Source organism: Balaenoptera ricei, chromosome 5 (genome assembly GCF_028023285.1).
Source record: "Balaenoptera ricei isolate mBalRic1 chromosome 5, mBalRic1.hap2, whole genome shotgun sequence".
Taxonomy (NCBI): domain Eukaryota; kingdom Metazoa; phylum Chordata; class Mammalia; order Artiodactyla; family Balaenopteridae; genus Balaenoptera; species Balaenoptera ricei.
In genome coordinates this window covers 123,412,151-123,534,046 of record NC_082643.1, presented here as the reverse complement: position 1 = coordinate 123,534,046, position 121,896 = coordinate 123,412,151, and the positions used below count along the sequence as shown (strand labels likewise).

The window sequence follows — 121,896 nt, the reverse complement described above, 5'->3', positions numbered from 1 at the left end:
CAAATCACTTAACTTCTCTGGTCTCATACATTGTCCAGTCAAACAGGGTTATGCTACACCAGGGGTTCCTGGTCTCTGGGCATTGTAGAGGTGTTTCAGAAGGTTAATATCATCTTCCAAGGTGGTAATGATCTCTGTTTCCATATCTTGCTTTTATTTAAAGTCAGTCTAAAAGGGCTATTTATTATTTTTCTTTTTCAATTGTCTTTTTTTTTTTTTCTTTTAAAACAAGAGTTTGAGAGTTTCCAAATTGGTACCACATATTGGTGGAGAGCAATATGTATACTCATGACTCAGTCACTCAGCCAACCACCTCTAGCTGTGTTGATGGTTTTAACGCAATTAATGAATAACGAATTTAATGCTTCTATTCTTAGTAATGAGTTGTTTAATTTATGCTTACAGTGATTGCTTTAAGACCACAACATAAGGTTATAAGTTACTGAAGTGCATGGTAATTCAGTAAATTTGTCTCATGGCAGTTTTTATCACATCTGAGATGCAATCATCTGCGGTTTTGTTTTGTTGTGTTGTGTTGTGTTTTGGGGTTTTTTTTGCTTTGTTTTGTTTTGGCTTTTGGTTTTTTTTAATGTAGCCCCCCAAGATGTCGCTACTACCTTAAGACATGTTTAAAAAGAGAAAATATAGTGGCAATTTTGTCTAACTTTGCATTTCATTTATTGTGAATAAAAACTCCCCACCCTGCTAATTATTTGAGAAGTGCTTAAAATTAGTAGTTTGAAACCTTTGCTCATTATTTTGAAACAGAACACAGTACCTTTTCTAGATGCAGAATGAAAGAATTCCAAGTAGCATATCATACAAGCTCTTTTTATTTATTTTTGATAATATGTCATAGCCTCATTTCTATGTTTTAAAAGTTGATCTTCAAAAGAAAACCTCTCATCTTTTACACAATTAACTGAAAGTGAAATAAATAGTGGGCATCACTTGTTAAATGGAAAATAAGCATTGCCAGCCTATGTTTTTATTACAAATATTATAAATATTGTATAAAGATGAATTCTATAATGCCACCTTAATTAAATAGCAATCTAAATACCTTTTCTTTAAAGTTACATTTCTATGCAAAAATTATACAAAATTAATTGCAAAACCACACAGTGAAAAAATTAAGTTATTATTAAAATTCCTAAGGGCTTTGAAGGATTATATACTACTATGAAAATAGTTTGTGAATGCAAAAGGGAAAACATTGAATTAATGTTTTCTAAGATTTCACCCAGTCCTGGAATACTATTAACACTTCCCAAGCATCATTTTTAAAAAGATAATGTCTGTCCACTTCACCAGGTTTTTGACATTTTGATGGTTTGTTTGTTATAATACAAAAACATAACAATATTGATATCGGTACCATTTTCCTTAAATTGTTAACATGAACTGCCAGGACCTAAAAAGGGAAACAAGAAAATAGACGGTGGGAAGATTCGGTACTCACCATCTTAGAATACCCTTTATCAGAAACTTGCAATCACTGGGACAGTGGATTGTGTACTTTGGAAACTATGCAGAGTTAAACAGATGACTCTTATAAACACTTTATGGAAAACAAAAAAACAGGAGGAGAAGCTCATAATTCTTCAATTTATAACCGACTGAAGTTTTTTTGGTATATTTCTTAACAGTCTTTTCCTATAATTGAAGTCATAGTATACACACAATTTGATATTCTTTTAAAATTATCATCCTGAGCACTTTCCACATTGCTATACAGCCTTCATTATTTTCACTTTCAATGGCTGAATAGTAGCCTGGAAAGTGGAGGGATGCAATACTCCCCTATTATTGGACAGTTAGGGTCCTACTTTAAATAATGCCTCGATCATGGCTTCTAACCTATTTTGTGTTGTTTTCATAGACTAAATATCCAGAATGGGGGTTATAGGTTAAAAATGTCACCCCATAATTTATAGATTTGGAGATACATTACTAAGTTGCTTTTGAAAAGGGTTTTATTACTAGTTTGAAGCATCATGGATGATGAGAACACGCTCTCTCTACAGCATATAGTGGTATCATTTAAATTTATTTTCCAATTTGAAAGGCAAAAAAAGGTATCTTGCTTTAATATTATTGATTACAAGTGAAGGTAACAAATTTCTATATGTTTGTTCAGCAGCCACCTTCTTTGTGTATGGTCTGTTCATGTTTTTCTTATTAGAATAATTATATTTCTTTTTTTTAATATTTGTATGAATTGTTTATTAAGATACTAACTGCACATATTTATCCTAAATTTTTTTGTTTTTTGTTTATAAATTTATTTATTTATTTTTTGGCTTCATTGGGTCTTCGTTGCTGTGCGCGGGCTTTCTCTAGTTGCATTGAGCGGGGGCTACTCTTTGTTGCAGTGTGCTGGCTTTTCATTGCAGTGGCTTCTCTTGTTGTGGAGCACAGGCTCTAGGTGTGCAGGCTTCAGTAGTTGTGGCACGTGGGCTCAGTAGTTGTGGTGCACGGGCTTAGTTGCTCCGCGACATGTGCGATCTTCCCGGACCAGGGCTCAAACCCGTGTCCCCTGCATTGGCAGGCGGGTTCTTAACCACTGCGCCACCAGGGAAGTCCTAAATTTTTTTGTTTTAAAATTTTTGTGACATATTGAAATGTCTAATCTTTGTTTTTCATATCTGTTTCTTCTTTGTGGCTTCTTCTATTCTTTTTAAGATGAAACAAATTCCTTTCTGTTATGGGCTGAATTGTGCCTCCCCCCCACCCCCCGGCCCCCACCAAATTCATATGTTGAAATCCTAACCCCCAGTACCTCAGAATGTGACTGTATTTGGAGAAAGGACCTTTAAAGAGATAATTAAGTTAAAGTTAGGTCACTGGGGTGGGCCTTTATCCTGCATGACTGATGGCCTTATTAGAGGAGGAGATTAGGACACAGACAACACAGAAGGAAGACCATGTGAAGAAACAGGGAGAAGATGGCCATCTACATGCCCAGGAAAAATGCCTCAGAGGATTGGTTTGGTTCCCTGCTGACAACTTGATTTTGTAATCCTAGCCTGTGAGATCATATAAGAAAATAAATTTCTGTTGTCTAAGCCACTCAGTTTGTACTACTTTATTATGGTGGCCCTATCTAACTAATACACCTTCCAACCCCCTAAATTCCATAGAATTCTATAACAATTCTATTTTATCTCCTCTATGGCTTTATTTTTTCAATTTACTTCTAAAATTTATCTGTATTTTTGTTGAGTCTAAATTGATATTTTCTCCAAATTTCTACACATCTATACCATCTTCAGGCATTGTTGTCTATTTCAATACTGAGTTATTTTGGTCTCAGCAAAAGAATTGTCTGGAACATCCTGGGACCTAGGCAAAACCTTCTCAGATCTCTGTGTAGGAAATAATTTCTTTTCTTAAGAACCTCTTCTCAAGGGCTTAATTCTTGTTTCACAAACATTTGTGAACTCTCCCCTAGTAGACCACAGAAATCATTTGTGAACTCTCCCCAGTAGACCACAGAAACCACTTATTCATCTGTAGTATTTCTGTAGGCAGAGTGTGGTATGCACAAAGGAAGGACTGATGAAAGTGAGTCAAGGAAGGTCAGCTTTCAATCAGATCATGGGTCACTATAGGCCAGCAATAGTCAGAGGGTCCCTGAGGCCTTTTCGGGGGGGTCTGTGATTTTGAAGGTATTTTCATAACACTAAGATGCTACTTACCTTTTTCACTGTGTTGACATTTGTACTAAGGGTACAAAAGCAACATTGGTTAATACTGCTGGTACTTAAGCGTGGATCAAGGCCACACATTGATGGGAAACAAAGTTTCATGTAAAAATGTTCTTTATGAAAGCCTCTACTCTTAGTACATATCATTTTTATATTTTAATTCGGCCACACCACGTGGCATGTGGGATCTTAGTTCCTCCACCAGGGATCGAACCTGGGCTCCCTGAAGTGGAAGGGCGGAGTCTTAACCACTGGATCACCAAGGAAGTCCGAGTACATACTCTGTGGGGTGACATGGGAAGTATGCATGAAGCATTTCTACTGAATACGGAAGTACATTAGTTGTTTCAAGGAAATGCACTTGTATGATTATTTGAATTGCTAGCTGAACTCGCTGCTTTTTTCATGGAACACTTTTTTTGAAAGCACGACTGACAGACAAATTATGATTATTTAGACTTGGCATACACTTTCTTGTGAATTCAAGAAGGAAAACTATCATTTCAAGGAAAATAATTGACATTTGTTGCCAATGCTTCAAATTCAAGCTTTTAGACATAAATTAGAATTTTTCAAAAATTTGTATCCGCCATCTGAGGTTGACAACTTTCCAACACTTGAAAACTTTTCTGATGGAATCTGTGATGATATTAACAAATGGACTTTTGGGGATGTTGTATAATGAAGCCACATTCCACATTGCAACTAACTTTTCAAAAACTACCACTTGTTGAGTTTGGACCACATTTTCTTCATATACTTACAAAGAAACAAAAAACAACATATACCAATAGATTGTATGCAGAAGTAGATCTGGGACTCCCCTGTTCACTGTTCAGGTGAACAGTGAATAGATTTGCAAACAAAGCCAGTCTTTTTACTTTTCTTTATTTTGTAAAATAGTTATTTTTCATTAAAATATTTATATAATGAGTTCATTAGTTTTTTCAATATATTTTTTAGAAACTTAGTTCTAATTTCTAATATGGTAAATATCAATAGATAATTCATATAACCAAAAGGTCTTTGGGGTCCTCATATATGAGTTTTGTAAAGGGCTCCTAGGGCCAAAAGTTTGAGAACTCCTATGCTGCTGTAAGCTAACTCCTATGGCGGTGAAACCTAATTCTTTCAGGGATCCTTTCTAGTGGCGGTGAAACAGGTCAGAATCTACCAGGGCTTCAAGTCAAGGCTCTACACAGAAAAGACTTAAGACCTGGGGCTCAGGGCGGTGGCGGAGGCGTAGCCAAGACTGCGTCTCCGGTCTCCCTGGGAACCACCCTTCTCAGGTCTCCTGGACCTCGCCCTCCGTTCCTCTCCGCCTCTCATTGGAGCGTGTTAAGTCAGTGGGCGGTCTGTCGGGAGGGGGTGGGGCTTCATTTCCATCCGGGGCCCTCTCGCAGGAACGTACGGACGTCACGCAGGACGCCGCTGCCCTGACGCTCCGCCTTTGCATCCCCCACTGAGCCCTTAGTAGCTGGCGTTGGCCCTCAGGTGGGAAGCGAGCTTTTTCCCTTCGGAGGCCTGGGGTCCCGCAGCCTCTACCTCACCTGTCCTGGCCTGGCGCTGCCCAGCGCGTCCGTGCCTCCGTCATGGATCTGAATTTAAACCGAGCGGATTATTTACAGGTAAACCTGAGGGGTTGGGGCGGTCGCTGCGCGGGGTGAGCTGCGCTCCCTGAGAGGATTCGATCCTTCCACTGGCGTCTGTTGGGGTGTCTCGGCGCCGACGCGGCGGCACAGGAGCGGATCTGGGTGCCACCCTCCAGACACCACCTTGTTCACGGGCAACTCCGGCTTGTTGGTGACGGTCCACGGGGACTTGGAAAGAGGGAGCCCGCGCCCCCGCGGTGCTGGCGTCTGCCAGGTCCTGAAGATGCTCCGAATGTCCTGATGCGCTCCCGGATTCCTCCCCGGGGCCCTTCTCCTCCTCCCCGGCTGCAGCTTCTAACTCCCTGATCTCCATCTGTACCCAGTCCCTTCTGCGCAGCGCCAGACACCTGTTTCTTACTGTGAGCTGGACCCCACGAGCCAGATCATAATAAAAGCAGTGACAGCCGTTTTCGAGCGTCTAGTTTATTCTCAGATCTTAACACACGTACATATATTTAATCCTCATAAAAATTCCCAGAGTAGGTACATGAGGATCAAGGGGCTCAGAGAAAGTGATTTACACGATAGCGGAAAGGATGGAGTTTCTATTTGAAACAAAGTCTCTGACTCCAGAGCTTGTGTTCCTTCTGTTACACCACCCTGCCTCTCAGTATTTCAGCCCTAGACTTTCTCTCCTTCTCCATCTCCTTTTTCAGTAATCCTGTTTTGGCTAATGGTACAAATGTTTGTCCTGTCACTTTCCTTGAGAGTCACGCTAGGTACTTCCCATCTTAATATCTTCCATATCCATCTGGTCACCACATTTTGCTGCTTTTATCTCCTAAATATCTCATGAATCAGTCCCATTTGCTCCCTCCATCTCTGTTACCCCTAGTTCAGTCCTCATCTTCCCTTGCTTGGATAATTGAAATAGCTCCTAGCCTCCAGCTTACCTCCCTCCAAGCCATCCTTCACATCATTGCTAGATTGATGTTTCAAAAATACGAATCAGATTAAACTTTAATACTACTCCCTAGAATACAGAATTAAAGGATAGACCTATACTATATGTAAATTCTTTCGTGGTCTGTTGTCTCCTCCAGTTTCTCTCTCTTTGGTCCCATTCTCCTGCCCTAACCATGCACCACTAGTGACAGTGCCCTGCTGAGCAAACCGTGCTGTTTTCATCTTCTGTACCTTTTGTAAAATAATCTTCATCATCAGTTAGATTGGATGTCATTGTCATCAGCATGGTGGTATTTTAGCTAAAATCTTTTATGTTTCATTTTCAATAATAACGAATCTATTTCCAAAGATTTTAAATTACAAACACACTTTAACAACTGTATGAAGTTGTAAAAGAAGGCTTGTAGAAATATTTTTTTGGTGTGAAGTATCTTACCAGTAATGCCACGTTATTATTTTTGACTTGACAACTTTATAGCATAAATTTTACTATTTTTGATTGTTTCCTGTATTCTGACTTTTGTAGCATATTTCATTAGAAAGTAAGTTCATTGCTGATAATTATTTCATATCACTAATTAATTGCAATAAAAAAACTGAGGCTTACTATGATTAGAATCTGCTGGTCCTTTTAATCTCTGATTTAATAACTTCAAATTAGTGCATCAGAAATCACTCACCAGGCAGCTGATGTGTTTCCTTAGGTGGGAGTGACCTCTCAGAAGGCTATGAAGCTACTTCCTGCTTCAAGATATAGAGCCACACAAAAGGTAACGTAGAGATACTGATTTCTCCATATCTCTTCAGCTCTGACAGAGGAGAGGTTTATATTTCCTTCATTATTGATAAGTTTTTTTTTAAATTCCAAGGCTAAAATGGAAATGAATTTCTTTTCATTTGAACAGAGATTGGAATACCAAGGGACATTTATAGACAGTAAGTTTCTTGGACATTATAATTATTATGTACAATTAGTAAATAGTATAAGCAAACTAGTTGAAAACCATATTCCATTTTTCTGGTAATAACTTACCCTGTGTGTACTTGTGTGTACCAGATTGTGTATATGAAAAAAGAAATAAAAAATCACAATAGATTGTAGAGAAAATGCTTTTTAAAAACTTTATCATATTTTTAAGAGTAATTAAATATATTGATGTTAATCTTTACATTTAACTAACAATATTGATTATTTTTATAGAAATATTAATCCTGTGATTTCCATGAGACAATTATAATTTCTTGGTAGACTGGTAGGATATTTTAATAGCTGCAAAATAAATACAGTATTCCTATATATTAACATTTTATCAGGATAAATCAACAGATTTTTGATTGTCATTTATTGTATTCACTCAACTAGAGCAACACTTCTCAAACTTTTTGGTCTCAGGACTCTTCTACACTTTTTTTTTAAAAGGTCATTTTATTATTTTATTTCTTTTTCATTGAAATATAGTTGGTGTACAATATTATATGTTACAGGTGTACAATATAGTGATTCATAATTTTTCAAGGTTATATTCCATTTACAGTTATTATAAAATATTGGCTATATTCCCTGTGTTATACTGTATATCCTTGTAGCTTATTTTATACATAGTAGTTTGTATCTTTTAATCCCCTACTCCTGTGTTGCCCCTCCTCCTTCCCTCTCACCACTGGTAACCACTGGTAGTTTGTTTTCTATATCTGTGAGTCTGCTACTTTTTTTTTTTAATATTCACTAGTTTGTTGTATTTTTTAGATTCCACATACAAATGTTATCATACAGTTTGTCTTTCTCTGTCTGACTTATTTCACTTAGCATAATGCCCTCCAAGTCCATCCATGTTGTTGCAAAAGGCAAAATTTCATTCTTTTTTATGGCTGAGTAGTATTCTTTATCCATCATCTGTTGACGGACGCTTAGGTTCCTTCCATATCTTGGCAATTGTAAGTAATGCTGCTGTGAACATTAGGGTGCATGTATCTTTTGGAATTCATGGTTTTTTTTTTTTTTGATATAGACCCAGGAGTGGCATTGCTGGGTCATATGGTAGTTCTATTTTTAGTTGTTTGAGGAATCTCCTTACTGTTCTCCACTGTGGCTGCATCAATTTACATTCCCACCAACAGTGTATGAGGGTCTCCCTTTTCTGCACATCCTCGCCAACATTTGTTATTTGTGTTCTTTTTGATGATAGCCATTCTGACTGGTGTGAGGTGATATCTCATTGTGGTTTTGATTTGCATTTCCCTGATGATTAGCTTTCCCTGATGATTAGTGGTGTTGAGCATCTTTTCATGTGCCTGTTGGCCGTCTGCATTTCCTCTTTGGAAAAATGTCTGTTCAGGTCTTCTGCCCATTTTTTAATCAGGTTGTTTGTTATTTTTTATGTTAAGTTGTATGAGCTGCTTACATATTTTGGATATTAACCCCTTATTGGTCTTATTATTTGCAAATATTTTCTCCCATTCGATAGGTTGTCTTTTCATTTTTTTGATGGTTTCCTTTGCTTTGCAAAAGCTTTTAAGTTTAATTAGGTAAATCAACTATACGTCAATAAAAATAAAAAATAAAAAGTTTTAAAAATATCAACTAGGTCTGTCACAACCTCATTTTGATAATTTTTTTTTATATATAAATTTATTTATTTATTTCTGGCTACATTGGGTCTTTGTTGCTGCGTGCAGGCTTTCTCTAGTTGCGGTGAGTGGAGGCTACTCTTCGCTGTGATGTGTGGGCTTCTCATTGCGGTGGCTTCTCTTGTTGCAGAGCATGGGCTCTAGGGGCGCAGGCTTCCGTAGTTGTGGCACTCAGGCTCAGTAGTTGCGGCTTGCGGGCTCTAGAGCTCATGCTCAGTAGTTGTGGCGCATGGGCTTAGCTGCTCTGTGGCATGTGGGATCTTCCCGGACCAGGGCTCGAACCCGTGTCCCCTTCATTCGCAGGCGGACTCTTAACCACTGCGCCACCAGGGAAGTGCCTGATAATGTTTTAAAGGTTAATCTTAAAATGTTTTTATGCTCCAGTTAAGGGAAAAAACTAATTGCCTCCTTGCCATTTGTCTCGATTTTCTTGTTCTGTTTACCTTGTAGGAACAGAACAGAAAGCCAGCTACTTCCATAACGACTCTTCATAGCCTTCTCTTTGGCCCTTTCTTACAATTCTTTGGTGGATATTTTTTGTGGGGATGTCTTTACTAGATTTTCTGATCTCTACTTTTAAAATCATAATTTATATATTGAGAATCTTGTTTTCCCCATATAAGTTAGTAGGGCATAATAACAGTAATTTTAGATTCTCCTCAATCTGTTACAGGTGGTTGTTGGAGATCATGATGGAGTAGTTATGTGCTTTGGCATGAAGAAGGGAGAAGCAGTGGTATGTGTACCTTTTGAATACTCCTACATTAAAATTTTTTCTAAAGCATAATGAAAAACAGGTTGAGGGAAGTGGTCATATGAAGTATGAGGATACAGGCAGCATGAGAGTCATTTGCTAGCTGTTCGTAAAACATCTTTGACAGCCTAGGGTGATATACTAGTTTTTTATGCTGTGTAACAAGTTACCTCAAATTTAGGGGCTTAAAACGAAACACATTTATTATCTCATGGGACAGGAGTCCAAGCTCGAGGCCTCATGTGCCTGCAACACAGGTACAGCCGGGCTCTGTTTCTTTCTGGAGCTCAGGGTCCTGTTCCAAGCCCATGTAGTTGTTGGAAGAATCCAGTTCTTTACTGTTGTTGGACTGAGGTCCCCACTTTATTGCTGTCCATAAGCCAGGGCCTGCTTTCAGCATCCTGAGGCCCCCCACAGTTCCTTGCCATGCGCTCTCTTCTCACAGGCTCTCTCACAACATGGTGAACTGCTTCTTCAGGCCAACAGGGAAATCTGTCCAGTCTGCTAAGATGGAGTCTTATGTAACAGTGTAACATGGACGTGACCATCGCATCACCTTTGCCACTTAATATAGCCTAACCAAGGAAGTGAGTTTTACATCATCATGTTCCCAGATCATAGTTTACAAGTGATGAGTCTGAGATGTGAACTCTTATATTCATTCTACATTATATGAAATTTTCAAAAAGATGAAGAGGGTAAAAACTATCAGAAACTCAGTGTTTCCATTGTTCATATATCCTTCCAGATATTTTATTCTCTGTGTATAAGTCATTGACGGTGAAGGGAAGAAACTGATGCCGATAATAAAATAGAAAATAACGAGGAATAAAGTAAGGATGCAAATGTTTCCAATTCAATAGAGAGATATGAAGTTATATGCTCAGGTTTTCAGTAAATTCTACAGTCCTTTATTTATACTACTAAAATTTATAAAATTGTAAGGGAACCAGGAGAGACTAGTTTTAAAAAGATGATTAAGGTATAAAAACATGTCCACTGGAACCAGCTGAGGAATCTTGGTAAAATGCAGATTCTCATTCAGTAGCTCTGGGGTTGGGCCTGAGAGTCTGCATTTCTAATAAGGTAAGTGACGCTAATGCTGCTGCTTAGCGAACCCTGCTTGGAGTTGCAAGAGTTTAGATTTTAATGATGTCATTGAAATGCAGTGTGTGTGGGAATAAACGTTGCAAAGTTTGAAGATATTTAGCAAAAAACCCAGAAGACCACTGGATACATTTGTATCTAAAGGTGTTCCTATTTAGAACTATAATATTTTGTAAGTTTAAAATCACAGCATTTTTTATGGTAAAAGAAAATACTTGGAATAAATTTGTGTACTTAATTTTTTCCTCAATGATTTTTGCAGACAGTCTTCAAGACTTTACCTGGGCAGAAGATTGCAAGATTGGAACTAGGAGGGGTTCTTAACACGCCCCAGGAGAAAATTTTTATTGCTGCAGGATCTGAAATCAGAGGCTTCACAAAGAGAGGAAAACAGTTTCTCTCTTTTGAAACAAACCTCACTGAAAGCATTAAAGCTATGTATGTTTATTCTCTTTTTTATTTTTACATATCCATTTACAATATTTTGGATAGGTGACAGACATCAGATTAAGTATCACATCTTAGTAGGTTATCTGGGAAATAATTAAAGATACTTTATTAGTCGGAAATTAAATTTGACCTGGAGTCAATACAGAATCAATTGGGTGTTGAAATCTTATCTTTTTAAGACATTTATAGTATTTATAGCTTCATTTTTGACTAATTAGTTCAGTTACGATTCATCATCAAAGTATAAAAGAAGTGAAAGAAAATCTCCAGATATTTAGGTTCCTGTTGCTTTGCTGTCTCTGGTAGTTCTGATTTTGAGGTAGCATCATTTTGTTAAAAGGCTGGCCATCAAAGTTAATGACTACCAAAAAGGTATAATTTCAGGTGAGTCAGGTAAGACTCTTAAGAGAAAAATAACTTCCTTAATGGCTTCCTGTTATGTGAAATTTTGCAATTAAAATTTTAGTTTTTGAATCATGGAGAACTGGAAGAGGCTTTAAATTTATCTAATCCACTGTTCTTGAAACCTGCTACTTAGGAGAATCCCTTGGAAGCTTTAAACAATATATTCCTTGTCCTACCTCATACCTGCAGAATCAGAATTATTAGGAGTAGGTTAAAAGAACAGTTTTTCATTTGAATCCTATGCAGCCGTGTTATATAAGCAGCCAGACCTTGGTTTGGAAACTACTGATCCAGAGTTCTATTAATGTATAGCTGTCCTATGTAATTCTGTATAATGCACAGCACGTGTCCTGATGTCTGGGCTATAAAACTTAGGTTTGGTGAGATTAGATAAGAATTAAACAGTGGCAAATGGAAGTAATTTCAGTGGCTTAATAAGAATATCGTTCTTTTGAAATGCTTTTCTAGATAGACATGGCCAGTGATAATTGTGAAATACTAAAACAAAACTAGCTAATTATTAGCATACCTCCACATTCAGAAAGGTATATGGGTTGAGGTATGAGGAAGCTAAGGAGTTTCCCAGCCAATAGTCTCTTTAGCTAGTTTCTTAAATGTTTTTACTGGAGTGGCAGAGGTAGGATGGAAAGGTTCTTTACTCAGTTTTTGAAAATTTATTATCTGAATCTCCACATTGATAAGGTTGCGTGGGAAAACAAGATTATAACTTGACAATATTCAGTAAGAAAACTGACCACTTATAAAATTGATTACCACTCATTAATCCTTCCCTGCTTATAATGCAGATGGATTTGAAAATGAAATTTCAAATCTTATAAGAGATTTAGAATTTCACTAAGTTGATAAAAATTATATTAAGAGAACTTTTCATTTATTTATTTATTTATTTATTTTAAACAGCAGGTTCTTATTAGTTATCTATTTTATACATATTAGTGTATATACGTCAAACCCAATTCATCCCACCACCACCAGCCCCCCGCTACTTTTCCCCCTTGGTATCCATACGTTTGTTCCCTACATCTGTGTCTCTATTTCTGCCCTGCAAACTGGTTCATCTGTACCATTTTTCTAGGTTCCACATATATGCGTTAATATACGATATTTGTTTTTCTCTTTCTGACTTACTACACTCTGTATGACAGTCTCTAGATCCATCCACCTCTCTACAAATGACCCAATTTCGTTCCTTTTTATGGCTGAGTAATATTCCGTTGTATATATGTACCACATCTTCTTTATCCATTCATCTGCTGATGGGCATTTATGTTGCTTCCATGACCTGGCTATTGTAAATAGTGCTGCAATGAACATTGGGGTGCATGTGTCTCTTTGAATTATGGTTTTCTCTGGGTATATGCCCAGTAGTGGGATTGCTGGGTCATATGGTAATTCTATTTTTAGTTTTTTAAGGAACCTCCATACTGTTCTCCATAGTGGCTGTATCCATTTACATTCCCACCAACAGTGCAAGAGGGTTCCCTTTTCTCCACACCCTCTCCAGCATTTGTTTTTTGTAGATTTTCTGATGATGCCCATTCTAACTGGTGTGAGGTGATAGCTCATTGTAGTTTTGATTTGCATTTCTCTAATAATTAGTGATGTTGAGCAGCTTTTCATGTGCTTCTTGGCCATCTGTATGTCTTCTTTGGAGAAATGTCTACTTAGGTCTTCTGCCCATTTTTGGATTGGGTTGTTTGTTTTTTTAATATTGAGCTGCATGAGCTGTTTATATATTTTGGAGATTAATCCTTTGTCCATTGATTCATGTGCAAATATTTTCTCCCATTCTGAGGGTTGTCGTTTTGTCTTGTTTGTAGTTTCCTTTGCTTTGCAAAAGCTTTTAAGTTTTATTAGGTCCCATTTGTTTGTTTTCGTTTTTATTTCCATTACTCTAGGAGGTGGATCAAAAAAGATCTTGCTGTGATTTATGTCAAAGAGTGTTCTTCTTCTGTTTTCCTCTAAGAGTTTTTTTTTTTTTTTTAATTTAGGAGAATCTCTGCTTTCCGAGGCCTTTATTATTTATATTTATATTTTTGGGTGTGTTGGGTCTTTGTTTCTGTGCGAAGGCTTTCTCTAGTTGCGGCAAGTGGGGGCCACTCTTCATCGCAGTGCACGGGCCTCTCACTGTCACGGCCTCTCTTGTTGCGGAGCACAGGCTCCAGACGTGCAGGCTCAGTAATTGTGGCTCACGGGCCTAGTTGCTCCGCGGCATGTGGGATCTTCCCAGACCAGGGCTCGAACCCGTGTCCCCTGCATTGGCAGGCAGATTCTCAACCACTGCGCCACCAGGGAAGCCCTCCTCTAAGAGTTTTATAGCATCCGGTCTTACATTTAGGTCTCTAATCCATTTTGAGTTTATTTTTGTGTATGGCATTAGGGAGTGTTCTAATTTGATAATTTGATAAGGTAATTTGATAGGGATTACATTGAATCTGTAGTTTGCCCTGGGTAGTATAGTCATTTTCACAATATTGATTCTTCCAATCCATGAACATGGTGTATCTCTCCATCTGTTGGTATCATCTTTAATTTCTTTCATCAGTGTCTTATACTTCTCTGCATACAGGTCTTTTACCTCCTTAGGTAGCTTTATTCCTAGGTATTTTATTCTTTTTGTCGCAATGGTGAATGGGATTGTTTCCTTAACTTCTCTTTCTGATCTTTTGTTGTTAGTGTATAGGAATGCAAGAGATTTCTGTGCATCAATTTTGTATCCTGCAACTTTACCAAATTCATTGATTAGCTCTGGTAGTTTTCTGGTGGCATCTTTAGGATTCTCTATGTATAGTATCATGTCATCCGCAAACAGTGACAGTTTTACTTCTTCTTTTCCAATTTGTATTCCTTTTATTTCTTTTTCTTCTCTGATTGCCGTTGCTGGGACTGCCAAACTGTGTTGAATAATAGTGGCAAGAGTGGCCATCCTTGTCTTATTCCTGATCTTAGAGGAAATGCTTTCAGTTTTTCACCATTGAGAATGATGTTTGCTGTGGGTTTGTCATTTATGGCGTTTATTATGTTGAGGTAAGTTCCCTCTATGCCCACTTTCTGGAGAGTTTTTGTCATAAATGGATGTTGAATTTTGTCAAAAGCTTTTTCTGCATCTATTGAGATGATCATATGGTTTTTTTTTTTGATCATATGGTTTTTCTCCTTCAATTTGTTAATATGGTGTATCACATTGATTGATTTGCATATATTGAAGAATCCTTGCATCCCTGGGATAAATTCCACTTTATCATGGTGTATGATCCTTTTAATGTGTTGTTGGATTCTGTTTACTAGTAATTTGTTGAGGATTTTTGCACTATATTCATCACTAATATTGGTCTGTAATTTTCTTTTTTTGTAGTATCTTTGGTTTTGGTATCAGGGTGATGGTGGCCTCATAGAATGAATTTGGGAGTGTTCCTTCCTCTGCAATTTTTTGGAAGAGTTTGAGAAGGATGAGTGTTAGCTCTTCTCTAAATGTTTGATAGAATTCACCTGTGAAGCCATCTGGTCCTGGACTTTTGTTTGTTGGAAGATTTTTAATCACAGTTTCAATTTCATTACTTGTGATTGTTCTGTTCATATTTTCTATTTCTTCCTGGTTCAGTGTTGGAAGGTTATACCTTTCTAAGGATTTGTCCATTTCTTCCAAGTTGTCCATTTTATTGGCATAGAGTTGTTTATAGTAGTCTCTTATGATGCTTTGTATTTCTGTGGTGTCCATTGTAACTTCTCCTTTTTCATTTCTAATTTTATTGATTTGAGTCCTCTCCCTCTTCTTCTTGAGGAGTCTGGCTAAAGGTTTATCAATTTTGTTTATCTTCTCAAAGAACCAGCTTTTAGGTTTATTGATCTTTGCTATTGTTTTCTTTGTTTCTATTTCATTTATTTCTGCTCTGGTCTTTAAGATTTCTTTCCTTCCACTAACTTTGGGTTTTGTTTGTTCTTCTTTCTGTAGCTCCTTTGGGTGTAAAGTTAGGTTGTTTATTTGAGGTTTTTCTTGTTTCTTGAGGTAGGCTTCTATAGCTATAAACTTCCCTCTTAGAACTGTGTCTGCTGCATCCCATAGGTTTTGGGTCGTCGTGTTTTCATCGTCATTTGTCTCTAGGTATTTTTTGATTTCCTCTTTGATTTCTTCAGTGATCTCTTGGTTATTAAGTACTGTATTGTTTAGCCTCCATGTGTTTGTGTTTTTTACATTTTTTTTCCTGTAATTGACTTCTAATCTCATAGCGTTGTGGTTGGAAAAGATACTTGATATGATTTCAATTTTCTTAAATTTACTGAGGCTTGATTTGTGACCCAAGATGTGATCTATCCTGGAGAATGTTCCGCGTGCACTTGAGGAGAACGTGTAATCTGCTGTTTTTGGATGGAATGTCCTATAAAAATCAGTTAAATCTATCTGGTCTATTGTGTCAGTTAAAGCTTGTGTTTCCTTATTAATTTTCTGTGTGGATGATCTGTCTATTGGTGTAAGTGAGGTGTTAAAGTCCCCCACTATTATTGTGTTACTGTTGATTTTCTCTCTTATAGCTGTTAGCAGTTGCCTTATCTATTGAGGTGCTCCTATGTTGGGTGCATATATATTTATAATTGTTATATCTTCTTGGATTAATCCCTTCATCATTATGTAGTGTCCTTCCTTGTCTCTTGTAACATTCTTTATTTTAAAGTCTATTTTATCTCATATGAGTATTGCTACTCCAACTTTCCTTTGATTTCCATTTGCATGGAATATCTTTTTCCATCCCCTCACTTTGTCTGTATGTGTTCCTAGGTCTGAAGTGGGTCTCTTATAGGCAGTATATATGGGTCTTGTTTTTGTATCCATTCAGCGAGCCTGTGTCTTTTGGTTGGAGCATTTAATCCACTCACGTTTAAGGTAATTATCGATATGTATGTTCCTATGACCATTTTCTTAATTGTCATGGGTTTGTTTTTGTAGGTCCTTTTCTTCTCTTGTGCTTCCCACTTAGAGAAGTTCTTTTAGCATTTGTTGTAGAGCTGGTTTGGTGGTGCTGAATTCTCTTAGCTTTTGCTTGTCTGTAAAGCTTTTGATTTCTCCATCGAACCTGAATGGGATCCTTGCTGGGTAGAGTAATCTTGGTTGTAGGTTCTTCCCTTTCATCACTTTAAATATATCTTGCCACTCCGTTCTGGCCTGTAGAGCTTCTGCTGAGATATCAGCTGTTAACCTTATGGGAGTTCCCTTGTATGTTATTTGTCATTTTTTCCTTGTTGCTTTCAATAATTTTTCTTTTTCTTTAGTTTTTGCCAATTTGATTACTGTGTGTCTCAACGTATTTCTCCTTGGGTTTATCCTGCCTAGGACTCTCTGTGCTTCCTGGACTTGGGTGGCTATTTCCTTTTCCATGTTAGGGAAGTTTTCGACTATAATCTCTTCAAATATTTTCTCGGGTCCTTTCTCTCTCTCTTCTCCTTCTGGGACCCCTATAATGTGAATGTTGTTACATTTAGTGTTGTCCCAGAGGTCTCTTAGGCTGTCTTCATTTCTTTTCATTCTTTTTTCTTTGTTCTGTTCTGCAGCAGTGAATTCCACCATTCTGTCTTCCAGGTCACTTATCCGTTCTTCTGCCTCAGTTATTCTTCTATTGATTCCTTCTAGTGTAGTTTTCATTTCAGTTACTGTATTGTTCATCTCTGTTTGTTTGTTCTTTAATCCTTCTAGGTCTTTGTTAAACATTTCTTTCATCTTCTCGATCTTTGCCTCCATTCTTTTTCCGAGGTCCTGGATCATCTTCACTATTATTATTCTGAATTTGTTTTCTGGAAGGTTGCCTATCTCCACTCCATTTAGTTGTTTTTCTGGGGTTTTTCTTGTTCCTTCATCTGGTACATAGGTCTCTGCCTTTTCATCTTGTTTATCTTTCTATGAATGAGGTTTTCCTTCCACAGGCTGCAGAATTGTAGTTCTTCTTGCTTTTGCTGTCTGCCCTCTATTAAGAGAACTTCTGAAATCGTATGCAGAACCACAAAGTGAATCCATTTGAAGAATAATTGAAGAAGAGAAAATCAATGAGGATCATTATAGGATATGGAATAATTTTAGTATCAAAAAATTTTTTAAATAGACCTTAGAGGAGATGTGGAAAAATAGGTGAAACCGTCAAATAAATACCCTCTTTATGATCACGTGGTGATAGCTATCTAGAAGTGAAGATAATATACTAGTATATAGTTTTTGTCGAAAATGTTAGCTCCCCAGTGAAAGCTTGATTCATTCTAAGAATTATAACATAGTTGTGATTCTTTATCTAAATTTTGTTAAATATAATTTGAAATGAACTTATTATTTCTTTTCTCAAGTTAAAATTCTAATGAAGTCATTTTTTCCACTGTTTGTTATTTAGTTTCAAGTAGATTCAGTTCAAATAGCCTTATTCTATTCAGTGTGGTAGTAAGAAAGCTCACTGTAGAGTTAAAAACTGAGTTGCAGTCCAATCTACTGTCTACTAGTTCCGTGCCTTTATGCAAGTTACTTAACATATTATTACTCTCCTTAAGGGATGATAATGGTCCCTAGTTTATAGAGTTACGAGGATTGAACTAATACATGTAAGTCACTTAGGACAGTGTTTGGCACATAGTACACATTCAAAAAAGTTACTTTTTGATTTATTAATTGTCTTCAGATATAGACAATTAATATTACCATTATCTTGTCTTTGTTTTCAGTTTTTCTGAGCTCAATTTTTGAGAAGCCTGAGGCCTGTAGAACCTCATTTTCAGCTTTCAAAATCATTGCTTTACCAAAAGGCTAGAAATTAAGTGGGAGAAATGAAAACAAAAAGTGTCCTCTGAGTCTGTGATAAAATCATAGTAAACTGTATATAATAAACTTTTATTTTCATCTCTGAAAATAATTCAGGAGCTTCCTATGCTAATTTTTTAAAATGTTGATATCTTAAATTACTTCTTATATTCTCAGGCACATATCTGGCTCAGACCTTTTTCTCAGTGCAAGTTACATCTATAACCATTATTGTGACTGCAAAGACCAACATTATTACCTTTCTGGAGACAAAATCAATGACGTCATCTGCCTTCCAGTGGAAAGAGTACTTCGTGATGTACCAGTGTTGGCCTGCCAGGACAGAGTACTCAGAGTTTTACAGGTTGCTATTGTTTGCATTTTTATAGTTTTTCATACTTTAGGTAAAAAATTATTGCTGAACAGTGTATACTTGAGATAAATTACTTTAGTGACTACTACCACTTTAAGTATCTTAAAATTATATCTTGAAGAATTTTTTTAATATTTTAATTGACAAACTAATTTTTATTTTTTTTACTTGAGGCAAATGTGTAGAAATCTTTGACAAGTTTTTAGAGAGGCATATATGGAAGAAAGGACACTTTTCTCCCCACACATAATATCTGAGTTAGTACAGTAAGAATCTAATGCCTTTGCTACAGGGAACCCTTCCTAGCTTTTCCTTTTTTTTTTTTTTTATTTCCTCCATCACCCTCCCCTCTCCCAAAAAATCAAATTAAAGGAGAAATTGTGTTGGGGAGAGGGTGTTAGGCTTTAACAGGAGAGAGTTGAGATCAGGGTTGTATCATTTGAATTTACCCAGCATTTATGACAGTATGTTGAACAGAATAAGCACTCAGTAAATGTTTGAAAAAGCATCTACTATCTTTATATTTCTATTAAAAACCATGACTGGCTAAAACAACTACTTAAGGCCATTGTTATTAGTAGTACTAATTACAACTGTCTTTTTGAAAGTGACTTTTTTTTTTGGCCGCGCCACACGGCTTGCGGGATCTTAGTTCCCAGACCAGGGATTGAACCCAGACCCTTGGCAGTGAAAGCGCTGAGTCCTAACCACTGGACCAGCGGGGAATTCCAAAAGTGACTTTCAATAAAAAAGACGTACCCTCTCTCTCTTTCTCTTTCTCTGTCTCTGTCTCTCTGTCTCTCTGTCTCTCTCTCTCTCTCTCTCTCTCTCTCTCTCTCTCACACACATAAACACACACACACCCCAGGACCCATAAAACAAAGTTTAGATGTAAATAACATATAACAAGTGGATTAATTGGATCAAAATTTAGGATGATAGTGCAATTGAACAAAAAGTCTAGCTGTTTATTCTGTGCCACCAAAGGCTATCTCACTCTTTGGAATTTCATAGTTAGATGGCCTGTCTTGGCACCAGCCCTTTTATAGAAGATGAAATCCAGTGGTTCTATGAAGTTCTTTTTTTTTTTTTTCTCTATGGGGAATTAAAGTAATGTTCAAGGTTCACTCTAGGGGCATGAATGATTAATTTCTCCCCCAGCCTATGCTCCCAAATATGAGTTGTTTGAATAAGGCTTTTAACAAGTTGGCTCACACCCATTTAGAAATTGATCTGGCTGAATTCTAGGATTCTGCTTTGTTTAACAAGAGATCCATATGCTAATTGTAAAAAAAAAAAAATCACTAAGGTTTTGTGGAAAGTAAAAAGTTGAAGTCTTTCCTCTGCCCTGCACACTTTTCCCCTACTCCCCCTCTGCCTTTGTAGGCAATCCGTTACCCCAAAGGTAGCCTTTTTAGAGTTTTGTGTGTATTCTTTTGTGTTTCTATAGTTACATATAGATATCTGTGAATTTTTAATGTTTTTTTAAATAAAATATAAAGCATATGGCTCTTATATATTCTATATATATTTAAAATTTTTAAACAATAATGGTATACCAGATTTACTGTAATTTTGCCAATGTTTTTTCATTGAGTGATTTATCATATTTTTTCTATGTGAATTTAATACTTCTACCTCATTCTTTAACAGCTTCACAAATACTATTCACAAATACTATGCATTATAAGTGACAAAATTGAAAAAACGACAAATAAAAGGATTTAGCTGTTTTCTTATCTAAATAGCAGGTCATTCTGCCTCTTACTCGAGTGGGTTTCGGAAATATCCAAAGACAAGGCCAGAATTTTCCTTAGGAAGTAACTTTGAGTCTGTCTGAATGTGCTCTAAGTTAAAGCCCTTGAGTTAGACAGGACAGAAGAAACAACTTGTTCCTGGAAAGTTTTGACAGGGAAATTTACCAGTGTCAAGTTTTCAGGCAAACAAAGTACCTAAAGTGAAAAGTATTCAAAGTGGAGAATATTTGAAATATTTATTTCCTCACTCTTTATATTTTATATGTGTATATTTTTATTATAAAATGAGTCGACATGTGCAGAATTGCTAACAAATAGAAGTTAATATTCACAATCTAGTATTTTTCAGTAGTTTTATTCCAGGGTTCTTTATATGAATATTGATATTATCTATGAATACCTCTATTACTTTAAATTTGTCTTTTGTTTTAGTTTTAAAATACTTGTTCTCCTTCAGGGATCTGATGTGATGTATGAAATTGAAGTTCCTGGCCCACCTACTGTTTTAGCCCTACATAATGGAAATGGCGGTAATCAGAGTTTTATTTTTGACAATCAAATAAGGGAGTGAGTTACGTTATTTAAGTTTAGATATTTCAGGTTTTTTAATCATTTAACTATATATTAAGTGAAAATGGGAAATTGTAGGAAGAACATGAACTGGAATAGAGACAGTTGTCTTCTAACTTGCCAGTAGCTAACAGTAATGTGTTATTGAACTTTAATTTTTTAGTTTCCTCATCTTAAAATTAGTTGACGAGGAAAGGTCTTATCTCTTACGGTTATAAATTCTGTGAATGTATAACCATCCTTCTAAATTAAGTAAATTAATTAAAATCTGTCTTTTTTATAATATTTTATATGAGATTTTTACATGAAAGACAATGCATATGAAAATATTTCAATTTTAAAGAAATAGTGTGAGTTGTGGGGTAAATATAATATGTTGACTTTAAATATAACTAGGTGACTCTGGAGAAGACCTTTTGTATGGAACGTCAGATGGAAAACTTGGGCTTATTCAGATCACTACATCCAAACCAATACACAAGTGGGAAATTCGAAATGAGAAGAAGAGGGGAGGTATTTTTTTTTAATTAATTAATTAATTTATTTATTTATGGCTGCATTGGGTCTTCATTGCTGCACGTGGGCTTTCTCTAGTTGCGGCGAGCAGGGGCTATTCTTTGTTGCGGTGCGCGGGCTTCTCATTGTGGTACCTTCTCTTGTTGCGGAGTGCGGTCTCTAGGTGCGCGGGCTTCAGTAGTTGTGGCACGTGGGCTCAGTAATAGTGGCTCATGGGCTCTAGAGTGCAGGCTCAGTAGTTGTGGCACATGGGCTTAGTTGCTCCGTGGCATGTGGCATCTTCTCGGACCAGGGCTCAAACCCGTATCCCCTGCATTGGCAGGCGGATTCTTAACCACTGCACCACCAGGGAAGTCGGGGGGTATGTTTTTGATATAATTCAGATTCTGAATTTCAGTGATTATTAAATAAAATATACTGGGAATTCCCTGGTGATTCAGTGGTTAGGACTCTGTGCTTTCACTTCCAAGGGCGTGGGTTCGATAGATAGATAAATAGGTCAACCTACATTATATAGTTCATTCTGTTTTATTTATTCATAATATATAGCAGACTTAGCAATTTACAGAGCTGCCTCAGGTTTATTTACTGTTTGTTTATTTAGCAGGTCTATCATACTTTTTCCATAATTTTTAAAGTAAGATATGCTAATAGTAAATTGGGATGGATAGGCTTTTATGGACTAATGTCTATCTATGACATTAATCTATGCTCAAATCCATTTTTCATTTTTTTTTTTTAAAGGATGAAAGGTATTTATTTATTTATTTATTTATGGCTGTGTTGGGTCTTCATGTCTGTGGGAGGGCTTTCTCTAGTTGTGGCAAGCGGGGGCCACTCTTCATCGTGGTGCGCGGGCCCCTCACCATCGCGGCCTCTCTCGTTGCGAAGCACAGGCTCCAGATGCGCAGGCTCAGTAATTGTGGCTCACGGGCCCAGCTGCTCCGCGGCATGTAGGATCTTCCCAGACCAGGGCTTGAACCCGTGACCCCTGCATTGGCAGGCAGATCCCCAACCACTGCGCCACCAGGGAAGCCCCATTTTTCGTTTTTTGCTGTAGGGAATTAATTGGAATCTGGGAGTACTTGGTGTGAGGCAAAGAAGTGCAGTCGGGTCAGGGAATATTCCTTTTTTCTAAGGAATTTATACCTTTCTAAGGGGAATTTATATCTGACTTGGTAGGTTTGGATGGCTATTTATAAGTACAGCATGAGATCTGAATGACAAGAAAATGTGTTAACAATGTAAAAGATTTAAGGGAAAAGAATGTCCAGGAAGAGGAAAAAATAAAGGCAGAGGACTTGAGGCAGAGGTAAACTCGATTCATTTGAGGAGAAGAAGGAAGACCAATGTGGCTAAATATATTCATATGGCATGAGATGAAGTCACAGAGGTAGGGTAAGGCCAAATCACGTAGGTCCTCATGAGCCTTGGTAAAGGGGTTTGAATTTTAATCTAACTGTAGTGGGAAGTCATTGGAAAATTGTAAGTGGGGGTATGATGTGGTCTAATTTACCAAACTAAAACAAAAACACTCCGTGTAGAGTGGGTTTGCAGGGAAGCAGGTCAAAATTAGAGGCATGGAGTTCAATTGGGAAGTTATTGTTATAGTTCTTCTGTTTTGTTTTGTTTTTTTAATTTTTATTTATTTATTTATTTGTTTTTTTATATTTGCCTGTGTTGGGTCTTTGTTGCTGCACGCAGGCTTTCTCTAGTTGTGGCGAGCGGAGGCTACTCTTTGTTGTGGTGCGTGGGCTTCTCATTGTTGTGGTTTCTCTTGTGGAGCACGGGCTCTAGGCGCACAGGCTTCAGTAGTTGTAGCATGTGGGCTCCGTAGTTGTGGCACACGGGCTCTAGAGCGCAGGCTCAGTAGTCGTGGCGCCTGGGCTTAGTTGCTTCGCAGCACGTGGGATCTTCCTGGCCCAGGACTCAAACCCATGTCCCCTGCATCAGCAGGCGGATTCTTAACCACTGCGCCACCAGGGAAGCCCTATAGTTGTTTCAATTTACCCTGGTTTTTTTTTTCGTACTCTGATTTGATATATATATTTTTTCATTCATACTTGGTATATTTTTTACTATAATATCAATTTTATTGATAACTTATCACTTACCTTTTTAAAGGTATTTTGTGTATTGACAGCTTTGACATTGTGGGTGATGGGGTTAAAGATTTACTTGTTGGAAGAGATGATGGAATGGTGGAAGTGTATAGTTTTGATAATGCAAATGAGCCTGTTCTACGATTTGATCAGGTAAGTTCACTTTTATAAAGACTATATATGCTTATTATTCATCAAACAATTATAGAGATGACTGACAGTTTGTGTTTTATTAAAGGAAATATATTAAAATCTTGTGTTTGGCTTAAAATATCTCTGCTTTGATATTATCAAAATCTTCTCTAGACTACTCTTATGTTTGAATAAATGACTATTGCCCTCAAGTTGAACAATAAATTACTTATTTACTTGATTTCTAAATACTGTATATCCAAATTATTAAATGTATTACCTTAGTTTCTATAATGCATAATAGATTACAGGAGTAACATTTATATGTTTAGGTAGCATAAATGAGATTGTGTTGTTTTAAAGTAATAAGGTTTTAGGAATAAACTTCGTATTGTTAAGACAATATCAAAAATATCCTTAAGCAGAGAGGGAAAAGTAGCAATTTCACTTCTCGCCACCCAAGATCCACAGTATGAGAAGAAATACTAGATAAGAGTAATTTTTAGTTCACAAATTTTAAGTGTAATTAAGCTTGTTTATCCCAAGGTGCAGAGTCACATGGAGAAGCATTCTGGCATAAACTGAATCTTGCATTTTCATAAAGTGGTGTTCTCCTGTCCAGGGTTTCCCCATCCTGCCTCATGCATGATGTATTGAGGCTGTTTAACAACAGCAGCAAAAATCCACAATTCAGTATGAACTTTTCTTTCTTTGTCTAATTTCTCTAATAGTGGTAAAAGTTCTCCCAGTAACTACTTCAATTGCATATCAGTAAATAACAGATATTTTGATACATAGATAAAGTATATTATTATATAGATAATATGGGGATAAAAACATTATACAACTTATTTTCTGGATTTATTTTGTACTTGTTCATCTTTCTTTGGTGCAAAAAGTTACCTTGCTAATGATGCAAATAATAGTTTAGGCTTAAAAGTACATAATAATCCTGTGTTGGTGATCTCCCATTTTTTTCTCATCAACCCCTGAGAAACTTTCCCATTTAGACCCCACGTTTCCTCTTTGACTTCTATTCCGAACCCCAGTAATGACATAGCATGTCTCCCCTCTGCCACGTGTGGCACTAAGAATTCCTGTCTTCCCAATCTTTCTTCTGTTTGTCTGATGATAGAGGTACTGCTTCCATGTTGTGTTAAGGCTGCGAATATGCTGCCTCATCTTGATTCATGACATCACTCTCTTTATTGTTTTCCTAATCACGAGAAGTCCTCTTATCTGACATAGTCTGGACTGATGGTTGGTTAATCAAAAAAGTTAAGGAGCAGATCATAAAAAGACAATATGTACATAAACATCACATTTTAATTTTAAACATCACATTTTAATTTAAACTTATATATTTATTCACCAATATTTTGAGCAGTGACCAAGGTCTATTCTTGTGAGTTCCCCTAATTGGCATTCCATGTTGTTACTTACATAAAACATGTCTATACTATCATGTCTAGGATCTCCTGTGTTATGGTTCTATGACTGTTTTTTTTAAGGTGTAAGTTGAATTAACTAAATCTACAACTCCAAGACTTTTATAAAAAGGTACTTGAAGTACATAAGATAAATGAATTTCATTAAAATGTTGTATTGGCAAAAAACATGTAGAAATTAACAGTTTTTTAATTTTTGTAACTTTTTCTGAGTACATTAGGTTAAATAAGGTACTTCTAAGTGAGTGAAAGAGTAAGTTATAATTAATAGTCACTCAATAAACCACTCAGAAAGTGAGAATGTGTGTGACTCTATTGACTCAATAAAACATTCTTCTGTAGTCAGCTGGTTTCCAGTGTTTTGCTTTCAATAAATAGAAGGAGGACCTAATCAAGGTGTCAGATGATACATCATTAAACATTTTCAGTGGTAGATCAGATGATTTTAGATATGTAACTTGGAAGATATTTAAGCTCGATTAGTGCTTCTATCTATGAAAATGAAAAAAAGGAATAGGACTGATGTTGAACTCAGTCTCATTCTATCAATATATAAATAATACTCATTTGTGATACATGAATATTTAGAAGGAAAAAATGTCCCATTCATCTCATGAGATACATTTCCTATAGAATTTTGTTTTAGTGGTTAGTTATTATTTAAAAATATAAAACATATATTTGTCGATCAATTGTGAAATACTAATAATTAGGACAATAGAAATTTCTAATGCTTAGAGCTTTTTAATCACAGAAGATAAAAAAATTCTATTTCTTTTTTCTTGGTTGCAGAGAAGTATAAAAGAATTTCAAGCATATGAGTACATTACATTAAGATAAATACATGTGGGGGAAGTGGAGTGAAGATAGAAGTTCAGGGAACAATGTAAAATTTCCAGCTGTGAAAGAAGGATTTGTTTTTTCATTTTTAAGTCAATTGTGTATATAAATTTGTCTTGATATTTAGGTTCATTGAGTATGATTAGGATGTGATTATGTGACAGTTTTATTTTAAAATTAAAATCTCTAAAACTTCCAGACATTACATTCTTTGTAACTATTTAAAGTGGTGATGAAAATCTGAAAGTCTGAAAGTTTAAAAATGTACACAGGGATGGATGCAGTTTTGTTTGTTTGTTTTTTCAGAATTAACTTTAGCGAGAACATGAACAAAAAAGTTTGAAGAATTCTAGTGTATATGAAATCCACTGGGACACTTGTTAAAAATGCACCTATTGGGGAATTCCCTGGTGGTCCAGTGGTTAGGACTCTGCACTTCTCTTGCAGGGGGCACGGGTTCCATCCCTAGTCGGGGAGCTAAGATTCCTGCAAGATGTGCAGTGCGGTTAAAAAAAAAAATGCACCTATGAACCTAACTTCATGCAAACGTATAATCAAACCTTTGTTACTTGAATCTCTCAGGTAATTAGCTCAGGAACAGCTAAGATAGTCTGATTTGCAGAATAGCTCAGAGGTTTGCCTCCTACAGGGAGGATGAAGAGCACTATCATTTTTAATGCTGGTGTCCATTCCCTCTACCTTCTCCTTTAGGACAATGGTTCTGGGCCTTGCCTGGTAATAATTACCTGGCAGAGCTACTGGTCAAACCCATTAATGGGTTGCCAACACATTTTTTTTTAAATGAAAGAGAATAGATTAGAATATATCAGAATATAACAAAAACCTTTTAAGTTACATCTGTTGTTGTATATGTTCATGTGTGAATTATACCAGCTTGCAATATGAAACTTATTGCTTGCTTTCCAAATAGCCTGAAAGCCACTGACCTAGAGTGCTTGTTAAAAATACAGATTCCTAGTTGACTCACCCAAGTGATTATTGTCAGACAAGTTTGGGAAGTATTGCTTAAAAGAGATATAAACCCTGAACCATCTGAAAAACTTGGTTTCTCTCCATAGTAGCTAATTGTCTAAAGGTTCCATGTAAGCTAGCATCTTCTTTATTCTTCTAAAAAACTATTTGGAGAAAACACATGAGAGGTGGTCTGTGGAATTCAGATAATAAACTAAATGTATTGAGAGTTTTGCTTGTGTAATTTTTTTTTTTTGTCCACGTGGCTTGTGGGATCCTAGTTTCCCGACAAGGATTGGAACCTGGGCCCCCTGCAGTGGAAGCATGGAGTCCTAACCACTGGACTTCCAGGGAATTTCTGCTTATGTCATTTTTAAAAAAAAATATTTCTTTATATAAATAAATGATTTTGCTCATTAGATGACTACTGTAGCTGAGTGGTACCCACAAATATATGAATCATTTTCAATCTTCTTTCCCCAAATTAAAAAGCACTGGAATTTTCAGCCATTTGTGCAGGATTTTCACCTTTCCAATCTCGGTGTCTACACATAATAAGTATTCAATAAATATATGTTGAATGTTGGGAGACAGGAAAATAAGTTTTGTGGCTTATTATTTCACATATCTGTGAAATTTTATTGATGACATGCTTGATCTTAAATTTATTTTAGACATTGTCTGAGAGTGTCACATCTATCCAGGGTGGTTGTGTAGGGAAAGATGGCTATGATGAAATCGTGGTATCCACATATTCAGGTAAGGTAAATGGTAATACCTAGTTGAAGAAAGAATCAATAATAAAAAATATAAATTTAATAAATTGCTTTTGACGATTACTTTTTAAAATGTCTATTAGTAAGTCACTCTTACCTACAGCATTAAAAGCTTTAATGGTTAAAAAATAAGAAAGGAAGGAGTAGGTGTATTGATTTATAAAACAGTTAATATTTGGATAATACTTTTTAAAAGTACTTAGTATATCTCTAGCATCTTTGAAAATTAAATGCTATCCTTTGGTTTAAAAAGAATTATTTACTGAAATTTAGTTTGTTTTGTTACTGTGTACATTTCTTATAAAACTTGCTTTTGAGTAGGTCATTTTTGTATTCTCACAATAGTTATATGAGAGTTTAACTTCCCATGAAAATAATTTTTGAAAGACAACTTTTATTCATCAGCCAGTTTTTGCATTTACTAGAATGTGTTGACTTATTCCATACTTGAAAACTAAAACTTTAAATTAAGAAGTGAAAGATTTCCTTAATCATAATATTACAATATTTCAGGCAAAACAAAAATGGTATCCAAAGTAATTTCTTTATGGTTTGAATATCTTCTAGCTTGATTTCTTTTGCGTTTTGTTTTGTCTTGTTTTTTGAAAAGAAATAAGTCCAAGACTAAGTGAGGTTGATGTTGGTGGACACAGGGGTATGTATCTTGGGTTTCTTTTAACACTAGCAGCACTTACTGGTGCACGATTGTAATTCACCTCTGCAGGCTGGATTACAGGTCTGACAACAGAGCCTATTCATAAGGAAAGTGGTCCAGGAGAAGAACTAAAAATTAATCAGGAGATGCAGAATAAAATTTCTTCTTTACGGTAATTTTGGAATTTTATTTGCTTCTTTTTTTTTCATTTCATAAAGTGTGTGATTTTTTTTTCTTATTTATAAATGCAGTATATTTTATTGGAAGGAATTATACATTTAATTAGTTTATCACCTTTTTTAATGAAAGTTTATCGGTTTGAGAAAATTAGCAGTAAGTGCTGATTAATATTTTGGAGTTAGAAATACACTTTTTATATGTTTTATTCTATGCTGATTTTTTTCTTAGATCAAGAATTGTATTTTTTCATTCATTTATTATAAACAGTTACAGTGGTTTTTTTGTTTGTCTGTTTTCATAGACATTAGAAAGAAACTAACACAGATGGCTCTATTCCTCATTAATTCTAATGTTTCCTGCTCTTGTGGACCCTTCTGAGTCTGTAACTTTGGCTTATAAGTTTTCTTACTGGAAATGAGTAATGTTGACTCTCTTAGACACAGGGATTGCTTTCATGGCCTGTTCAGTTTGACAAGTCCTGTGAAAATGGCCTCAAGGAAAATTGCTGCATACAATGAAGAAGTGGGAGTCGCTGAAACTTGTAATGACTAGTCCCCTTACCCTAGCCCTTCAGCCCTCAGCCCTCAGGAGTGAGGCTGATCCTTCTTTGGTGGTAGTTGATGGCTACAGAAGTGTTTGAGGCAACAAAATGCCACAAGTACTAGTTCACTAAAGCCACACCACCAGTTCACCACAAACCAGTTCACCAAAGTCACCAAGAGAGAAAGCTCTAATGTTCATGCAGCAAGGACACCAAGGAGAGTTAATGAACTACTATCTCATGTCCTCAGTACAATACCTCATATTTATAACCAAGTCAACCCCCTCCTGATTCCACTGCAGTATATGTTCACGAGAAGCTTATGTCTATTTTGTTCATTCAGCACCCGGATCATAAGTACATAGAGTCACTCAGTAAATATTTCTTGGGCGAATGAATCTTTTCCTTTGTTTAGTGCACAGATCCCTTCCAAGCGCCTTCCCAGACTTTTCCCCCTAAATTGGGGCTAGTAGCTAAACCTCATGTTGTTCTACCCTAGTTACTATTTACTTCATTTCCTTTCCCTTTAACTGGAGCAGCTCTAAGCAATGCCTGCACTGTTCAATCTCCAACACTTGGTAGAACTTCAGCTGTACCTCTGGCTCGTGATTATCCTTGTGGTCTCCAAAATACTCATACTCAGCAGCCTTCTTATTTTGTCTATCACCCCTAATGTCTTACTGAAAGGTACATGTTTACTGATTTCACACGTTTTGTTTCTTCTTATTAAATCTAATATGTTCCTCTACCCCAGAACAATCAGTTTCTTTTCTGATTAGTGCTATATGTGACTGTAACCAGATTCATGTATTAGGATTGATTATTTGCAGCCTGCCTTGATTCTTACAACGCCTTATTAATATTGCTGGTGTGGGGCTGAGTAGATGTTTTAATTTTTAGATCAGAGATAAATAATGTGGAACCATTTGGTCAGTCATAGAAGTAAAAATTTTGTTCCTATTAGTGTTATAGTTCTAACTCAACCAATAAAAATGCATTTTGCAGCAGTAAATGTCTCAGACTTTTGTAATTCTAAGGATCTCAAATGTTTATACTTATAGGTGACAAAGTTGTATGTATTTTCCTCTAGGAGTGAGTTGGAACATCTGCAATATAAGGTACTACAGGAAAGAGAAAAATATCAACAGTCTTCTCAGTCAAGCAAAGCAAAATCAGCAGTACCTTCATTTAGTGTAAATGACAAGTTTACATTAAATAAAGATGATGCCAGCTACAGCCTTATCTTAGAGGTGCAGACAGCGATAGATAATGTCTTAATACAGGTAAGCAAAATGTCTAATTTCTTTGTTTCATGGCTGGATCTATTTTGCAAACTAGGCATATGCACTAATTATTATTGAACACTTTTAAACAGTGATTTTAAATGTTTATCTTAATCTTCCATTAGCTAATCAGTTGGCTCATAGATTATTTAAATTATGTCTTTACTTTTTATTTATCCCGTACATATTAAACAAAAGACCAATGGACTTAAGTTTCAGGAAGACCTAGAAAGGACATTAAAGATTTGTTCTCTGATTAGCCTTTAGGAGAATCTTAACAGAGATGTGACTTAGAAAACTCCAGTATTTTATATCCTTATTAGAATTTTTTAAGTTCCAACTACTAAACTAATACAGCCTGCTCACTCACCATCAGTTTCGAGGTAGATAATCTCAAAAGGTGAAAATATGTGCTGTGAGAATTCTTAGTTTTTCATCTGAACCTTTTTTTTTTTTAATATTGACTGCAGAGTGATGTTCCAATAGATTTACTAGATGTGGATAAAAATTCTGCTGTTGTCAGCTTTAGCAGCTGTGATTCTGAGGTGAGTAAAAATATAAAGAATTCTTCAAATGCTTTCTTTCCATTATGCCATTTTGTATAAAGCCTATAAATGCTACTAGTGTTTGATGTTTCTTCTGTATTTCCTTTCATAACCCTTCCCTCAAAATCTGCTTCTACTCTCTTTCCCTATCCTCAGAAAATCCAGAAGCTGGAGTGTTGTCTTAAATTCCTTCCTCTCTCTGATCTGTTAAATCCAGTTACAGTAGTTCCCCCTTTATCTGCTGGAGATACATTCCAAGACCCCCAGTGGATGCCTGAAATCACGAATAGTACGGAACCCCTGTATGATACGATGTTTCTTTCAGCATCACTATTTTTGCACTTTGGAGCTGCTATTAAGTAAAACATGGGTTATTTGAACACAAGCACTGCAATACCATGAAGGTTGGTCTATGTAATAACTGAGATGGTTCCTAAGTGACTGATGGGCGGGTAGCATATACAGCATGAATATGCTGGACAAAGGGATGATTCGTGTCCCAGACAGGATGGAGTGGGATGTCGCAAGTTCTCATCACACTACTCAGAACGGTGTGCAATTTAAAACTTATGAATTGCTTACTTCTGGAATTTTCTATTTAATATTTTCAGACCACAGTTGCCTGTGGGTAACTGAAACCCTGAAAAGCGAAACCACAGATAAGGGGGGTGCTAAATTAGTCACTAATTTCTGTCATTTCCACCTCCTTGCTCTTCTACATCTACTCTGCTTCATTTGCACTTCTGTTAACCTTCCTGGCCCTCATAATGCTTTTGCTTGAACTCCTCGTCTGCCAGTTTCTGTGCCTCCAGTATTGCCTCTCACCTCCAGGCTATGCTGTGCACTGCCACCAGAGAGGCCTTCCTAAAAGACAGACATCACCGTGTCATTCCTTTTCTCAAAGCCTTTTAAAGATTCCTTATTTCCTGAGCTGCATGTAAGTCAAGATTCCTCACTGTAGCATAAAAAACTTTGCAAAATTCAGCTCTTGATTACATCTCCAACTTAATCTCTCACCAGCTGCTACCTTCCCTCCCATGCACATGATTTCTGCCAAACTGAAGTTCTTAAAATTTCTTGAAAATGCTATACAGTTCACACATTCCTACATTTAAACATGATCTGTTCCATCTGCCTGCCTTTCCTCACTTTTTCTTGTTGACTCTTGCTTAGCCTTCATTCCACAGACATTTATTGAACACTTACTATGTGCCAAGTACCCGGGATGAGACCATATCAGAGCTTTTGGACGCGCTTACTGTATCACTTCTTTCTGCGTGGTGCTGGCTGACTAGCAGTCTCAGAGCTTAGGTGTGGCACCTGAAGAGAAGTTAGGTTCAGAGAAGGTCTGGAGCAGCTGCATTGGAGAAGGCAAGCCAGAGCAGGAAATGGTGACTGGAGCTGGCATTAAAAAGGGAAGGATGACAAGAGTAGATAAAGAACAAAGTTGATAGTTATATTAGGGAATAATTTTCAAAATAATTTCAGAGTAAAGCTTTTTTTTTGACAAGAGATTTTATAGCAGTTGTATTATGTTATCATATGTGCTTTGTCATCCCTGTTTGAGAACAAAACATAAAAGATTAAGATCTACATTTTTATGATCATTTAAAAAACAAGTTAGTATGAACTTCAGATCTTTAATTCCTAAATTACAGTGAAAGATTAACCTGTTTATATCACTGCAGGATTCTTTGAAATGAGTATTTCATACTAATTTAAAACCTATTTTCTAGAATGATGGCTTAAAAAACAAATCTTATGGAGATTTCAAGTATATACAGAAGGACAAAGAATACTATAATAACCTCCATGTGCTCATCACTGACTTTAACATACGGCCAGTCTTGTTTTATGCTCTTTACCCTCCCCCTCCCCATCCCAAACCAAATTCCAGACATTTTATCCCCTTTAATTAATCTATATAATTTTATCCATAAATACTTAAATATACAACATTTGTTTTTAATTACACAGAAGTATATTTATTTTTAAGTTGACTGATCCTCTGTGTTTGCTGAGTTTAAATTATTTGAAATTAAAACATTTGAATTTTCTTTTTAACATTAGCATTTTTATTTCTTCAGGTATTTATTAAAAATAGGGAAATAGCAGTGCCTGAAAATTGCATATCAAATAGTTCATGTTGCTTTTTCTGATTTTGCAGTTCATGCACACAGATATACTTTTCTGTTTTTAGTAGTTTATTATTCAATTTTAAGAAGTTATAATACTTGAAGTAACCTCTCCAATTTTGTTCAGCAAACATGTTGAATGCCTACAGCCTACTTGACACTATGCTATTTGCTGAGAATACATAGATGAGATATTTCTCAGTTGTCTATAAGTATGTGTGAAAATCAAATACATTCAACACTGAACATTGATGTTTTTACCTTTATAATACAAACATTCGGAGTTTGCACTGCTGGTTAAATTTTTGGGAGAACAATTAATATTTTAAAGTGTTATTGGAGAGATTTAATATGGAAAGAGCATTGAGCTTTAGAGTCTTAAAGATATGAATTTGAATACCAGTGTTATTACTTACTAGCATTTAGGAAATTTACCTAACCCTTCAGGCCTCAATTTCTTCATCTGTTAAAACTTAACCACATAGGGTTGTTTGTAGGAATAACCGTAAAGCTCATAGCATGGTGCCACCCAAATGATAGGTGCTCAGTAAAAATAAATATTATTATTACTGTTGGTGCTGTTGTTATTGTTAAAAACATAGATTCATCCTTTTCCTCAACTTTGAATTCTTCCTAGTCAAATGACAACTTTCTTCTCGCCACTTATCGGTGCCAGGCAAATACCACAAGGCTGGAACTCAAGGTAAAACTGTTTGAGATTACCTTTACTTGAAAGTTTGAACTTTCTTTTTTCCTTGGTAGATCTTGCAACATATGATATCATTTCTTTGCATTAAAGTTCTCCCTAAAATGAGCATTTTGGAATAATGTCTTTTGAATGACCTATTAGGTTTTAATTCAGCCCAAACCACTCTCTTTTCTGTTAGCACTCAACCAGTCACGTTCTCTAAAATTACCAATCCTAAATTTCCTCTAACTGGAAATATTTTTTCTAATTTTCTATTATGGAAAGTTTCAAGCATACACAAAAGTAATGATTCCAGTTTCAGCGATGATCAACTCATGACAATCCTGTTTATGCTGTCACTCTCCATTCCAAATTATTTTGAAGCAAATACAAGATATTTTATAATTTTATTAGTAAATATTTCAGTACATATGTTTAAAAGATAACTCTTTTTTTTTTAAGTGATTATGTAAAATTTGTATTTTTAAAAAAAATTTTTATTGGGGTATAGTTGATTTACAATGTTGTGTTAGTTTCACGTGTACAGCAAAGTGAATCTGTTATGCATATACATATCTCCACTTAAAAGATAAGAACTCTTTTTAAAAACATAACCACAGGGCTTCCCTGGTGGCGCAGTGGTTGGGAGTCTGCCTGCCAATGCAGAGGACACGGGTTCGAGCCCTGGTCTGGGAAGATCCCACATGCCGCGTAGCAACCAGGCCCGTGAGCCACAACTACTGAGCCTGCGCGTCTGGAGCCTGTGCTCCGCAACAAGAGAGGCCGCGATAGTGAGAGGCCCGCGCATCGCGATGAAGAGTGGCCCCCGCTTGCCGCAACTAGAGAAAGCCCTTGCACAGAAACGAAGACCCAACACAGCCAAAAATATAAATTAATTAATTAATTAATTAAAAAAAAAAGAAAAAAACATAACCACAATACTGTTATCACACCTAAGAAAAATAATAATAATTCCTTAGTATTATCAAATGTTTAGTGTAGTGTTTTTTGTTTTTAGTTTGTTTGATCCAATCATGGTCCAAATAAGGTAATTTGGTTATTGAAGTCCCTGAGCGTTTGCCCTATATTTTCCTATTATCTGGATTTTTCTGATTGCATTCCAGTGATGTCATTACCAACTATTCCAGGGAAAATCTTTGAAGTTTCCTTTTGCAATTTACTAACATAATCACTTTTATAATTAAATACTGATTGTAGCACACAAGTTTATTTTAGTTACTTAATTTTTAGTGTGAAATTTAAAAAAATTTTTATTTTTGATATGTTTATGATCCAAAAATTAAGCACTATAACTTTTTCCTGATGTTCTGAAACTCAAAGTATGCTTTTTTCAAGAGAGATGCTATTGCACAATAACTTTTTCACATCTGGTTAAGGAAGTTCCAGTTAAAATGTAATTTTTTTCTAAACAATTTATTTTCATCTGTATAAGTCCCCTTTCATGTATTTTGAAAGAAGAATTGAAAACTAGTATAAGTTCTAAAGGAATATACTTCAGCATATTTATGTAACCTAATTAAACATTTAGATTCCATTCACTGAGCTAGATTGTGCCAATAAATTAGGAAGTAGGCCTAAAAATATTAAAAACCTATGTTCTTTTTTAAAATTGGATACAATAACTTTAAAGTTCAGAGGAAAGAGTAAATGCCTGAAAAGAGCCAACAAAACTATGATAAAGGAGAAAAGGTGGAACTTATCTTGCCCTATGGTAAAATGTACTATAAAACTATTATAATAAAAATAATGTGGGTTATTTACAAGGCCTAAATAAATAGGTCACGCAACAAAATAAAGTCTAGAAATATAGCCCAGCACATATTTATGGGAATTTAATGCACAGCATTTTTAGGTAGGGAAAATTCTATTAAATTACTGTTTTTATTTAAAAATTGCTATTGGTGGGACTTCCCTGGTGGCACAGTGGTTAGACCCACAGCAACGAAGACCCAACGCAGCCAAAGATAAATTAATTAATTAAAAAAATAAAAATAAAAATTGCTATTGGCACAACTGGCATCCATCTGGAAGAATATTAAGTGGATTCTTATGCCATATATTATAAAATATAAATTCAGATGAATTAAGTACCTAGTTATTTTCAAAAAGAAGCTGTCTTCCAGATAATGGGTGAATATCAGAATATGAAGACTGCCTATAAGTTGTTTAAAAAGAGTACCCAGGGTGGGCCAGTAGTTAAGAATCCACCTTCCAATGCAGGGGACGCGGGTTCAATCCCTGGTTGGGGAACTAAGGTCCCATATGCCACGGGGCAACTAGTGCCATGCTCCGCAACTACTGAGGCTGCGTGCCACAGCTAGAGAGCCCACATGCTGCAACTACTGAGCCCATGCACTCTGGAGCCCACATGCCACAACTAGAGGGCCCACGCACCACAACTTCTGAGCCCGCACGCTGCAATGAAACATCCCGCATGCTGCAACTAAGACCCAACGCAGCCAAAGAAAGAAAGAATCTTCTTCCTTAAAAAAAAAAAAGACTATCCAATTAGGAAAATAGGCCAATATGGGTAGGCAGTTCACAGAAGAGGGAATCAAAATAGCTAACAAATATTAAAAGAACATATTCTACCTCGTTATCAGCTAGGGAAACTCAAAATAACAAAAAATCAGTTCTGCTTGTCTAACAGATAGGCAAAAATTTTGAAAAAGCAGAATTACCAGGTGGCAGGATGAGGAAAAGGACACTCTCAATCATAGCTGAAGGAAATAAAAATTGTTATTGCTACTTTGGTAAAATAGGCTATAATCCCATTTGTTGGAATCTATTTCATAGCAATAAAATCACAGTATTGTACACACAGATATGTATATAATTAACTGCAGCATTGTTTGTAGAGGCAGAAAAGTTGACCGAAGTGGAACACTCAGTAATTTAATGTTTGAATAAATAGCTGTTTATCCATTTCATAGAATATTGCAGAGCTGCAATAAAGAATGAGTTGGTCACTTCCTGTTAACATGGAGCAAATTCCATGAAAAACACAAAATGCAGATAAAAGTCCTACATATGTATATATATATTATCTATAATATGAAGAAATGCATAAAAAGAAACACCTGTCTGATATGATAGGTCGTACAATAGGGGGAAGGTATGGGTGGGATGGGAGTGGGAGGGAGGTGATGGTATTAGGAGAGGCAGACATAAGGGAAAAATGTGATTATTAGAAATAAAAACAAAGATGTCTATGATATAAATAGAATTTAGTCATGTGAAGTTATGCATTTATTTTTGTACATCTGCATAGAGAGATGTATGAAAGGTTGACTATCAAAATAGCAATAATGAACATCTCTGGGTGGTAGGATTTTAGATTACTTATATGTTAATCCTAATTTTTCTTCATTGTGTGGAGTTTTAAAATAATGAATATGAAGTATATAATCAGAGAAAGCATTATGACTTTTCTTGATATTATGAACAATTATATTCTTTTTTTAAAGTTGATATTGCATTTACAGTTATTATAAAATATTGGCTATATTCCCCGTGTTGTACTAATTGTGAACTTATTGTGCAAAAATTTGTGCCAGTGTAAGCTTACCCTTTAAAAAGAAACCCTAAAATATAGCTTTATCAGATCGATTTTTTATTTTCCTTCTGTATTTTTATTCTTTTCCTTATCTTTTCTCTCTTCCCATTCAGAACAATATTTTCAGTATAAAATTTGCAAAAACTCTTGCTTTAAACTTTTATTTATGTTTCCCATTTAGGTAAAACATTGATTTTTTTTTTTTTTCCCCCTCACATGCCAGGGGAAGTATGAGCTGATGTATCAGTTAGATTAGAGAAGCTGCCTTTGTAATACAAGAGGTACTACAATCCACTTCATGAATTGGAACAGAGAGGAGCTGAAAGGGACAGGAGGGAGAAACTTGACCGCTTTCTAACTCATAAAATTAGGTCTTCACAATTTCATGAATTAGGGTTTTCTGTAAGTGTTTTAAATTCTCAGGATATCCAACTAGCCATATTCAAAATAGCTTAAAAAGAATTTCCTAATCCAAATATGTCATAATTAAATTGTGAATATGCTTCTCTATTTTCATAGAAAGTCAAGAATTAAGTTCTTGGAAACATTTTTTTTTCTGTCAGTAGGGTTTTATAACAATAGCCATATGCTATAATACCCCCATTTCTGAGAAAATGAAGTATTAGTTGTTGACCCACTTATCCCTTCAACAAAAATGTCTAAATTTTAACCATTTTTTATGTGAATCTTATACAATATATTATACACCTACACTTTTAGATGTGATAGGGTGGTGTGTGAGAATATCTGTCTTTTGGAATGACAGACCTAAAAATATGTGGTGGGGATGACTTTCATAGATGGATTAATTTTGCTTTTGATTATCGAAATCTTTTAAAATTTTCTTTTACTCTAGAGGTAAAAAGTTCTTGTTTAATAGAATGTCCTTATTTCCTTCAGCATATCACAGAAGAGATTAAGGCCTGAGTACCTGCTTACTTGTGTTGAACATTTTAAAGATAGCCTTTATGTTGCTAGATTATTCTAATTTTCTTTCCTCTTTTGTGTTCAGATTCGCTCAATTGAAGGCCAGTATGGCACACTTCAAGCATATGTGACTCCAAGAATTCAACCCAAAACATGTCAGGTCCGCCAGTACCTTATCAAACCTCTTTCACTCCATCAAAGAACTCACTTTATTGATCATGACAGGTAGGACAAAGGAGGGAGAAGTTTATTTTTAGGATATTACACGATGCAGATAAAGTTGCTTTTTATTTTAGTAGTGTAAATTCTGGTAGCTAGTTGTACTTTTAAAAAATTAAATAAATATTTAAATGCTGTGTACAGGTTTCCCCCGCTATCTGAAAGTAGAGTGTTCCTGTGAAACCTTTCATAAGCCAAAATAGCATAAAGCATAGAAGCAGTTACTGTAGGACACATCTTGATAGTGGATGCTCAAAATAAATTGGGGTAAAGCACAGATGCTCACAGGCAGTTCAGAGCTACGTGGCCTGATGCTGAGGAGCTGAGTGTAGTTCCTAGAGAAGGAGCTCGGCGGGGCCGCTCTCGGTGCTGCTGGGGCACGTGCTGCTTCCGTAACAGCCGCTGCACAACAAACGCTGAGGCTGTTTTTGCTTTTCACCTTTTTTGGTAAAAGCAAAAATCCTCTTTGGATTTCTCTTGGTTACCGAAAATGGGCACTCGTGCAGGCCTTTCGTAAAAACAAAGTGGCATAAAGTGAACTTTCAAAAAGCAGGGGATACCTGTATTAATCTTTCTAATAGACGTAAGAGTCTTTGTCTTCTTTTAGAGGCTGATTTGAGCCGGACTTTCCTATCTTTCTCATGTATTTACCATTCTGAAATCAGTAGAGTAACAGTTCTCTGTCTCAAACATCTATGGTGAGGAAATACTGTTTAGCATTTGAGTTCTCTGTAAACAGGACCTTATTGTATTAGCCTCAAACATTGTATTTCCTTTCTACTTCACCTCAGGGAATACTGGTAGAGCAATTAGTTGTGATAGTCCCTATTATTTCTAACTTCTGTTCCAACTTAATCATCCTCCTGGTTATAGTTTTTCACTTTCTTTTCTGAAAATGAGAGACCATGGCCTTAAATGAAGAAGGGAAAGAAATGAACAATTAGTGAATACTTTCCCTGTGCCATGCATTGTGCTCAGTGCTTAGGTGTTACCATTTAAGTCTTACGGCAAAACAAGTAGTAATGTTTGGAAAAGTAAGTAACTTGTTGATATGAGAAACAGTGAAGATTTGAGGCCAAAGCCTATGTTTTTTCTATTGCAGCTTGTAATTTTAAAGATACGTAATTTAAATAAGATGTAAGGAGAAAAGTTCCTAAGGAAGGTTTTGGGAAAACATTAAAGAGAATGGATTCTCTGAGTGTGTCTTCCTGCTTAAAAGTCAGAGTTGTTAAAGGAGGTATAGTGTGGTGTTCTGGAAAGAACAGCAAACTGGAACTCAGGAGACTCAGATTATAGCCTTATATCTGTTCCTGCATGACTTTGGGAAAATAATTTAATCTCTGGGCTTTAGTTCTCTCATCTGCAAATAGAGTTGGTGTGGCGATCTCAAAAGTCCTTTCTATTCTGTATTCTCTTAAAATTCTTTCTGTACCTTTAATTCCATAAACTTGCATTTTCTTAATTCTTTATCCATTTGATTTATTTTAAATTTATTTGACTTACTTTACAACCTTTTGTGTGTATGTGTAATTTGCAGATAGAAAGTTAATTCCATATCCCTGCAAAATAGAAGGTATCATTCCCTAACTTTCCCAGTGGCATGCAGCGTTTCAAACCCATGTCCATCTCACTTAAAAGCCCAGTTCTTTGCCTTCACATTATGCTGATTTTTTCCTTTAGGAGATTCTTATGTTTTGTAGTTCCTATAATATAAACACTAGATGAACTTTTAAAAAATGGAATTTACCTGAGTAAACTGAATTGTATTTGTGAAGGCATGTTATAATGAAAACAAGCTATTTATGTCACTTAACTGAATATTAAAAGTACAGGTATAGATAAGCATTCTTTTTTTTTTTTTTTCCTTGAAATCAAAATGTTTATCTGATGGGTAAGATTAATCTGAGAAAAATTAAATGGCTGCTTTTCTATTTGTAACTACTGTTGCAAAATTCTGTTTTTTAATGTGTTGAGTACATATAATACCTCTGTGTATTCCCACACAAATATGTGTACCTCTGCTATTAAATTGCAGACCCATGAATACACTGACTTTGACAGGCCAGTTCAGTTTTGCTGAACTTCACTCCTGGGTGGTTTTTTGCCTGCCTGAAGTTCCTGAAAAACCTCCAGCAGGAGAATGTGTGACATTTTACTTTCAGAACACCTTCCTGGATACACAACTTGAAAGTACCTACAGGTAAATAAAACTTATTCCTGGTTCACAAGTGTTTTTTACATAAATGGAACTTCTAAATTTTCATAAGTTTTAAGGCAGTAATAATTTGCAAATAATATGATTGAAAAACTGTACTGTTTAAGAGAATCTGTTGAAAAACAAATGGAATTAATGAGTTTAAAAAATGATTGACTAAAGATGAATATGAAAGAGCAATACCTTTCCAATTCTCAGCCATAACCAGTTAGAAAATAAATTGTTTAACAAGATTCTTTCAGAGCAGCGATAACAATAACAAAATGTTCATATAAAATCTGTAGGAATATTCTTTATCAGAAATACATAGAACTTCATGAAGAAAACTTTAAAATTTTATTGACATTAAAGACTTGATTTAATGGAGTAATATATTCTATAGTTATCAATATGAAGACAATGTAAACATGCAAGTCCTTCCCAAATTGATTTGAACATTTATCCTAATTCCAGTAAGAATTACAAGAAGAATTACCATGGAATTTCTTTATGCAAAAATAGAAAATGGCTCAAGAACTTGAGAGCTTAGAACATGCAGGCTTTTGAAGCTACCACTTGAGGTGAAGGTCATTATTCCTTGACACTCTTCTCAAGCTCCCAGTTGCCCTCCTGCCCCCTTCACTGTCACTCCCTACTCATCTCCCATAGGCTCCCCTAATTTCTGTTTCTGAATATAGTAGAGGCTAAAATTTCCTTCTCCTTTGTTCTTTTTCTTAATGTGTTGGGTAAGGCTGATTTCTCTACATCTGCTTTGAGCTTGTGTGCTCATACTTCTTCAAGGTTTTTGCATTCTCATTCTCTCACATCTGTAGGTTGTTTTTGTTTGATCGTTTGTTTTTGTTTTTTAATTTTGTTTGTTTGGAGGGGAGGAGGCTTCTTATCTTCTCTCTGTGTCTCTCTCTCTCTTAAAGCTTCTTTCCCTAAGCAGTTTACTGAGGTATTCTACTTTCTGCTTCCTAGCTGAGACTTTACCATGCTAGGTTCTGGAAACAACAGTGAACACATAATTTTACCTCTGAATATAGCCTTTGGGACCAAGAACTCTCCAGAAATCTAATTGGTTTTAGCATCAGTTCTATGGGGGCGTTTCACTGTACCCTCCAGGGGATCTTACCTGTGTAAACCTGGAATCATGACTTCAGTTTTGAAGTACCACAGCGAACCTCACGTTTTAATCATAGCAGACAATTTGACAGGCCCCTGGCATACTACATATTTTTATAATAGCATACCTTTGCTTTTTACCATTCTGTGTCTTTAAATATTCTTTCCTTAATAGTCAAAACTCTACTTATTCTTCAAGGCCCAACTCAATAGCTACATTTTTTAAGTCTTCCTTGATTCTCTTCTCTGTTCCCATAACATTTTATTCTTACCTGCCTTAGATTTTTATTGTTATTTTTTTGAAGTATATAAAAATTTTTATGTAAGCTTGTCTCTAAATCAGATTGTAAGCTCTGGGCAGAGTTTATTTCTTAATTAACTTTGTATGTATCCTCCAAGTATCTAACACATGGCTTTGAACATAGTGGTACTCAATAAATGTTTTTTGTTCCATAAAATACGTATATATGGAAGAAGTATAGAAGCGTGTACTTTGGAGACAGACATACTTAGGTTTGAATCTGGCTCTGTGACTCACCAGCTATTTGCTCTTAGCTAGATTACTTAACTTTCTGAGTTTCAGTTTCTTTTGTGACGAATGGAAATAGTAGCACTTACTTCACTGAACTGTGATGCTTAAAGGAAGATAAACCACGTGAGTCATTCCACAGTGCCAGGTACTGTATAAGTATTTAATGTTAAATATCATTAATTAAAATTGAAGACTAGTGAAAAAAATCTCATGATTTCTAACACATAATTGGGATCAAAATAAGTGTGTATTATTCATCTTTCTAGAAAAAAGAATTAGCATTTGCCTACAGCAGTCAATATAAAAGCAAATAAAAAGGCAACACTGAATACGTAAAAGATGGTATATATTAATTAGGAAAAATTTGGCCATCATAAAAAGGAGCCAAATGTAAGCAGGCTTAACCAAATAAAAGGAATTTATTAGCTCATATAACTTAAAAGACTAGCAGTAGTCTGCCTCAAGCATAACTGGATCAGTGGCTTAACTGATATTGTCAAGACTTTATCCCTTTCCATTGCTCAGCTCTGTTTTTGTCTTCTCTTGGCTTTCCTGTGTAGTGCCATGGTGGCCACCAACAGCTCCATCCAGCTTTATATCTTTTCAGCTACCATAGCCTCCCTTTCCCACTAGTTCCAATAAAAGTCCCAGGATTGAGTATCATCGTTGAGTCGTGAATCACTGTGCTCAGGGGTATGGAATACGCTGCTGAAAAATTCCTCCTGAAGTCCCAGAAATGGGGATGGGGCCAGTGCCAATGAAACTATATGGATTGAAAAGGGTGAGAGAGAAAGAGAGAGAGAGAGAAGGAGGGGTTCCATAAGGAAAAAGAAGGGTCCTGTGAACATAAGAAGTGGCAATGGATGCTGGGCATGGAAGAACAGAAGATGTTACTCTTAGGTTTGATATTAGCTTTCTTTTAAGGATGAAGCATATAGTCATGCTGTAATTTATGTGATTACATAAAAAAAAACTTATGTGAAAGCAAGCAATTCTAAATGCATTTTATATACATAAGGGGTTAGCTATTGGAAATTTTATTAGTGAAAATGAAAAAAAGTTGTTTTAAATGAAGAACTTATATAAATTGTATCTTTCGGAGGCATGTGTCTAACATCTTTTATTCAGTTTTACAAGTATGTTTAGAACTTGAATTGCTACAACAGTAAAAGTTTACGTTTAAATATGTTTTACATTAATAATGAGATGTCTATATAAAGAAATCTAAAATTAAATGAAGTCTAAACACAAGGTCCTATTCGCAAAATATGTATTTACTGGACATATTTATTGGATGTATTTCCTTCTAAAGCTGTTCTTTTAAAAATATTAATTTTATAGAAAAGGTGAAGGAGTTTTTAAATCTGACAACATTTCTACTATATCCATCCTAAAAGATGTGCTCTCTAAAGAAGCTACAAAAAGGAAAATTAACCTCAACATATCATATGGTAAAAAAAAAAAAAAGAATCGTTCTTTCTGTTTTTGGGGGGTTGTTGTTACAATAAGAATGTTCCTGATCAAAGTGACTTATCTAATTGTGCCTGACTCAACTTCTTCTAGAGATAAATGAAGTATCAGTCAAACACACATTAAAGCTAATCCACCCAAAGCTGGAGTACCAGTTGCTTTTGGCTAAGAAAGTGCAATTAATTGATGCTTTAAAAGTAAGTATTTGTGTCACGGGACTCATGATCATTATTTTATTGTGATGGGATTTCTAAAATTGTAAAGACCTTAAAGTTTTCCACTTTAAATCCACTTTACACTGGATTAAATTTTGAACATTAAGTGCTTCTGTTTTTAATTTTAAATAAGGAATTGCAGGTTCATGAGGGAAACACAAACTTTCTGATACCAGAATATCGCTGTATCCTAGAAGAGGCAGATCACCTACAGGAAGAATACAAAAAGCAACCTGCACATCTTGAAAGACTCTATGGTTAGTGAACTATTCTAGAATACGTTGTCATATTTCTTTTCTACTGGCTGTTTGCAAAGGATCACATGAGAGAAGCTGGGCAGAAGGAGATAGGCAAAGATTACAGCAGTCATGAACCAGTAACAACCCATGTACTGCCCAATGTATTTATTTTGTCAAGTTGGTTTTAATGTTTAATATTTTTACTAGATAAAATACAAATACACATTAAGAAGTGAAATAAGTGTAATGCAATGAATTAATCTATATATATGAAGAAACCCAGTGTGAAATGAATGTAACCTATGAAGCATTACAATTTAGGCTATATTTCACACAAATAATTTTCAGTTTTTATTGCTATTCTGAAATATCAAAATGCAGCATTTAATATTTTTATGCAAAATTGGTATATATGTGCTGTGTCAATTTACGTTTAAAACTCATTCTGCTTTGGTGGTGAGAAGTTGAATGTTTCACAGTTGTATTGAAAAAGCAAGAGCAAGAGGGAGGAAGGAAGGAACAGCTTAAGGAAAGATTTTTTGTGATCTTTATATAAGACCTATTGTGCATAGCACACCTATTTATTTATAACATCTTTATAATCAGGGGGGATATTTAATCCTTACAACAGCTCTGCAAGGTAGATAGTGTTATCTCTGGTTTTCACATCTGTAAACTGAAATCTGAGCTTAAGAATGTGTTGTCACATAGGTAGGTAGTGGCAAGGCCTTCATTAGAACCTCCTCGCCCCCAAATGCAAGCTTTTTGCACTGTGCCGAGTCTTCTGTAGAGTCAGTTGGTATCATCAGTCCATATTGATCCTTAAGATCTACCTAATGAATTTATTTTATGCCCAAAGACTTGCTCGGGAACGGTAACAATAATATCTACTATCTTAATATTTACTATGTGGCAAACACATGATCTTTTATCCTCATCACAACTTAGAAGATGGGTGGTGCAGAACCACCATCTCTTATCACCAATTCCACAGTCCAGAGAGCTTTGAAATCAAACACTTTGTTCATAAATCATTTGGCAATAAATCTGACTTGATCTGAATTAATGACAAAACCTCACTTAAACTGATACGAGGTTATTTATAGTTTTTTTATTCCACTTAGTATGAATATTCATATATTTTGTTGCAGATATGTTATGTTTTGTTACCAGATGCTGCCACTCACTTTCCACGGGTATTATGCCATATATATGGTATACTATGCCATATATATGGTATATTATGGCATATTCCTTTTATTATCTTCCTAAAATATGAAAAATTCTGAAATACATCTTGCATCAAGAGTTTTGGATAAAAGATTGATAGCTTGAATTATTCCCACTATATATATGCAAAAACTCAAAGGTGAAATAATTTGCCCAGATCTTTGAAACTAGAAATATTTGCCTTCAAATCAAATCCTAAGAATGGTCAACATATAGATGGGATATTTTAATTCAGATAAAGCTGTTATGAACAGAATATGTCTACACTATGTCAAAATGGTCAGCCTGGTGGAAAAAAAAAACCCACTTGTTGTAATTTTATATATACCAATAGCAGTTCAAAACTGGCCAGCAGTTGATTGTCTGAATTAATAGCTTATAACCAATTGTTAAGAGGGTTATTAGCCAAATGATTTATATTTTGAAACTTGCCTTAAAATCCCCCCCAAATATTTTTTAATGCATCAATCCTTTCGGATTTCTGTATGTTAAATAATGGAATTACAGGTGCTTAGAAATAGATTCTCAAGCAGTCGCTTACTTTCATTAAATAATGTGTCATTAATAGAATTAATCAATGACAGAAACTTAACATTTTTTCTTTATAGGCATGATCACCGATCTTTTCATAGATAAGTTCAAATTCAAAGGCACCAATGTAAAAACCAAAGTGCCTCTTTTACTGGAGATTCTGGACAGTTATGACCAAAATGCATTGATTGCTTTCTTTGATGCTGCATGAAATATAAATAAGGTAAAGTTCCAAAGAAGTTGTATGTTTAAATGAAAAATGTTAAAACAGAATTGCAAGCTAATTGTATATACTTTTATTTCAAGTGCGTTTTTTAATATTATCTAAAAATATATGAGGTATGACTTTTTTTTAGTAATGCTTCTATTTTTTTGACAAATGGAACTTTTTAAAAATAAAGAGAATTTTTATTTTTAAAACAAGTGGAATGATTATAAGGGATTTTAATGAATTTTTTTCAAGTGGATGTTTTATAGTAATCATATAAAATAATTATAATTATAATGTTTATAATAATCGAGAACTATTATTTGGAAAATAAAAATATATTCAAATATTTAATAAGTTAACACACATATGTATAAACTGCTTTACAGTTTTCAAAATGTATTTACATATGTTACCTCATTTGATCTTTTTTCTTTTAATTATTTTTGGCTGCTTTGGGTCTTCGTTGCCGTGTGCGGGCTTTCTCTAGTTGCGGTGAGTGGGGGCTACTCTTCGTTGTGGTGTGCAGGCTTCTCGTTGCAGTGGCTTCTCTTGTTGTGGAGCATGGGCTCTAGGTGCGCAGGCTTCAGTAGTTGTGGCTCACGGGCTCTAGAGCACAGGCTCAGTAGTTGTGGTACACGGGCTTAGTTGCTCCATGGCATGTGGGATCTTCCTGGACCAGGGATCGAACCCGTGTCTCCGGCATTGGCAGGCGGATTCTTAACCACTGCGCCACCAGGGAAGTCCCTCCTCACTTGATCTTGACAACATATATTGATTATTTTGTCAAATCATGTAAGAAAACTGATTCTCAGTGAGGTTAAGTGTTTAAGAGGACATGCTATTATTTTGTAAAGGTGGAACCCAAGTTCTGGTGCCTGGATTGCGTTCTGGTTACTATGTATGTTGTCAACCAGGGGAAATAACATAAATTTTGTTTTAGGAATTGAGATTGATTTACAACTGATTTTGCTGTTACTTGGTGATGTTTTGTGACCCATGCTCAGTTTGTAAAATACTTGAGTTGGCCAGGGAAATCAGCAGAACTTGCATAGACTGGGGGGGATCTTAACTTGATGTGCTGTAACCAGTAGGGCTATACAAGTGTACTACATGTGAATAGTGTCGAAATAGTGACAGCTTCTTAGATTTTCCTGCATTAATATCCACTGATTTCTTTTTTATCATAAATGGAGGGAAATATGACTTTAAGGCTATGGAAGTCATTAATCTTAATTCATATTTTATTCATATTCAGGTGAATATTGTACTTAAAGGTTGTTTAAAATAGCATAAGGATTATAATAGAAAATAAATTATTCTGTGTGTTTTCAAGAAGGGCACACTTATGAATTTGTTGGAAAACAACAGTGCTCCTTAATTATATGCCATTATATTTATTAGTTATGTGCAAGCCTTGTTGTATATTAAATGTGAAAATTTGTTAAAGGCACATATTGCTAAGAGAGTTTTACTTTTATAAGGTCATATGGTTTTTACTATGTTTAAACAACCTTCATTTCTAAATGGAACACAGAATTATATCTAGGTCACTCGAATTTTACTCCATGCTTTTTGTTGGCTGCCACACCTTGGGGAAAAAAAGAGATAAAAATTAATGACTGTCTAGTTGAATTTCTTGTAGTACATTACTGTTTGTTACATATATCAACAGTAGTTCAAGGTGGCACTTTAAATTAATTGCATCTTCATTAGGAAAAATAAAAAGCATAAGACTGTGAAGAAACACTTAAATGGTAAGATGACATTATAGTCTTCCAATATTATATCAGTTACATAAGCAGCGTGTTAAATGATTTATGCACGTTATTTAATACTAACGACAACTGTATAACGCGTAGATATTATTCCCAATTAACAGATAGGAAAATTGAGAATTGGAGACACTGAATAACTTGAACAGGACCACCAGGCCAGTATGTGGCCGGATCAGATTTTAGACCTTGAGAAACTAGTCATTCAAGCTAACTGGAGGTCCTAGGGCAGAAGGCCGGGGCGGCCCGCTACTAATTGTTAAAGTTTAATTCAGTTTATCCTAGAGACAGCCCTTGCCCCGAGACAGGGACCGCCTAGCGGCCCTGTTTAAAGTCACAGTAGACTTAGGCCCCGCCTCTCCGCCGGGCGCGCGTACTTCCTCCTGCCGCCGTTCGACATCTCTTCGCCCCGCTCCGCCCCTGCTCGGTTGCCTTCGCAGCCGCCTTCACTCGCTTGCGACCACGTCGCCCCGAGTGACGTCACGGGCCTCGGCTCTTTTCATTGGTCCATTTCAATAGTCGCGGGATACTTGAACTGCATGAACAGCCGCCGCTCCGGCGGGCTGCTCGCTTCGTTTCGGGGGCGTCCTTGGCCCTCCACGCCCGGCAGTGCCTGCCTCCGCCTTTCGCAACCTCCTCGGTCCTACACGATCCCGAGCGGGCCAGCGGGCGGGCAGGCTGGCCCGAGCTGCGGCGGGCGGGTACGGCTGGAGTGTACCTAGGCTGGTCGGCGGGACGCAGTGCACGCTGCTTGGCGCCGCAGGCTGATCCCGCCTCGCCCCCGGGAGCAGTGATGTTGGGCAGCTCCGCGCCCGGGCCTGCGGCCCGCGAGGCAGGCTCGGCGCTGTTAACATTGCAGCAGACGGCGCTCCAGGAGGACCAGGAGAACCAGGAGAACATCAACCCCGAGAAGGCGGCGCCCACCCAGCAGCCCCGGACCCGCGCTGGGCTGGCGGTACTGAAGGCCGGGAACTCGCGGGGACCAGCGCCGCAGCAGAGGCCTAAGACGCGACGGGTAAAGCAGTGAGCCGTATCTGCAGGAGGGTGGACCGAGCGGGAGTTTTGCATGGGTTTAGCCGGCAGAGGAGAGTGGCGAGAAACCATCCCCTGGCCTTTTCGCGGAAGGCCAGGACCTGGAGTCCCTTGATCCCTGGTTCTCTGGAGTGTAGGATGCCACATTACTCCCATTAGTTTCTCCCATTACTCTCCCTGCCAGCACAATGCGTTTGTGCTGCCTGTCCGCTCTCCTCCACTGGGAGTATTTTTCTATAGATAACGAAGTCAAACCAAGCCCTACAACATGAGTATGGTCTTTGCCCGCCTCCACGTCTTTCTCTGCTTTTAAGCCCCAGGCGCTGCTCGGACTTCCTTCATCCTCCCCATATGGTTAAGAGATTACCTCTGCTTTAGGAAAGGGTATAAAAAATACTTTGCTTTTGGTCAATTCCGCCATCTTACCGAATTTGCTCTGTTGCTCCACCCTGGGGCGAAAGAGGTAAACCACTTTTTTGCCATCTCTCCTAAATTTGGCATTTTTCGGCCTGCCACTCCGCCCATCTCGTGGCCTTGATGAGTTTTGCCTAATTCCACTTAGTGTGACTCTAAAACTCTTGCAGGAATGCCTGTGACAAATTGGAACATCCCTTCTTTCTCCGACTACTCAAATTTCCTTGTCTGGATTTTCCCCCCTAAAGTTTAATTTTCCTGATAGAGCTATTGGGAGTAAATGCAGTATAAGGGGATGAAAGCAGAACAAAATTCCACTTAATAAGCTCAAAGCCAGTTATTTATTTTTTAGGTTGCACCTCTTAAGGATCTTCCTGTAAATGATGAGCATGTCACCGTTCCTGCCTGGAAAGCAAACAGCCAGCAGCCTTCGTTTACCATTCACGTGGATGCAGCAGAGGAAGAGACTCAGAAGAGGCCAGCTGAATCTAAAAAACCAGAAGGTGAAGATGTCTTGGCTTTTAACTCAGCTGTTACTTTACCAGGACCAAGAAAACCACTGGTACCTCTTGATTACCCAATGGATGGTAGTTTTGGTAAGTTTTAAAGAAAATTTGTTATCAAATCAATGTAATCATAATTACTGAATAGACTGGATTAATGAAATTTTGCTTTTCAGAACATTATCTTACCTGATCCTTAACTACATTATGAGTTAGGTTTAATGTAACAAGTTTAGAAAGGGTGTGACTTATCTCAGGCCTCACAGCTAATGCAAGACCTAGTGACCTACAAAAGGATCCTAATCCCCTGCTCCTTCTGGTACACGGGTAATTACATCAATTTCATTAGATCTCAGACTTATTTTAATCTGACCCTGGAAATGTTTGCTTGATTGGGAGAATATATTTCAGTTGTATTCTTAAGACTCACTTTGTACATACCATTCTCAAATAGAGTGTTATTTGAGAATGCAGCTTTAAATATTGAGATAGCCAACATCTCTTCCACCTTTAAAACTGTTTCTGTAAAATCAGTCTAAGTGATTGTCTGTTACCAGAGAGGGACACTGTCCTCCTGTGAGTCAGAGTAGCTGCTATAGACAACTCTGACTACAGTTTGTGCTGCTTCTTTACCATCAGGCTATCGAGTCACTGGACAGCTCACTAAATTCAATCTCAGCTTTAGTTCTATGGATGAGAGGTGTAGCAGGGAAGTCCTATGGAAATAAAATAATTGGTGTACTTTTATTTAAAATCTGCAATAAATTTTAACCTCAAACCTTGAAGTAAAAAGAATAATGGATGATATTTTTTGCCTTCAAAGATAATTTAAATTTACCAAAAAAGAATCACCCGTTGATTTTAGTGTTAATGTGTTTGAACTGCCCATAACAAATCTGAGTTTCTCTTTAGCGCACTTGTTAGCCCTACTTCTAGTTATTGCCTGGATTGTGCTTTGAATAGGTTAGACTTAGGGGTCTGCAAACTCTCTTATGACAAATCCTAGATATCTCAAAACTTGGATTTTAACTTTGTCCTAGCAAAACCAGTGTACTGTCATGGGAGATGAATGATACTCCAACATAATACCTGCTCCTCAAACTCATTTTCCTGTTAATGGTTTGTCAGTACTTTTTCTTGTTAATTAAAATCATTCCAAAAGTAAGTGGACATAGGTACTAAAATCAGAGTTAAATCTTCTATGTACTTTGTCATAACAAGCTCTTTTAGTTGGATGAAATAAACACATTGGTAGTTTGGGACTCCTTACAAGGGCAATCACTTTTAGCTCTTAAATTAAGTTGAAAATGAAAAGTGAACTTCACTGTACTTTTGAATTCTCCCAGAGTCACCACATACTATGGATATGTCAATTGTATTGGAAGATGAAAAGCCAGTGAGTGTTAATGAAGTACCAGACTACCATGAGGACATTCACACATACCTTAGGGAAATGGAGGTAAAGACTCTCTGAATCTACTTTTTATACTATTTGTTCACTGTGGTGAAAGGAAATTAAGAGGATAATGTTTTTAAGTTTTTTAACTGCCAGTGAATTACTCTAATGCTATACTTAAGTTTCTAGCATATAGGCAGCATCTGTTAATGGTAAAATAATCTAACTGCAGTTTTAACACTATACTAAGTAACCTTCTCAACAGGTTAAATGTAAGCCTAAAGTGGGTTACATGAAGAAACAGCCAGACATTACTAACAGTATGAGGGCTATCCTCGTGGACTGGTTAGTTGAAGTAGGAGAAGAATATAAACTACAGAATGAGACCCTGCATTTGGCTGTGAACTACATTGATAGGTTTCTTTCATCAATGTCTGTGTTGAGAGGAAAACTTCAGCTTGTGGGCACTGCTGCTATGCTGTTAGCCTCGTAAGTACAACTTGGTTTGTTGGGTTAAAAGTGATTAGTAGTATTTCTGTGCAGGGAAGAAATTGTGATCTTTTAAAGTGTGACATTTTAACATACTATACAAGGCAGGGAGTCAGCAACTACTTTAGGGATGGTGGAGTGGATGAAACTTTTTAAATTTAGTACATTAATTTTCCTAGATCTGGATTTCAGGGCACCTTGAATGAACCTACAGACTGGTGACATTTTAATACACCAGGACTAGGTTACAGAGTGGTTCCTTCCACTTTAAAGTACTTTCTGGTATATAAGCAAAATCTTTTCTCCATTAAGACATGAAAACTAAAATGTAAATTATTTATTTTTCTAAGGAAATTTCCTACATTTTCAGTTACTTGGTGAACTCTGGCATTGTTCCCATCTTGGGAAGTCAGTCTCTCACTTATTTCCTTTGAAGTGGGAGAAATATTTGGGGCTTTTAATTAGCATTTACGTAGTCTTGGCTAGAAATGGTCAAGTATCAGTGGAAACAGGCAACTGGTTTTGCATTCGTTCCATTTATTCTGCTTAAGGGATTTCAAGTCGGGATAAACAAGCTTGCTTTTCTTATAAAAGGACTGATTACTTAAAACTCCTTTCATTGTAGAAAGTTTGAAGAAATATACCCCCCAGAAGTAGCAGAATTTGTATACATTACAGATGACACTTATACCAAGAAACAAGTTCTGAGAATGGAGCACCTAGTTTTGAAAGTCCTTGCTTTTGACTTAGCTGCACCAACAATAAATCAGTTTCTTACCCAGTACTTTCTGCACCAGCAGTCTGCAAACTGCAAAGTTGAAAGTTTAGCAATGGTAAGTTCTTTTCATTTTGTTGAATGAAGATTCTAAGGTCACAATTAGGGGCAAGCTCTAGTTTCATTATACAGCCTTGGTCAAGGGATTTAGTATTCTGGGGACAGGTTAGTGCTGCAGTATGAAAGAAAGCCTATCATCATTGGCAAAAGAAAACATAAATGGAGAAAGCACTAGGAATAGTGGTATGAGGATGAAGTCTTGGGAAATGGTAGCCAGCAGGGTTGTTTTTAAAGCTATTAAAGGAGGAAAAATACAGGATGAGAATGAAGCAAAACACGGTAGTGGATATATTTAAAGATGTGGCGATGGTTGCTACAGAGCCAGTCTTAAAGACAGCAAAATATTCGGTCAGAAGGTAAGGATTTGAGGTTTGAATTCCAGAGCTCTTATGATCATAAAGCTTATTTACTTTTTCATTCCAGTTTTTGGGAGAGTTAAGTTTGATAGATGCTGACCCATATCTAAAGTATTTGCCATCAGTTATCGCCGCAGCGGCCTTCCATTTAGCACTCTACACTGTCACGGGACAAAGCTGGGTATGTATGACGACGTCCTCACACATCCACCTTGTGCTGTAAATGCTTGTGCCAGATAGGTTAAATAACTGTCCTATACAACTGACAGTTGTCTAGATGTACTGAACTGGAAGAGCTATTCAACCACCTACACTGTTTGAAGCGTTTTGTCTTACCTGTTTAATAGCATCTGTTAGGTAGAAAGCTTGCTTACTATTAATACTTGGATTTGAAAGGTGTGCTTAAAGAATTCAGGCCATAAGACTTGCTGCTGGCAAGGAAAATAGTAAAAATTGATCGAAGTTAGCAAACAGAGCTTGAGAAAACTGGAAGATGTTAGTTGGAGATGTTAGGACTGAAGTTTAACAAAACTCGAGCTTAATGCCAACTACTAACTTGTATTCAGTGTCTGTTACTAAAACCAAAACTCAGTGGTTCCGTCCTCCCTCCTGCAGCCTGAATCATTAGTACAAAAGACTGGATATACGCTGGAAACTCTAAAGCCTTGTCTCATGGACCTTCACCAGACCTACCTCAGAGCTCCGCGGCATGCACAACAGTCAATAAGAGAAAAGTACAAAAACTCAAAGTAAGAATTAACAGCAGTAGATACCAAAGAAGCTTGCTTTTCCAGGCTATCGTACGGTTCAGAGATCCTTGACATTTTAACTTTATTTAAGGGATTCACAAATCAGGCACAGCCTCCTTAAGCAACTGTTCTCTTAGCAGCCATGTGTTTTGAGCTTCTGTCCTGTATTTGAGGGAGAAGAGGGGAGAGGAACGGGGGGCATGCATGCAAGTGTTGGGGACCAGACTATGGTTTTATAACCATTAATTCAAGTAGACAGAAATAGCATTTGTGAGTTCCTAGTATATGTTTCATTCCATAATCTGTTTCACCCAATGAATGTTTACTAAAAATGGATTTTTTTTTTCCCTGCTTACAGGTATCATGGTGTTTCTCTCCTCAACCCACCAGAGACACTAAATGTGTAACAGTGAAAGACTGCCTTTGTTTTCTAGGATGTAAATCACTCAAAGTATATGGTGTACAGATTTTATCTTAGGTTTTAATTTTACAATCATTTCTGAATACAGAAGTTATGGTCAAGTACAAATTATGGTATCTATTACTTTTTAAATGGTTTTAATTTGTATATCTTTTGTACATGTAACTATCTTAGATATTTGGCTAATTTTAAGTGGTTTTTGTTAAAGTATTAATGATGCCAGCTGTCAGGATAATAAGAAATAAATTGATTTGGAAAATTTGGTTTGTAAGTCAAATTTAATTTGAGGTAAAAATTTGACTTCAGGATTTCACTCAAAAATTAATTTGGTTTATTAAAGCATGGGGACTGGGAAGGCTTCTCCTTCCAACACACAGGTGATGACATTCACCTCCGTAAGGAACTGGGCCAACTGTCTGACTTGGGCATAATCTAAGAAGACTCTTTCAGGTCTTTGTACACACTATGAAAATGCTTTTTCATTCATCAACTTTTACTACATTTGACCTACCAAAGTGACAGTTATTTAAAACCTGTTTTAAAGAGTTCTCCAGACGTTTATTTTAAAGCATAATGTAAAAAACTGTATAAAGAACTAGATTCTATAATGGGTTTGTGAATAATACCCAAGGTTGTTAGCACTGAATAAATACCTTTTTAATAGTTATATACAAATATACAACTATGTGAACTTTAATTAGCAGCTCTCTTCTTTTTTCTCTTTTTCACTGGCTTTTTACTTGGTGCTCTTACTTGTATTGCACTGATGGTCTGTGTTCTGTGAACAAAGTAAATTAACAAGTTTTAACAGTACTGGTACTAGGAGCTTACTTTTGCCAACTGTGACAGAAGAATACTGTAACCTTGAAAGGCATCCAAGCAGTTTTACAGACCCAATTCTATAAATCTCAGGTTGAAGAAACCCAGAGAGCAAGCTTCTAAAAAGTCTTGAGTATATGTATACATTTGAAATAAACCAGAAATTTGTTACCTTATTTTCTTCGGATTCTTATCTGGTTCTAAAATGATCATTTCTTCTTCTTCACTGTCTGAGAGCACTATAGGGGCATCTTTTAAGAAAATGTTAAGAAAGGAATATAAGTTTCAGATAGAGAGCCCAAACAGCATTTTGGGTGGAGGCTTACAGATGTACTATTTGGTTCTTCCCTTCCCTGAGGTTATTCCTTGGAGCTCTGAAAAACCTTGTGTGTGCTTCTTTAATAGAATTAAAGTGAGGGGGATGATTCTACATACAGGTGTGTGTGTGTGTGTGTGTGTGTGTGTGTGTATATACACACACACACTATACACACACACATAGAGCATCTTATAGAACCAATTTGGAAACAAGTCAATATGCCAACTGAATTCCTTGTGCTACTCTTTGAATTTGTTAATTTTGAAGATCTAGATTTTAAATTTCTCCCTACTATAAACAACACTAGAAGGAAAAATACCTAGAAGCAGAATTACTAGGTCAAAAGGCATATACCTTCCACAAGACATTTTTGCCAGATCCCTCCAGAAACGTTTCAATTTACACTCCAAGAATAGTATATTAACCCATTTTCCTATACACCCTTGCCAATGTGTTCCTGGCCGTTTGTATTTGAGAATGCATATACAAATAGGAACAGAAACAAAAAATAGGCAGAAGAACAGAAATGTCTGTTTCTATTCTTTTGCCCATTTTCCCCATGAGACTTATTACATTAATTCTTTATATTTAAATAGAGTTTTCAATTACTTTCTCCCTATTAGAAAAATTTCACAAATATATAAAGGCATATGGAGTTTAAAAAAAAAAAAGTAACATCTATCAATAAATAGTCCCTGTGTTTAAGCAGCTTATGTTGGTGTAAATATATAGTAAATACATGGAACGAGGTCTGGAAGAATAATACTAAATAGAAGTAACCACTGGGGAAGCTGAATAAGGGTCCCAATTAATGGGGATTTTTTTTTTTTTTTGCCTTACAAAAAACCCCAGCATGTTCTCAGTAATACTTACAGGCAATATTCTCCTTCCTTGAAGGCAGGCAGGTATATGCATTACACACCGAAACAGTATCACCTTCACTATTTTCTCAGCCAGATTTAGTAGCTGCATCCTTTAGTTCTCCACCAACCTACTTCCTAGATCCTTCCTTGTTTGATTTATTAAAATTTAGAATTCAGTTCTTCACACAAGCCACATTTCACTGCTCAGTAGCTACATGTGGCTAGTGGCTACTATGCTGGACAGTGTAGACACAACATTTCTAACACTGCAGAAAGTTCTGTGGATGGCACTACTCTAATATATGTTATGATATTGCCTTTTTATGTTTGAGTCTAGAAACTATACAAAGAAAAAACAGCACACAGGAATGAGATTTTAGGAAACTCATCCCCTTAAAACTGGCCTGGATAAGATACAAAAAAAGAAAAAAAAAAAAACTTTAAAATAAAAAATGCCACTCCCTTCACATACCAAAGAATACCACTATTCCTCAAAGATAAGCATATTCTTGCAGTTAGCCTCAACAGTTTAGTTGAAATTTAAATTACAAAATATTTAGCCCCTCTAAAAAAGTAACTGCTAATATAAAAATAAGATTCCTAAAATAGGGATATATATATATATATATATATATTACATATAGCCATAAAGTATCACATACCTTGGCTTCCAATATTAGAGACTTCTCCCGTGTCCATTTTTATACTATCAAGAATGATAGCTTCATCACTGCCACCTTCATCTTCGTCTTCCTTCTCAGAGTCTTCAAGATCACCCCAGGAGTTTTCTATTCCCTCTCCAATTTGGGCGGTTCCAGGAGTCCACAGCACAGGTTTCGAAACACTTAGCAAGTTAAGAAAACTGAATAACAAAAATACTGCTATTTGATGCAGTGCAGAAAAAGATTAGAATGAAAGTTTTCTTCCTTTAAGATTGATTGAAGTGTGCCTCAAATTATTAGGAAAAAATTTACTAATAGCTATACTATGGATGGCTGAACAGTGAAGAAGAAATAGTGTATAACTCAGGTTAAGATTTTATGGACACAATGGGTGAGAAATATCAAGAGACACACTCGCTCTGAACATTTTAGTTGCAGTAATAAATCTGGTGAATGAACTTCAGGAACAATGTGGGGACTTCCCTGGTGGCGCAGTGGTTAAGAATCCGCCTGCCAATGCAGGGGGACATGGGTTTCAGCCCTGGTCCGGGAAGATGCCGCATGCTGCAGAGCAACTAAGCCCGTGCACCACAACTACTGAGCCTGCGCTCTAGAGCCCGCGAGCCACAGCTACTGAAGCCCGAGCGCCTAGAGCCCGTGATCCGCAGCAAGAGAAGCCACCGCAATAAGAAGCCCGTGCACCACAACGGAGAGTAGCCCCTGCTCGCCACAACTAGAGAAAGCCCGCGTGCAGCAACGAAGACCCAACACAGCCAAAAATAAATACATAAGTAAATAAATTTATTAAAAAATAAAAGAACAATGTGTAATGTATAGTGTCTGACCATGCCAGTGAGATTAGAGAACAGTTTTCCAAAGGAAAATGAAATGCTGTAAATTGGTTCTTAAAATAAGAGAATTTTCTGGTTTTGGTAGGATAGCTGAAGAGAAGGTAGATGTTACACCATCAATTTAATATGACTCATCACTATCTTGTCTTATATCTTAAATGTTTTTTTCTAACAAAGTACAGTGTTTCAGAAAACAAATTTCCGTATGCACACGCTTCACATAGCCCTAATAATGCCCAAAGTGTTATGAATCTTCTTGTTTTTACCAAAAACACCCAGTAAAGATACACTTCTGAAGGAGGTTCAGCTTCAGAGATGATTTCTTCTGCTTTCTCCTCTACATCGGAGGTATCAACAGGGGCCTTTTCCATTCTAAATGCTGTGATCTTTTGATTTGCTATAGATTCTGCAAAGCCAAACTTTCCACCTTCTTTCCTGTGTGGGTTTTTTTGGGGAGTTGTGGGGGAATGGGGAATGAGAGGTGGGAGAGAAGACAGGAAGGGAAAAAAAAGTTAACTATTTTATCCTTTTGATAGATGAGAAATATTGGATGAGAAACTATTTGACTAACTTAACCCCACCAATTTATTATGCCTATCAAGTGAGATAATAAAAAGTTACTATAATTAACCATTTATTAAACCGTGTGCCAAGCATGTGCTATGTACTTAAAGCATATTATTCTCCAATCCTCAAACCAGCCCCACCAGGTAGGCATTAACCTCCCATATTACAGAAGACACTGAAGTGCTGAGACATAGCTGTTGCTTAATGTCACACAGTAAGAAGAGATGGGAACCAACCCCAGTTTGTATTCTTTCTGTTAACAGGAGCTACTGGATTCTTTTTTTCCTAAGAAAATGTTAACTTTTTAAACGAAAAATATTATGTGGCTTTTTAATACAGATTATGTGTAAACTGGAATACAATAAATAGTTCAATCAACTTTCAAAAAACATTTAGTATATTCAACTGAGATGAACAGATAAGGAAAGACTGAGTGTAAAAACTCTATAGTTATGCTTGTGCGAGAAAAATCCTCAACAGAAAAATCTATAACAAGACCATTCAGTTCTAAAAAAATCAAACTTACCTAACTTTCTGGTCGTTCTCCAAAGCTTTCTGTATTAGCTCTGTAATTTCTGCTACCTTCACACCAGCTATTTTACTACATCTCAAAACCTATTTATAAAAGTGAACTCTGTTATTTAAAGACAACAAATCAAATAGCTTTCTCTAACAAAACTAAAAACATGAGATTAGTTTTTCTACCTTTGCAATTTAAGCCTTACTTTTTTTTTCAAATATGAAAATAATACACTGTAAACACAAATTAAGGCAAGATGTGAGAGCTATTTTTAAATGTTAAGGGAACTGACCCAAAAACTTTTCTATGACAATGTAGAAGATACCACTGAAGAGGCCACAGATACACTAATTTCCTTTCTGTGAGTGATCCATAGCTCTGGTCAAGACAGGGCTGCATGGTGTCCCCCGGAAAGCTTGTATAAAGCAAAGATTCCCAGGCCTCAGGGACCTAATGGATCAGAATCGCTGGAAATAGGGATCTGGCAGTGGTCATGATGCTGGTAATAATGACAATGATGATAACAGAAACTAACATTTACTGCACACTTAATTTATGCTATACAGTACAATATATCCATATCTATCCTTATATTCTCCTAACAAGAAGGTGTTGACATTAAGATTATTTACTATTTTACAGATAAAGAGATTGAAGCACAAAAATATGAAACCATCTGCCAAAGGTCAGTTAGTATAAGGAAGAGCTGGAGTTCCAATTAAGTAGTCTCTGTGCTCCTAACCAGCTGCACCATATGGTACATGGCAATCTATTTTCTAAAAGTCCCCATGTGAATCTTATATGTAGCTGGATTTGAGAACTTCTGCTCACTGTACCCAAATTCCAAAAGTAAAACTATCTTTTTACATAATTTCTACTTTCTGACACTTTAAAGAAAAATAGGGATATACGGACTTCCCTGGTGGTGCAGTGGTTAAGAATCTGCCTGCCAATGCAGGGGACACAGGTTGGATCCCAGTTCCGGGAAGATACCACGTGCCGCGGAGCAACTAAGCCCGTGTGCCACAACTACTGAGCCTGCGCTCTAGAGCCCGGTGCCACAACTACTGAAGCCCGCGCACCTAGAGCCCATGCTCTGAAACAAGAGAAGCCACCACAATGAGAAGCCCGCACACCGCAATGAAGAGTAGCCCCTGCTCACCGCAACTAGAGAAAAGCCCACTCGCAGCACCGAAGACCCAACGCGGGGAAGGGGAAGGGGAAGGAAGGGGAAGGGGAGGGGGAAAGGATATAAATCTCTTTCCTCACTGGAAGGAAAAGAGTATTCCTCCATCTAGAGGGGTAGACTCTGGAGGGCCATCCACGGGAGAAGCCAGGGAGGAAGGAGGGTACCTTGTAGCCACAAGTCAACAGACAGTACTGAAACCAGATTCTAACAGATCCGAGAATCGATCATTGAAAATATCTGTTGGATTTTAGTTAAAAAACACGAAAAAGCTTCTAAAAAGAAGAGACCTATCTTTAATGGAACATTAATCAAATCAAAGCACTGACTTGGTCTTTTAGCAGCATTATCCCACCACTGGATTGGATGGTACAAATCTCTCGATGCTTATTCATGGCAATCACCAGCAAGCCATCCATTACACGTTCTTCTCGTTCATTGGGATCCACCAATAAATATGTTCTGAAATGAATGTTAAACGGACCTGAACAAATCTGATGCTGAGTGCTTGTCAATTTTAAGCTAATGGATATTTTTAAAAGATAGCATTATAATAAGGTCAACACAGTGTAGGTCTGAGCCTATGAATTTGAGTCACTTTAATGTGAAAAGAGACAACAGAATTATTATAACATTAATTTGGTTAATTTTAAAGTTTCTCTAATATCCTGTACTTTGAAATTCTTCCAGGTTCTGCTAATGGCTCATTACAAAAAAACACTGCCTATTTCTACAGTGTCCAATGTTAGCCTCTAATCACGTGTGGTTACTGAGCCGTTGAAATGTGGCTAGTCCAAACTAAGATGTACTGTTAGTATAAAATACTGGATTTCAAAGACTTAGTAGAAATAAAAGAATGTGAAATATCTCAAGAATAATTTTTAAGATATTGATTACATATTAAAATATTTTAGATATATCAAGTAAAATAAAATATCAAAACTAATTTTACCTGTTTCTTTTTACCGTTTTAATGTGGCTACTAAAATTACATATATGGTTCATGTCATAATTCTACAGGACAGTGCTGGTCTATTTCCCTCTAATAAAATTCTATACTACAGTGACTGAAAGATGAAAGCTTTTCTCTAGTTCTTAGTCATAAAATTGCTAAAATATTTATACCTCTCTTTGTTTCTAAAGAGATTTAAGGCTCAAGCTTTCATTTAAAGGCACCTTACATGGACCTAAGATTCCAGGTTTTCTGTTGTAGAAGGAATTAGCAGTGAGTTGTGAAGAAACTGCTGGAGAGCTGAAGGAAAACAAGATTTTTTTTTCTCATTTGTGAACCATTCCGCCTTGTAACCTGCTCCTATCCTACAACTATTCCATATAATATGCTCCTCAAATATATTCCAAAGTCCTCTTGCATTAATCCACAGTCATTCTCAGCCTACTTTCCAAAATTAGAGCCTAACATCTGTACACCTCTAGGAAAGATACGCTACCATGCTGTGGTAAACTCATAAACGTATAAGTATGCCATGAAAAGGAAAACGTGAAGTCTCTTCATTAAAGGAGAATTTGTCACTTCTACTGAGAAAGCTCTCAGTTCTGAGCATTTGTCAAGTAATGCTCTTAACAGAGAAAGAAAAGAACTATAAGGCGCTCTAATATTAAACAAGGGGTTTGTTCGTTTGCCTACGGCACATTTGAATGGAACAAAAAAGCTCCTAGCTGCATTTATAATTTCAGCCCATGACCAGGGTGAGACTTACCCTTGCTGGAAGAAGGCAAAACTGACACAAATGGGCATATGGTGGATGCTCAATGGCACAGGATCACGCTCCTCAAGTGTATACTGTTTGAAAATGAAAGTTTCAATAATTACACTAACTTATAAACAGACAAAAAATCATCTTGTACATCAAATGTTAAAATAAAAAATGAAATCCCTTTAATCTTCAGTGAGTACCTAAATAACTTCTTTTGCAACTACCTGTTTGACTTAGCCATTCATCTTCCTTAAAACTTTATGTATTTGTCAAAAAGCTCTGTTGAGGTATAATTTACATAACATAAAATCCACTAATTGTTAGTAAATAATTCACTTTTTAGTAAATATATAGTGAAGTAACTATCACCACAATTCAGTTTTTAAAACATTCTCATTACTCCCCCAAATTCCCTTAAGTGTGTTTGCAGTTGATTATCACTCCCACTCCCAGCCCAAAGCAACCACTGATCTATCAATACTTTATCTCTATAAATCTGCCTTTTCTGGGCATTCCATGTAAGTGGAATCAAACAATTTTCAGTCTTTTGCATCTGCCTCCTTTCAACTCAGCATGTTCCATCCACCTTGAAGTATACATCACACCGGTAGTTTGGTCCTTTTTACTGCTGAATAGTATTCCACTGCGTGGATATACCACACTTTGTTTTTCCATTCACTAGTTGATGAACATTTGGCTAATTTTCAGTTTTTGGCTATAATGAATAATGCTGCTATGAACATTCACATAAAAGTCTTTGAGTGAATGTATACTTTCATTCTCCTTGAGTACATTTTTAGATATAGAATTGCTAGGCTGTATAAGTTTACACTTAACTTTTTAAGAAACTGCCAAACTCTTCCAACATGGCTGTAACACTTTACCACCAGCAATATCTCTACAGTATTTTTTAATCAATGTCTTTTTTGTCTACTCATCACTCTATACTTTCTTTTTTACTTCCATATACCACCTCCCCTCTCTAAAGGGACACGTCTCTATTGTTAATAAAACTTTGTCTACACCTCTAAGTCTTTCAAGAGTCTGCTCCAGTCTAATTCCTAAAAACAGCATCATGAATGACATCTTAGAGAATCTCGGCATCTGATGTTTCCTTTTATAACTTCAGGAATCAAATTATCACCACAGTGCACTTTCATTATTCTAGCATGTAATTTATATAAATTGAAATTGGCATACTCTGCACAAAAGAAAGGACAATGTAAATAGTATAGGTCCATAGTTTTCAAAATGTGGTCCTTATACCAGCACCATCAGTATCACCTGGGAACTCTGTCAGAAGTACAAACTCATACATCCTATCCCCATTCTACTCTGAGGATGGAGACTAGCAATATGTTTTAACAGTCTTTCCAGGTGTTTCTGATGGGTTTTTGCCACACAGTAAGAACAAGCATCTCACTGTGAAAATACTGAGAATTATGATTTTTCACACATGCCCCCTAAGCATAAACCAACCACTTTATCTAATGCTCAATCCAAAGAAGTCATCGAGTTCTATTCTAAAAAAACCAGGATAGGGTACGCTTTCATTGACAAAACTTTAATACAGGAGATTTAAGAGATTTCAAAGGTAACTGTGACCATATTTTTTGCCTTGGGAACAAATTTTAGAACATACTTAATTGCCATTTACAACAAGACTTCATTAGAAACAAGCTGTCTGCACAGCAAGGATATTCATTCATTCATAAGGAGCCTGGCTCACATCATGGGAGCTTACCAGTGTTACTTCATCTCCCTGGACAGAGACGTCAGGCCTTCGGAAGTGACATAAGGCTACAATTGCAGCAATGCTGGCAGCATCAATAATGTTTCCATCATGATTTAACAAATGTAGGTCCACGCGTATTTGCCAAACCTGAATGTGAATTCGAAACAAAAATAAATCCTAAAGAGTCACAACCAGAGGTTATTTACAAGGAAAGGGAACACTGCGTGCAAGTTTTTCTCTTGCTGTTAAAACATGCAGTTATTCCTTCTATTGTATCAATAAAAATACATTTAGAAAATGTCAAGCCAGACCAACACCTGAAATACCAATAGTTTACCTTTCTATGAGTCATTTGAAAACAGTAAAATATATACTGTAAATACACAGAACCACTCTACATTTAGTACTAAGATTCCCCTAACTCCAAGCTTAATGATATTTTTATTGTGTCTCCTAACTTAAAAACCTCAAACTCTTAGGTTTTACTTGACAATATTTATGATAACCTTACAAGTAATGCAAATAGTATTATATTCAAGTATGGAATGTGGAAAGGCCAAGTGACTTCTATGGAGTCAAAAAGATGGTTAAAATACCCTAAATCAAGAATAAAGTTCTAATATCATCAAGTAGCACAATATATTGAGAGTAATATTTCCAATGTCAGACTACCAATGACTCACTATGCAGCCCTGTGTAAGTCAATAAACCTATCCAAATGAAGGATTTAATCAGTTCTTCAGCTCTTCATCCATAAAAAAGGAAAACATTACCTGCTTCTATCAACTCACTTAAATAACATAAGAAAATAAATGAAAATATGTGAAAAACCACAAGTTCTTTGAATAAGAAATTTGTATACAAATCCAAGTTGCTATTTTCACCAATTTTTTTGTCCCTCCAAAGAGAGATGACACAAAGTTCTATGGGTAGCACTCAGGAATATGTGAAGTGAAGTGAACTAGAATAAAACTGAATTAATTGAAGCTCTGAGAATGAAAGTATAGATACAGGGATCCATGAATCAACAATACTCATCCCAAGATTAAGCATTTTGGGCATATTCCCCACCTTTTCACCAGCAACAACACAGAGAGATTCAGTGTCTATACACTTCGAATTTCTGAGACATCTTTCCAAGAGGCGATTCAACTTCACCAAGAGATCTGACTGCCTATGAAAACAGGAATGGGCTAATGTCATGAAATATAACACCAGGCAGTAAAACAACAGCTCACCCCTGTTAGGCTCTCCTCTGGCTAAAGCAGCTTAAGAAAAAGATTTAAATACCTGCCAGGTTCAAAAGCTGGGGCAGCCATCTGAGAGAGTTCAAGGTTAAAAAAAAGAATACCTTCTGTTGCCCTATTGAGTTTTGGAGAAACAAGTTCACAGGAAACCTGTCCAAGAACTCTGCAAAGATAAAGTACAAATCTGTTAATTAAATGTATTTCCTTTCCAATTAAAAAAAAAAAGGAAATCTAAAAATTAAGTTTCAGTCTTACAGTACGTTGAGTAATAACATGTTCAGTATGATATATCATTAAAGGTTGAAGTTACCTACAAAGTACAGTAGTAGAATACATACAGAAATAAAACACATATTGGCATAACCAAAGAGATGACAGGGAAAAAAAAATCTCTTATTACAATATTTACTATGCCACAGATTTTTAAGAGTCAATGACCATTTCTTCTCTTTTCTAAAACAAATATTTAGTGATACAAGATGGCATGCAAACTTGAGACGTCCTAAGAGTTTTCTTACGGCATGGTTCACCAACATTATCTGACCAATATCCTCACAACTTCCAAATGAATATTAAAAATCTAATTCTCATGTCACTCAGGAAAAGGAGGAAAGTAGGCCCTACTTAATGACAACAAATGCAAGGAACAAATTCAGTGCAATCACTGCTGGCTGTATATATGATTCACAGAGATCAGAAAGAACTATGTGATACTCATGTGACAGAAAACATATTCATGATTAAAAATGTAAAGTGTGACTATAAACCCAAAGTCTTGCATTAAAGACAACATATTTATTTCGGGCAGCTAAACAAAGTACTGTCCAGACTTATCTGCTCTGTAAACTGAGTCAATCAAGTTCTTTTAAATTCCTCCCTATTGAGCTTATACCTAATTTGAATACTTTGTTACCTTGTTTTTCCAAGTTCCACAATGCAGCACCCATAATCTGTTCCAAATGAGATCTTGATGTTCCTATAATCATAGGTTTGTCTGCCATCCAGCCGCTGTAAGCACAACATTCCTTTATTCCTAATACAAATATTGATTACTCTGTGCTAGGCAGTCCTTGGGCTAAGCACTTGGAGATAAGTGTGATCCTGACCACTCCACGTAGGAGAGTGGAAACTAGGTGCCCGAGCACTGACAGTCGCTGGGGTGACCTGAGCCTTGAAAAGACCCCACCGGAGCCAAATAAATATTGGGGCCTTGGGGGAACCCACCGGCCGCTCCCCCAGGGGCTCCCGGGGCCTGAGAGAGCTAGGTCTGTGCGCCCAGGCCGGAAGGCTGCGGGCCGCCGCGCTACCCGAGCGCTCACGCAGCGCCAAATGCCCGGTTTACCTTTTTCTCTTCGATGGCGCGGAGTAGAAACCGGCGCTCGCAGTTTGAGAGTGGCGTCTCCTTCATACTGTCGGGTCAGGGGACGCACAGGCACTGGAACGCGTCGGGAGAAGACACCCTGCACCTCTTCACGCGCACCCTGCTCGTACCTCGGCGCAGGAGATTGACGTCATCAAAGCGCGGCAGCTGAAGCTGGGAAAGCAAAGGCTGGGGGACCGCCGCTAGTGCGCAGGCTCAAAGCAAGGTTGGACCAGCCGGAGCTGGCTGGAGAAGCGAGAGGAGGCGAAGTTCTGAACGGAAAGATCTGTTTCTTTTCTTATAAAGTGTAGGGGAGAAAAGGACCCCGAAATAACCACCAGTGATACAAATTAATATCAGTAGAGCAACTCTCACACTTCACTCTATCCTCAGTTCTAGCGGAGTAGGCTAGACAGGTATTATTGCTATTTTACAGATGAGGAAGTTGAGATTTGGCCACTAAAATGCTGTAGAGGCAGAGTTTCAGCAGATTCATTGGAGAAACACTGGAATGAGCCGGCGTAAGTGGAGTGGAGGGGAGAGAAGAAAGTTGAGATGGTGAGCTGGGGTATTTTTACGGGCTGACGGTGAAACCTCGGAGGACCTGAAAAATTGATAAGAATTGATAGGATTAGCAATTTGTACCTACGCGCTGGCTGAAACAAAATGTGTTGTTTATTTCTTACAGCCTCTCCAGTTATTTTAAGGCGATAAGCTTATTTTTATAGGCGTAGAGGAACTTTAGTGTGTTCGTGCTGCCAGTCACTCGGCTCTTTGCGAGAGGCAGAATCAAGTAGTACAGATGTTCCTCCACTTACCGTGGGGTTATGTCCAGATAAAGCCATGTAAGTGGAAAATACATTACTACACCTAACCTAGGAACATAATGGCTTAGCCTAGCCTGCCTTAAACTTGCTCAGAGCACTTACATTAGCCAACAGTTGGGCAAAGTCATCTAATTGGGCAAAGTCATCTAACACAAAGCCTATTTTTCTTATAAAGTGTTGAATATCTTGTGTGATTTACTGAATACTGTACTGAAAGTGAAGAGCAGAATAGTTGTATGGGTACAGAACGGTTGTAAGTGTACCGGTTGTTTACCAGGTGGCTAACTGGGAGCTGTGGTTACTACCACTGTTGAGCATAAAGAGAGAGTATCGTACTGCATATACATAGCCCCGGGAAAAGATCAAAATTCAGAATTCGAAATGTGTTTTCTACTGAATGCATATCGCTTTCAAGCCATTGAAAAATTGAAAGGAGAACTGTTATACGTGCAGGACCCTGTGTAGTTAAAAGCAGGAACTGACTTCAAACTACCCAGGCTCAAATTCTGACTCTGCCCTGTGCTTGTTCTGTGACCTTGGCCAATGTAGCCTATATGCTTCACTTTACTCATCTACAAAATAGCAATGATAAATCTATTATGAGAGATAAAAATGAGTTAGTACATGTAAAATGCTTAGAACAATGCCTGGCTTGGAGTCAGGCACTAGTTCAGTGTTCACATATTATTTTGTTTCATTTGCTTCAGAGTGATAGGCAATGTAACTCCTACACAGGCTGCATCTCGCTTCTGTCTCCTCTCAAGCGTTTTTTCCTACCAGTGATCATTATACCACTTGTAATCTGTGTACTCAGTAAATTACATATACTACTTGTGAGGGCCTCCCATGTCCCAAGAATAATTCAAGTGCTGGATAAACAGGGTGGACAAGCTCCTGATCCGAAAGGAATGTATGTCCTCTTTGGAGGAGACAAACAATTAAAACCTACACAATTAAATAAAACAATTTAACATACTAAATACTATCAGTATTTGAGGATGAGGAGGCTATTTTAATCGGGCTAATTGCAGGAAGAGGTCACTTTGTAGAGGTGCCATTTGAGTTAAGTAAATCCTTCATGATGAGAAGGATCAGCCAGAATATCATCTGCAGGAGAAGAAAAGTCTTTCAAGCAGAAGGAGCCACATGAGCCAAGACTGAGGTTGGATGAGCTTGACATGGTCCGCAGACAGGAATCGTGAAGAAGGAGGGAAGTGGACAGACCCTATATCCACACGCTCAGACAGCCGATTGATTTTCAAAAGGCGCAAGGGGATTACAAGGTATAGGCCGTTTAAGTTCTTAAACAACACAATTCATGTTTATAGTATAGTTTCGTAACAGAACTCCTGGCTGTTAATTTTATCATTTAAATCTTTGGGTTATTTTAGTGGGCTTTTGATAATTTCTCTTTCCCGTCAGAAAGGAAACAGGACTTTGTTGAAATAGTCTGTCCTTTCCTGAGAAACAGCTTGGTGGTGGAAAAAAAAATGGACTTTGGCTTCAGATAAACTTCAGATCAAGTGGACTGTAGGTGAATTAAATAATCCTGAGCTTTGGCTTTTGTGTATTTAGGTTGGAAATAATTACTTTGTGTTAAATGGTCTGAAGGAAAGCATCAAACACCATGTTTTGGACATAATAACAATTCAAATTGTTAGTTTCCTTCTGCTTTTGATTTGGCAAGGCTTCCCGTGAAACTGTCCAAATATGCCATGTCTGATTGCTGTTCTGAGATTACTGTTTGATTACCTTGTCCCGGTCACCTTCCACTTTTATACAATTTCCACCATCCCTTCCTACTTTTACTATTATATTATTGTAATTTTAGCACTACAGCATTTGCCTTTTATTGGAGTTAATCCAAAGGTGTATAACCCATTTCCACTCACATCTACATACCATCATAAAATATATTTACTTCATATCCTTGTTTTTAGTAAGAAACTTTTGAGACACCTGAGGGACATTTGTTTCATGCTTACAGGGGAGTTTTTTTTTTTTTTTTAATTTGAGGAGAGGTTCAGATAATGTGCATTCTGCTCTTTAAAAAGAATAAGTTTGAGTAGTATATTGACCTAGATGATCTGTCTAAATATAACCTGGTTTTCAACAAGATATTTGATATCTTCTCTCCTCTTTATTGGACATCTGTTGCTTTGTCTGACCAGCACCCTTCTATTTCTTGGAGACATGCCCTTTCCTGACCCTATGTGATTCTGTTAATGTTAATAGCGGCATGGCTGTGATCAGGCCCTGCTAATTGTGGAACCCCATCCCTGTCTTCTCATTGACCGTTGACCCAGGTAGGACCAAAAAAGTTCCTCCATCAGTCTTGACATGTGAACTCTGGGAGAGAGTAGGTCTTTCCTTCTCTAGGATTATAAACATTAAGGACCATGAAAGTCTAGAACTATGTGGGGCCATCTTGCCACCACATGGAGAGAACCTGTTTGAAGATGAAGATGAAGTCAGACAGAACTGAGAAATAAGAGAGAGAGAGAAGTAGATCCTTTACATAGAAATAGCTTGCACCAAATTCTTGGACTTCCCAGTGATGAGCCAATACATTTGAGTTGGTCTTTTGGTAAGTGTGTCCAAAAGAATACTGACTAAATACACTTCTATTAGAAGTGTATGAAGAGTGACTTCCCTGGCGGTCCAATGGTTAAGACTCCACGCTTCTACTACAGGGGACATGGGTTTGATCCCTGGTCAGGGAACTAAGATCCCACATTCCTTGTGGTACAGCCAAAAAAAAAAAAAAAAGTGTATGAAGAGACATGTTGTAGAGCACCTTGTGAATAAGTGGATGAATGACCTATTTCACAGCACATCTGTTGAAAGAAATTAATGGACAGATCACTAAATAAACAAATGGAAGCTTACATTTTATTTACTATATAATATGTCTGCCATGCAATTTGTCTATATAGAAATTGGTTTTCCAGAAATTATCCTGGAAAGAAATAATGCAAAATGTTAAGACGATTATTTATGGGTAGTGGGATTCTGGGAAAATTTTTTTCCTTTTGAAGTTTTTTTCTTTATGAATTTCCCAAATCTTCTGTAAGGCATATGAATAGCTTTTATGATCAGAAAGAGTTAAGAAAAGAAAAAAAACTTACGTTTTCCTTTTCATGTTCTGACACATTTAACTATTTCTTTATTTAGAGGAATTTTGGCATTCAAACATTTTTTTTTTTTTGGTTGTGTTGGGTCTTCGTTTCTGTGCGAGGGCTTTCTCTAGTTGCGGCAAGTGGGGGCCACTCTTCATCACGGTGCGCGGGCCTCTCACTATCGCGGCCTCTCTTGTTGCGGAGCACAGGCTCCAGACGCGCAGGCTCAGCAGTTGTGGCTCACGGGCCCAGCCGCTCCGCGGCATGTGGGATCTTCCCAGACCAGGGCTCGAACCCGTGTCCGCTGCATTGGCAGGCAGATTCTCAACCACTGCGCCACCAGGGAAGCCCCAAACATTTTATCAGAGACATTTGTTGTTGTTTTTCAAGACTCAATCTGGAAACCACATAGTCAATATCTGAAAAGATTTTATGCATTGACAAATGCTGTGGTCTGAATGTTTGTGTCTCCCCAAATTCATATGTTGAAATCCTAACCCCCAAAGTTGATGGTGGTTCAAGGTTGGAGCCTTTGGGAGGTGAGGGTGGAGCCCTCCTGAATGGGATTAGTGCCCCTATAAAAGAGATCCCACAGAGCTCCCTGGCCCCTTCCACCACATGAGGATACTACAAGAAGTCTGTGACTTGAAGGAGAGCCATCACCCAACCACGCTGGCACCCTGATCTCAGGCTTCCAGCCTCCAGAACTCTGAAAAATAAATTTCTATTGTTTATGAGCCACGCAGTCTGCAGTATTTTGATTATAGCAGCCTGAATGGACTGAGACAACAACAACTGAACACTAATAAGTCAGATGTAGTGTATATTTTGCTTCCATATTTTTTCATTCATATAATAAATAAAAACCCTTAGCTTATCAAGTTCAGCTCTAGTTTCCACTGAATAGTTGAAAGAGCTTCCCCTTTCATTCTTATCAGTCACTATGCTCAGGAACCTATATATGATCTCTCCTATTATTATTAAGTTTTTCTATATGTTGAGAGGAATAAAAAATTATCAGTCTTCAACTTATCATAAATACAACAAAATAAGGGGGAAGAGAAGCAGGGGACATGTTGATTTCTGCTGCATACTGATTGTTGTAGTATGTGGGTAATCCTGGACACAAAGAAAATTATGCATATGGCTCTGTCTCAGGCACGTGACTGAATTTCTTTGACTTATTTTCATCTGTAAAAAGAAGATTCATACTCATTGATAAAAATCTATAGGAAATTATGTGGTTTGGTGTCTAAACAATAAATACAAACCAGAAGTTCTGTGCCAGTTAGATTTCTACAAACAAAATCATATCTGAAATAGAATTAGAAATAATAAAATAATAAAAGTAGAATATATTATTGTGGGCTAAACTCGTAACTCAAATAACTGTTATGGGAATAGTCCCCCCCTACACCCCTGCCCCAAAGAAGCCCTTGTCCTAATTCCAGGAACCTGTAAATATGTTACCTTGTAAGGCAAAAGTTATTTTGCAGTTGTGATAAATTGGGCATTTCAAGATGAGATTATCTAGGTGGGTCCAACGTAATCACAAGGGTGCTTATAAGAGGGATGTGGGCAAGGGAGAGACAACAGAAGCAGGGGTCAGTGAGGAGAGAAGTTGCTATACTTCTGGCTTTGAAGATTAAGGAGGGCCTGCAAATCAAGGAATATGGGCAGCCACTAGAAGCTGGAAGATGCAAGAAAATGGATTCTCCCCTAGAGCCTCCAAAATGAACGTAGCCTTAGGGATACATTTTAGACTTCTGACCTCTAGAACTGTAAGATGTAAGATAATAAATTTATGTTGCTTTGAGCCACTAAGTTTGTAATAATTTGTTACAGCAGCAATAGGAAACTAATACAGATTGCCAGATAAAATACAGAATGCTAAGTTACAATTGAATTTCAGATAAACAATAAATAGCTTTTTTTTTTTTTTAGTATAAGCATGTCCAATTCATCCCAAATATTGCATAGGACATACTTATACTAAAAAATTTGTTTGTTTATCCGAAATTCAAATGTAACTGGGCATCCTATATTTTTAAACTAAATCGGGCAACCCTAAATTATTATAATTTGCCTTATTTATTCATGTATGTATTAATTTCTATCTCTAGTTTTATATACCAAGTTTTCTTTTAAAGGAAGATGCTTGTGTTCATCACAAACTATATTGTTGTGGGGAGTTATGGTATTCATGAAGCTATTTTTACCTGAAAATTTCTCACTGCAGTGTGAAGATATGTAGTTGAAAATATTGGGTGGCAAAGGCTCTTTTTTGTATGTTAGAAGGAACTTCCTCTTTGCCACAATAGGAAAGTCTATAGATAACATCTATAGATAATTTTAAAGCTATAAGGGGCCAGAAAGGTCAGGGCTAGTACAGGGCTTGCAGGTGATACGACGTCAGGGTCCAGGTAGATTATAAATGAGTGAAGCTGGTTAGTTTAGGACTATAGGAAGTGATGGGGACTGTGGTGACCTACACAGCACATGCCCTGTTTAAACGGATCAAAATATTGTTAAAACTCTCTGAGAGCGAAACAAAACATAGACTGCTAGTTTGCTTAGGCCCTCTCTCATAGTCTCCATCACCCCAACCTATCCAAATAAGTTCTTATTCTAAGTAAACACAGTGTGCTTGCCAAGCAGATGCAGCCTTCTGAGAAGTTCCTCAGTCCCTTTCAGCCAGATTGCTGGTCCCAAGCTCCTCCTTTGTAAGTTCCAGAATGTCTACTGAGAAGATTTCATCTTTAAAAACCATCAAAATTCTTGCAACTTTTAAATGTGATCCACTGACCAGTAGCATCAGCATCACCAGGGTGCCAGTTGAAAATCCAGATTCTCAGGTCTCATTCCAGACTTACTGAATCAGAAACTTTGCAGAAGAGGCCCTGCAGTCTGTTTTAACAACCTCTCCAGGTGATTCCTACATGCACTAAAGTTAGAGAAGCCCTGATCTAAATTTCTTAGAGAAAGAGGTATACCTGGTCTTGTGCATAGCCCTGGGATTCCCAGTCTGTTTTGTGCAAAATATACTTGCAGGTGTCATCCACTCCCCTTTCCCCAGGGGCTGCTGCTAACTGAGGGCTTACAGATTTCAGGAGTGAGTAGAGGCAGAAGAGGAATTATGGACCTCCTACTATGTGCTAGGCAGTGTGATTGGTGCCAGCAAAGTTATGCCTTCCACACAGTGATTTCCAACTTGCTCTTTACTCATTTTGCAGAAGGAGAACTTTCAGTTACAGTCTAAACCTGAGCTATATTTTAGCAGCATGGATTTTAAAAACTTAATAGACATTTTTCAGAGCACCGCAAAATCGAGTGGAAAATACAGAGTTCCTAAATATCTCTCCCCCCACCCCCAAAATACATACACCTTCCCCCACCATCAACATCCCCCATCAGTGTGCTATATGTGTTACAACTGACGAATCTACAATGACACATGATTATTACCCAAAGCCCATAGTTTACATTATGGTTCACTCTTGATGTTGTACATTTTGTGGGTTTTGAAGAATGTATAATGACATATATCCACTATGACTGTATCATGCAAAATAGTTTCACTGCCCTAAAAATTACCTGTGCTCCACTTAGTCATCCCTCCCTCTCCCTTAACCCCTGTGGCAACAATTGATCTTTTTACTGACTCTTTTTTGCCTTTTCCAGAATGTCATATGATTGGAATCGTTAGCCTTTTCAGGTTGGCTTCTTTCACTTAACAATATGCATTTAAGGTTCTTCCATGTCTTTTTGTGGCTTGATAGCTCATTTCTTTTTGTTGCTGAATAATCCATTGTAAGGATGTACCACAATTTGTCTGTCCATTCACTTATTGAAGGACATCTTGATTGCTTCCAAGTTTTGGCAATTACAAATAAAGCTGCTGTAAACATTCATATGCAGGTTTTTGTGTGGACATAAGTTTTCAATCATTTGGGTAAATACCAAGGAGCACAATTGCTACATCGTATGGTAAGGGTGTGTTTGGCTTTGTAAGAAACCTGCCAGACTATCTTCCCAAGTGGCTGTACCATTTTGCGTTCCCACCAACAATGAATGAGAGTTCTTGCTGCTCCATACTGGAACCACCATTTGGCATCAGTGTTTTGGATTTTGACCATTGTAAAATGTGTGTAGTGGTATCTCATTTTTATTTTAATTTGCAAGTCCTTAATGACATATGTTGAACGTATGAGCAAACATATGCTTATTTGCCATCTATAAAACTTTGATGAGGGGTCTATTTGGATCTTTTATCCATTTTTTTAGTTGAGTTTTACATTTTCTTATTGTTGAGTTTTAAGGGTTCTTTGCATATTTTGGATAATAGCACTTTATCTGATATGTCTTTTGCAGTTTTTTCTCCCAATCTGTGGCTTGTCTTCTCATTCTATTGACAGTGTCTTTCACAGAACAGAAGTTTTTAATTCTAATGAAGTTTAGCGTATCAAAATTTCGTTCGTGGGTTGTGTCTGTGGCGTTGTATCTAAAAAGTCTCCTCCAGTCCCAAGATCCTCTAGACTGTCTCCTATGTTCTTGTGTGTTGTCTACTTTTTCTGCTCGAGCCCTAGCATATTTATTATAATTCTTTTAAATTCCTGGTTTGATCATTCCAATATCCTTGCCATAACTGAGACTGGTTCTAATGTTTGCTCTCTCTCTTCAAACTGTACGTTTTGTCTTTCAGTATGCCTTGTAATTTTTTGTTGAAAACCAGACATCATGTACAGGATAAAAGGAACTGAGTATCCAGGTGCTTTGTGATGTGTTGGTAAGGTGTGGGGGAGGGGAGCATTCTACAGTCCTGTGATTTGGTCTCAGATTTTTAGTGAGCCAGGGCCCCTGGGCTGTGACCTTTACAATGGTCCTTAGGTGAGACCATAAGGCTAGGGGGGGATAGAGTTCGGTCTTGCTCTTTTCCTTGGTTAGTGAGGCTCTGGTAATATCCCAGTCTGTGGGGCTCTGCTGAAATAGTTTCTGCTGGGGGCAGGTCTTATTAAGAAGAACAGGGTGTTCTGGTCCTATATCATAATGGCTCCTTCCCTTGCCAGAAGCATGAAGAGATTTTTTCCCCCCCGCAGTCATCACTGTGAGAGCCAGGTATGGCTTCTGGAGGTAAACTCACAAAAGCGTTGGAGCCACCCTGTGAGTGCCTCCCTGCTGGAGTTTTTAAAATTTATTTATTTATTTATATATATATATATATATATTTAAATTTAATTTTATTTATTTTTTTATACAGCAGGTTCTCATTAGTTATCCATTTTATACATATTAGTGAATCTATGTCAATCCCGATCTCCCAGTTCATCCCACCACCACCACCCCCCCGCCACGTTACCCCCCTTGGTGTTCATACGTTTGTTCTCTACATCTGTGTCCCAATTTCTGCCATGCAAACCGGTTCCTCTGTACCATTTTTCTAGATTCCACATATATGCGTTAATATACGATATTTGTTTTTCTCTTTCTGACTTACTTCACTCTGTATGACACTCTCTAAGTCCATCCACGTCTCAAGAAATGACTCAATTTCGTTCCTTTTTTATGGCGGAGTAATATTCCATTGTATACATGTACCACATCTTCTTTATCCATTCGTCTGTCGATGGGCATTTAGGTTGCTTCCATGTCCTGGCTATTGTAAGTAGTGCTGCAATGAACATTGGGGTGCATGTGTCTCTTTGAATTATGGTTTTCTCTGAGTATATGCACAGTAGTGGGATTGCTGGGTCATATGGTAATTCTATTTTTAGTTTTTTAAGGAACCTCCATACTGCTCTCCATAGTGGCTGTATCAATTTACATTCCCACCAACAGTGCAAGAGGGTTCCCTTTTCTCCACACCCTCTCCAGCATTTGTTGTTTGTAGATTTTCTGATGATGCCCATTGTAACTGGTGTGAGGTGATACCTCATTGTAGTTTTGATTTGCATTTCTGTAATATGATGTTGAGCAGTACTTCATGTGCTTCTTGGCCATCTGTATGTCTTCCTTGGAGAAATGTCTATTTAGGTCTTCTGCCCATTTTTGGATTCGGTTTGTTTTTTTAATATTGAGCTGCATGAGCTGTTTATATATTTTGGAGATTAATCCTTTGTCCATTGATTCATGTGTGAATATTTTCTCCCATTCTGAGGGTTGTCTTTTCATCTTGTTTGTAGTTTCCTTTGCTGTGCAAAAGCTTTTAAGTTTCATTAGGTCCCATTTGTTTATTTTTGTTTTTATTTCCATTAGTCTAGGAGGTGGATCAAAAAAGATCTTGCTGTGATTTATGTCAAAGAGTGTTCTTCCTATGTTTTCCTCTAAGAGTTTTATAGTGTCCAGTCTTATATTTAGGTCTCTAATCCATTTTGAGTTTATTTTTGTGTATGGTGTTAGGGAGTGTTCTAATTTCATTCTTTTACATGTAGCTGTCCAGTTTTCCCAGCACCACTTATTGAAGAGACTGTCTTTTCTCCATTGTATATCCTTGCCTCCTTTGTCATAGATTAGTTGACCATAGGTGCATGGGTTTATCTCTGGTCTTTCTATCCTGTTCCATTGACCTATATTTCTGTTTTTGTGCCAGTACCACATTGTCTTGATTACTGTAGCTTTGTAGTATAGTCTGAAGTCAGGGAGTCTGCTTCCTCCAGCTCCATTTTTTTCCCTCAAGACTGCTTTGGCTATTTGGGGTCTTTTGTGTTTCCATACAAATTGTGAAATATTTTGTTCTAGTTCTGTAAAGAATGCCACTGGTAATTTGAGAGGGATTGCGTTGAAACTCCCTGCTGGAGTTTTAGCTCTCAGACTTGTCTAAACTGAGCCTCCAACAATTAGTCCCTTACAGCTTAGGTTTCTTACCACAGGCTGCTTCCTGTAGAGGTTTCTATATGTGAGTTTCTGCTTTGGTAAGTTGTGGTCTTCTGTATATCTCTGTTTGCCTGTCCAAATTCTGTGGCAGTGGTTTGTCCTGTGACCTCACTTCTGTGATGAATCTAAGAAAAGTTGTTGACCTTTAGTTTGTTCAGCTTTTTTCTTGTGTGTGGACAGCAGGACATTTCCAAGCTGACTTTGTGTTGGACCAGAAACTGGAAGTCATGTGAAGTAAAAATTTTAAATAGATTCTTTTATTTAAGAAACATGAATATAACACTTACTATATGCCAGGCCCTGATTTAAGCACTTATAAATATTAATCCTAATAATTACCCTATGAGGTAGGTAAAATTATTATGTTTTACAGATGGGGAAACCCAAGGCACAGAGAGATTGAGTGATTTTCCCAGGGTCACACAGCTAGAAAATCATACAACCAGGATTCATAGCCAAGCAGTCCGTCTCAAGAGACTGTATTCATAACTATTACACTGTCCTGCTTCTTGTAAATGGGAATCCATTTCTATGCCAAGTGTATGAACTTCACCTTAACAGTGAATCTGCTTATTTTTCTCTCTGTATCTTAACTTTCCTCTCTTGATTACTTTGCCATTGACATCTATATAGAAAAGAAAGCTGCTATTATTAGATTATCCAAACTCAATTTCTTATGCTTAGACTTGACACACAATTAGAAATACAACCATGAAGTAGGGTTCATTAATGTAAAGAGACATGAGATCCAACTGTAATCCCAAAGCTTACATACAAGCAAGAGTGAGATTAATATTGAGCTTTTATTAACAAGCAGTAGAAGCTGTACATGCAGATGTGGTATTTGTTCTTGACTGAGAGGCTCCTACAGACTATGTCATTTGTACAACATTCACCACTCTCCTTTAGCCCAAAGCCCAGGGATGCTGCACCTATATCATGACCAACTCTTTATTCAAATGAATGATTTCAAGGGAAAAGTTTCTACTTTTTCTTGTTTTCACCTTCTTAAATTTGCCTAGGAAGAAAGGCTTAGGTTGTTTCAGAAGCAGCAGCTTCAGCAGAAGTGGGAAAACACCAGATGATGCTGACTCTCCAGGAGGTAACAGTAGACAGCCAAGGCCAAAAGGTGGCATCATGTGGCCTCATCTCTTTAAGAAGAAATATGGTATTATCTTGAGATAGTACTTCAGTGGTAAGCAGCTTCTAAGATGGCCTGCAATGATCCCCACCTGCTTGCCTTCAGGGCCTGTGTAATCCTCTTCTTTGAGTGGCTTGCCTCTGGCCAGTAGAAATCTCAGAATTGAGGGGATGACGCTTCTGTGATTAGATGGGTTGCAACTTCCATCCCGCCAGCAGATTCTCTCCCTTGTTGGCTTTGATGATGCAAGTTTCTACGTTGGTGGGCCCATGTGGCAAGGAGCTAAGGATGTCCTCCAGCCAACAGCCTTGTAGATATTGAGACCCACAATCCACAGCACAAGTGGAATTGAATACTGCCAAGAATCACATAAGTGAGCGTGGAAACATGCCTCCCAAATTAAGCTTTCAGATGAGACCCCAGCCCTGGCCTACATCTTGATTGCAGCCTTTAGAGAGAACTGTAAGCAGACCCAGCTGAGCTGTGCCTGTATTCCTGACTCACAGAAACTGTGGTAATAAACGTGTGTTGTTTAAGCTGCTAAGAAACAATAGACAGCTAATGCCATTCCTACCACAAACTCTTCTCAGGTAAGCATTACCTTCGGACTTCGTGTTTCATTGGCCTAGTCTCATCTTGTTGATGGTGCAAAGAAAATCTCCATTTGACATTTTTTGCAACCTTTGAATCCATCAAAATACTGCTAAAATATTTTATGAAGAAGTTTGTAACACATAAAGTGCTAGATCTGTATCACTGAAGTGTGCTTTCTTTAGTGATCAGGAACATTTGTTTTTTAAAGATTTAATTTCTTTTATTTTTGGTTGCGTTGGGTCTTTGTTGCTGAGCGCAGGCTTTCTCTCGTTGCGGCGAGCCCAGGCTGCTCTTCATTGCGGTGCGTGGACTTCTCATTGCAGTGGCTTCTCTTGTTGCAGAGCACTGGCTCTAGGTGTGTGGGCTTCAGTAGTTGTGGCACGTGGGCTCAGCAGTTGTGGTGCACAGGCTTAGTTGCTCCACAGCATGTGGGATCTTCCCGGACCAGGGATTGAACCCATGTCCTCTACGTTGGCAGGTGGATTCTTATCCACTGCACCACTGGGGAAGTCCAGGAAAATTTTTAATGATGTCTAGGAGGTGGCCTGAAAGGAAAGCATGGTTTGTATCTCAGTAATCTTGTTTTAGTTAAGTACTACTGGATTAGAACTGTAATTTCTACCTCTGCCAATATAAAATGCAGGGAAAAATCATTTCTAATGTGCAAATGGAAAATCCTTGACCAACTTTGCTTTTACTTAAAAAAAAAAAAACAAAAAAAATCAAAACTGAGCCTGAAAGGGTAATTTATTGAAAGTCACTGACAAAAATCCATTCAGAATTGGATTTTTTATTTGATCTGATAATGTTATCTGAAAAGGTAGAATACATCTTGGAAGCTCTGTTATGAGTACATATCTGTAAGAAGAAATAGTATCTGCTTATAAACAGGGACTGGAAGGGAAAACTGAAATTAATAGAGATTATATATTACATCTGATCATGGCATTTTTATTTAATTTTTGTTTCTGGTATTACTGATAAGTTAGATTGTATAACAAAAATATATAAGAATTCAGTCACTTATAGAAATATGTTTTGTGAACATACTATGTGCCAGGCTTTATTCTAAGTACTGGGATAATGTAGTAAACAAAATAGACAAAGTCCCTTGGAGCTTTTGTTATAGAGACAGGTGGACACTAAGGTAATCAACAAACAAGCAAATGAAAAATGCCTGGCAGTGATAAGTGATAGAAAGAAAAGTAAAGCCAAGCCAGGCATGTGTAAGGGAGAGTGACCAGGAGGATACTGTGCAAACAGCATCGTCAGGAAGATAGCCTCCCTGATGAGGAGGCATTTGAGGAGACATGGAAATGGGGGCAATGAATGATTACGTCAGTGGACTTGAACATTCAAAATGACTAAATAGGCTGTAAGGAAGCTTGCTGGAAACAAATAGGGTGACTTCTTTGAGGTTCTTTGGCAAGTACTCAGTATAGCTGGGTGTGGTTTCTTTTTTTTAAAAATTAATTAATTAAATTATTTTTGGCTGCGTTGGGTCTTCATTGCTGCATGCGGGCTTTTCTCTAGTTGCGGCGAGCGGGGGCTACTCTTCGTTGCGGTGCGCGGGCTTCTCACTGCGGTGGCTTCTCTTGTTGTGGAGCACGGGCTCTAGGCGCACGGGCTCCAGTAGTTGTGGCTCGCAGGCTCTAGAGCGCAGGCTCAGTAGTTGTGGCACACGGGCTTAGTTGCTCCGCGGCATGTGGGATCTTCCCGGACCAGGGCTCGAACCCGTGTCCCCTGCATTGGCAGACGGATTCTAAACTACTGGGCCACCAGGGAAGCCCTGGATGTGGTTTCTTGAGAGGGAGTTTAATGGATAAAGAGCCCAGGCTCCAACTGCCTGGTTTAAATACCAGCTCTTCGACTTGCTAGCTGGGTGACCCTGGGCAAGTTGTAAACCTCTCTGAAAATAAAATGGGGCTGATAATACCCTCATAAAATGGTCATGAGAATTAAATAGTACGTGAAAAGCATTTACAACAGGTGTCAGCCCATATTTAACAATAATAAACATTAGCTATGGTTCTTACTAAGTTTCCTCTATTACAATATTTATTCTTTTTCTTTTTTTAAAAATTTTTTTAGCTGTGCCACACAGCATGCAGGATCTTAGTTCCCTGACCAGGGATCGACCCTGTGGCTGCTGCAGTGGAAGCGCAGCACCTTAACCACTGGACCACCAGGGATAAATTTATTCTTTTTTAAAAAAATTTTATTGAAGTATAGTTGATTTACAATATTGTGCTAATTTCTGCTGTACAGCAAAGTAAATCAATCATATATATATATATATATATGTATTCTTTTTCATATTCTTTTCCATTATGGTTTATCACATGTTATTGAATATATTTCCTTGTGCTATACAGTAGGACCTTGTTGTTTATCCATCCTGTATATAATAGTTTACATCTACTAATCCCAAACTCCCAATCCTTCCCTCCCCCACCCCAACCACTTTGGCAACCACAAGTCTGTTCTCTATGTCTGTGAGTCTGTTTCTGTTTCATAAATATGTTCATTTGTGTTGTATTTTAGATTCCACATGTAAGTGATGTCATATGGTATTTGTCTTTCTCTTTCTGACTTACTTCTCTTAGTATGATAATCTCTAGGTCCATCCATGTTGCTGCAAATGTCACCATTTCATTCTTTTTTTTATGGCTGAGTAATATTCCATACAGTATTTATTCTTTATTAAATGAGGTCAGCACATGTCACTCTCCAGAGGTATAACCATATGCCTGTTAAAATATGAAGGCTATAGCCTTCAAATTTGCAAACCCAATTTCCTAAGTAGCTTTTCTGGCTTCTAGGAAAGTTTCAGAACACGAGCCCAGAAGTAGCTTCCCAAACAACTTAGGTGTAAGGTACATTGTTAAAACAAAGGTATAAAGAAGTGAGTAGATATCAAGGATTCTTTGAAATCATCTAAGAATGTCACACATTTTAAAAATGTAAATTTTATAGTGGTTTAGGGCATGGGCTTTGGCTTCAGTGTTGGGTTTAGATCCTGGCTTGGGAAACTGTAGTGTCTTGGACACATCTTACTTCTCAAAATGGAGCTGTTAGCTGATACTCATAGCATTTATTATGTGCCAGATACTTTACTTAGATGTTCACATACATTAGTTCATTTAATCTTCACAGCCCCTTTTGAAGGGAGTTACTATTATTATTATTATCATCATCCCCATTTTACCGATGATCAGCATGAGGCAGAGATCAAGTGACTTTTCAAGGTCACACAGCCATTTAAGTGACAGAGTCAGGTTTTTGTTTTTTGTTTTTTGTGTTTTTTTTTAAATTTTATTTATTTATTTATTTTTGGCTGTGTTGGGTCTTCGTTTCTGTGCGAGGGCTTTCTCCAGTTGCGGCGAGCGGGGGCCACTCTTCATCGCGGTGCGCGGGCCTCTCACTGTTGCGGCCTCTCCCGTTGCGGAGCACAGGCTGCAGACGCGCAGGCTCAGTAGTTGTGGCGCACGGGCCTAGTTGCTCCGCGGCATGTGGGATCCTCCCAGACCAGGGCTCGAACCCATGTCCCTTGCATTGGCAGGCGGATTCTTAACCACTACGCCACCAGGGAAGCCCTGTTTTTTGTTTTTTTAAAATTAATTTTGGCTGTGTTGGGTCTTCATTGCTACACATGGGCTCTCTCTAGTTGTGGCGAGCAGGGGCTACTCTTCGTTGCAGGATGCAAGCTTCTCGTTGTGGTGGCTTCTCTTGTTGCAGAGCACGGGCTCTAGGTGTGCAGGCTTCAGTAGTTGCAGCACATGGACTCAGTAGTTGTGGCACACGGGCTCAGTAGTTGTGGCTCACAGGCTCTAGAGCACAGGCTCAGTAGTTGTGGGGCACGGGCTTAGTTGCTCAGTGGCGTGTGGGATCTTCCCGGCCCAGGGATCGAACCCGCGTCCCCTGCATTGGCAGGCGGATTCTCTAACACTGCACCACCAGGGAAGTCCCCAGAGTCAGGATTTGAAAGAATGCTGTCTGGCTCCAAGTCTGTGCACTTAAGCTGTATACTCCACTGCCTCTTGATAATAACAGTTTCTACCTCATAGGTAGAACTGCATTAATAGAAGTGGTGTATAAGCACTTAGCATAGTACAAGATGCAAAGTAAGTGCTCAATAAATATTTGTCAAAAGTCATAATAAATTATATCATAGTAAATAGAATACCTGCATACTCTATTATGGCTGAACGGTTCAATTATTTTTACTTTTTAAGGTTCTCTTGTGTATATTACATCAGCTTTGCAAGCCCATTAGCCTAATAACCCTATTTTGATAGGACATTGGATTACCTGGCAAAATTTGTTTGTACTGAGCCCATGCTGACTCCTGATGGTCACCTCTTACATTTCTAAATGCTCACAGACCATCTGTTTGAGAACCTATTTTAGAATTTTGCTTGCAATCAGTGTCAAGCTCATAATTTACATATTTGCTTTTTTGCATTTTTTTTGGAACTTGGGGAACTTCTAGCTCTCTTCAGGATGAAAATCTGGTTTACATTACTGGTATACATCATTGGTGATGAAGACTGTTAGAAATTTTCTATATAATTTCAATTTTTTATTAAAGTAATGAGATAACGATATTGTACTCAAAGAGGACTTGAATCATACAACTAGCAACTCACTCCTATTTCAAACCCATAGCTATATCAAACTGTGGGGCTGATCCAGCATAAAATAAGATTACTCATCTGTTAGAGGAAATTTTCCAGCAGGAACAGAGAAATTTAGGTAGGATATGAGTCATATAATCTGACATTTTTCTGCTGTCTAAATAAATCCTATTTCTTTTAACTAAACCATATGCTTTACAAGGAGTTAAAAAAAAGAAAATATAAAATTTTTATACATTGAAACCCTTGACCAATTAGAACTTTTATACATTTGAATTTTTGAGTTATAATTGACTTCAAAAATAGGTCAGTCATTTTCTTTGCAGTAAACCTTTTCAACTGCATGTTTTCCTTAATAATTTCTGATCATCTAAATATAGCAAAGAAATTCAGCTCTGCATACTTTTGTTTGCTGTCTATAGATGGTATTGTCTAGAGCAAAAGCTAGTAGTAAAAGCTCTGAAATGTTAAAATGTATAGTCCGTAGTCTCCCTTCTTAAATTTTCCAAAGGTCAATTGAGTTGTTAGGAGATGAGAATTAAAATTCATAACTTCAGTTGGTCAAGTCAGCATTTCATTTCTACAGTTTACATTTAAAATGATAATAAGTGGCTTCCATTTCCATACAACAGCTGGAATCCAGGTACCATTGAAATGGATTAAATCTTGGTCACCAAACATTAAGTTGCCCACCGCTCCCCTTTCCTCTTTTACCTTTTGGTCTAATGAGGGCTTCAGGTAAGTTGCAGTGCCACTACAAAGGATGGGAGTGGGAAGAGAAGGAAAACAAGACAGAGCAGACTTGGTGGATCTTAGAAGAACATAACCTATTATTTGAGGATTTAAAGTGTGTGTGAGTATGTGTATATGCATGTAAGTCTGTGTGTGTGTGTGTGTGTGTGTGTGTGTGTTTATGTGACATTTAGATTGATTTACACCTCCTTGCTGTTAAAACCAGTGAAAACTGAAATCTCTTACTTGGCTTTTTGGTAGCATTTGATGTCATTTGTCTTCTTGAGATACTTGTTTCCCATGACTTTGGTGACTTTCTTGAAATGCTTTTTTATCTTTCGTGACTTCTAATTCACCTGATTTTTCTACCTGTTTGGCCATTCCTTTTCAATCCCTTTTGGGTATTCCTCTTCCTCAGTTCATCTCTTAAGTATCAATGTTTCATGGGATTCTGTCCCAGAAAATGTCTCTTTTTATATACTCTCCCCAGTTTTCCACTTCCATGGTTTCAATGACCAGCTATCTACTGATTACTCCCAAATGTATTGTACCAGCCCTGACCTCTCTGGACTCTGAATGCCTCTAGATGTTCTATGGACATTTGAAATTCATTATGTCCACAACTGAACTCATTATCTTTCTTCCCAAGCTTGTTCTTCCTTATATTCCCTCTAGAGAATGGCAACACCCCAGTAGCCAGTAAGCCAGGGTGGCATTCTCGTCTCCTTTCTAACCACACCCACCTCTTATAAATCACCAAGTCCGGTTGAGGCCACCTGCTTAAACACCTAACCCATTTGTTTTCTCTGATCCTATCATCATCACTGAAATTCAGGCCGCTATCTCTTGCCTAAATTATTGTTATCAGCCACCAACTTAGCCTCTCAGTCTCCAGTCTTTTTTCTTTGAGTTCATTTTCCACATTATGTATGATGCTTCCCAAACACAAATCTAACCTCGCTGTTTTCCATAACAACCCTTCCATGACTTCCCATTGCTTTTAAGATAAATTCCAAACTCTACACCGTGGTTTACAATGCCTTTTATAATTCAGTCCTTGTCTATTTTCCCAGTCCCATCTGTGAACACTTCTGTCTTTATCTAATCTTCAACTTTATTGAATTATTTTCAGTTACTCAAAGGCACCAAATTCTCTCTCACCTCTAGGCATTTGAATAGGGGTTCTCTCTGCCTGAGTACTTTGCCCCACGTTTTCTTTCTGACCAACTTCTAACCATTCTTCACTTTTCAGCTCAGAGAAAGGAAGAAGTCTTTCCTGAAAACCCAGACTAGCTGAGTCCCCTCTCTGTGCTCCTAGAGCATTCAAGGCATACATTTTTTTTAAAAAAACATCTTTATTGGAGTATGATTGCTTTACAATGGTGTGTTAATTTCTGCTGTATAACAAAGTGAATCAGCTATACATATACATATATCCCCATATCTCCTCCCTCTTGCGTCTCCCTCCCACCCTCCCTATCCCACCCCTCTAGGTGGTCACAAAGCACCGAGCTGATCTCCCTGTGCTATGCGGCTGCTTCCCACTAGCTATCTGTTTTACATTTGGTAGTGTATATATGTCCATGACACTCTCTCACCCTGTCACATCTCACCCCTCCCCCTCCCCATATCCTCAAGTCCATTCTTTAGTAGGTCTGTGTCTTTATTCCCATCTTGCCACTACGTTCTTCATGTCCTTTTTTTTTTTTTCCCTTAGATTCCATATATATGTGTTAGCATACTGTATTTGTTTTTCTCTTTCTGACTTACTTCACTCTGTATGACAGACTCTAACTCCATCCACCTCATTACAAATACCTCCATTTCATTTCTTTTTATGGCTGAGTAATATTCCATTGTATATATGTGCCACATCTTCTTTATCCATTCATCCGATGATGGACACTTTGGTTGCTTCCATGTCCTGGCTATTGTAAATAGAGCTGCAATGAACATTGTGGTACATGACTCTTTTTGAATTATGGTTTTCTCAGGGTATATGCCCAGTAGTGGGATTGCTGGGTCGTATGGTAGTTCTATTTTTATTTTTTTAAGGAACCTCCATACTGTTCTCCATAGTGGCTGTATCAGTTTACATTCCCACCAACAGTGCAAGAGGGTTCCCTTTTCTCCACAACCTCTCCAGCATTGATTGATTGTAGGTTTTTTGATGATGGTCATTCTGACTGGTGTGAGGTGATACCTCATTGTAGTTTTGATTTGCATTTCTCTAATGATTAGTGATGTTCAGCATTCTTTCATGTGTTTGTTGGCTATCTGTATATCTTCTTTGGAGAAATGTCTATTTAGGTCTTCTGCCCATTTTTGGATTGGGTTGTTCGTTTTTTTGATATTGAGCTGCATGAGCTGCTTGTAAATTTTGGAGATTACTCCTTTGTCAGTTGCTTCATTTGCAAATGTTCTCTCCCATTCTGAGGGTTGTCTTTTCGTCTTGTTTATGGTTTCCTTTGTTGTGCAAAAGCTTTTAAGTTTCATTAGGTCCCATTTTTTTATCTTTGTTTTTATTTCCATTTCTCTAGGAGGTGAGTCAAAAAAGATCTTGCTGTGATTTATGTCATAGAGTGTTCTGCCTATGTTTTCCTCTAAGAATTTTATAGTGTCTGGCCTTACATTTAGGTCTTTAATCCATTTTGAGTTTATTTTTGTGTATGGTGTTAGGGAGTGTTCTAATTTCATTCTTTTACATGTAGCTGTCCAGTTTTCCCAGCACCACTTAAAAAGAAGCTGTCTTTTCTCCATTGTATATTCTTGCCTCCTTTATCAAAAATAAGGTGAACATATGTGCATGGGTTTATCTCTGAGCTTTCTATCCTGTTCCATTGATCTATATTTCTGTTTTTATGCTAGTGGCATACTGTCGTGATTACTGTAGCTTTGTAGTATAGTCTGAAGTCAGGGAGCCTGATTCCTCCAGCTCTGTTTTTCTTTCTCAAGATTGCTTTGGCTATACTGGGTTTTTTGTGTTTCCATACAAATTGTGTAATTTTTTGTTCTAGTTCTGTGAAAAATGCCATTGGTAGTTTGATAGGGATTGCATTGAATCTGTAGATTGCTTTGGGTAGTATAGTCATTTTCATAATGTTGATTCTTCCAATCCAAGAACATGATACATCTCTCCATCTGCTGGTATCATCTTTAATTTCTGTCATCAGTGTCTTATAGTTTTCTGCATACAGGTCTTTTGTCTCCTTAGGTAGGTTTATTCATATGTATTTTATTCTTTTTGTTGCAGTGGTAAATGGGGGTGTTTCCTTAATTTCTCTTTCAGATTTTTCACCATTATTGTACAGGAATGCAAGCGATTTCTGTGCATTAATTTTGTATCCTGCAACTTTACCAAATTCATTGATTAGCTCTAGTAGTTTTCTGGTAGCGTGTTTAGGATTCTCTATGTATAGTATCATGTCATCTGCAAACAGTGACAGCTTTACTTCTCCTTTTCCAATTTGGATTCCTTTTCTTTCTTTTACTTCTCTGATTGCTGTGGCTAAAAGTTCCAAAACTATGTTGAATAATAGTCTAAGAGTGGGCAACCTGGTCTTGTTCCTAATCTTAGTGGAAATGGCTTCAGTTTTTCACCATTGAGAACAGTGTTGGCTGTGGGTTTGTCGTTTATGGCCTTTATTAAATTGAGGTAAGTTCCCTTTATGCCTACTTTCTGGAGGGTTTTTATCATAAATGGGTATTGAATTCTGTCAAAAGCTTTTTCTGCATCTATTGAGATGATCATATGGTTTTTCTCCTTCAATTTGTTAATGTGGTGTATCACATGATTGATTTGCATATATTGAAGAATCCTTGCTTTCCTGGGATAAACCCCACTTGATGATGGTGTATGATTTTTTTTTTAAGATTTATTTATTGATTGATTGATTGATTGCTATGTTGGGTCTTCATTTCTGTGCTAGGGCTTTCTCTAGTTGTAGCAAGAGGGGGCCACTCTTCATCGCGGTGCACGGGCCTCTCACTATCGTGGCCTCTCTTGTTGTGGAGCACAGGCTCCAGACACACAAGCTCAGTAGTTGTGGCTCATGGGCCCAGTTGCTCCGCGGCATGTGGGATCTTCCCAGACCAGGGCTCGAACCTGTGTCCCCTGCATTAGCAGGCAGATTCTCAACCACTGTGCCACCAGGGAAGCCCCTATGATATTTTTAATGTGCTGTTGGATTCTGTTTGCTAGTATTTTGTTGAGGATTTTTGCATCTATGTTCATCAGTGATATTGGCCTGTAGTTTTCTTTCTTTGTGACATCTTTGTCTGGTTTTGGAATCTGGGTGATGGTGGCCTTGTAGAATGAGTTTGGGAGTGTTCCTCCCTCTGCTATATTTTGGAAGAGTTTGAGAAGGACAGGTGTTAGCACTTCTCTAAATGTTTGATAGAATTCTCCTGTGAAGTCATCTGGTCCTGGGCTTTTGTTTGTTGGAGGATTTTTAATCACAGTTTCAATTTCAGTGCTTGTGATTGGTCTGTTTATATTTTCTATTTCTTCCTGGTTCAGTCTCCGAAGGTTGTGCTTTTCTAAGAATGTGTCCATTTCTTCCAGGTTGTCCATTTTATTGGCATATAGTTGCTTGTAGTAATCTCTCATGATCCTTTGTATTTCTGCAGGTTGTCCATTTTATTGGCATATAGTTGCTTGTAGTAATCTCTCATGATCCTTTGTATTTCTGCAGTGTCAGTGGTTACTTCTCCTTTTTCATTTCTAATTTTATTGATTTGAGTCTTCTCCCTTTTTTTCTTGATGAGTCTGGCTAATGATTTATCAATTTTGTTTATCTTCTCAAAGAACCAGCTTTTAGTTTTATTGATCTTTGCTATTGTTTCCTTCATTTCTTTTTCATTTATTTCTGATCTGATCTTTATGATTTCTTTCCTTCTGCTAACTTTTGGGTATTTTTGTTCTTGTTTCTCTAATTGCTTTAGGTGGAAGGTTAGCTTGTTTATTTGAGATGTTTCTTGTTTCTTAAGGTAGGATTGTATTGCTATAAACTTCCCTCTTAGAACTGCTTTTGCTGCATCCCATAGGTTTTGGGTTGTGGTGTTTTCATTGTCATTTGTTTCTAGGTATTTTCTGATTTCCTCTATGATTTCTTCAGTGATCTCTTGGTTATTAAGTAGTGTATTGTCTAGCCTCCATGTATTTGTATTTTTTACAGATTTTTTCCTGTAGTTGACATCTAGTCTCATAGCGTTGTGGTCAGGAAAGATACTTGATACGATGTCAATTTTCTTAAATTTACCAAGGCTTAATTTGTGACCCGAGATATGATCTACCCTAGAGAATGTTCCATGACTACTTGAGAAGAAAGTGTATTCTGTTGTTTTTGGATGGAATGTCTTATAAATATCAATTAGGTACATCTTGTTTAATGTGTCATTTAAACCTTGTGTTTCCTTATTTATTTTCATTTTGGATGATCTGTCCATTGGTGAAAGTGGGGTTTTAAAGTCCCCTACTATGATTGTGTTACTGTCGATTTCCCCATTTATGGCTGTTAGCATTTGCCTTATGTACTGAGGTGCTCCTATTTTGGGTGCATAAATGTTTACAATTGTTATATCTTCTTCTTGGATTGATCCCTTGATATTATGTAATGTCTTTCTTTGTTTCTTTTAACAGTCTGTATTTTAAAGTCTATTTTGTCTGATATGAGAATTGCTACTCCAGCTTTCTTTTGATTTCCATTTGCATGGAATATCTTTTTCCATCCCCTCACTTTCAGTCTGTATGTGTCCCTAGGTCTGAAGTGGGTCTCTTGTAGACAACATATATATGGGTCTTGTTTTTGTATCCATTCAGCCAGTCTGTGTCTTTTGGTGGGAGCATTTAACCCATTTACATTTAAGGTAATTATCGACATGTATGTTCCTATTACCATTTTCTTAATTGTTTTTGGGTTTGTTGTTGTAGGTCTTTTCCTTCTCTTGTGTTTCATGCCTAGAGAAGTTCCTTTAGCATTTTTTATATAGCTGGTTTGGTGGTGCTGAATTCTCTTAGCTTTTGATTGTCTGTAAAGATTTTAATTTCTCCATCAAATCTGAATGAGATCCTTGCTGGGGATAGCAATCTTGGTTGTAGGTTTTTCCCTTTCATCACTTTAAATATGTCCTGCCAGTCCCTTCTGGCTTGCAGTTTCTGCTGAAAGATCAGCTGTTAACCTTATGGGGATTCCCTTATATGTTATTTGTTGTTTTTCCCTTGTTGCTTTCAATATTTTTTCTTTGTATTTAGTTTTTTAAATTAATTAATTAATTATTAACTTCTTTATTTTTGGCTGCATTGGGTCTTTGTTGCTGCACACAGGCTTTCTCTAGTTGCGGCAAGCGGCGGGCAGGAGATGCTCTTCATTGCAGTGCATGGGCTTCTCATTGTGGTGGCTTCTCTTGTTGCGGAGCACGGGCTCTAGGCGCACGGGCTTCAGTAGTTGTGGCACCAGGCTCAGTAATTGTGGCTCATGGGCTCTAGAGCGCAGGCTCAGTAGTTGTGGCACATGGGCTTAGTTGCTCCGCGGCATGTGGGATCTTCCCATACCAGGGCTCGAACCCATGTCTCCTGCATTGGCAGGCGGATTCTTAACCACTGCGCCACCAGGTAAGTCCCTTTGTATTTAACTTTTGATAGTTTGATTAATATGTGTCTTGGCGTGTTTCTCCTTGGATTTATCCGGTATGGGTCTCTGTGTTTCCAGGACTTGATTAACTATTTCCTTTCCCATATTAGGGAAGTTTTCAACTATAATCTCTTCAAATATTTTCTCAGTCCCTTTCTTTTTCTCTTCTTCTTCTGGGAACCCTATAATTTGAATGTTGGTGCATTTAATGTTGTCCCAGAGGTCTCTGAGACCGTCCTCAATTCTTTTCATCCTTTTTTCTTTATTCTGCTCTGCGGTTGTTATTTCCACTATTTTATCTTCCAGGTCACTTATCTGTTCTTCTGCCTCAGTTATTCTGCTATTGATTCCTTCTAGAGAATTTTTAATCTCATTTATTGTGTTGTTCATCATTGTCTGTTTGCTCTTTAGTTCTTCTAGGTCCTTGTTAAACGTTTCTTGTATTTTCTCCAATCTATTTCCAAGATTTTGGATCATCTTTACTATCATTACTCTGAATTCTTTTTCAGGTAGACTGCCTATTTCCTCTTCATTTGTTTGCTCTGGTGGGTTTTTACCTTGCTCCTTCATCTGCTGTGTGTTTCTCTGTTTTTTCATTTGGCTTAACTTACTGTGTTTGGGGTCTCCTTTTCGCTGCCTGCAGGTTCGAAATTCCCGTTGTTTTTGGTGCCTGCACCCAGTGGCTAAGGTTGGTTCAGTGGGTTGTGTAGGCTTCCTGGTGGAGGGGACTAGTGCCTGTGTTCTGGAGGATGAGGCTACATCTTGTCTTTCTGGTGGGCAGGACCACGTCCAATGGTGTGTTTTGGGGTGTCTGTGACCTTATTATGATTTTAGGGAGGCTGTCTGCTATTGGGTGGGGCTGTGTTCCTGTCTTGCTAGTTGTTTGGCATAGGGTTTCCAGGACTGTAGCTTGCTGGTCGTTGAGTGGAGCTGGGTCTTAGTGTTGAGATGGAGATCTCTGGGAGAGCTTTCGCCATTTAATATTACATGGAGTCGTGAGGTCTCTGGTGGACCAATGTCCTGAACTCAGCTCTCCCACCTCAGAGGCACAGGCCTGACACCCAGCCAGAGCACCAAGACCCTGTCATCCACACGGCTGAGAAGAAAAGGGAGAAAAAATGAAAGAGAGAAAAATAAAATAAACTTATTAAAATAAAAAATAATTATTAAAACTAAAAAAAAAAGTAATAAAAAAAAGAAAAGGAAAGAAAGAAGAGAGCAACCAAACCAAAAAACAAATCCACCAATGATAACAAGCACTAAAAACTATACTAAAAAAAAAAAAAGAAAAAAAAAAGAACGCTAGGACAAATGGTAAAAGCAAAGCTATCCAGACAAAATCACACAAAGAAGCATGCACATACACACTCACAAAAAGAGAAAAAGGAAAAAAATATATATATATCATTGCTCCCAAAGTCCACTGCCTCAATTTTGGGATGATTCTTTGTCTATTCAGGTATTCCACAGATGCAGGGTACATCAAGTTGATTGTGGAGATTTACTCCACTGCTCCCGAGGCTGCTGGGAGAAACTTCCCTTTCTCTTCTTTGTCGCACAGCTCCTGGGGCTCAGCTTTGGATTGGACCCGCCTCTGCGTGTAGGTCGCCAGAGGGCATCTGTTCCCCGCCCAGACAGGACGGGGTTAAAGTAGCAGCTGATTAGGGGGCTCTGGCTCACTCAGGCCGGGGGGAGGGAGGGGTACGGATGCGGGGCGAGCCTGCAGCGGCAGAGGCCAGCGTGACGTTGCACCAGCCTGAGGCGTGCCATGTGTTCTCCCGGAGAAGTTGTCCCTGGATCACGGGACCCTGGCAGTGGCGGGCTGCACAGGCTCCCGGAAGGGGAGGTGTGGATAGTGACCTGTGCTTGCACACTGGCTTCTTGGTGGCGGCAGCAGCAGCCTTAGCGTCTCATGCCCGTCTCTGGGGTCTGCGCTGATAGCTGCGGCTTGCGCCCATCTCTGGAGCTCATGTAGGCAGTGCTCTGAATCCCCTCTCCTCATGCATCCCAAAACAATAGTCTCTTATCTCTTCGGCAGCTCAAAGACTTTTTGAAGACTTTTTCCTGGACTCCCTCCCGGCTAGCCGTGGTGCACTAACCCCTTCAGGCTGTGTTCACGCCGCCAACCCTAGTCTTCTCCCTGGTATCTGACCTCCGAAGCCCGAGCCTCAGCTCCCAGCCCCCACCCACCCCGGCGGGTGAACAGACAAGCCTCTCGGGCTGGTGAGTGCTGGTCAGCACCGATCCTCTGTGCGGGAATCTCTCTGCTTTGCCCTCCGCACCCCCATTGCTGCGCTCTCCTCCATGGCCCCGAAGCTCCCCCCTCCGCCACCCGCAGTCTCTGCCCGCGAAGGGGCTTCCTAGTGTGTGGAAACCTTTCCTTCTTCACAGCTCCCTCCCACTGGTGCAGGTCCCATCCCCATTCCTTTGTCTCTGTTTTTTCTTTTGCCCTACCCAGGTACGTGGGGAGTTTCTTGCCTTTTGGGAGGCCTGAGGTCTTCTGCCAGTGTTCAGTGGGTGTTCTGTAGGAGTTGTTCCACATGTAGATGTATTTCTGATGTATTTGTGGGGAGGAAGGCGATCTCCACGTCTCACTCCTCAGCCATCTTGAAGGTCTCCTCCAAGGCATACATTTAAAGTGGTCTGTTTGCCTGGCTGTGTCTCTTACTCAGCTCCATCTGAAGAGTCTGTTTCATTCACTTCTCTATCCTTAGCACCTAAGCCTGAGACATGGCAGGTACTTAGTAAATGCTATATAAATGAGAGAAGAGCAAGAATAGGATGGAGGTGGAAGCATATTTACCAACAGCCATTGTGCTACCTGGGAAAAGTAATCTTCAGTTACCTTTGCATTCCCACTGTCCTCCAGGCACTGTTCAAAGCAACTCCATGCCTTGAATTTTCCCAACAACGCTAAGTAGATGAGGATTTTGATGCTTAGATAAATAAGGTAACTTGCCAGAAGTCAGACATCTATTAATCTGAGGCTTTCTCCTCTTTGGTAATGTGAGTGTTCACTATGTCTAACAAGATAGATTATTAACCATATTTTGCGTAAAAGTACTACCAACCTGATTATGATAGACTTAATAAACAAATTTATTCTTTAAATTAGAAAATGTCATTTTATTTTAAATAGCCATATGTCCTTGTTATGAGGAAACTGTTAAGATTATTTTCCAGAACCTTTGCCAATATTGTATAAATTAAGTAAAATTTCAGTGAAACTACCCTCCTTCAAAATAGTTTCAAAACCTTCTCAAGAAGGACAGATGGTGTTTTCATCATAAACAATAATATGGAGGATACCAAAGCCAGTTGAGGTGAGGCAAAGCACCAAGCACCATTCAGCCAGGCTATTGCTTTAAGATGCATAAAGAAATTTGTTCAGAATTGGGAAATATTACAGAATTCAAAAAACCCCACAACATATTTAGCCATCCAAAATGTATTTCACAAGCTTCTCAGTTCATTCTATTTTTCTACAAGAGATTAGTCAATATTTTGGTAATCAGGTTTTGAGAAGGCAGTTTGAAACTCTGATTTTCACAGAGAATGGGATCGGTGTATATTTTCATGAAGTGGTTTTAAATGGCAATACTTTCAACTTTACCCTGAAGGAACTACAAGCTAGTTGATTAACTTTGTGTGAAAATAAATCCATAGCAATAAGCACTGGAAAGAATTATATAAAGACTTAAGCCTGTGAACGTGTTATAGAGTGGTGGGATATTTTCCCCCTAATTTGACAGATGCTGTGTGTGCCATAGATAAAAGTCAGGGACAAGTACAAGGTCTGCGTAGCAACCTATGCCTGGGCAGGCTCCAGTATCTAGCTCACATCCACCTGAACTCTTTTTTTTTTTTTTTTTCTAAAATTTCTTTTTTTTTTAAATTATTTTTTTAACATCTTTATTGGAGTATATTTGCTTTACAATGGTGTGTTAGTTTCTGCTTTATAACAAAGTAAATCAGTTCTACATATACATATGTCCCCATATCTCTTCCCTCTTGCGTCTCCCTCCCTCCCACCCTCCCTATCCCACCCCTCTAGGTGGTCACAAAGCACCAAGCTGATCTCCCTGTGCTATGCAGCTGCTTCCCACTAGCTATCTGTTTTACATTTGGTAGTGTATATATGTCCATGCCACTCTCTCACTTTGTCCCAGCTTACACTTCCCCCTCCCCATATCCTGAAGTCTATTCTCTAGTAGGTCTGTGTCTTTATTCCCGTCTTGCCCCTAGGTTCTTCATGACCATTTTTTGTTTTTTGTAGATTCCATGTATATGTGTTAGCATACGGTATTTGTTTTTCTCTTTCTGACTTACTTCACTCTGTATGACAGAGTCATGTACCAAAATGTTCATTGCAGCTCTATTTACTATAGCCAGGACATGGAAGCACCTGAACTCTTAAAAAGCAGTCCTGTGGACCGGAAGTAGGTGGTTCCACACTGTGACCACTCCCCTCAGGCTATGATGTCTATTTTGGCTCAAGACTCTTGACACCAATTAACAAGATTCATTCTGTCCCAAAGTACAGAGCAAATTGTGCTCATTTGATTAGCCCAAACTCTGTAAAAGCCCTATGCTCAGTAACTCATAGTTGTGTCGGGTACTTAAGAGCTTTCAGCAGAGCCCAGGAATAGAAGCAGGGATGCTGCGGGTTGAGTTCTCCCCCACTCCTTCCTGTGGGCGTCACACTGCTGAGGAAAAAATAGGGGAACAGCTGGAGGGAGGCAGGGCCCTTGGCAGCAGAGCATGGTGTCAGAACCCGATCTGGTGAAGCAGAGTGCCGTCGGTAGTTACATCAAGAGTGCCAGGTCCTTTTGAGCTGCCAAAAGAGGACGACTGTGGGTGGGTGGTTAGAACAAAGAGGCAAAGGGAAGAACACAAGCCAATTTCCAAGGAGGGGTGGGAACTAAGCAATGGAGAAGATGCCCTCAGAGATGTGGCATGTTAGTGGCTATTTTATGTGTGTCTGTGGGGAGGTGAGGGGTCACAATCTGTGTTAAGTGAGTTCCATATATAAGGTAAGGTTGTTGTGTGTGAGGAGCTGATACTCAGTGATGAACTTCCAATGAAGCCAAGATGGGTTTTGCTCATGGGCTCACTCTGACTCCACACAAGAGGTTTAGAGACATGTACAGGGCTCCTAGCATGTCTATGACAGGGCAGTCTTGGCACAAGAAGTAACCCATTAGAACTGCAAGGCTCTTTTGTGACTTCTGGCCCAGAAGAGGGCTTCTTGCGTTACAAGGAGACACAGTGTTAGAACCCCAGGACTCCACCAGGCTTGCCAAAGCAGACTAAGGAGTCCAATTTACCAGATATAATCCCTTGAAAATAACACGTCTAAATATGAGTGAGTGACCTCCTGGTAGGAGGAATGAAATATTAGTATTTGGTCTATTGATTGCTTATCTGTGGTGCACTTAATACAGATCTTGACCTTCCATGTAGAACTGCCTCCTGACTCTGCAGGCATCTTCCCCATGGCTCATTTCCCACCACTCCTTGGTGCATGTTTGATCCTTCTGCCTTTTTGTTCATCCCACCCACCTGCAGACCTTCCTTCTTGGCAGCCTAATAACAAGCAGTGGGTCCAAAAGAAATGAACTAGAAAACCTTGAAATAAATGTTGATCACCATTTTATCTTACTAATCCCACCTCAGTCTGCTTGTTTATATCACTTTGATACATACAATATTAAATTGTAAAGCTCTTTTCCATATTCTGCCCTGTGATTGTTTTCTACTTTTTTTAATCTCTGAATTCAGTCTCTTCTTATGCAGAAAATAAAAACTCCTTAAAGGTGGTGATGAATGTTTTATGATTTGGTATTCTATCTAATGCATAAGGGTTGAAGTGTGGATGATACAGATATATAGTGTTAATACCAAGTGTTTTTATTTCTTTACTTAGTACCTGAGACAGTACATGTGCAATTAGACCTTTAAAATCCTTTTGTTGATTTATTAGTTGCCTCTTAGGTGTTTTTGATTGTGAATCTCTCTTGGACAAGCTGTTTGACCTCTCTCAACATAGTTTTATTAACATGCTTTCCAGACCTAGATTTTTTTTTTTAACATCTTTATTGGAGTATAATTGCTTTACAATGGTGTGTTAGATTCTGCTTTATAACAAAGTGAATCAACAATACATATACATATATTCCCATATCTCCTCCCTCTTGTGTCTCCCTCCCACCCCTCTAGGTGGTCACAAAGCACTGAGCTGATCTCCCTGTGCTATGCGGCTGCTTCCCACTAGCTATCTATTTTACATTTGGTAGTGTATATATGTCCATGCCACTCTCTCACTTCGTCCCAGCTTACCAGACCTAGATTTTTATGATACAATAGTAAAACCAACCCACTCTAAATCACTACTTTATTATGTTTTTTTCCTAAAATATTCTGGAATATAACAACAAAATATATTTGAGTGAAGAGTATTGACATTATTAAATCTGAAAATAATTCCAAATGACTCTCTGGACTTAAGAGTGTGTTCATCTTTGAAAACAATTCAGGAAACTCTACTTGTCTCTTCACATTGATGGAACTGAATTTGTGCACTTTGCAGAAAGTACTTTGTTCTAAATTGAAGAATGTAGTTGGGATCAAATTAGATAATGTATACAGAAGTGCCCTGTTAATTGGTTTATCGGTATATATCATTAGTACGGTTAATGATGATGGTAGTCATGGAACAGCCAAGAATACCTTTAGGTACATTTAGAACTGGAACCTCACTAGGTATGGCTGTCACCCATGAGTTAACTAGACGACTGGGGGCTGCCAATCTAGTGCTTCTCCAACTTTAATGCGCATAGGAATCACCTGGTGATATTGTGAAACTGCTGCTTCTGGTTCAAAAGCCTGGAGTCAGGCCTGGGTGTCTTAATTTCTAAAAGGCTTCCAGGTGATGCCAACACCGCTAATCCACAGAAAACACTTCAGGCCGCGAGGTTCTCAGCCTTCATAACAGTTGCTGATTGGAAAAAAGAAGAATATTTGGCAGGATAAAGCCAAGGACCATGTTCTCTGGAGTGCAGACCACCTGTAATCCACTATCACAGCAAATTTATGAAAGCAGAGACAGAGAAAGGATCTTATCTTTGTATCCTATTTTGCCTTCATTTTAAATTATTAATATCTTATTTTCAATTCAGTTGATCTCAAGAAACATTTACTGAGCAACTCTTAGGATAGTTGGGCTCAAATTACAGAACCTTTGTACCTGGCACCCCTAAACACACATGCACACACGCACACCCCTCGAAGCGCCTGAATAATTCCAACTGAGTGTGAGGTTGGAGGAGGAGGGGGTCGGGATGTAAGAAAATAAGCAGTCTAGGATTCTTTTTAGGATATTTTTGATTACAGTCCCCCTAAAAGCTTCTTGCAAAACTCTATTCCCCTGAAACATTTTAAATTGATATTAAAATTTTTTCATTATAAGTTTAAGTAGTAGTGAAGGATGTTGTTTATGGCATGCTGCAAATATCTATATTTTTTAAAAAAGCTATCCCTCTTCAGTGGAAATAAAAGTACCACAGTGATTGGAACCCATTGCCATCCATTTAAAACGCTAACAAACAAGCTCCTTTCTGTCAGAAATTTCATCTTGTCTCTTTTTCTCCAACTTCCATTTCTATTCCACTTCTCCTGTAGATTTTTATCCTAATGTAATAGGCTTTTATGTCGACCATCTTTTATTGGCATTCTTGTCATGCTTCTTCACCTCAAATATATATCCTATGAACATATGTGTACAACAATTTCTTTTGGGTTGACTTATCATAAATACCAGTAATATGCATTTGATTAGAACATCATAAACTATGAATTCTGATAAACAATTATTATATGACTACTGGTTGGCACTAATACCCCCAAACAATACACAGAGAGGGCGTAAGGCAAGGCTTAATGGAAAGTTTTACATCTAAGAGTCAGCAGAAGAGCACACAGGATTTCCCAAGTTCTCATCACACCGTGAGAGGTGGTTAGGCCCAGGAGCTCACTTATGTAAACCTAGGGCATTGAGAAGAGACAGGAAGCATTTGTTTAACTATGTAACAACAGTGGCTTCCTAGAGGTGGGATGACTTTCTTAGAAAAGAGTCGTAGTTGGAGCTTAGTGAGGCTGATATCAGCTAGAAGCTGCCGCACCATATTTTTGAGCTGGCCCGTTGCTAGGCTGCCTGATGTGGCAGGGAGACAGAGCCACTGAAGCCTTTCAGCAGACAAGGGTATGTTCCTTGTCACCCAAAAAGTAAAATTTATTGGAAATGTATCTCTTAATGAGATGGATGGGGGAGGATATGTTATGGTGCCTTGATTAAAGGAATTGTTTACAGGATTATTCATTTGGCAAAGTACAGTATTAAGATTAAGACTAGGTAAGAGAGATGATTTTCTTGCTAAAATGGGAGGAAATTTGGAAAGAAGAGTATGAGAAGAGACCCTTGACATATTGATAAGTGAAAGAAGCCCATCTGAAAAGGCTACATGCTGTATGATTCCAACTATATGACATTCTGGAGAAGGCAAAACTGTGGAGACAGTAAAAAGATCAGTGGTTGCCAGAGAATAATTGGGAGAGAGAGGAATAGACAGGCAGAGCACAGAGGATTTTTAGGGCAGTGAAACTATTCTGTATGATATTATAATGGTGGATACATGTCATTATACTTTGGTCAAAATCCATAGAACGTATACCACCAAGAGTGAACTCTAATGTAAACTATGGACTTTGGGTGATAATATGTCCCTGCAGATTCATCAGTTGTAACAAAGGTAGCACTCTGGGACTTCCCTTGTGGCGCAGTGGATAAGACTCTGTGCTCCCAATGCAGGGGGTCTGGTTTCGATCCCTGGTCAGGGAACTAGATCCCACATGTCGCAACTAAGAGTTCACATGCCACAACTGAGGAGCCTGCCTCCTGCAACTAAGACCCGGCACAACCAAATAAAGAAATATAAAACCGAACAAACAAAAAACAAAGGTAGCACTCTTGTGGAGGATGTTGATAGTGGGGCAGGCTGCACGTGTGTAGAGGCAGAGGGTGTATGGAACAGTACTTTCTACTCAATTTTTCTGTGTATCTGAAACTGCTGTAAAAAATAGTCTATTTTTAAAAATGGAGAGAAAGAGAGAGACCCTTGGTGATTGGCATCTTCTTAGGCAAATGATTTTAGGAAAAAGTACGTGGAAGTTGAAGATCTGTACATAAGCATAAAACTAACCACTCTCATGTGCCCTTTAGAAAGTCTTCATGTACCCTCAGGCATAATTGAAACCTAGTTTGAAGATTTGGTCTAAGGTTGTAGGAGAGTGAATAGATAAAGAAATGTAGTAGGAAAATGAGTTATTCATTGAACAAATGGTTTGGGGAAAACACGGTAGTCATATGGAAAAAAATAAGGGTAGAATCACACCTCACCAAAAATTAAATTCTAGATGTATCAAAAATTTAAACATTAGAAAAAACTATACCTAGAAAAATGGTACAGATGAACCGGTTTGCAGGGCAGAAATAGAGACACAGATGTAGAGAACAAACGTATGGACACCACGGGGGGAAAGTGGCAGGGGGCTGGTGGTGGTGGGATTGGGAGATTGGGATTGACATATATACACTAAGATGTATAAAATGGATAACATATAAGAACCTGCTGTATAAAAAATAAAATAAAATTCAAAAAATAAAAAGCACTGTACATAGCAAAAAAAAAAAGAGAAAAACTATAAATGTAATAGCACAAACATGATCTGGAGAGTGGTAGGTGTGATTAGTGAGGTAGGAAATGAATTCTACAGCTGATTTATGTAATCACAGATTGGCACTGTCATTGCGTTGTTAACATCCTGACTTGTGAAATAATAATGAGAATGAGAGTTAACTCTTATTGGGCACTTACCATGTTTGGGCAATGTTCTAAGCTCTTTATATGTATTACTACATTTAATTTTCACCACAACCCAACGTTGAGGGTATCGTTTTATACCTCCATTTTACAGATGAGTCAATTAAGTCACAGAGTTGAGGTCACATGCTGGTCAGGGAAGTGAAGACTTCTTAATTCAAGCAGCCTGGCTCTAGAACCCAGGGACTTAATCACCATACTCTACAATGAAGCAATGCTCAATTCTATGTGCTTTTAAAACATGCTAGATATACAGATTAGTATTACATTTTGACAAAGTTGTATCTACAGCAATAAGTTTAAACAGTTGGTGTGTTTACTTTCCTTTAGAAAAGCTTTGGAAAAAGAGTGTTTTTCATTCAATAGTTCACTTACAAAACACAGGATTATTTTATCCCTTATATATTCCAGTAACTGGAGAGTAAAATTTTGACATCTTTGCAAGGCTTATTTCACTATTTAATTTCATGGTGTTTAAAAAAAAATCACAGTGTGTAGACTAGTTTTAGAAACACACTGCCATTATGCATGAAATGTTTTACAAACATGATCATCAATAGTTTGATGGGCAAACTATTGTCGTTTAAATTAATATGCTGCTTGTGCTGACGTTGAGAGCAAATGTTGTCCCATTATTTCCGTGGCAGAGTAAACCTCACTAGAAAAGCAGGAACACCAAATAGCACATCAAATATACTAGCTTTATAATACTGTCATAAAATGATTATGGTGATGTTAAAGACAATATGAAATAATGGACTGTCAACTGCTTGATAACAAAAACACTCAATACTCTTTAGTACTAAATAATCTTTAAGATGAGATCAATTTTTGCTCAACATTAGATAAAAACTCATAAAGCCTTTTTCTTAGGGTGCTGGGGATTTAGAAAGCTTCATTTTTAAGCCTGTACAATGGAGTTTTACTCACTCTAATCTGAAAGAGAATAAAAAACAGTGCCTGCAATTGCACTGGCATGAAGTCCTGTCCTCAGCAGCCTACCTGGGAGGTCTTCTTAACACAGTAGTCTTTCCCTCACATTCTTTCTTATTTGGAAATGATTTGGGCTTGATCAGAGAGGTTGAAGAGTTATGTGTACCATTTTTCTAGATTCCATATATATATGCGTTAATATACGAGATTTGTTTTTCTCTTTCTGACTTACTTCACTCTGTGTGACAGACTCTAGGTTCACCCACATCACTACAAATGACCCAAGTTCATTCCTTTTTATGGCTGAGAAAAATGGTACTGATGAATCTATTTGTAGGGCAGGAAAAGAGACGCAGATGTAGAGAACGGTCTTGTGGACATGGGGCGGGGGAAGGGGAGGATGGGACGAATTGAGAGAGTAGCACTGACATATATACATTACCATGTGTAAAATAGATAACTAGTGGGAAGCTGCTGTATAGCACAGGGAGCTCAGCTTGGTGCTCTGTGATGACCTAGATGAGTGGGAGGGAGGCTCAAGAGGGAGGGGATATGGGGATATATGTATACATACAGCTGATTCACTTTGTTCTACAGCAGAAACTAACACAACATTGTAAAGCAATTATAACTCCAATAAAAAAAAATATGAGGGCTTCCCTGGTGGCACAGTGGTTAAGAATCCGCCTGCCAATGCAGGGGACACAGGTTCGAGCCCTGGTCCGGGAAGATCCCACATGCCGCGGAGCAACTAAGCCCGTGCGCCACAACTACTGAGCCTACGCTCTAGAGCCCGTGAACCACAACTACTGAAGCCCACGCGCCTAGAGCCCGTGCTCCGCAACAAGAGAAGCCACTGCAGTGAGAAGCCCACACACCGCAACGAAGACCCAACGCAGCCAAAAATAAATTTATTAAAAAAAAAAAAAAAAGCGAGAAGATCCAGGAATGGACAATTGTTAATAATCAAATTGCTAGTGATAAAAATTAAACAAATATGATGAATCTTAATTTTGGGCTTTTTTGCATTTTCAATTGAAAATGTAAAAAAACTCTTAATAATATTCTGATGTAAAGAAAATGTGAACAAATACTTAATAAATCTAAATAACCTAAAAAAAAAGAGTTATGTGTAATACTCAGGGGAAAATATCTTCTTGGCAACTGATAGGAGAATTCCTGTGGGCAGAAATTTCATTTAAAAGAGAATCTGATGAACCTACAGGTAGAAGCTAGCTCAGGTTGGTGCTCAGGTTTCCTGCCTAACAAAGAAAGCAAAGGAGGGAAAATAATGACTTTGGGGAAGAAAGGGTTAAAAGGAAGGCACAGCTGAAGTTGCCCAAACAGCCAACCAGGGCTTTGGGAGCAACAGAAATGTCCAGTGCATATTTGTTAGCTCTGTGGTCTAAATTCTTCCTTCAGTAAGTTCTATGTTGTTCAGTGATGCTCTGTAGCGTGGTTTTCTCTTTTGAAGGAATCCATGTTGTACTGAGTCCTGCTTCGTGATTTGCACATAGTGAAAAAGTGGTTGCTCTCGGGAGCCACTGATATGTTGGTTACATGTGAAAAACCCTGCTTCCTTAAAGTTAAAAGGAAAAGTGTCATGGTGGGGGGTGAGCAGTGGTTCACTAACCCCTTCTGTTAACGTGTCAGAGGCCCTTCCCAGAGGAAACTGCTTTCCTGAAAGAAGGCACCCTGGGTTCCAAGCCTACCCCATCATCGTGGCAGCTGGGAGCAATTCACCCAGATAATCTCACTCTTCTACCACTCCCTGGTTTTGGCAGTAAAAATGATAAGTCATTTGAATTTTGTAGCCAGAAGGGACATGGAGATAATTATGTTCAATCCCCTAATTTAGGAAGCAGAAGCATAGAGAAGTGAAAGACATGCCCAATGTTACATGGCTATGCTAGCATGGGATGGTTAGAACCCAGGCCTTCTGTTTCCCACCAGTGTTCTTTCCACAACAACAGAAAAGCTGAAGAAATGTGGAAAAGGAGGAGGAAAAATCATACTGGCAAGTATGACTAAGGCATCAACAAAACGATGAAACCGATAAATGGCTGTTTTCTTCTTGCAACAGACTTTATTTTTCATCCAACGAAATACACAAGATAGAAGAAAATACGAAGAGCCAAACAATATGTTGGTAGCAGGTTCTGAGTTTTGTGTAATGAGTTGTGTATTCGTCTCTTCTCATAGGTGAGAAACAGCTCAACCACCAGCTGGGGTGGGTGGAGAAGCAAAATTCTTGGTGGTGTCTAGTGACAATCAGAGCCCACCAGCTCAGCCATACACCACATGAAGAGATCATGATTAGGAAGGGCACGCAGAAGAGCCAGGTGTGCAACAGCTGGCAGGAATATGCATTTCCTTCAGATGTCACAAATCTTCATTTTCATTATTGAGTAACTGCGGTTATCGCGTCACTTAGCTCAACCAACGGTATCCGCAACAGAGCAAAAGAAAACCTCGTGAAGGTATTAATATTCTAGTACCACCAGATTCACACACACCCTGAACATTCTCTTTTTACAGGGTTTCACAGGTCATAGAGAATGATAGGACGATCTCTATATTGCTGAAGTTATAATCCGTAACTTCTGAATTCTTGAAAAGGTGCTTTAAAGGTTGCTGTCTCCCGGCCTTCCCTGGTGGCCCAGTGGTTGAGAATCTGCCTGCCAATGCAGGGGACACGGGTTCGAGCCCTGGTCTGGGAGGATCCCACGTGCTGCGGAGCGGCTGGGCCCGTGAGCCACAACTGCTGAGCCTGCGCGTCTGGAGCCTGTCCTGTGCTCCGCAACAAGAGAGGCCGCGATAGTGAGAGGCCCGCGCACCGCGATGAAGAGTGGCCCCCGCTCTCCGCAAGTAGAGAAAGCCCTCGCACAGAAACGAACACCCAACACAGCCAAAAATAAATCAATTAATTAATTAAAAAAAAAAAAAAAAAAGGTTGCTGTCTCCCGGATGCCAATCATCTTGGTGTTTAGGTGCTCAGATCCCTTAAGTTAAAAGAAAGCATGTATGAGTGAAGCGATACAGAGGCTTTGCCTGTCCTAAGCCAGCAGCCTCCAGTCTGAAGTAACGATTTCCATGGGGAGGGTTAGAAGATTCCTTGGATTGATTCACAGCTGATGCAAAAGGCAGAGGGAGGCTTGGTTAAGCAGTCATTTGGTCATTTGTTGGCTGGTTTATGGTGATGGTTACAAAAGGAATATCCAGGTATATTTCCTAGTGGGGGCATTAGTCTCTCAGCAAGAGTTTCTGTTGTAGATTCCAACCCGTATTTATGACAACGGGCCTGCTAATATGACATATCACAGAGGCAATAATACCAGGCCTATACCTTAACCACAGTGGAATTGGCCTCTCTAAATATAGAAAACCCTGAGGAGAGATATTTTTCACATATACTAAATGGCAGTGTGACTTGCTGCATTAAAAATTTTTAAACTTCTCAGGAAATACTGGGTTGGCTAAAAAGTTCTTCAGGAGGCATATATATATGCCTTCCTATAACCTATAGTCAAAGTAGATTATTTAAATGTTTTAGATCATATGGTATAGCTCTTTTTTTACTCAAAATAAAACATATTTATAAGAGTGGTATATACATACAATGGCATATGTATTAGTCAAGGATCTCCAGAGAAACAGAACAAATAGGACTTTGAGCTAGATATAGAGATAGATAGATATGATTTTTTTTGATAGATGTGATTTGCTATAATGAACTGGCTCATGTAATTATGGTGGCTGAGAAGTTCCAATGTCCGCAGTCAGTGAGCTGGAAACCCAGAAGAGATGAAGGTGTAGTTCCAGTTTGAAAAGCAGCAGCTCAAGGACAAAGAAGACCCAGTTTCAGTTCAAGTCTGAAGGCAGGGAAAAAAACTGATGTCCCAGCTTGAAGGCATTCCGGCCTCTTACTTGTGGGAGGGTCAGCCTGTTTTCAGTCTTCCAACTGATTGGATTGGTCCCACCCACACGAGGGAGGGCAACCTGCTTTTCTCAGTGTACTGATTCAAATGCTATTCTCATCAGAAACATCTTCACAGATACACTCAGAATAATGTTTGACCAAACGTCTGGACACCCTGTGGCCTGGTAAAGTTAATACATGAAATTAACCATTACAGAATACTATTCAGTCTTACAAAGAAAAGAAATTCTGACACCTGTTATAGTAGGGATGAACCTTGAGGAAATTATGTAAGTGAAATAAGCCGGTCACAAAAGGACAAATACTGTATGATTCCACTTATATAAGTTACCTAGAATAGTCAATTTCAGAGAGTCAGAAAGTAGAATGGTGGTTGCCAGGAGCTGTGGAGAAAGGGAAATGGGGAGTTACTTTTTAATAGGTACAGAGTTTTAATTTTGCAAGATGAAAAAGTTCTAGAGATTGATGGTGGAGATGGTTGCACAACATTATGAATGTATTTAATATCACTGACTGTACACTTAAATGGTTAAGATGGTAACTCTTAAGTGTATTTCACCACAATTAAAAATAAAAAGAGAAGGATTCTGGGAAGGTGGTGGATTAGAAAGCAGTAGGAATCTGTCTTCCCACCTAGACAACAGTTGTACTAGCAGAATCTGTCTGATACAATATTTTGGAATTCTGGAGTCTATTAAAGGCTTGCAATTTCCAGGGGAAGTCTTGGATGTAAATTATGGCAACAGTGATCCCAGGCTCTGGGCAGCAGTGATCATGTGCTCTTTGTAATTCTACTTTCCCTTTTGCTCCTCTAGCTCATGGGGCTATAATCTTGTGCTACTTTACCTTCTTCTTTTCCTCCTCCTACCCATTCAATAGCCTTGTAACCAATTCCCTGTATTAAATTTCCCTATTTTAAATACCTACAGGGGTTTTGTTTTCTTTTTTGGACACTGACTAATAATCCACTTCTTCAATTAGATTATGTCAATTTAGGTCATATGCCCCCTCCTGTACAAAAAAAAAATTGTCATAGTCTCTGAATGACTTTTAGATCAACAGGGACCCACTTCCCCAAAAGTCTCCTCTTAAGTTGAATGGGGTACATGGGAAAGAGGCAGATACCTGACTAGAGTCAGGATTCTATTGACAAGGAAGAAAGAGGGATGAGGTGCTCGGTAGGCAACCAGTGGTGTCCAAGGTCCCCCAGCTAGCAAGAAACGAAGCCAAGATATGTGTCCAAGTCCACTGGACTGGAAATACAGCACTGTACAGTATAGTATAGGGTCAAGTATACTGAACTGGGACCCAAGTCTGTTCATTGCCAGACTGAACTATGGTGTCTGCATGTGCGTGGAGGACAGCTTGGATCACTAGATCTGGGAATGCAGGCCCTAGTTGTGTCATTAGAGCTCACAAGTTGTCATTTCATTAAGGGAGCATGCGTGACAAAAAATTCTACTTTTTTCTAATACCTTTTTCTCTTGGGGCAGTCCAGTTTCAGCCTCGTGTGTGTGTCCGTGCTTCTGCAAGCCCACAGCTCTGATCATTATCAGCTGACACAGAAGCTTTGCAGACCTTCCATGAGTGGTGACAGTTTCACCACTGTCATTATTAAAGTTATGCTGAACAAAGGATGTATTGATCTCTATGATGCTCAGACTTTTTACTTTGCTACATAGCATAATACTGATCAAGTCTAGGGCCAGCCACAGTCACATCGACTTTCTCCAATGTTCCTGCTGACTTACTGGAAAGAGTCTAAATTAAAGAAATAGTGTTTGGCCATGACCACATCTGTCACTTAACATTTTTCTTTTTTAATATTGGACAGACTTGGGTATCTTCTGTTGTGTTTTAAGACATTTGAAGCTAAGGACAGTGTCTAGAATTGTGGTGGTGGTTGTGTTGTCTCCGTAGAATTGTTCTTAGTGGCGAATTCTGGATTTCAAAGGCTACCCACATAGGATGATCTCCCACATACCCCTCAAAAAGATTTCTTCCTTAGATTTCCTTCCTTCCTTCCCTCCTTCTGACTCACTGGTATTTCTACATGTTTCCTCAGATTTAAGCAGCTTATCACATGCATTTTACTTATTTCCTGAAGCATATCTCATTTTGTAAGCATTGCATAACTGCCCAAGTTAGGGGGCTTTTGGGGATGGAATGGGGAAAGAGGTGAGGGTGTGGAGAGCAAACCCTATTGTTGGAATGTTACAATAACTGTTGATTAACTTTAGATGACTCCCTGAGGTAGAACAACTCACTTTTCTCTCCTACAGTAGTGAACATTCTCATAGATTTTCTTTTTTCTTTTTTTAATTAATTAATTAATTTATTTATGGCTGTGTTGGGTCTTTGTTTCTGTGCGAGGGCTTTCTCTAGTTGTGGCAAGTGGGGGCCACTCTTCATCGCGGTGCGCGGGCCTCTCACTATCGCGGCCTCTCTTGTTGCGGAGCACAGGCTCCAGATGTGCAGGCTCAGTAATCGTGGCTCACAGGCCCAGCTGCTCCGCGGCATGTGGGATCTTCCCAGACCAGGGCTCAAACCCATGTCCCCTGCATTGGCAGGCAGATCCCTAACCACAGCGCCACCAGGGAAGCCCTCATAGATTTTCTAATTCTGGTCTTGAGGGTTTTAGGGGTGATAAAATATATAAATCAGAGGCAATTCCAAGGAAGCCCAGTTTGTATCTTCTAGAAATGAACATGGTGTTATATCTGTACTTGAAGCAGGAGCAAGGGAGAAGAGGTGTCAAAGGAACATGGATATTTTGGAGCCATTAAGGGTTGCCAGGATCACTAGGACTGACTCAAGCCCTGACTAGCTACAACATAGCTTCTTAGGGCCTGGAAACTTCCATAGAGTATGGACCTCATCCCCAGCACATGCATGGGTACTTTAAGAGACATCCCATCTAAGCAGAAACCTGTAACCCAATTTGTATGGTTCACAGTATCTGGAAAGGTATACAGGTACTTAAGGACCCAGTGTTACTAATCATGGTCAATAACACATTTTGAGGCCAGAGCATGGTACAAAATCTTTTTCTCATTTCTTTTGGATTCATTTCAGGCCAAATTGAATCAGCCTCAGGAAGGTACCTGGAAATCTCTTTTTCTCTAGTCTCCTACTCTTATCCTGCCCTTGTGTTGGGGAAGCTGCTCCCAACTAGCAGGTACCCCCAACAGGTAGGTTCCATCGTGGGATCTTGGCAGACTTTTACAGTCCTTCCTGAGTGTCTTCTTGGGGCTCTGGGCTCTTTAGAGAGGCACACTCACAGGACAACCTCTTCTACTGCTACTATTAATCACTTCCCATAGATACCTTTGATGCTTGTTATGATAAAAGACCCCCCTCCCTTTTAGAGATGAGGGTGGGAGGACAAAGCAGGCAAAGGGAAGGAGAGCCCTATCCTGCTACACACCATGGATGTCCGCAGGCCGGGGCAAGGAGCAGTTGTTCTGAGACTCGTGAAGAGGGGGACTGAGGAGTGGGAAGTCTGCCTCTGAGTGGTGGATGAGGCTTTCTGTGTTAAGTGAAAGCACAAGTGGGGTCCACTCTGTGGGCAGTGGTATAGGACTGCAGTGACACAGCCTCCCTCCACCTTACCAACGTGTGCACCACGGCTTTCTTTTTAGATAATGGAACCGTAACACTCTTATCTACAGCGAGTGTCCTTTCTGGCTTTTAAAATTCTTGGATTTTCTTCACATGGATTTCCATGAAGTATGCATATTTAGGCTGAGAAAGGTGGTGTCTTATTCCTATGGAGTCATTTGTGATAATATAAACTGAAATTCAGACCATCTTATGAGATATATAAAAATGACCAGAGGCAAAAAGCATTGGGAGCATCTAATAAATGTAATAAGTTATTTTTGTGGCAGCAATGTTATTTTAAATACAAATTCTATTGAGAGTGAATATGAAGATTTATTAGTTAATATTTATAAATCCATTTAAGCTGCTCAGATAAATGGATAATCTAAATAGTTATGGTTAGGCAGGCTGAAATGGGTTTGAGCTTGGTGACATAAAATCCTCATTTCTTGGCCTCTTTCCCCAGCATTCTGCAGGGATACACTGGCTCATTTGAAGCTTTGACCTTCAAGGTTTCAAAGGAAGGAGCCGAGATGCACATAAGTAGAAGGTATGTGTCTCTTGAAATTTGTTTCTTTCAAGTTTGATGCTCAAAAGAAAAAAAAAAGTCATTAATTTGACAGTCATGCATAAGAAAAGAGCACTTTCCTCTGTGAAGTAATATATCATAAGGGTTGAGAATGCAGGCTGCCACTTGCTAGCTGTGTGGTCTTGGGCAGCTCACTTAACCTCTCTGTGCTTCAGTGTCCATCCTTGAATGGCTTGGATATCTGGATGGCAATGTGCCAAGTGGCATATGCCTTTTCTACCAAACACCTTGTTGATTACGAGTGCTTAACATATGCAAAGTAAGTCATGCCTTCTTTATCAGGCAGTATTCTCATCTGCAAGCTGCTGTTAACCACCATGCTTTGCTGCAATAAGGAGATTTACTGGAAAGCCAGGGGAAGTTCACAGAATAGAAAAGAGGCAGTTTGGAAAAAGGGCAGGAGTCAAGGATGCCACGGAAGCAGCAGCAAGAGCCACGCCCCATCACTCCGGGGACTGGTCTGGCCTGGGAGTTCCTCTGCCACCCAGATGCAGCTGACCTCCAAACATTTTCTCCTGTTGCATCTGCTCCCAAGCTTCAGAGTCCTGGAGTCAAGGATATGCGGGTGAGTTTCCGGCATGGCTCTTCCTGCCCTCCTCCCTGCACTGTATCAGGAGTGGGTAAAAGATATCTCTGACCCCCTTGGTTTCCATAACGGGAGGTGGCGAAAGCAGTCACTGGGATCTGTCTTCTTTCCAAGATTACATACAATGGAAAATTCTACCAGTAGGAATATGTGGTGCCTAGAGTGGAGGTGTGTAGATTCTGGGTAGTCAGAAAAATCACAGATCTCTGCTTTACTTGTATAAGACTTCAAATTTTCCTCAGTAACTCTGTGAGCAGTGATATGCTGGTAAGTGTTTAACAGCTGGCTCTCTGGCCCTGATTTGTAGCACTTGTACATTTCCACAGGCAAATAACCCTACTGTGGCCAATTTCACGATACTACATGACATCTGAGCACAGTTGGAAATACACAGTAACATACTACTGTATAACATTTCAGCCATACAGCTACAACAGATGTAAATAATCTCAAGTGCATAGATGATAGTAAAATGTGGTGAGACAATGAGGAAGTGATGAGTTTTGAGTATTTATTACCTTTGTTAACAATTTAATTGTAAGTTTATACGATTTAATTTTTAATCATAGCTGTATTTAGCAAATGGCTTGCAAAATTTTTGAGAAAAAATTTGAGCCAGTTCCAGCATACTACTGCCCATGAGGTGGATCAATAATGTTATTGAGAGAGAGATTGAGAGATCTGAGAGATTCCTTACACAGTAGGATGTTTGGTGGAGAGGCCTAGGACCTGGGAATTTTGCACAGCAGTCTGTAACACTGGGGACTCTCAGTAAAAGAATAATAATAGTGCCTGGCATTTACTTAGGAAAACACATTCTTACTCAACATCCCACTCATTTTTGATCCTCACAACAAATCCAAGGAAAAGGTAAGCAAGGTGTGTCACAGGTGAGGGGACGGAGAGTCAGAGAGCTGAAGTGACCACTGACACGTGGAGCTGAGACTAGAATTGGGTCCTTGAGACTTCCAGTTCACAGCTTTTTCCATACTATCCTGCTTCTTTGAACCCCCTGCCATCACTGGGAGAGCCATTTATTATAAGCAGCCCATTAAATAATCCGGGATGTGTATGTCAGGCCTTATTCCCCAAATTCATTCCAGGGGCCTCTCCTGGATCTTCACAAATAAAGAATGAAATAAAGTTGGAGGCTCATAGAGTGGGCATTGAAAACCCATTGCATTAGCAGCTTTGATAGCCAGACCCCAAGATGGCCACCAATGATCCTTAGCTCCTGGTGTTCATGTCCTTGGACCCCTACATCGAAGAGGGCTGGCCTTGTGACCAATAGGATACTGCAGGAGTAATGGTATATGACTTCTGAAGCCAGCCATAAATGGCACTGCAACTTCTGCCTTGTTCCCTTGGATCACTGGGGGAAGTGCTCTCAGCTCTTGTGCTCTGGGGGAAGTCAGCAGAGGGTTGTGCAGACACCCAAGCAGCCCAGTGGAGAAGCCCACATTGGAAGGAACTGAGGCCTCCCACCAACAACCAGCACTACTTGCCAGCCATATAAGTGAGCCACCTTGGAAATGGATTCTCCAGCTCCAGACAAGCTTTCAGATGACAGCCACCTTGGCTAACATCTGACTGAACCTCATAAGAAACCCCAAGTCAGAATCACCCACCTAAGTGCTCCCGAAGTATTGACCCACAGAAACTGAGAGATGACCAATGTTTATGTTGTTTTAAGCCACTTAGTTTCTGGGTAATTTGTTACACAGCAAGAATTCAACTGGATTTCTTTCAGAGCTGCACCATATGGGCTGTGGGTGATCTTAATCCACTACAGAGAGGTGTTAGGGGCTTAAGCGAGCACTTTAAGTAAATTGTTGTGTTGTTTTTGTTTTCCACCAAAGAAATTGAATGCTAAGTCAACATTGGAGGGCTTTGTACAATATAACTTGAAATGCATTTTCTCTTTAATGCTTTTCTAAATAAATCTAATGCTTTTCTAACATTTTTTTCCATATTGTTATCCACAAAAATGTGCACTCTATACTGAGTGCATCTGCAACTCTGAAGAGCAAGGCAGCTTGACCTGGCATTGACTCAGGCGCCCTTAAGTCATCCCACAGCCCTTTAGACCCCACCTTCACTGTCCCCTTTGATACTTTTGGGTCTCTGGGCCATAGCATCGCCTGCCCTTTGGGAAAGCTTGAACAAGGGAAAATAATGAAACAAATTAATTTGGAAGGGAGGGGGCTAGAGACCCCACTGGATGTTGCGGGTGGAGACCTTAAGATCATTAGCAAAACACCAGCCCTAACACCCTCCGGGAGGCTGAGCCTGGAAAAATCAGCTCGCGTTCCCAAGAGCTCAGGAGAGGATCTCAGCGTAGACAGGCTGTCGTGCCTACCGGGAGGGTGGGAGCCGGGATTACCCCAGCTCCTTGGCGCGTTTCCTCCGAGCTGGAGGAGGCCGAGGGTGGACCCCGGAGCCGTTGCCCAAGGCGAGGCGCCCGAGCGCCGGCGCGGGGAGACCGGAGGTGGGACGCGGCAGGCTGCGCCTTGCAGGCCAGAGGCAACGGGTGCGGAGCGCGCACGGCCCCTGAGCGCCGGCGCCTTCAGCATGGAGTGGGAGCTCAACTTTCTGCTCTACCTGGCGCTCTTCTTCTTTCTGCTCTTCTTACTTTTCCTGCTGCTCTTCGTAGTCATCAAGCAGCTGAAGAACTCCGTGGCCAGCACTGCCGGGGCGCTCCAGCCCGGGCGCCTCTCGCTGCACCGGGAGCCTTGGGGCTTCTCCCACGACCAAGGGGTGTGACCGGCGCCGCGCGGACACTGGCAGGAGGGCATGGAGCTGTGCGGGCACCGGGCTGGGTCTCGGCCTCGATTCTCTGGCCGCCCGGGTTCGAGGGCCAGGCTCGGCTGCCTCGCTGGCAGGTCCGTTTGGGCGTGGGAGGGGTTGGCAAAGGGGCGACTTTCTCCTCTCCTCCGGGAGGCTCGGGGCTCGCGGCGCGCGGGGATGTCAGGGACGGCGGGTGTCTGGGGTCTGGGCTGGTGCTGTGCTGTTAGGGAGGGACCCTAAGCTTTTCCGGGGCGGGGAAAGATGCAGAAAAGAGAGAAGTTTAGCTTTTGGAGCCGGGATGGCTTTGAGCACCTGCAAGCTCTTCTTCCAGTCCAACTGCAATTTATCTTGTACCCAAGGGGTACAGCACTAAATTATTCGGATAATTCAGTCCAGCCACTTCCAAACAAAATCGAATGTCATCCTAACCTTTGCGACAGGAGGCAGGAAGAAACAGGGCGCGCTCGAAGTATTCCAAACACTGCTTTAAGTATCTTTGTGCTTTGGAGATGCTAAATGGGATTCAACTGGCGGTGCCAAGGAGCGAGGACTCAGTGGCCCGTTTTTTTATGGGGAATCTCCTCTTCCTCTCGATCCCTACTCCTATTCTAGACGCCAGCCCCGTAGGTGCCTGCAGATTGCTGCGGCGGTAGGTTTAGAGTCTGAAACAGCAGGATGGTGAGCGTTAGAGTGGGAGCCATTGGGAGAGTCCTTGGAGCCGCCATGGAGGGCTGGAGAAAAGAGGCAGTTGAAGCGTTGTAGGGCAACGGGAAAAGGACAGGAAGAATGTAGGCTGTCCTACGTGATCAGAACCTTTTCGGGAAGATTGACGGGCAGGAGTAAACTGCTCACCAGTGTGCCCTAAGTACGCTCTGGGCAATGTTAGTCTGGGAAATAACTTTATCTTCCAGATGCTTTTTCCTCGGTTTATGCCGTCTCAAGTTCTGGAGCCGAGCTGCTGCTCTGGGCTGGGGTGTGGAGGACCGCGGATGCAGTTACAGCCGGGTAACCGGGCTGGAAACACCAGAGACGGACGTTTTCTGCGATGGTAAGCAGGGACCACTCTTGGTTTCACTTTGTCCCTGGGTAAACTTTTGAAGACCCAGGTCCTTTAAAAAGTGAGAGCTTAGGATGGAGGAAATGGGTGCAATGAAATAAAGGGCTCTCTCCCACTCAGAACCAGTGAGCTTCTACTGGAACCAAGGAGCCAAACTGATTCCTAACCTAGTACAGTGTCTAGGTAGAGGATCATAAAAATTAGAATGGGATGTGAGAAGTGATTGCAATTTTAATAAATATGCTCTTTTGGAAAACAGTGCAGGGGTTCTTGAAGTTGAAATATGTAATGCAGATACAATTTGTCTTCAATAAAGGAAGATCTGGGTTCAGTCATGTTTAGGATAAGATAAGCTGTCCCTGTTGTGACTGTAACACGGAAAACATTTATTAATTTTAGGCACAGAGACAGACCATGTAGAAAGGCTAAAAACAGTGAAACACTAAGTGTTGCCTAAGTCGATAATATGAAAGTGAAGTGGAAGACAATTATTTTAATAATTCAAGAGAAGGAAAAATAGTCTCACTTATGTGAATATTTATGGGGGAAGTTTTGGCCTGACACATTCAGATAATTTCCTGCTTTCCTATTTCACTTTAGTAGAATAGAACTGTTGTTAATGAAGTGAGTGGTTTATTTTAAATATAATGTCATAAGCAAATTCAAATACATATGTGTATATACATATGTACACGCATATATGTGTGTATATACACACATATATGTATATATACACATATATATATATATATACACATATATACACATACACACACCTCTCTCTATTGAAGGTATAATAAGACTCGATTTGAATTCCCAGTTTGAATCTCAGAATCAACTGCAGTGATTCTAAATTGTACTTTGCACAGTAGTTCTCTAACTGGTTGACACCTGTGGAGTGACATGTAGTTATACAGTTGTATGGTTAATATGGACTTTGAAGATGAGTAATTAATTATGGACTTTGATGGGAGTAATTAATAAGAAATAATAGGGGCTTCCCTGTTGGCGCAGTGGTTGAGAGTCTGCCTGCCGATGCAGGGGACACGGGTTCGAGCCCTGGTCTGGGAGGATCTCACATGCCTCGGAGCAACTGGGCCCGTGAGCCACAACTACTGAGCCTGCGCATCTGGAGCCTGTGCTCTGCAACGAGAGGCCGCGACAGTGAGAGGCCCGTGCACTGCGATGAAGAGGGGCCCCCGCTCGCCGCAACTGGAGAAAGCCCTCGCACAGAAACGAAGACCCAACACAGCCAAAAATAAATAAATAAATTTATTAAAAAAGAAAAAAAGCAATAATAGTTTACAAGGATGGAAAACAATCCCTTCATACTTTATAAATAACCAGAATGCAAATTGTTTTAACCACCTGCTTGTCTTGATTTTATAATCCTTTATTCTTCGTAGCAGTGCCACTGGTGTCCAGAGGTTTAAATCACCCCTGACTCTTCTAGACAGGAGACTATAGAGAACTCAGGGTGAGTAGTTTGCTGCCATCCCAGTATTAAGCCAATCTCTTTGCTGGTTCTACTGACTCAGTTTCCTACGAAAAGAGTGGTTGCCTTTCTCTCTTGTGGCCAGTTCCATTTTATAACCTCCTCAGAATCTAATTCATTAACTACTAAGTTCCCATTTATCCAGGCAAAAATGAATATTTATTCCTATTACCCAATCTCTGCCTGGAACTTGGCCCTAAAATCTGGGAATTAAGAATTCTCACATTTGCTCTCAGAACTTGCTGCTGTTGATCTCCTGCTTTGCGCTTGCTTTGTTAGAGGTCTTGCTTTTGAAACTTTGACTTCTCTACATGAGCTGCCCTGTTCCATTCATTTATTCAATCATCATTTTTAAGAACGCAACATAGATCGATCTCTCACATTAGAACTACTTTTGAACTCAAATTTTGTGCTACCTGTATACATTTTTAATCTAGCACTCTGACGCCCACAATGGCCTAGGTGCCAGGCTTGTACATATTGGCTGCTCCATCCACTGACCACACCCTGGTCCTGACAATCACTCCACCAAGTCTGTTTTTGAAGACAGTGTACATATGAGCTAGGCATTAAAACATTTTGAAAAGTCAGGAACATTTAAAATAACTGCTCGTTATATAAGGGTAAGTTGATTATAGAAAATTGCTGTATTTTATTTTCAATATGAGGTTTTTAGTGACTCTTCAGCAATGTTAGAAACTGAGTTGAATTTCTTACATTATAAGGAAATGGGCCATAATTCGATTGTTCTATAATATCAGTATTCTGTTTCAACTGTTCATATTTCATTGTTGTTTCTAAATTTCAGCTGTTTAAAAAGACTTGAAATCTTATTTGGATAATCTCGATTGTTTCACGGATTTCCAAACTTGTAAGTGCAATGAATCTGCAGTTCTATTTGGAAAGATAACCATTTTAAGTTGAATGAGAATGACATCACAGTCATACCTGTGAAATCTAAAATGTCTAACAAAGTGGATTCCTATGTCTGAACTTCAGTTTTAAGGCACAGCTGTGGATGCAGGACTGATGCCATCTGGTGTGATTGCACAGAATAAGAGAGAAAATTTACCCAGAGTGTGCCGTGCACTGGCTTTTCTGGGAATGGACAAGGTGCCAGGATTTGTTTTTGGTTCACTTGCAGGGGTGGAAACTTGGAACTAGGTGAGTAAAAAATATGCAATATTCTATTTTTAGCTTGACATTTCATGTTTCCAATTTTGTCTATAGTTTCAAAATAAGTGCAATAGGGTTAAAAATGTTTAATGGCCAAAATTCTAAACATTGTAAATGGTTAAACCATTTAGGATAGTGGGAAATGATTATTTTTTCTAATTCATACCTACTAATATAGAGACTTTTAGAATAGTAATGTAGTACCTAGAAAGTACTTGCAGAATACTGTACTCTGTTTTTATTTTTATAGCTACTCTGAGGTACTTGTGCTTATTTAAGCTAGATCCACAATTTAAACTCTGGGACCATTAGGAAATCACTGTCAGCTGTCTGTGTCACATAAAGGGAAAATTAAACATTGAGTTGTAGATCTTTGATGTTGATTTTTTGTTTGTTTGAATCAGTGAAATCAATTCTCAATTCTCCATTTTTTACTTTGTCTACACAAAATAAAGTTATAGATGAAATAATGATCTGAATAATTATCTGAGTAGTTAGCATTTTAACATATAAGAATTTGAGTAAGCAGAAGGGCAGACCTGTGTTTAGAGAGCACTGAGAACATAATAGACATTCAGAAAAAAACTTCCTGATGGATTAAGCCAAAACCCCTCTTATTTGCCTTAATAGCAGCTATTTTACACAGTAATCCTGATTATTCCCTCCACCCACCTTTGGTCTGTTTAGGCATTGGTGGGTTCAAGATATACTTTTGTTTTATTAATATGATTCTATGAAGTTTCTTGAACTTGAATATGTACAGATTCTTCAGGCAAGATATTTTTTACTTTCAGATAAAAATTTTCTTATTGGGAATCAAGGTGGATTGCTATCTTGAAATTACTGGACTGAACAGCGGCTTAAACAAAGTAGGGGTTTCGTTTTGTTCTCGTGTAACAAGGAGGTTGGGGGTCAGCTAGTACTGGTGTTGGTTCAGCAGCTCACAGATGTCGGGGTCAAGGTGGCCCCTGAGGTTCCCATGGCTTTTCCCTTAGGTTCCAAGGTGGTTGTTACAGCTCCCCTCAAGAAGATGGAAGAAACCCAAAGGGAAAACAGAGCACGCCAGTTTGAGTCCGCTTCCGTTTAAAGAGCTTTCGGCAGCCCGGCAACTTTTGCTTACATCTCATTGGCCAGACTGTGTCATTGGCTCCTGCTATGTCTAAGGTTGGCTGAGAAAGGTAGTTCTTGTAGCTGGACATATAACTGCCTTCAACAAAAATCTGAGTTCTCTTGATAAGGAAGAAGATAATGGTGGATCTTGGGTGAACAACTTGTAGTCTGTGCCCTGGATACAAAATACAGTAGTAAAGAAGCATAATGCTTGAAACATGTCAAAACTGTAGCTCCTTCACAACTGGCAACACTCCAAGCAACACTGCTGCGCTCTGAGAGAGTGAGTAGAGTGAAGACGTGTTAGGTTTTCTCATGAAACACTTACCAGGACTGACCTTCTCTCTCAGCCAACATCCTTGCCCCCATCAGGCTTTTCTAGAGGAAGATGCTGGGAACCTGCACACTGTCTTGGAGGACATAATCTCTTCATGGAGGTTTGAAATGGGATGAGGAATGTCCTACCTTGCTACTTCCACATCTGCTTCATTTCTCTCTTCTCTGATTTTCCTGACAAATTTTTGGTGGAATCTAGTTGTGTATTTGATCCCCATAAAAAGATCATTCCTTTCACGCACCGGGGAGGGTAATCTATGTGAAGAAAGGCTACTTTACTCCCTTCTGTGACTCCACCACCAATCTAGGAATATCCTGGAAGAATTGCTTCTCAGAACTGCTTCCATATGCAGCCTACATCCTGGCTCAGCAAAGGGAGAAGAAACACTTCCCACATCCAGGGCTGTCCAAAAGAACTTTCTGTGATGACAGAAATGTTCTATATCTGAACTGTCTTATATGGTAGCCACTAGCCACATGGGGTTAGCGAACACTTGAAATGTGGCTACTGTGATTGAGGAGGTAAATTTAAATTTTATCTACTTTTAAATAATTTAAATGTAAATAGCCACATGCGGCCAGTGTCTATTGTGCTGTACAGCATAGTACACACCTTTCTCTTTCCTGTGTTTTAGAACTTGCTGGGTGTGTGTATGGGGAGGAGGATGGTTAGAGTCACCATGTAAGTCACATGCTTGGTGTTCCATGGTCTTCACTGTTCCACCTCGCCATTGAACTTGTCTCCCAGAGGAAAAGGAAACATGGTATTTTGGAACTAAATTCAAGATGTTAACTTGACATTTACACATTGAACGTAGGTATAAGTGGAATGGTCTCCTGGGAATAGATCCTGTGATTGATTTTAGTAATAATTGGTGATGGGAAAGGGGTAGTGCCAATCATTTAACATTCCTAGTGAACATTATGTGTTCCTAGTCAAAGTCAGCAGAGATTATTTTATTCTGTTGTGTAATTCATTCTTTTACTTTATTTTTTTAATATTGTGGCTGTTAAATGATACTTCATGTCTGTTTTTCAAAATACTTTGTGGTTTATACTTTTAACAGGCTGTGAAATAAAAACATAATTATATGTAACTCAGCTTGGTGTGTGTGTGAATTATTATTACCCATACTTTTTGAAGAGTTAATTAGGATGAGGTAAACGGAAGGAAGGAAATATTTATTTTTGTATCAGATTTTCTTTATAATGGGCATGTTTATATGCCAATTAATGTTATTTTTTAAAAATATTAAATGATTCTTTCACTGTATACAGAGTTTGGGTAAAATATGAGGGTGGCAATGGCATTGAGTAATTTTTTCAAGCGTCTGGGTGTTTTTCTACGCGGAGCATCACTTGACTTTCGTCTCAGTGTCCTGTTTTGGGTTGTTTGTCTTTTATTAATGAGTTGTACGGATTCTTAAAAATATCCTAGACGCTACTCCTTTATCCCAATATATGCTTTGCAGTAATTTTCTTCTACTTTCTGGATAGCCTATTCATTTTCTTAACAGTGTCTTTAAGAGAGGGATTTTTAAATTTTGAAGATAAATTTATCCACTGTTTTCTTTTATTGCTTTCCATGTCCTCTTCCTGTCTTTTAGGTCACAAAAATATACTCCTGCGCTTTCTTCTAGACTAGAAGCTTTATAGTTCTAACTTTTACTCTGTCTGTTATCCAACTCAAATTAATTTTTGTATATGCTATGAGGTAAGGATTGGGTTCTCCCCGCCCCCCATATGTATGAACAGTTTTCCCCCCATTTATTGAGAAGACTTTCCTGTCCCCATTGGATTGCTTTGGCATCTCAGTCAAAAATCAAATGACTACTGATTTGACTATGTGGGACTATTCCTGGGCTCTGTATTCCATTCCATAAGGTCATCCTTATGCTACTACCTCAGTGTCTTGATTACTGTATTTTCACAATAAGTCTTGGTATTCACCACAAAATGTTATGAATCTGAACTTTTTAAAAATAAACTTCTACTAAAGATTTAGTCTACATGCAAAAAGTAATTTCAGTTGAAAATGGTTGAATTCAGTAAGAAAACCCCACTATGAAACCAGGCTTCCTTTATTCTTGCTTGTAGCCCCACCTGTAATCTGAATCAAGATCTAGAGTTGAACTTGGTTAAAAGGATCCTTATAAGTAGAAAATATCCTTTTTTTTCTGTTTTTATAGTTGAGAACAAACTGTACTTTTTAAAGGGACTTTTTACTAGAAAGCTAAAGTGATACAAAACAAACCAAAAAGCATAGAAGCTCATGAGTTGTTAGGGTCCCAGCTTCTTTACCAACCTAAGTCTAGCCACAGATTGGACTGCCTGGCTCAAGTATCAGGACATCCATTTTGATGTTTTCCACTCATCTCCACAGTGGCTGACATTTGAGTGGTTGGATACCAGATCATGCTTTTTAGAAATTTAGCTGAGGTAGTTTGATTGGCACCAAATCATGTCTCATGCCCCATTTTATTTGCATGCAGTTTTCCAGACACACTACTTCTTGTCCTTTACACATCTCAACTGGGGACTCATTGTGAAGTCCCAGCCCATTATAGGAAAAGCAAATGGTCGCATCCATCTCCTACTACTATAATCTCACCCCACTCCTCGGAGCTAACAGTTCTTAACAGTTTGCCATCTATCTTTTGAAATGATATTCTGTGTACTTTCATGCTCTTACAATGTGACTTTGACATTGAGAGATAGGGTCTGTGTCCCTTCCCCTGGAATCTGGGCAGGCTTGTGACAGTAGAAATTGGCGGAAGTGACACTGACTTATGAAGCTCGGTCAGGAGAGGCAATGCAGTTTCTCCATCGTTTGATGGAATGTCTACTTTTGGAGCCCTGAGTCACCATGTAATATTGCACTATCCTGAGGCCATCATCACTTTCTGAAGAAGCTCAGGCAAAGGGAGAGGCCCCTTGTAGGGGCTGTAGTTGAGCATCACCACAGATGAATAACTCAGTGAATGACTGTTGAGTCCTCGCAGCTCCTTCCAGAATTCCTGGAGCAGAGACCAGGCAGTCTCGCTGTGCCCTGTCTGATTCCTGGTGGTGGTTTTAATTCACTAAGTTTGGGAGAGTTTGTTATCGCAATAGTAACTGGAGAATATGTCTTAGAAAATTTTAATAAAAATAGAATCATCTTTATTTTAAATTGCTGTTAGAATTCTCAGCAATTTAACAAGTATATGCTATTGATGGACATGAAATTCATTGCCAATTTTTCTACAGATTGTATTTATACAGGTATGATTGCTGGGTTAATTGGTTTAGAAATCTCAAGAGTTGGTAGATACTGACAATCTCAATCCTAAATGACTGTGTCAGTATCGATCCATCCGCTTTCCTATACTACTTGACATTATGGGTCTTTTAAAAATTTGCCATTATAGTGAACAAAAAACAATAGAACCTTATTGGTTTGATCTGAACCAAAGAGGACTTTGTTCCTCTTGTTTCATGTTTATTGGCCATTTTAATTTCCTCATCTCTAAGTACCTATTCATATTTTTTACCTATTTTTCTAACGTGTTGTTTATCTTTTTATAAGTAATTTATATATACTATAGATATATAATGACTA

The 121,896-nt window shown here is 38.4% G+C and overlaps 4 protein-coding genes and 1 long non-coding RNA gene across 8 annotated transcripts; 4 read left to right on the top strand and 1 right to left on the bottom strand.

The window, feature by feature from the left end:
* The first annotated feature begins 5,154 nt into the window (after positions 1-5,154).
* BBS7 (Bardet-Biedl syndrome 7) lies at positions 5,155-47,821 on the top strand. Of its 2 annotated transcripts, XM_059923527.1 has the most exons (20): positions 5,155-5,338; positions 6,973-7,038; positions 9,570-9,632; positions 11,020-11,195; positions 18,580-18,766; positions 20,990-21,062; positions 21,499-21,615; positions 23,743-23,873; positions 27,787-27,871; positions 28,613-28,715; positions 30,355-30,547; positions 31,018-31,092; positions 33,865-33,930; positions 38,505-38,644; positions 40,674-40,838; positions 43,831-43,940; positions 44,053-44,156; positions 44,308-44,431; positions 46,252-46,397; positions 46,873-47,821. In XM_059923527.1, exons 1-19 carry the CDS (start codon positions 5,303-5,305, stop codon positions 46,383-46,385), a joined length of 2,148 nt encoding a protein of 715 aa, XP_059779510.1. In that variant the 5' UTR covers positions 5,155-5,302; the 3' UTR covers positions 46,386-46,397; positions 46,873-47,821. The 2 variants fall into 2 exon arrangements, with proteins under 2 accessions (XP_059779510.1, XP_059779509.1); XM_059923526.1 differs by lacking the exon at positions 46,873-47,821 and having other exon boundaries at positions 46,252-46,480.
* A 31-nt stretch (positions 47,822-47,852) lies between these two features.
* CCNA2 (cyclin A2) lies at positions 47,853-54,503 on the top strand. Its single transcript, XM_059923531.1, has 8 exons — positions 47,853-49,172; positions 49,956-50,199; positions 51,453-51,565; positions 51,768-51,991; positions 52,617-52,824; positions 53,250-53,363; positions 53,798-53,931; positions 54,290-54,503. Exons 1-8 carry the CDS (start codon positions 48,951-48,953, stop codon positions 54,336-54,338), a joined length of 1,308 nt encoding a protein of 435 aa, XP_059779514.1. The 5' UTR covers positions 47,853-48,950; the 3' UTR covers positions 54,339-54,503.
* On the bottom strand, positions 49,926-66,326 carry EXOSC9 (exosome component 9). Of its 3 annotated transcripts, none has more exons than XM_059923529.1 (13): positions 66,179-66,326; positions 65,750-65,844; positions 64,880-64,999; positions 64,661-64,763; positions 63,599-63,736; positions 61,858-61,940; positions 60,469-60,601; positions 58,960-59,048; positions 58,155-58,301; positions 57,016-57,197; positions 55,344-55,422; positions 55,006-55,130; positions 49,926-50,091 (listed from the first exon to the last, which is right to left on the bottom strand). In XM_059923529.1, exons 1-12 carry the CDS (start codon positions 66,242-66,244, stop codon positions 55,046-55,048), a joined length of 1,320 nt encoding a protein of 439 aa, XP_059779512.1. In that variant the 5' UTR covers positions 66,245-66,326; the 3' UTR covers positions 49,926-50,091; positions 55,006-55,045. The 3 variants fall into 3 exon arrangements, with proteins under 3 accessions (XP_059779512.1, XP_059779513.1, XP_059779511.1); XM_059923530.1 differs by lacking the exon at positions 49,926-50,091 and adding an exon at positions 52,509-53,610; XM_059923528.1 differs by lacking the exon at positions 49,926-50,091 and having other exon boundaries at positions 54,985-55,130.
* Positions 66,327-112,908: 46,582 nt separating this feature from the next.
* Positions 112,909-113,194, top strand: SMIM43 (small integral membrane protein 43). The gene has a single exon (XM_059924248.1). The coding sequence runs from the start codon at positions 112,909-112,911 to the stop codon at positions 113,098-113,100; it is 192 nt and encodes a 63-aa protein (XP_059780231.1). The 3' UTR covers positions 113,101-113,194.
* An 860-nt stretch (positions 113,195-114,054) lies between these two features.
* LOC132366648 (uncharacterized) lies at positions 114,055-119,399 on the top strand. Its single transcript, XR_009503484.1, has 4 exons — positions 114,055-114,172; positions 115,588-115,658; positions 116,485-116,840; positions 117,848-119,399. It is a non-coding gene; the product is annotated as an uncharacterized LOC132366648 (long non-coding RNA).
* Positions 119,400-121,896: the final 2,497 nt, after the last annotated feature.

Excerpts from the sequence above, each read along its gene's own strand:
- BBS7 (XM_059923527.1), top strand. The coding sequence starts at position 5,303 with ATGGATCTGAATTTAAACCGAGCGGATTATTTACAG. Across the intron at positions 31,093-33,864 it reads TTAGCAGCTGTGATTCTGAG|TCAAATGACAACTTTCTTCT; the intron begins GTGAGTAAAAAT and ends AATTCTTCCTAG. Across the intron at positions 44,157-44,307 it reads AATTAATTGATGCTTTAAAA|GAATTGCAGGTTCATGAGGG; the intron begins GTAAGTATTTGT and ends ATTTTAAATAAG.
- CCNA2 (XM_059923531.1), top strand. The coding sequence starts at position 48,951 with ATGTTGGGCAGCTCCGCGCCCGGGCCTGCGGCCCGCGAGGCAGGCTCG. Across the intron at positions 50,200-51,452 it reads CCCAATGGATGGTAGTTTTG|AGTCACCACATACTATGGAT; the intron begins GTAAGTTTTAAA and ends GAATTCTCCCAG. Across the intron at positions 51,992-52,616 it reads GCTGCTATGCTGTTAGCCTC|AAAGTTTGAAGAAATATACC; the intron begins GTAAGTACAACT and ends CTTTCATTGTAG.
- EXOSC9 (XM_059923529.1), bottom strand. The coding sequence starts at position 66,244 with ATGAAGGAGACGCCACTCTCAAACTGCGAGCGCCGGTTTCTACTCCGC. Across the intron at positions 63,737-64,660 it reads GTGTTGTTGCTGGTGAAAAG|GTTTGGCAAATACGCGTGGA; the intron begins GTGGGGAATATG and ends ATTCACATTCAG. Across the intron at positions 58,302-58,959 it reads GAGAACGACCAGAAAGTTAG|GAAAGAAGGTGGAAAGTTTG; the intron begins GTAAGTTTGATT and ends AAACCCACACAG.
- SMIM43 (XM_059924248.1), top strand. The coding sequence starts at position 112,909 with ATGGAGTGGGAGCTCAACTTTCTGCTCTACCTGGCGCTCTTCTTCTTT.